Genomic DNA, 144,179 nt, shown 5'->3' with positions numbered 1-144,179 from the left:
TAGAGCTCTTATTTATCACTTTCTCTTTAATCAGCAGCAGAGGGGGAAAAAAATTGCTGTGAATGCCCGGAATCCCTGAAAGAGATCACACTTTTCCTTTGCACAAATCAAAGTTATCTGCTGCTATTATATCTGCCACCTAAAATGAATCATAAGCCTCAATCCCACTGAGCTTTCTCGTGGCCACTTGTTTAGCTCAGAGAACAGTATGCTTTTACGTCTAAAGAGCCCAGGGCTCTCCGGCTGATAGGGAGTATTGAGAAACGTCCTATCTTTAAAAAGCATTTTTGCTGCCTTTCCACCTCCCTGGTGCCTGGCAAACAGAAGTCAGAGACCAGTGAAGAGATTTATCAAAGAGAGATTTGAGTGGTGATATGTGTTCTGTCAATAATTAATTGAATTATGTCCTCAGCATAATTACATACAGTCCTCTAGCCAGGAGGCAAAAAGAAAGGAGGAAGTTGTGGTGTGGTCAGAGGGGGATCTCAGGACATGGTTCCAGGCATTAGAAATGTGATGTAACATTGCAATCTCATGTATTCTGAGGCACAAATGGGGAAATACAGACAAAATCAACTACTCAAATACTATTTGCTTTACAGCAGGGAGAAAGCAAAAGTATCTGCTCTTACTAGTTGTTTTCATTACTACTTTCTGCTGTGGATTTAAAGGTGGTTCACAATGAGCAGACAAAAGGTCTTACTCATTTGATCTGTAAGCTGTATGTTGTAGATTTTCTCTCGTTCACCACATACTGACTAAATTTGATGTTTCTCCTGTTCGAAATAAAAATTAAAATCAGTCCAGTAAAGCGTTACATACCCAATATAAATCCAGAAATGACACATCCAAAGAATCTTGCAAGCAAATTCTTACTCTGACACTAATTTTTCTGTATTTCTTCCAGTCATGAGGGAGATCATCATATCATTATTAATTTATTATTTACTAAGAGCTGTTAGAGTGCTCTTTTGGTATACAAATGCAAGAAAACAAAGGGCTTGATTCAGTTCTCACACAGGTTTTGCACTGGTGTAACTTCAATGACACGGGTGTAGTCACTTCAGAACCACCTGGGTGTAATTATGATAAAAATCTGGGCTATTGCACTTCCTTTGCTTTTCTAAGGGTTCAAAACCTCTATTTTTCTACAGCATGCTGCGGAAGACAGACAGCTGCTTGAATACAGAGCTCAAAATTATTCTCAAGTTCCTCCTCACTGACAGTGCCAGTGGCCTAAATCCTGCCAGAACTTGGTCAGCACGTTTTCTCACAATTCTGCACCTTTCCTGCAGCATGAGAGTTGTAAACCCCATCAGTAAGTGTTCCCTTCCACATGTTCAGGCACATCCTCTCGGTGTCTTGAGCTTTAGATCAGGTAGCTTTTAATTTTAAATGCTTTTAAGCATCCAGCTGCCAAAAGGAATTTGACACCTGCTTCCTTCTTTGCAAATTCCTCCTTTCAGGCAAATTCGTGATGATGCCTCTTGAAAAGGGGTTCATTTATGACCTCCGCTTAATTGACTACTCCATTTATTTCTCCTCTTCTTGGCCTTCCACCTGCTTCTTCAGAGATTCTGGAAGTGGTTTACTGTGGTAAATGCACTAGCAAACAGCCAAAACCATCTTAACTTGAACAGTAAGCAGTATTTAATACTTCCTGTGTGAAAATACATTACAGGACAAGGTTAAAATCCTTTAGTTAATTATGTTTTGTGTAAGAATTCTTCTCAGGGTATAACACTTATGCTCACAAAGGTAAGGATCCCTCAGTATGGTCCATGGAATTCCTGTGCCCATCATACTTAGAAGATCAGGCCTATCTGATGTTTCCTCTCTCTTGTCCAAGTTAATAGCTCCTTCCTGACTTTGGTCATAGAAACATTTGCTTCCATTTCCTTTCAAGTAACAAATATCCTCCCTCTTGAAAGGACCTTCAGGACATAGCCAGATGGGGTAAGGTAGTTCAGCTTCCTACACATCACCAGTGCCTAGAATTACCCTGACACACAGGCTATCCTTGAATGTCTGATAAAGTGTCCTGGGTTGAGCAGCAGCAGTCATTTTTCTCCTTCTTAGGAGCTAGTACAGTGCTGTGTTTTGATTTTTTGGCCTGGGAACAGTGCTGATAACGCCGATGTTTTCAGTTGCTGCTCAAATGTTTGGTCTGGCCAAGGACTTTGTGAGCCTCCTGCTCTGCCAGGGAGGAGGCGAAGCCGGGAGGAAGCAGAGACAGGACACCCGACCCAAACTGACCAAAGAGGTATTCCATACCACAGCACATCATGCCCAGGATGTAACAGGGAGTTACCCAGAAGGGTTAGGGGACTGCAGGGTTGGAGGAGGTATCGGTCGGTGCTCTGCTGGGGGGAGTGGGGCGAGTTATCGGTCAGCTGGTGCTGAGGTGTTGTATTCTTTCCTCTTGTTATTTCCTTTAGCACTATTATCATTGGTGGTAGCAGTAGTGATCTGTGTTATACCTTAGTTACTAAACTGTTCTTATCTCAACCCGTGGGAGTTGCATTCTTTTCGATTCTCCTCTCCGTCCCTCCAGGAGCAGGGGGAGGGCAAGAAGGGGGGGAGTGAGTGGATGGGCTGATTTTGTTTAAACCACGACATAAAGACAACATCTAAGAGCTGCAATTCTTGCTGGAGACATTCAAGGATAAATTGGCATACGGCCTCTGGCAGAAGGGGATCCCGTTATCCATTATAGAGTAATGGGCACTATAAAAAATGATAAACAGTTTAAATTTTACTGAAACCCCTAGCAATGAGGGTAAGGACCATGGCAAAGCTTTCTATCTCTTCTGTCCGTCTTATCCTTCCCTAACCTTTTTGGCTTATAAGGCAACTAGTGATTGAGCAGTCTGCGTTTAACTGAGCTTCCATATCCATTCCGAGGCACCCTGGGTGGGATTTTTAGGGTCGCATTTCTATTTCCTTGGTGGGTCTTGCTTCTCTTGCCTGAAAAGTCAGTATTTGCAGTAGCCCAAATTCAGTATAATTATTTAGACACTCCAGATTATCAGGCACAATTCCCCAAATTTTGTGCCACATTGTGGAATTTAAATGAGGAATTTAAATTTTTAATGAGGATTCACAGCACAGAATCTCACTTCAGGTATCATAAACTTGAAAAATGTTGTGCTGAAACATCTTTCTGAGCTTTCACAGAGCTCACGTAACTTCATAAGCATGCCCAGTATATAGTTAGTACCAAAGACCTGATAATTTCCAAGAATAAAAGTCATTACATAATCTAGGGATGAATTTTAAACCATGTGTTTATGAAAAAAGGTATTTTATGAAGTTGTAAATAAAATGTAAAAGTACATGTTATGACTTTAAAAAATCGTTATAAGGAAATTGACCCTTAGGAAAACCGGGGGTCTGGACTAAAGAAATTCTGAATTTCTTTAGTTGCACAATTCAAAGCAAGGGAAAAAAAAATAGTTATCTGATCACTTACCATTTGTGATGAAGGACAATCAGGAAAGAAAAGGGCGCAAGGCTGCTGTCAACCAGATTTGCAGCACAGGGACATAGAGAACATGCTGTGCTACTAACTCACAGACACATGCATACAATTGCAAACAGAGATCAAAATTAGTCTAAAGTGGTTTTGGAACATCGGAAATGGATGGAGCTGTGCATTTTATAGAATGAAATGTTTATTTCATAAAGTGATAATTATACAAAAATCTAAGCAAATTACCAAGTTCATTTCTATTTCTTTTCACTCTTAAGTGGAACACATCCATTGCACGTATGTCAGTGAATAATGAACATTTCTGGGGAAATGAAAGATGTTAGATGGAACTCAGTGTCTTGTTTCCTCTATTTCATTTTATATTTTTCTTTCCTCCTTTTAACTGTATATTGCCTTCTCTAGAATGCATACTGATGGAATTGTGCTGAGCTCTAGTTTTTTATATTCATGCAGATTGATAGTTATTGCAGTTAGTGTTTAGTTGACTGTTGTATCTGTGACACTAATAATCTACCATGACATCAAACTAAGTCAATACTTCTGTTTACCTGATTAGAGCAAAGGCGTGGCAAGCAAGAGCAAGAAAAGCATTTGCAATACATGGAACCATTCCCCAGAACTGACCTGCAAGACCTCTCCTATTCTCATGAGATGTGTACACTTGATTCACTCAGCCAAAATGGTTTCCAGAAAATATCTATTAGGAGGAGCAGAATGGAAGTAAAAAAGAGCAGATCAAGGAAGAAATGTCATTGATTTTGCTTTTATTATTTATTTTTTTTTTTACTGATTGAACTTTAAAGTCTTCAGCCACATTCTCACGAACAGAAAAAGAGGTTTGAGAAACTCAGTATTTACCAGTAGAACTGAGACATATTGGTATTATCATAGAAATACACCTGTATTTTCTAAATTTGGATAGGAAGCTATCCAGGGAGATGTGTATTAGCACTTCCTGCAGACACTGCTGGAAGCTGGAGAGATCTCCTTTCTGTGTTACTATGAACCTGCTTTGGAATCTTTTGTTAATAAATCTAATCCTTCGAAAAAGGGCTTGACAAAAAAGACTTTATTTTTCTTTGCAGTTATTGAATACGCCCACTAACTTAAAATTAATTTCCAGATCTGTCAAACTTCTCTTGCCCAATGCAGTAAGGCCCACGGTTCATGGACCTTAGGGTTCACGGTTCATAGGGAAGAAGCCATGGAGTGTCTCAGAGAGACTGCAGCAATGCATTACAAATCCATGAGGTAAAGCCCAAATTGGGGGATGATGAAAAGAGGGAGCCAGTTGTCTATTTCCCATGCCTGTGAAACCTGGTACTATTTTTAATGCCAGGTGAGCAATCAGGGCATTCGTTGTAATTCCCATGCCATTTGTTTTCAGACGATGGATGTGTCGTCATTGTAAAATGGAATTTGGTATTTTTTGGAAAAAAAAATCGACACTTAAGCCATACTTTTGAGCAAGTCAGAAGACACCCAAGGGTATGATTGGCTTGTATGCTGCTCTTTTTAATAAGGCCAAGGAAAAGCATCACTGGATGGAAAGATAATCATCTGCTGCTTTAATGCAGACAAATCAAAGAAGGCTCCTGAGTGATGGTTGTAAATTCATCATTAAGGATACCACTCAGAGTCATTTGGCATGACATTTTTTATGCACAGAACAGAAAAGTGCAGTATTAGCTCTGGAGTGATTGGATGTACATCCATTAATGGGCATATCAGAAAATGTTTCCCAACTTTGACTTGTCTCCTACACAAACTGAGAAGACACAGATTGTCTTGCTTTGTTGTTTTTGTCTTTGATTTGTCTGGTCACAGATTGTCTTAGAGTTGTTTACTCAAAGTTTTGGTGCGTTTTTTCATTCTGTCCAAGATTCTGTTTATTTGAGAACCTACTATTGTCATGCATTGTAGATGTTACTGTTGACGCTGAGGTCATAACAGTGTTATGAAATCTAGAGGATGACAGGTAATATGAGAGCAAATTAGTTGCATTAATCCTATAATGGATAAACATTTCTCAGTTCACTTCTTGGGAAATGAGGGAATTGGTAGACCATAAGCCCAGGAAAGCTGGACAAATTTTTGATCGAATGTTTTATCCACCCAAGTTGCCTATTCAACCTGGCTAAAATCCATGAGTCATCCACCTGCAAAATGCATGGTTATTCCCACAATAATTCATTAAAACATAAAAACATTGAAGGTAAAATATTTTCATAATAGACCATTTTTTTCATGTAAGAAGTTTAATTTCTTAATATAACTAGGGTTAATTTCTTAAATAAAAAAAGAAAATAAAGAACCTAAAACAAAGAATGAAAAGTTTCTTTTTTTATTTTGGCCAGCTCAAACCCCCTACATTTTCCTGTTACACAAGTGAAATAAAATATACATTATTCAAATTCCCTGCTCTGCAGTCTTTCTTCCTGTTCATGAATTGTTCATGAACTGGTTATGATCTGCTAATCTATTCTTTATCCACACACTTCATTGATCAAATTAGATGAACAAATTTCAGCCAAGAACATATCAACTAATTGTTCACTTCTGGTATTTGTTTAACTGTGATATATGACTATTGCTTATGCGAATGGTGTCATATTTTCTCTGCTGCTGGATAGATGATTCTTCTTTTTTTTCAGAGAGGAAGTACCTAGTATCAAGTCATGATGTTTCTCAGATGTGAATTTTCAGATGAATAATCATTTAATGTTTAAAAGCTATATAAGGATTCTACCCAGACAGCAGCATTATCCACCTTCAAGCAATCAACGCATTTTCAGCATTCTGAATGCATATTTAGCCATATGCACAAACTAAATATATAGCTTATAAGAGATACTAGATAATAAAAATGCTCTTAAACAAAGAAACAAAACACTCAAACAAAAAGCCTCAATTTCAGTACTTAGGCTTCCAGTATAAACAATACTTTTTCCAGAATTTTATCATACCTCCACTGCCAGACAGTTAGAACACTCACTTCAAGGAGGAGGCTCTGGTACAAGCGCCACCCATGTTCATGGATCTGAACCTGGAATTTCCATATCTCTGCTGATGTGATAGCCCATGAAATACATAAACCATTTCCTTGGAACTTTGCAGGAATAGGTACTGGTCAGTACTTGTGGGGGATGGTGGGAGAAAGACTGGTCACTTTCCCAGCAACAGTACTTACTTAAGATATAAAACAGGTATGTTACAGTATCAAGCGAAATATCAGGTGCATGCCATAACTGTGAGGCTGCTATTCAGTTCCAGATAATTGTCATTCTTCTTTATTTTATTCTGACCAGAAAGTCTATTCTGCCTCGAGAAACCTTCCCAATGAAAATCTACTTTTAGCCAATACATTCCCTCATAAAATAGCTGAATTTACCAGAAATTTAATCCTCTTACCCCCTCCAAAAAATAAAGAGTTTCATTCAAAAGTTTCAGGCCAGCTCTAGGATGGACTTTCTTAGTCGCATATAAGTGCTTTCACTGTCTGATAGGTTAACATGTTTACATATCTTCCCCTGCTGTGCATATGACCAAGCAATTTGTAGGCAGCATGCTGGCCAATAAAATCTCAAAAGGCAATCAAACATTCCCATCAGCGCAAGCAACCGCTCTCAGTAAAAATAATTGTCTTGTCATCTCTCTTTGCACTCTTTCTCTTCTTTCTCTCTTGCCTGCACTTCCTCGGAGATGTTCTTTCTCCGTCAACATAGCCTCATGTTACTTCTCTGCAGCTTTGCTGCCCTCCATTCTAAAATCTGGCATTACAGTGAAACTTCCAAGAATTCCATTCTCTGAAGCATTATGAGTCACACTGTAGTCTTCAGCAATATTTTTGAAACACCAATGTTTTTTTAATCACTCTTGAGACCCACAGAAGAAAGTAAGGATATTATCTTGCTAACTTACAGTCGTGGTTGTTTTTTCGATTGCCACCCACACTCTCTCATCTTTCTCCAGATACTCTGCTCCAGCCTCTCAATAGTGCAGGCATATGGTATTCAAGCATGCCAGAGTCTGACTTCAAGTTTTAGTCATTTTTCTTCCTGTAAAAAGGATGGAGGGACATTAAGTCTATGACCATTTGAGAGCTCTCTTTATGTGAAAGTTTTATTAGGTTTTATACTTTAATAAGCAAAGTATATGCTATACCATAAAACTAACAGAGAAACAGCCAAAATTTATCACATCTTAATACCAGCAATGCCATGCGTCTTTTATGTCAGAGGCAGCACGGAATTCACTGGTGCAACAGTGAACATAGGAAGAGGAGAATTCCTGCCTGCTTCTGGCAGTGATCTCCAAAAAAGCCTTTAGGAGTTAAGATCTCTAGGAGCTGTCATTCTAAATTCTGTCCCTGATAATAAAAATATAAATCTTTATTCTACTATTTGAAGAGCTTTTCATTTTAACAAGAGAAAAGAAAAAAAAAAAAAAAGAAACATTGCTAAGTTATGGTAAAGTTATCAGTTCATTTTCATTCTATGTTTCAATGCTTTCCCTTTGTGCATGAGGGATGAGGCAGCTTGTGTTACAAAAGAGTTATTTGCAGCTTAGGACAGAAGTTCCACAAATTGTTGTTATCTGCCCTGCAGATGCTCATGTGACACACTGAATAAATATACCCCAAGGTAAGCACATAACACTGGAGAATGGGCATGCAATAAAGAACATCCCTAAAGACAACAGTTATCTGAGATTCTGTAGAGATCAGTTTCTTGCATGAAGCGTTTGAGAAGGACTGGCCACCCCACAACAGTCTTTAGGAAGAGTTGCCAGGAAATAAGAGCATGAAGAGACCTAGATTTCAAATTACCAGCTGATCATATGAAGGAAGTACATTCTTAGGTCTCAAAAGTTACTGAAAAATGGTCAGTGAGCTTTCCTGTGCAAAAGATGGTTGAGAGAACTGTGAAAATAAAGACATCATTGAGAAATGGAGGTAGGATGAGTGAGATTTGCTTAAGAAAAGGCGAGAAGAGTGTAAGTGAAATAGAGAAGAATCCATATTAAATAGTAGCATTAATGCAGTAAGCCAGGAAGCTACGAGGGATCAAGACTCCTCAAGAATCAAAGTTAGGTGAGAGATGTTATACACACACATACGTATATTTATTTGTCTACATAAAATAAAGCACAGTCATACTGAAACTGCTCATTTTACATCTAGCTCATATAGGGCTTTTCTGTCTCACTGCCTCATACCCAGAAATTTGGAAAAGCAATAAACTTGTCTTTCATTTTAGTAGGATTTTGCTCCTACTCTATGTATCTTTAAGAAATCTTGGCCGATTTTTTTACTTGACTGTACCAACCCTAAGCTTTAGAAGGATGCGGTAACTACCAGGCCCAGAGGTTTCAAAATTGCATTACTTACTGTGCGGGGAGGTTAACATTGAAAATTAAAAAATGATCTTCTAGAAAACAGGGCCGAAATATTAGTGCAGTTGCCTAATGTTAAGTTTTTTAATCCATATTTAGTCTCCCTAGTGTCAGTAAAGTTGTTATACCTCAGTGACATATACCCACAAACCTCAGTGAATGTCTGCAAAATACAACCTGGCTAAACATCAAACTATTTATAAACTCATATTCATTATAGATTCAGAAGCCTATTTAAATACAGATATCCAGTTTTGAACATATGTCATAAAATTGTAGCAGTAATGGGCTAAGGTCTTCGGTAACTGCTGATGCCACTGATCAGCTGTAGAGGTTTCCATTTTTCACCAATGCTATTGTTACCAAAAAAGCACCTCTTTAAGCCCCTTCTGTTTCATTGTTTTGTCCTACTTTTAAGAATATTGCTGTCTTCTCTGAACCTCCATCGCTGTGATTTTGTGCCTTGGACAGAACAGGATGCAACGGACACTAGAAATGACCTCTGGTCTGGGCAGCATACGTCAGGCTTAGCAAAGAGAACGTCATCAGTCAAAGTTCAATGGCTAAAATTCCCAGGTTACTCTGAATCATTCTGAGTGGCCTTTGTACTACCTCTCACTGGCTTTTCAGGAATAATTAGAAACAGGCAGCAGTTGCACCATTTCTGTAAGTTTAGATCAAGCTGAAAATCAGAATTGAGTTGCTACATTTCCAACAGCAGAAAATGTCACCAGCATTCATCTGAATTTACACACACTTTTTTCAGTGCTTCACAGAAGGAAAAGCCAATGGACACAATAGGGAAATCTAGCACATACAAATTATGAAGCTCTGAAAATTAAGACTCTTGCAAAATCTAGAAACTTGATACTGATGTGAATGCACATGTCTCTAAAACAGACTCTTCTATTACAGATCTCAGATTTGTGTATGCCAGACATAGCTGAATCAGAGCCAAAGCCTAGATTAATCCACTTTCAATATAAGTTGCCTACATATGTATCTGAAAATCAAAGCACAGAAAACAATATCAGAAAGCTCATAAGGAAAATAGTATTTAATTAGTTACAGGATAGTAACTATTAGTACAGGTTCAGAAATTGACTCACCTTGAAGGATTTTTTGTTTTGTTTTTTTTTCTTGCACAGAACATACTTCCAGAATTCAGCTTTCTTTATAAGCGTTCTTTAATCAGCTCCCCAGTGCTAATGATTTAGTTTCAAAAATGTGTTATTTTGTTCACTCTTATCTCCTTTCTCTATAAAATATCCCTTCAATACCATTGATTAAAAAAAAAGCAAAATAATATTTGAGGTAATAAAAGGGTAAGCATCCAAATAATTCAGAAGATAAAGACTGCATATTTTAACAACCTTATCCTGGCACAGCAATATGATGGGAATTAGAGACAAAGATTTTAACTGGGGATGCAGATGGAAGTATGTCTCAAAAATGTATTATGCTTGTCTAAAGGAGCAGGTGGATAAGATGACCTGGTAACCGTGATGTTGCAATTCTACACTTTGGTGCTTGGATTTCCATAAAGCTTTGGGAAAATTCCTAGGCCTTTGAAAGAGTGAAGCTACCATGGCACAAGAGGTGCTGTCCTGTTGTGCATTATTAGCTTTTTCCAAGTTAGGAAGGAAATAAGGAACTGTCAGTTGTCAGAAGGGAGGAAGGTTGCTCAGAAGTTGCTACAAGGTCTTTGCTGGAATCTCTGCTGTAATCTCAAATACAGAGTAGATACATAGAAACTTTATACATTCTGGTGGTGATATGAAATTACTCGGGATAGTCACAACTAAAGTTGTTTGAGGCAAAGTAAAAAGCTTCTCACAGTACCAAATGACTAGCTGGTAAAGTGACAGATGAAATGAAATGCCGTTTGTAAGTTGGGAAAAAAGGTGTGTACACAGTTTTGGAAGTAATGGCTGCCTGATGTACCTCTGGGCAACAGAGTCAAAAAAAGATTTTAATGATTTAATGGAACCATTTCTTTTAATTAATTCCTATCAGTGATTCACAGTATTCCTGACAGTGCCTTTTAATTTCACTGAAAATTGGTGGCATTTAGACAACCACAGTATTTTTTTATATTGCCGTTTGGGGATTGAGCTTTTCTGTCTTTACAATGCTTAATAAATATGAATTACTTGTCCTAACACTCTATGAGGTCAAGAAACTATACAAATCTCCTCTCACATGGGAAGAAAACTGAGGTATTTCAGTTAAATGACTTGCACAAAATGCTCAAAATATGTTGAGCGACTCTCCACTAGAAAACTGTAATTTCCATTGAACTACTTCTTAAAAGAAATTAAAATTAATTTAAGCTTTTCTTGATAAAGTGGAAGACGCTTCTAAAATGTAGATATATTTCGGTCAGACATTTCTGGAGAAGAAAAGTTAAAATTTTCACATCACAATATTTTATAAATTCCAAAAGTTTAAACTGAGGTGACAACACTGCAAGAACTACCTCTGAGGAATTCTTAACCTCTTCTGTGTAGAAATAACATCTGTCTAGTAGTATCTCTTAATAGACTAAATTTTCTATGTACAGAGTAGGTCACTGTTGATTAACATTCCCTGAAGCATCCTACAAGAGGTCTGTATGTGTGTAGGAGATAACAAAGCAAAATGGAAGTGTCCTGCCCCAGATGTACCTAGGCTGAATCTAAAGGCTATATTGGAAGATGAGGAAAAACACTGCAAAAATACTCAACTGTAATAGAGGAACTACTATCAATTGTAACGTCTGTGGTAGTAACATCACTGAGTGTGCAGTTTTGGGCGCCTCAATAGAAGGATATTAGGAGTGTTGTGAGCAGGTTAAGGTATGTGATCCTACTCCGCACTGGTAAGAACACACCTAGAGCATTGTGTCCAGTTCTGGGCTCCCCAGTAGAAACAATATATAGAGGTACTGGTGAGAGTCTAGCAAAGGGCCACTAAAATGTTTACAGGACTAGAGCACCTCACATAAGGAAGGGCTGAGAGAGCTGGGACTGTATAGTCTGGAGAAGAGAAGGTTCAAGGGATCTCCTCAGTTGATATAAACTGAAAGGAAGGTGTACAGAAGATAGAGTCGGGTTCTTTTCAGTGGTGCCCATTGGCAGAGCAAGAGGCAATGAACACAAACTGAAACACAGGAGTTTCCATCAGAACATCAGGAAACACTTTTCTTTGTGAAGGTGACTGAGCACTGGCACAGGTTACCAAGGTTGGCTGTGGACCCTCCATCCATGGAGATATTCCAAAGCCTTCTGACATGGTCCTGGGCAATTGGCTCAGTCCTGTTTGAGCAGGGAAGTTAGACCAGGTAACCTCCAGAGTTCCCTTCCAACCCCGACCATCCTGTGATCCATGATTCTGATATTACTCAAATTGATAAAAGAGTAAAGATGGGAAATGAAAGAATAGAGGAATAAGATTTAAAAAAATATCAGTCTTTAAAAAGAAAAGTAAGGAAAAGATGCCTGAGCAGCTAGAGCAGCAGGATCTTTCTGGTACATTTATTTATAACAAGTACTTAATAAAACAGCTAGAAAAAAATAAACCAGAAGGAGGACATATGCATTCCCAGATCATAAAGGAATTAGCTATTAAATTTATGAACCACTGACAATTAAATTGGTATGTGAAGAGGAGCAGGTACTGAGAAACAGAAAAATTCAAAATGGAGAAACATGGATTAACACTTTTCCTATGGAAGTCCAAGGAATTCTAGCACTTACTTTCCAGTATCTCTCTCTTCTCCTTCCAGAAGAATAATTGAATAAATGCTATTTCGAAAAAAAAAATAAATAAATAAATTAAATGTATGAACCCAGAGAGACACCAAGAACAATAAGCAATAACAAATATGAACAAGACCTAAAGATCAGAGGATAGTTCATGTTGGAAGTTATCTTTGGAGTTCATCTACTCCAGCCTCTGGCTCAAAGCAGGGTCAGGTACGAGATCTGACCAACCTGCTCTTATGCCATTTGGTCTTGAAAACCTTAAAGGATTGCACAACTCTGAGCACCCTGTAAAACAATTTTTCCCTGCATCCAGTCAGAACTTGTCTTGTTCCAATTTCTGTTCATTATCTCTTGTCCTCCCTATCTCACAACACTGTGAATAGCCTGGGTCCATCCTCTAGGTGACTGTCATGGTTTAAGCTGCTACTGCTAAACCCAGGACAGTGACCTTCTACTGCAAGGTCCCCCCAGAACCTATCATCTTCTCCTGGTTGAACAAGCCTCAGCTTCTCCTCCTAAGACAAATCTTTCAAACACCCGACCATCTTGTTGGCCTTCCGCTCAGCTCACTCCAATTTTAAATTTAAATGATCATACCTGGATAAGATAGATAGCACACTCACTTCAGAGCTAGTCACACTATAGTGGCCAATAGTCTTTAAGGTATTGACTTTGTAGAACAGCTTGGAATCCTTCATCTTAGAGAACTGATATATGAAAGATGCAATTTGAAAAGAACTCCCTATGCAGGAATAAATATAAAGTTTTTCTTAACTTTCATTGAAACTAAAGTCCCACTTAGACAATTACATTTAAAAACCTACTTACATTTCTTAACAGGGATAAACTCAAGCACATGTTAGAGCACTTTCCTGAATGTGGATGAAAGTTATTATATGTAGAATATAGCCTGTAACTGGACTTCATATCTGATTACAGTGCCTTTCAAAACTTTACCCACAAATGATTCACATTTTCACAAACACTGACAAAACCCTAGGAACTGAAAAGTAATTAAAAGACTGAAACAAAAGGTTTCAGAACATATCAAGTCTGGAAAGAGGTGGTAGTGAACACAACAATGCTCATTCAGTATTAAGATTTCCATTAGCTATCCGTGGTGACAGATAAACACCACTTACACTTGTAAATCGCATTGTACCATTATGAATGCTAGTGAAAAGTGTGAAATACAGTGCAAAGGATTCCGAAAATATCAGACTATGGAAGCCAATACTGCTTGCCTTGCTTATTAAAATCCTCATTAAAACAATAAGGTGTGCAGAATTTGGCTCCTGGATATAGGAAATAAAGGAACAAATCCAAAGTCCACTGAAGTCAATAGGAGACATTCTTCTGACCTCAATGGGCTTTGGATATCACCCAAAACAAGTTTCATTCTGGAAAAATGCAAACTGAAGGAAATAATCACTCAAGAAGTATCTGGGAGAGAGACGTTTGGGAAACCTGGAAATCAAAGAATACCTAGGAGACTTTGTGCAATACGTGATAGATGACAAAAGCTTATGAGTACTGTTACAAGATTGTATCTTTTCTAAAAGATTATTAGTCTAGAAATGAAGAAGGAATATGAGAGAAGAAAACAACCCATTTCATCCAGTTAGGGAGCAGAAATCACAGGGTTATCACATCACCGTGCAGGGAGGTTGTCTTGTATGGAGTTTACATAGAATAAAAACAGGGCGTGAAAGGTTATTGTCCTGTTTGAGAAACCACCAATTTCTTAGCTCTTCTCCCAGATACAAATCTGCCAGTATCTATGAAGATGAAATACACAAATAGTTTGCATAGAGGAACCAATGGTCAGACTTCAGTGTGAGACAAATGCCATATTTGTGATTTGGTCTCCTTTTCATTTTAGTGATGAAGGTCAACAGAGCCTTTGAAATTCCATCTTTCCCACTATACACAAGTACCTTGTGCTAAACCAAGGATATCCTTCTTCCTCTTTGGTGGAAGGACACTTGCTTTCATTCTTTTATATAACTTGCTGATGCCAAATGGAGACAATTTCTTAGAACATACATACACCTCAGTAAAATTAAGGTCTGATCTTATTCTCAAGATCAAATGGACTCAGCATATGTGCTACAAATGCTCAAGCTACCTATACTCAGCAATTATTTTCCTACAATACCATTGCAGAGAACTGGGTAAGGACGTTTGTAAGCACATGCTATATAGCAGAAAAATAATCTAAAAAAATGATAAAGGTAGTTTCCACCCATCTTTTTTTCTGCCCACAGGAGCACCTATCCTGCCTCCATGTATTCAGTGAAAGAAGCTAAGAATGCTTTGCATTAAGAATAAACTGAGTGTATTGAAAAGCTATGGCAGCCTGACTAACCCATGTACTGTGGTTTGGAATGGTTTGGTGCTTCTCTGCTGTCACTAAAACACCCTCTATCCCAAAACCCCCAAAACACACAGATTCATCAGGTTTTGCAATTTGCTTCACTGGTCCTTACCATCTCTATGTATTTTTTGCTTGTAAGACATAGGTAAGAAAAAGGTGAAGACAACCAGACATCCCTGAATAAATGTATTGGAATAAATAATTATAAAATGATAATGATGGTGAAGCTCCAGCTCATTCTCGAGTGACTTTAGGTTCATACACTGTAGATTATGTGCAATTTAGAACCACCATTTCTGGTTTAAAATCTTTCTATTCTTAGATTTTAAAACAAGAATAATTATTTTTTTTGGAATTGTATGGCTGACCCTTCACAGAAAATGTTGGAAAACATTTTATTTTGAAACATTCATGCTTATGCGTCATATATTTTTTGGACCATTTCACATTTAAAGATTTTGGCTTTTACTAGAAAATCATGTTTCAACATGACTGTAATTCTTTTGGTGGTTCCAGTGGGCTCAATCCTGTGAAATCCTGAGCACTAACTTCTACTGATCCATTCTTAGTTTTTCTCTGGATCTGATCTTTTGTGATCTCATTAAAATTTCAATGGAATAAAGTCATAAATAATGGATTAATTCACATGGGTAGGAAAGAAAAGGAGCACAATGATTTTAAAATACAAAGCTTGTAAAGAAAGTTCCTCAACAATACAAATAGGAAAAGAGAAATTGTGGATAACATGATCCACAGGAGAACACTTCTGAGTAGACTGGTTTGCAAAATCTTTTATAAAGCTTCAGCAGGTTTTTTAGAAAGTAGACCCCTATGCTCTTACTCTAAATCCTTCTTGATTTTGTAACAGTGATAATCGAAAAATCAAATCTCTTATCTGAAAGCTCGTGTTTTAATTAACAAGGATGTTGAGCATTTTTTTTTTCTGATACATGGAAAGAGTGACAGGATTATAGACCACCAAATTGTTGGTATTTTAAGAATCTGACAGGCTCAGCACCATGTGCCATTCTAGCCTCTCTGTGTATCCTTTGTGGTTAAAACTCTTAAGCACTTTAAATTCTTTTGGTCAGTGTTTTTTTCCTTTTAGGGCAGACAACTAGAAGCACATTCCAAGTAACCATTTATGGTGTACAGAAAATTACAAGATACGAAAATCACCTCTTTGAAGGTGTTTCCAGGCTTTGGATAGTAAAACAAATATTTTATTTATAAAAAACCAAAGTTGTTGTTTTAAATCTAGAATATAATTAGCTATGTTCCAATTCAAATAAAAGACAATAACAGCATAAAGATACAGCAAAACAAGACATGTCAAATCCTAGAGCCTTTACTTGGACAAATCTCCCATCAAGCATTGGTGGCAGCTTTGCCTGATGAAACAGCGCTGAGCCAGATCTCAAATAAGCAAAAATTTAACAAGCCGCAGCAGTGGAATCAGTGATGAAACAAAAAATGGAATATTTCTTTTGGGGTCTGAAAAGTAATGAAAATTCTGTGAATTCTCAGTACCAAAGTAGAAGTCCAATAAAACCGGAGTCATCAGGATCATTTATCTAGGTACAATAGAGGCCCAAAAAGATGTTTGAAGAAGCATATGACTTTCCAGAATATTTGATACAGGCTGGAAGAAATATGCAAACAAATTTTTCAGATCATCAAATTTTGGCAAACAAAACTGACAAGGGCAACAAAGCTGGAGAATAAGTCTTATGAAGAACAGCTGAGGGAACTGGGGTTGTTCAGTCTGGAGAAGAGAACACTTGAGGGGACCTTATCGCTCTCTACAACTGCCAGAAAGGAGGTTGTAATGAGGTGGGGATCAGTCTCTTTTCCCAACCGACAAGAGACAGGACAAGAGGTAACAGCCTCAAGCTGAGCCAGGGGAAGTTTAGACTGGATATTAGGAAAGCTTTCTTCACAGAGCTGGTGATCGGGCACTGGAACAGGCTGCCCAGGGAAGTGGTGGAATCGCCATCCCTAGAAGTGTTCAAAAAACCACGTAGCTGAAACCCTCAGTGACATGGCCTAGTGGTGGTCTTGGCAGTCCTGCAGTAATGCTTGGACTTCATGATCTTAAAGGCCTTTTCCAAACTAGTTGACTCTATGACTCTATGACTGTAGCTTTGCATAACTACCTTTAGAAATGGCTTAGTCTTCTTATGTTTCTTCTTTTTCAATGAATAAGACAAAACTGTGGACCAGTCGTGTGCAGGAGACATATTTAGGTAGTGGGCCTTATGGTGGGGATAAGGCCAGCATTTCTGTGCTGCAGCCAGGAAACATGCCAGCAAGCAGGTTCCTTGGAGCCCAATATCTTGTTAAGAACTGATGGACATGGAGCCCAGCAGACTGTCCCAGTCAACAGACCAGTGCATAGGGAGCTGCCAACCACTTGCAGCTGGTGTATCATATCAGGTCATGGAGTAGGAGAAAGATTCTGGCACTGTTCTAGGAAAGTATGTAAAACATACCCCTATCTGTGGGGGTGCATTGATGCAGGAGCCAAATCTATGAGTCTCACACTCAGTGCACAAAAACTTAACAGCTCAGATGGATGGGTAAAATCTGTATCAGTGCAGAAACTGTATGGGATGAAAACTCTGCAGTTCTGCAGAGGAATCTGGTTCTGCTCTGTACCATCTGTGCACCAATTGTGTGGATTGTTGAGCTTTGTTTGTTTTTTTTTCATTTGGGAATGATATAAAAGTCAGTAAAAAGAATGTATTTCAGGTCAGTTTAACTCTTGAGCTATTCTTCTTTGCCCTTGCCACTGCTGATTATAGGTTCAAATTTCTTATAAGAGTTAAAAAGAAGATTCATATCCAATTAAGATTTTCTGTAATTTATTTAATTTCAAAGATAACAATTTAATTTAAAATTTGTTCAGATTACTGAGGAAAGGGGAGAAAGTCTGGAAATACAAGAAAGGTAAAATTCGAGGTCTGATTTTCAATGTTAGATCCTTGCAGCTGACAGTGTATGTGCATATACATGAGACTGCGTGAGACTGTGTCATAGTAAATACCTGGCCAATCCAGACCTTGAAGTGGATGCTCCCATTAGGTTTGTGCTGGTAGCACTAATACTGTGAGTTTATTTGCATGTATTCCTACAATATACATAATTAGACTTAACAGTTCTTAGCAACAACTAAATGCAACAAGAAAAAATATGTTTATACATACATTAAACATTTATATAAATATGCACAATCTATGTGCATCTAATAAATACATTTTAGTCTATGCACATCTAATAGATGCATTTCAGATGAAGATTTAAAATCTTGACATCCATAGGCTCTCCAAACATGCTGTGGCATTCACAGTGCCACAGAGTGAAATTTGAGAATATTAAAACCAAATGGGAGCCCCACTTAATCAGGGCTCTGCAGACTGCAGAAGCTCAGAGGGTCACCCGAAAGAAGCCTTGGTGAAAATTAAGATTATAATGACATCAAGGTGAAAAAAGGCGTTGCTCCTATCTGCTTCTCCAGAAGGTTCTCTTGACTTACAGGAAACACAGCACCTTATGCTCTCAATCAACAGAAAGCAGCAGTGGAAGAGATGGACTAAGAATTGCATAAACATTGGTAAATGTTTTACAGGCATGTTTTTTAAAATCTTCATGTTCTTTTTTGGCTTCTGGGGTTTTGGCAGGAACTCCGGTCTCTAGTCCCATTTCTGTGTACACACTTTAATGATGGGCTTGATTAAGAGACAGTAATTCCCTGGAGATTTAGCTATCTTATTTATTGACATGAACATGGGTACAACGCCAAAATCAGATGGTTATGTCCCAAACAAATGGAAAATCACAGATATGAAACCATGATGAATTCTTAATTTTTCAGGATTCATGTATTTCTACTGTTCTTCATTGTTTATAAGCTTTATAATTTAACCAACACCCAACCCGGCATTGCAAGAGATCACCTTCCACTAAACAACAAGGAATAGCAATAATGTCAGCCTACATCTGCCCATGAGGGAATTACATGAGGTCCAGTTATATTATCTGTCCCTGTAATTCTGCCTGCCAAGTGAGCCAGTTTCCCTCAAATGAGGATTTAAAGGAAGAGCACAGATGCTGGTTCTCAGATAAGCTAAGACAAGATTTCTAAGGAAGATTCTAGACAATGAACTGTGTTACAGGGTAGTTCAGGAGTCAATCTCAAAGGAAAACAAGGAAATGAGTTTATAAAAACTAACTTGCCACCCTCCAACCTTCTCTTATACAGGGTTCCAAATTTCCAGTGAGGTCTATAGGATTTGTAGGCACATCATATATCTCAGGACAGGACTTTATATTCAGAGTTCACCTTAGCTCGACAAAGTGCCACCATTTCTTGGATGACACTTGGAACTGTTTAATAGCAATAAGGCACCCAGTGAAGCTAGGCAACAAAGCAGAATGTGGGCAACACAGCATGCTTAGCACTTATGAGAAGTACTTGGGAATCATTGATCACAAATTCTGTATCTCTATAAGATTACTTAAAGAAACAAAAAATATATTCAGGAATAGAACTAAGGCTTTGCTTTTACTAACAGAAAGCCAATATGAAGAAAACATCCTTGCCATCCACTGTGCTAAACTAGTGCCTCTGAACTTCAGACTAATTGACCATTTTCTTCCCCTCCCTGGCAGGCTCAAGGAGAACCCCTTCCTATGGCTCTGCAGCCTCAAGAAAAATCCTGAAACCTTGTCTCTTGCAGGGGAGCATAGAGATGCTCCACAGCCTGCAGCTCTATCATATATTCTTCTACCGAAAAAAAGAAATGTTTCTAGATCAACAACTTAAGAAGCCAATCTGTGTGCCAACATTAAAATCTCTTTCCATGTGTGAGAATTCCATGCTTTCTAAAAGCCTTGCCTTCCCATAGGAAGATGGCCAAAATCTCACAGACAAATGAGTTTGTGGGCAGAAATCTACAAGTTCTATCACTAATTACATTATTTCTGTTTTTTAATATCTCTTGGTGTAAACACATACGTTACTTTCTGTGTTTTTATTTCTGGTTCATTATTTTCTTCATTTTAAGTTCCCTCTGATTTTCAGTTTATTATGAAATTGTGTATTATTTTTCATCCTCTTTTAATTTTGTGGCTATTCTCATTCCATTATTTAGTGACTTTCCCCTTCACTTGCTCCTTGTTCCTTTGTATTTCCTTAAGGCAACAAGCCATTCTTTTGGTGCTGGGTGGGGATAGAGGTGGAGGAAGTTGCCAAGAAAATTTTTGATGCACGTGCAATAAAAGTCCTCTTACCGCCCATTCAGGTTTGTAAAAGGTAACACTAGGTGGCATATCTACATATGGTGGTATTTTTTATTCACAGAGCTAATTGTGAAGTCTTCCTTTGTCTCAATTATATATATTATATGCATAGATAATTCTCACAGAACATGAAAATGTAACAAGTACTTGGGTATATTATACATATGAATATGAGCACATACATAACATTTTCCAGTATTCAAAATGGTGCAATGAATTCTTAAACAACCTGGTACCTGTGAACTCTATTACTGTGTGAACAGAACAAAATGTAATTGTCAACCAGGTAAAAATATTCATTTACGTGGAACTTGTTTGCGTTTTATTGGGGTAATTTTATTTAATTTAAAAAATACTTTTATACTATGATATATAATATCATGTAATAACATTTTCATCAAATCTATCCATATGAAATCTGATAATTTCTTTGCTATGCTAGAAACCCAGCAGTGTGATAATCTTAAAGAGCCAAATAGTGAAATGAACTAGATACAGAAACTCATTACAGTTCGGTTTCATTGTTATGACAAACTGCAAAACCCCGAACCCAAATATTGAATCTGAGAAATACAAATTAAGTTGTAGTCAGAGTACGTGTGATGCAAAACCCACTGATATCTTTCGGAAAACAAATGATTCTCACAACTTACACAGAAGGTCATCACACTGGGACTCTAGTGGAGCAGAGAAAAAAGCTGAAGAACAACATAAACTGTGCGAAGGTTACTGATGGTGCAATGAATCTTTGAATATTGTGTTCAACTCATCTTCAAAAGATGTCAGACAGGTAATGAAAATGTGGCTACAGGCATAATATAACCCTATTATAAGAAGAGACTGAAATGAGTAAGTGATAATATGACATAGGCATTAGATAATGAAATTATGGCAGTAAGTGCCAAGAACGGTTTATGTCCACAGTGTTGTTTGACAGGAATTCTCGGCAAAGTAACACATAAAGGAAGCCTCATGTTTCTGATCACTACTGTAAATGTAATAAAGAAAATGGAGGGGCTCAGTCATAACCTTCAACAGCCTGTCAAAGTAAACAAGAAGGCGTTTGGTGTTCAGCCAACAAAGATGAAGCAAAAAATGAAAGTGGGAAAGCTATGGGTAGAGCTTTTTTTCTGGTAGAGAATGACAGACAGATGTGCATGATACTTTATTTATTGCTTTGGAATAATACAAATGATTGGAGAAAATGTGAGGTTTGGTTTTCTGGGGTATTTTTTAATAAAAAAATAGGACATATTAGTCCTTCAGACATGTGCTGAAGATGATGAAACAAGGAACAGTGAACTTTGGAAAGAATGGAAATTCAACTGGAAAAGTCCACTTTTCACTATCAGTGCTGTTTCCTGTGGAACCTGAACTCAACTGGGGGATTAACCTTCCATATCATTACCAGACTAACTGGGATAGACTCTTTGAGAAGAAGCTGCCAGAGACCACTGATGGATGAGAAAGGGTCAGCAAGACAAAGATACTAAATATTTCTGGCATTAACTCCTTGTACCTGCTGTGCCAACAGCAGAATATAGGAGAACTAGAGTGGCACCTTCAAACAGAGCAGGTCCTTCACGACCTGGAAAAAAGTCATCAGGAAGTTTTTCAATACTAGATAAAGACTGAATAATTACAGGATCCATATATAAGAGAGAAACAGTACATATTTCAGTATCACAAAGTACAGCATAAAGCAACAGCAAATACAATCATAAATATACCTTGGTTCTGAGCTCCCATGGAGGTGCGAGTATAGCAAAATAATAACTTATTCAAAGCATCTTTTAATACATTTCATGTTCAGCTCAGGGGTCCCCAACATAAGTAGGGTCTGGATCTGTTGGAGAAGGCCAAGAGGAGGGCCACCAAGATGCTCAGAGGGCTGGAACACCTTTCCTATGAAGACAGGTGGAGTGAGTTGGGCTTGTTCAGCCTGGAGAGTAGAAGGCTCCAAGAAGACCTTCCAAAAGCCTGCAGTATCTAAAGGAGCCTAAAAGAAATCTGGAGAGGGGCTTTTTATAAAAGCAAGTAGTGATAGGACAAGGGGGTAATGGCTTTAAACTGAAAGAGGGTAGATTTATATTAGATATTAGAAAGAAATTCTTTACTGTGAAGGTGGTGAGGCACTGGAAGAGGTTGCCCAAGGAAGATGTGAATGTGTCATCCCTGAAAACGCCTGAGGCCAGGCAGCCTGGTGTAACAGAAGGTGTCCCTGCTCATGGCAGTGGGTTTGGAACTAGATCATCTTTAAGGTCCCTTTCAACTGATACCATTCCATGGTTCTATGATGATTTGCCACAGACGTTTGACACTTTTGTCAAAATTGCACTTTCCACTATGGCCACCACACAGCTTCCTCAAATGGGCTTCTGCATATGCATAAATAATCAGTGTTTCCTCCAACTCTGTAAATAGATGTGGCAGTCACGTCACTGCGTGTAAATTATACTTGTTCTGAAATAAGAAGTTAAGGCCATCAGCAGTAGTTTGATGCTGGAAAGAGAGCTTTTCCAAAATAACCCACCATTTCAGAGCCATTCAGAGACAGAAGTGAACAGTCCTTAACCCAACAAGACTGTACAGTATTGTATAACAGGAGAGACACATTAACCTTTCAGATCCAGCCTGCTGCTATCTGCCAGCTTGGCCATCTCTTTCTCTATTTCCCACCTGCTTTTTCCCCCTTAAGTATGCATTTAATGATTTCTTTGATATCGCTTACTGGCAGAAAGATGTGAAGATGAGTGATTGTTGTTAAAAGTGTTAAAGCTACTAGCAATCATTTTCCATTGTTTTAGAAAAAACACAGCCCGTAGGCAAATGTCTTGTTAAATTCTTTATACACTGTTTGACACCGTGACAGATCACTGACTGCAAATACTCCCAGACTTGTTGTCTACCAGGCAAGGATGAAACTTAACACATTACTTCATGTCAAAATTGAAAGACAGAAAACTGAAAGATGCAGAGTGAATGGAGAACCATTGCAAGACTGTCTTACATTCTCCACACTGTTTATTATCATATCAATTAAAACATCAAGACATTTTCTGTATCTTTTCACAGAGCTGATACATCCTTATGTCCTATGAGATGTGCTAAGAAAGCACAAGCCACTAAATAGTAAGGAAAGCCAAGCTGAAGGTGTTATGGAAAGCAAACACTTAAACAACATTCACCACTAGAAAATCTATAGAGAGAACCAGAAATGGTGATCCTCAGAAATCTTACAACTATTTATCAAGAAGCATTTAAAAATAATGTAAAAAATAATTTATAGTAACATGTATTTCTCTTCCACACACTTATCACAGTGACTAACAAGTGTAATACAAGAAACAAAGCCAATTTTAAGATTAAAAAAAAAAAAAATCAGTTTGCTATTCAAGCCATGGATCTTGTAGCAGATGGAAATTGAACCTCTTAGGCTGTTCGTACCGTAATGACTACTTGGAGAACTTACTAACTCCAATTATAGCCACAATTAGCACTTTTTGAGGACATACATGCATAAAGCACTGAGGACAGATCTAACACAACAGAAAAAAAAACCAAACTACCCTGTTTTCTGTTACATTGATTTATCGGACTCTGCAACTGAAGAAGGATTTATCTTTTTCACCACTTCCCCGGATTTCCCAGTGTCCTGGCTTCCAGAGAATGGATTTGTCTTTGTGATTTTTAGTGACACCTGCAGTTCTGTAGGAAAAATGCAGTGAGTTTTTTTTCCCGTGGTGCAACCCCAGCACAGTACCCTCTATCTCATTTATTCACCACTAATAAGGCACTGGGCACAACCGAAAGGCACAAAACATGACTTTCCAGTGGCTGTTGGCTCAGCCCACTAGGGCCATTATCAGTTAGCATACCTGGGACGTACACCAACTCAGAGCACTCTTACTGTCAGAGAACTTACATAGAACTTCTTCCCTTTTCCTTTGGGAACTCCATGGTATACCCTAGTTGCAGATCAAGGTTTACCTCTCCATTGACACAGCTGATGTCTCATAAGCTACAGAGTGTTTTGTTCCAGTCTGTAATACTAGAAACAGAATTGTAGCACTATTTAGCTACTCGCTTACCCACACAGCATGCAAATCCTAATGTCACTTCCTATAGCTCCTTCTCGTAGAATTTTATACTATGTCATTAATAGAAACATATTTGAGTGACTGCTAAACATTATCTGAAGAGTTATTGGCCCATGAAGTAGAGACTAAATGCCTCTTAAAAAAAAAAAAAAAGAGGGAACTTCTGACATCAACAGGTTGTAATGGTGCTGCTATCATACACAATTACTGTTTATTTAAAGAGCTTCTGAGAAACTGTGAGAAGGCTCATTGCTATTTATCCCAAAGCATGGATGTTAGCCTGCAGTTGGAATGGAAAGGGACTAACATTTCCAATGAAAAACAAAAAACTCGTAGCCAAATTTTAATTGAAGCTAGATAGCAAACAGAACTCCTCCCCACTTCCCCCCAGGAAAAGCAGGCTCTGAAAACAAAATTGAACAATGACTTTTGGATTGTTTTTATACCAAAAGTCTAAACAATAGAAATGATACATATAGAAGTATTTAGAAAGCCTTGAGTGTGCGTGAATAAAGAAAAGGCAAAACTTTTTTCCAGAAAATACTGAGGTGAATACGGATGTATTTTTCCAGTGTGAAGATATTTACCTGTCAGCAATCTGATGTTCCCAGCTCTGTAAGCTCATGATCACAGATTAATTCTAAAAATTAACCGTTATGATTTTCATTCCATGTTTTTAAACTGAGTATCAATATGTTCTGAAGACTTTATTGCCTCTTAGAATTTCACATTCCAAATTAATCATCAAACAATCGTCTTTCGTTACATACACTGTTTCCCTTTTGGAACAATGTTTATCCTTAATAGACAACGGTCCAATAAATATTCTGGAATAGCTGAATTGTTTATCACTACACCTCATAGACTTGTCTAATAATGAAGAGATACTCTATTCTGCAATTCAGTAGAAGTATAAGGCACTTAAACATTCAATTATTGTCTTTTTTGTTTACTAGACACACATACTAACATTTATTTGGCAACCAGTCTGGAATTGTTAATTCTTCTGAGGATTATACTTCTAGGAAAGCTTTGTACAGAAGCTTCTTCTGTAATTCATACTGACAACTTACTAAATCCCAGCTAAACACTCTGGATCAAGACCATAGTTGCAGCATTTCATAAACATCAATTGTCTGGGAATAATACCCTTCAATGTTTGGACATCCAGAAAATATCAAAACCAGTTACTTCAAAGTTTGCAGACCACCTAATATTAGTAATTAGTAAAACATTGTTCCTTTTGCAACAGAAGACCTCTAGTAAAGAGAAGTGGTCAAAGAATTCTTCAGACAGTGGAGTGGAGTTCAACTCTCTAAATGAAAATGAAGGAATGATTAGATAGCAAATTCGCAATGAGTATTGGATGTCCTAAAGGGGCCAGTGCTCTGCAGCTAGGAAAATCACCACTGTTGAACAGCTAATGCATTAGAACGGGAACTTACGTCTGCCACATCAAGAACAGTCTGGAGTGACATGAGATGTAAGAGACCATCTGGCCTCCATTAAAAAGGGAAAAGAAAGTATTAGGACACAAGAACACAGAAAATAAACCTGTCAAGCAGTTTTAATCTATTTCTAGGAAACAAAGCCAAATAGTTCAGCAGCCAGCACTGCAATGATGTTGAGAAAAAATCAAGCCCACTTTGATGAGAAAGGAGGTTGATCCACATAAACTGGTTCAAGAGGCAGAACACCTTGGGAGTGTACCCAGTACCACTGGGTACTAACACTGATAGCTTAGACTCCCTGGCATGAGGTATCCCTTCAATGATCAGACAAAAACATATTTTCTCACTGCTCCTTCTAGCAGAATGGCTTCGATCCCTGAGGGATCCTGCTAGGGAGTGCTGAAGAGATTTTAAGCACCAAGTAGGTGATTTCAGGAAGTAGAACCATGCAGGCAGAACAATGTGTACAGTGATTATGGTAGCCAGTGTAGCCTTAACAATCTAAAAGATGCAAAGCCACCAGGTTAGAAACGTTCAAGAAGCAATAGCAAATGAGCCAATGTGGATACAGTCCTACTATGCTCTGTGGATATTGCCAAAGCTTATACAGCTGCTTAACAGATTAATGCTGTAGGAGACAAAGCACTGTGGGAACATCCAGCATTTTCCTCATAGACTTTACCAAGTGAAACACTAGGGTGTATGACATACCTAGTACTACAAACATTTCACCCATATGACTAGCCTATGTACTTACCCAAATGGCACAAGATATTTTGGCTCTGGTGGCAAAATCAGGAGAAGATGAAAAGACAAAACATTTCTTAAATTGTTTGAGAATAAAACTTCAGAGTCCATCTGACATTTTCACAGTGTTTTCATCTTAAACAAGCAGCAAAGAGAAACCCCCTGTGAAACATAGCCCTAACTGAGTATCCCAGTATCCCAAGGTATCCCAGATGTAGGCTTGATCATGAGACATGACCTCCTTATGTTCTGCACAACTAAAATGAGGCTTTGGACAAAATCTTCAATACAGGATAAGTAAAAGGCAATATATTAATTGCAAAAGATCTGCAAAGCATTTCGTTTCAACAAGAGAAATTCCTTATGTGCCATATGCTGAGTTGCAAGGAAAGGAACAACAGCACAACTCTACTAATACTACAAAGACAAAATTTTGGATCTTGAATACCTGGGCCATAGCACACTCATAGTAATGGTTTGTAGCTAACATGGAACCATTTCAAGAATTTGGTGTTCAGGGACAGATACTGATTAAGACCAGAGGGCATATCTAGGACTTAGCTTCTTTTCCCCAGCAACAATAACCTTTGAGGTAAACAGTACAGCCTCTAAAAAGGTTGATCAGCCAGTAAATGGAAACAGCAGTGTTAAATATGAAAGGCATTTTTGGGATGCCTTTTTCTTCAAATAAATAAAGATTTAGCACAGGCGACAGACTTGGAGGGGAAAAGAGATAATTGAGGACTATTCCTCATCAAAGAGATTATTGGATAATAGGGAAATACCAGGAGAAGAGCCTAAATTACTGCAGCTGATTCCTCTTCCCACAAGGTAAACTGTACATCTGTTCTTTCTGTAAGCCACAACCAACATACCATGCCTAAAATATTAAATTGTTCAAAGGAACAACCACACACATTTATTTCTGGTTGTACATAACATTGCAATGTCAATGCACATTAGGAATTCAGCACTTAAATAGTGCTGAAAATATAAACAGTGCTAGAGTTCTTATCTCTACACTCAATCACACAAAAGCCCACCCCAAATAACTTTTTGTCTTTCAATACGTCCAGGTGCACATTGATGTCCAAGATCCTGCTCTTTATAAACAATGTCAAAGAAGAAACTCATTGACTTCAATATCGTAGGATCTACAGGTAACACTAGATAAGAGACTGTCATATTTTCAGAAAGATCTTCAGTCAAAAACCATCTGCTTAGGGACAGTTTTTAAAAAAAAAAATCCTGCATGAACACAATAAAGCATTAAGCAGAAAGATTTTAAATCAAAGCACTTACCAGTTCTTCCTGCTTTTATCCCTATTCATATCATACCTCCTCAAAAAATAGTGAATTACTTTAACAGTTGCAGCTGGTACAGTATGCATTTGGAATAACCATGAATATCTTCACCATCAGCAGCATGCTTTTTTGTCTTTAACAGTGAAAGGATGGCTCAAATTCCATTCATCTCTTCCTCAAATAAGTGCTTTCTACCTTGTGTGAAAAAAATTAGTGATGTGCCAAAGTAGGAAATAAAATTGTTTGGGATTTAACAAAGGATTGGAAAAAACATAAACTACATTTGATCTGACAGAAAAAGTAGAATGATCCTAGAAGCAGACCTGTGTGTCTACATGGACTTAAAAGTTTGATGAACATTAATTGGCTTAATTACTTCAATTAAGACAAACAGCATATGGACAGAATAGAAGGAAGTATTATTGGTGATAAAAATTATTCAGGACAGTCAAATCTAAAATTTACTGCTAGCATTTGCAGAAGAATTGTAGCGTACTGAGCAACAGGAAGCAAAATTCATTAGCTTACAAAGACAGTTTCTCTGACTCTGGAATTTCCTGAACTACAAACTGCTGGAGCTGGGGAGAATATTCTGACAAAGTAACATGATTGCTCTGTTCTAATGTTTTTTTCCCAACAGCATTGTATTTAGCCAGTGCTGGAGACAGGAAACTGGCCTAGAGTAACCTTTGGTCTAACCTAATATAATCATTCTAATGTTCTTAAAATGGATATTGGGTGCATAAAATCAGTGAGACAGCATAATACACAAGGTGAAAACTTATAAAAAGATGATCTCTTGATTATTATTATATTGAGAGCTGGTCTGGAAGTCATTATGGATGATTCTTCAAAAATAGCAGTTCAGTATGCAGCAGGATTCAAAAAGGCTAACAACATAAACTACTAGGAAAGTGACGGAAATAATTCTGAGACAATATAAAGCTACAAAGTATGCAGTTCTAACACCCCATCTCATGGGAAAAAAAAATATAAAACTATAATTTTAGTTTCTAAAAAACTATAGCTTCTATGAAAACATAGAGTATCCAAGATAACATAAGCATGTAACAGCTTTACCGAAAGGAAACAAAACACCAAGATGCTTCACTTCAAAGAAAGCCCAGAAGATTGAAAGCAAAAGTTGACTAATGCCAATATTGAGATGACTAATGTCATTAACGCAATTGAGACAGTTAACAGAGAAAAATAATCTGTTACTTGTTACTCTGCAAACAATAAGGCTCACAAAACAAAATTCTCACATTGCAGGGCAGAGGTCTCATTCCATGTGGCTGATCTTATGCACTAAATGACATGAAGTATATGAGGTCAAGAACTTATATGTAAATATTCATATGGAAATAATATAAATACAGCAAATGTTCACAATTATTATAATTATTTATGTCAGTTTTATAGAAAGAACTACTAAAAGTTAAAGCAGCTTTGCAATTAGAGTTCAGGAAAAGACCAACCACAGTAGGTTCCTGTAAAATTCTTACAGTTTCTTTTGAAAGCACAAATATATTGGCAATTTTCAGAGATGAGATACAGGACCAGATGGAATTCTCATATTCAGATGGAGATAAAGTGCAAGTCTTTGAAGTTCCAGTTTTTCACGATTTCTGAATAATTTTCATTTCACAGAGCCACATATTATTCCAGGCAATACATTTATGAGGTCTTGTTTATTGCTATGCATTGTTAATGATTTTTAAACCTATTTTCCAGGACTATTTCTTAAAAAATGTACTACTTGTCATGTCCCACTGCCCAAACATACCCATGTTTTGTTATGTTTGGGGTTTTTTTAATTCCAAAGAGACTTAGGCACACTGAGTAAACAGATTTAATAAGCTGAACTCAACCGTGACTTCTCCAGTTACATTTTTTGGCAGAAAATGCCTTTCTGAGTTTCTATTTCAGTAAGATTCACTTAATACAACCAAAGCTGAGTAGGCTTTGATCCACAATTACAAAGTTAAAATATATGGAGAAAGAATAATGCTGGGAAAATGCTCTCTTGGCAAATATAAGCAGGAGCAAATTAATCCAACCAATTTCCCACCTTTAATGAGTTCAGATCTTGCCATCATTAATAATACTGAAATAGTTATTAACATTTATATAAATATAATTAGAGAAGGTCTTTGGACCTCCTGGTAGGATCGGAAGCTATTGGAACTTTTATCACATGAGCAAGATCAAACCCAAAGCAGCTATACTCTTTTTTTTTTTTTTTCTTTCGCATTAACTTCATAGCCCAAGCATCTGACTATGGTCTTGACTTAAAGTACTTGGCTATAACCCAAAGACAGGTTCAAATAAGGTTCTTTGATTCCACACACATGCACATACACACATTCTTTCAATCCTCCCTCTTTGCATGCAGGAGTCAACAGGAGCTAAAGGCAGTCTGTGCCTAAAAATATGTTCAGCACTTTGCAGGATGAGGCCCTTTATCCTTATTTGCCCCCTTGTACTTGCTTAGTTCTGTTTTTGCCAGTTCTACTAATAATGTTTCTCTGCAACAAAAAATACTGTCAAAAGCCCACTGATGCTTACTGTCATCTTTCCTTGTAGTGTTATACAGTCTGTATCCCCAAGTTACTAAATGTAGTTTCTACATTCCATACCATCAATTTTAGACACTAAGGTAATCCTGAAAATAGGACAATAAAATTTTTATTAAGATTTGCAAGACTGGAAAATGCTTCAGTAAATAATTTTCCCTGAGATATTATTCCAGTAGTCTGTAAGGAGATCTCTATTTATTTTGAAAAGTAACAAAAGGACTGAATTCTTACAGCTAGTGATCCTAAAATATGAAGTACACTTTACCCGTGTCGTCCAGCTCCTCTGATTTTGTTCAGACAGGAAAACTGTCAAAACTGAAAGCTTTCTGGCTGTATCTTTAGGCTCCCATTCAACATAAATGAAAGCATTAGATTGATGGAGAAAAAGGACTGGTATACACCTACATTTTGTTATGAGAGTCACTTAGGATGAATGTGAATATCCAGGAGCCCACAGACACCATAGAAGACAGTAGTTTACATATAGCAGTTCTATAAATTTAATGGTGATAAGGACTTGGAAATGAATGAGTTTCTGGACTTTATTTCTAGATCACTAAATGAATTCTATAAAATTTATGGTAAATCAGCCATTAGTCCCTGAAAGCTTAATCCTAAATGCATGTTTAGATTCCAAAATAAAAATGACTTAAACTTTTTTGAAGATAGTCTGCAATTTGATTATTTGTGAGCCTATAAAGGTGCTAAGGAACCAAATCTGAGCAACTAAGCTTGAAAATATTAATTCAAATGTTTTGGACTTTATTATTAGAGATCATACTTTATTTTGTTAGCTGGGAAATGAAAAACTCATCTGCACAAAGCAGATGAGTGGGCACTCCTTTATTGCAGCATTGGGTACTAGGTGAAATTTCCATGAATCAAGCTCATCCCACACTGATTTCATTGTTACATTTATACACAAAAATTACAAGGTAGTACACCCCCAGTTACAATGATTGGTTAACGATCTGCATACAATACCTGCAGTGTCATTCTCTTCTGTTACTACGCTTGTGTGGAGGAAGGGTCTTCACCTGGGCAAGGGTCTTCTCGATCTGTGGGTGTGATTTTAGTATTATGAAGAAGGCAGTTTACTTCAGGACACCTTAAAAGTAAGTTTTGTTGCCAAGTTGGCCAGCTAGATTTCTACCTTGCCAGATTAGGCAAGATTAGGGTGTCCTTTAGATGAACTATTCTCATTATAGTCTCATTATAATACTAATTATAATACTAATACTAATTATAATTATAATACTACTACTACTTCCCCTGCGCAAGCATAGCAACAGAAGACAATAACACTGCAGATATTATAATCGTATGCAGATCGTTAACCAATCATTGTAACTGGGAGTGTACTACCTTGTAATTTTTGTGCATAAATGTAACAATGAAATTGGCATGGAGTGTGCTTGATTCTTGGAAATTCCACTTAGCATTAGTGATGCAATAAAGAAATGCCTGCTTCTTAATGCTATATTAGTATTAAGGAGTTTTATTCTCACGACTTTCTGTGACACCCAGGCCTGAATAAATACAGTATCTCTCCTGGGTGTGTGGAATTGGTTTAGGGCACGCCAGACACAAATCCACTTTTTGGACACCAGCACTATATCCTGTACCTGTCTATTATTTCATTAGTATTAATGCATTAATAAATATGGATGTATTATGTATTTTCATATTAGTAAGATATAGTAGATGACTCTTGTATTATTGTCAGAAAAAAGTTACAGTGTATGCACCAAATTACACATTACAGAAATGTGATGATATTACAGTGTTTCAGCACATTGTATTAAATACACTCTAGAATCGGAACTAAAATGAAAAGCTGCAATATCCTTTATAAACTTTACTTTCCCAAAGTCTATCTTTTACAACAACATTTTCTCTTTTTGAGTACATTTTAGGACCTAGAATTCTACAATCTCTTTTAAAAGACAGATATTAATCATGGTTATTACAGACTTGAAACAAATGTAGCCTTTGAGGAAAATAGAAAACCTGAATGGGCTAAAGGTTCTTTTTAATCAGTAAGTTAATGTCCTTATCCTATGTAGGAACTGCATTTTAACATACTTGACAGCTGATTCTTCTAATCAGTGATAGGAATCTCAAAAATGCTCAGCATTGTCTTCCCAAATTTGATATTGTTGCACTATTGCTGACCTCAAAACATGCAACTGATCAAATATTCAAAGTATTCAAATGTACTTTTTCATTTAACCATGTAAAAAAATTACTGATGAGTCACATCTGTCACTAGTCTTATAGCATTTAAGTGTAATCAGTTTCCAAACAAACAGCTATTTTCTCTCAAACATAAAAAAACTTTAGCCTAAAGCAATCGCAAGAAAACAAAAGTAAAAATACTTCAATCTTGAACAAACCATATTGTTACATAAGACATAGGCACACACATCCAGAATAAATAAGGTTATTAGGTTGTTAGATTTTAAAAGAACATATTCTTTAATCTATAGTTTCTCTTATTCTTCATACCAGTTCCCAGAATTCTTGTTGTGACATGAAATAAATTTTTGTGTTCCACTGAAATCAGTAAAGAATTCAAGCAATGAAGAGGCAACAGAGGAAAAAACTCTCAACCCTATGCATTTACATAGTCTTTGAATTATATTAAACTGATTAAAACAAACTAACAAAAATTTTAAGCAGTCAAAGAAATATTAAGGGAAGTTTAAGAGAAGATAAAATATCAACATTCACAGAAAGAAAAATGGGTATTGTAAAAGCACTGCATTCTTCATTTGCTGATTGGTTGTATGCACTCAAAATTCACAAAGATAACAAAATAAGAAATGAAAGGCCAAAGAAAGCACAATAAGGACCAGATCTTGGACTCCTTATTCAGGTGTTTTTCTTCTGCTGGTAAAACTGAATGGAACAGACATTTTATTAAATACTTTCTTTAATAATCCACCTACTCTAAGACACTTTTGGGGTCACATTTTGTGGTCCAGTCTGTTCTCACTCCATTGCTCAAACATCAAAAGAAGACTAGATACATCTCTCTAGATAGAATTCGCTGATCACAAAAATTATTCCCATCTATCTGGAATCCAGTCTAACCAATTCCTACAGTCTAAGTAACTAGATGATCGTTAAGGTCCCTTCCAACCCAAAACCTTCTGTGATTCTATAAACTGAGAAGCAAGCACTGACAATGAGCAAAATGATTCCAGCTGATGGACTGCTTCATGTGGATCATAACTAGGGTAAGGACTTTGAGTGGTCCCCTTTTGTAATGCTGCAAAGGTTGATGTGAAAGTGAATTTAGAATCTGAAAGTTTTAATCATCTACATGCTGGCCCATGAAAACTAGTCCGTTATCATTATGTGTTGTGAAACATCATTTCAATGGTTTTATCATACAATTCTTACACAGGTAGTGCTTACAAATAGATTTGTTTATTTATAGTAGAAAAAAAATGCCTAAAATTCTCCCCCTGGTCCCTACCCAGGCATTCCCTTCTATAAATGTCACTGATTCACAATTCCTTTTTTTTTTCTGTGCAACTCTTGCATGCATTGGTAAATAAAAACCAATTACACTGTTTCTGTAAGTAACATGAGTACTGTTATACAAATCTCAGTATTTGATCTAATAAATTTGTTAGTGCTAATAAGAATTCTGCTTGTGCGAGGACAGCCACATTAGGGACTAGTCAGAAATGTGGAAAAAGCAGAGTACTGTGACTAACATTGTTAATGCCTCTTTACATAAGATTAGAGAGTCACATTCTCAAATCCAAGGGGGAATTTGGCTTAGTAGTTCACTCTCTTTGATACTTTTAAAGAACAGAACGGAAGGTGCTAAAAACATTTATTTGGCAAGAAAACAGTCTGAGACACTTCTGAGGGTAAAATAATTTCACAGTAGGAGGGTCCAGGCATAAGAAACAGTTTGGAAGGTAACGAAGAAACTGAAGAGTGTTGTGATTAACAGACAGAATGATATTATGGAGTCATGCTCTTCATTCCTCAAAAGAAATGTGATCATTAACAAACTCACTGCCTGACATGTTTCTCAAAATATCTACTTATTTCTTTTGAGTAGAACAAACATTTAATGAAAGAACTGTTAGACTGTAGAACCCTGTGGGGTTTTTTTAAAATCTTCTAAAAAATATTAGTAGAAATGAGATTGTTTTAGAACCTGACAAGCAAACACACACTGAGATTATTACTTAAATATTTTTCCAAGTACATCATTTGACTAATGTTGCTAATTTCCCTTCCTGCAAGTTTGTATTCTCCAAGTGTAAAGAAGAATGTAGAATGTAATGATTGTTTTTTTAAAGCTATGTCAATGAAGAATAGGTATTCTGTCCTGAAGGGAAGAAGGACTGACACAATTACTCAGAAAATTTAAGAATTATTTTAGACTACTATATGCAGCACTGTTTAGTTTAGGCAAAATTCTTATTATTCATAAAGCACTTAATCCTATCACACGCTGTTAGCAGTAATTTTTGCAGCACTGTTTCCCAGGAGAGAGCTGCTCCAATACAGAAAAAGGCACTCCCTGGAAAAGCTATGTGGCTCCTCTGTCTCGTAGCACTTTCGTTACACAACATTTTGACCAAAACATAAAACATATTTATAACTAATTCTTAATTTAGAACTTTTTTTATGTCATGTCTGTTTGATATGTTAACTTCTTAAAATACAAAAACAGGACCCACCATCCCACACCAATCTACTGATCCCTTTAGTACCATGTCCTTCCAGCTGTGTTGGCAACTTCTATTTTGGAGAAAGCCAGTGAAGAGATATGCACCTAGAAATTGTCTCACTTAGAACTTGAAGCAACAAATCCCCCCTCGCTTCTAAAGGTACTCAGTTTAAAACATAAGGCATGAAAATTAATAGCAAATGGCTCTCAGTGCCAGATTATGAATGATTTTCCTTTTTCTTCTTCCTCTATTACGCAGTCCTTATTCAGAGAATGCAACTACTAATTATTCATTTATGTGGCCGTGTTCTGGCCTTCTCTTCTACTTGGTAACAAACCAGTAGTTTTACAGTTTCATACTACAGACAATATGTAATATTATTTTAAAAAATGAGAAATAGGAACATAGCTGATTTTTCAATATCACCAATCAACCTTTTTATTTTTTTTCCTCATAGAAGATTCGAAATCTCTTCATCAGAATATACCAGTCTGTACCCTATGGCTGCACTGAATCCAGGAAGCAGCTGCCCTTTTCACAAGCCAAATTCTGATTTATACCATATGAAGAGACATTTCTTTAAAAGATTGCAAAGTGAAAAAATTATGTGGTAATCTTTCCTCATAAATTATATGACTTACATTGAAAACAGCTTAATTTTCCAAAATAATAGCAAATTAAAAATATGAAAAATACATCATTATATAAAATACCATGCTTAGTTATAAAATTCTAGCTTTTCTTAGTAAACATACTTTTTTTTTGACTTTGTTTTATGGGAAATCATAGAATCAAAGAATAGTTAGGGTTGGAAAGGACTTTAAGATCATCTAGCTCCAACCCCCCCTGCCATGGGCAGGGACATCTCACACTAAAGCACATCACCCAAGGCTCTGTCCAACCTGGCCTTGAACACCACCAGGGATATAGCATTCACAACTTCTCTGGGCAACCCATTCCAACGGGGTTTCACAATTGTTGAGTAGAGGGGGAGAGTCACCTCCCTCAACTTGCAGGTCATGCTGCTTTTGATTCAGTCTAGGACATGATTGGCTTTCTGGGTTTCAAGCACACACTACTGGGTCATGTTTTGCTTCTTGTCAACAAACACCCTCAAGTCCTTCTCCTCAGGGTTGCTTTCAATCTGTTCTCTGCTCAGCCTGTAATTGTGCTTGAGACTGCTCCAATCCAGGTGCAGGACTTGGTCCTTGGCCTTGTTGAACTTCATAATGTTGGCACTGGAGCTCCTCTCAAGCCTGTCAAGGTTCCTCTGGATGGCATCCCATCACTCCAGCATGTCAGCCACACCACATAGCTTAGTGTCATCAGCAAACTTGCTGAGAGTGCTTTCAATCCCACTGCCCATGTCACCAACAAAGATGCTGAACAGCACTGGTCCCAATACCAACCCCTGAGGAACACTACTCATCACTGGTCTTTACTTGGACATCAAGCCATTCACTGCAACTCTTTGAGTGCAACCATCCAACTAATTCCTTATGCATCCAGTGGTCCCTCCATCAAACCCATGTCTGTCCAGTTTCAAGAAAGGATGTCACACAGGACAGTGTCAAACACTTTGTACAAGTCCAAGTAGATGTCAGTTGCTCTTCTCCTATCTACCAATTTGTCAGGCATGATTTGCCATTAGTGAAGTCAATTATGAACACATGAAACTGCAAATTATATTTGTTTCATTGTACCGTTTACTATGTAAACAATATTTTTCTTAAGAAAATTTAAAAAGGTTCACTTTTCAAGGCAAAATATGTACAAAGAAAGGAGAACATATTCTAAAGAGTCATCAAAGTATGTGCTTTCCATAAACATAATATCAAATCATTTTTTAGTAAACAGAAGCACAAAAACACATAGTAACCCATATAACAGCAAACTCCATCTTCTTATGCCCTTACGTTATTACTTTCAGATACACAGTATCTAGCAATACAGAATTCAAAAGAACCAGGCAAGTGGGAGTATAAACAGGAGACAGATTCATCTGGCGACACTGACCTATTGAAGAGAACTTGAAGCAAAAGTTTTGTTGCTCTTCTACATCACATGTTTATTTAACATAGCTTAAGAGATAAACAGTATTATTTTGATCACCTGTGATGTAGGCCTCTCTTCATGCAACCAGATTGTATCCTGTCACTAACATACAGTTCCGTTTCACAGATCCTCACTAGCATTTTCCCCAGGATATCTGGCTATTATTTTTCCTGACATTATTTTTCATTTCTTTATTTACCTGTAGAACACACATAGCAGAGGAAAGAATTTTAAGACTTCTCTCTACTTCCCATTGACAGTTCTCACCTTTCAGAGAAGAACTAGTGGAAAAAGGATAACATAATCTTGGCCATTTAAACATTGGTAACAAACTTGCCCCTCTACTCTGCTCTTGTGAGACCTCACCTGGAGTATTGTGTGCAGTTCTGGTGTCCTCAACATAAGAAGGATGTGGAACTGCTGGAACAAGTCCAGAGGAGGGCCACGAGGATGATCAGGGGAGTGGAGCACCTCCCGTATGAAGATAGGCTGAGGAAGTTGGGGCTGTTCAGCCTGGAGAAGAGAAGGCTGCGTGGAGACCTCATAGCAGCCTTCCAGTACCTGAAGGGGGCCTATAGGGATGCTGGGGAGGGTCTCTTCGTCAGGGACTGTAGTGACAGGACAAGGGGTAATGGGTTAAAACTTAAACAGGGGAAGTTTAGATTGGATATAAGGAGGATATTCTTTCCTGTTAGGGTGGTGAGGCACTGGAATAGGTTGCCCAGGGAGGTTGTGAGTGCTCCATCCCTGGCAGTGTTCAAGGCCAGGCTGGATGAAGCCTTGTGTGGGATGGTTTAGTGTGAGGTGTCCCTGCCTATGGCAGGGGGGTTGGAACTAGATGATCTTGAGGTCCTTTCCAACCCTAACTATTCTATGATTCTATGATTCTAAGAAACACTACCCACAAAATGACTGGTTGGTGTTTTCCATAGTTAGCCAATCTGCAATGTACACTTCCAGCTGTGTTTTGGGGGGACTGGACACGTTGCTAGTTCATGAAACTCAGTGCTCTGGCATATGCCACTATGTATTCTGTCACTAGCAATGTGAATTTGGGATTAAGCTCATCAATCAGCAACAAAAGACTCCAGTCCCTTGTCCCCAGACAAGTCCCTTGCAAGTGTAATAACATCTGAACTCTTCACATGATATTTTCAAAATAACTGTGTTCATTGCATAGCTACATCTGACCTTTAGTGGCACTACTTATAGTACTAACAGTTTTTATTCACACTTTAAAAATAGATGTTGTCACATTCAAGAGAATTGTTTCTTGACTAATTATTGTTCTGTGGCTACAATTATGTTGACATAAATTTTATGTTTTCACATTGGTGCTTACCACTGTAGTTTATACCACTGTAGCAAACACTGCTCGAGGGGACTGTGGAACGAAGACAAGACAATGACTTTTCTCTATGCACATGAACTGCCCAGATCAAATATCTCCTCTGGCCCAAGCACAGACCTCAGAGAAAAAAAAAAAAAAAGAAATGCTAATATTTTGCAATATAAATTGAATACTAGGAAAAGGAATACTGCATTTTTATGTTTTTATTTTTGCTTTTGGTTTTTAATTAACAATTCACATGAAATGAAGAAAACATTTACCTTGAATTCTTTGTACAGATATCAAAAAAACAACTTGGCACAATAGCAAAGCATACACTTGTGAATTAAAGTAAGTTTATAACGTGCAAGTAACTTTTATGAATTCTGTAATATGCATCAATATCAGTATAACCTCTTTAGTATCCACTGATGCATTAAGTGGTATCATTTATAAGGTACAATCCCATCTCCTAAAATATGATTAGTCTCATAGGATTTTTTACATAGATAGATGTCCAAACTTCCAAAGCAGAAACATTTTTAGGGGATGAGTGAGAAATCATGTAATTTTTTGTAACATCAATCTTCACAGTGAGCAACTACACCTTCAGTCTAGACTGATCTATTTAGTGGCTAAGTTTAGAAAAAGTGATGCATTGAAATCTCAGAGTTTGCTCTCTTCTTTTTTTGCCTTTCCTTATTTCTCCTTTAAGCTATATGCTGGATTTTTGAAACTGCAAACTGAAAAAAGAAATTAAGGATATTTCATGTGCTTGTGGATACCAGTGTCTAGAGACACTTACCAACAGAATTAGACTTTTAACGCCAGAGTTCAAGAGTAGACTAAAAACCAACTAGTGATCCTACCATGTTAAACGACATATCTATGAAAAAACTACCATAGCAGAATACAGGTACGTAAGTTTGATAGTCTGGAAAGTCACAAGTAATCGTATATATAGTCTGGTTTATAGTCACATAAAAATATATATAGTGCAGCTGATGCTGGTGTTGAAGCATGTATTATCATCACACTGTGTGCAGAATTTATTTAATTATTCCTTGTTATGTAAAACAGAACTCTGAATTTATAAATAATATTGTGGCCAACATACCATCTTTTGAACACACATAAACCAATTAACGCTGATGTAGATCGAGATTTGTGTTAACACAAAACCGCCACTAGAGGATAGTGTTGCCATATTACTATGCACCCACACTAAGTATGTTAAGCACATGAAATTACTGTAAAGTTCAAGTTGCTTATTTTCTAAAGCCGGGGGGGGGGGGAGGGGGAAGTCAATTAAGGAATATTTCGTCTGATAAACCATGAAACCTTTTTTAAAAATAAAAATTAGAGAGAAAAATCATCTATCATAATTGATAATTAGTTTGTATTTAGTAACAATATGCTACTTGTTTTCAAGTAAGTGAAATTAATTTACCTCGGACTGAGTGTGCCAACCTGGGAATCTCTTGGAAGGAGACAGCCCTTGTGCAGCCGTCTGAGATACAGCAGATAACTGAATTTTATTGTAATGGTGCTGGAAATACATGATCTGTTTCTGAGGTCTGTGAAATGTGAGGCAGGTCATGGCAACCCAAGCTGGTCTAACTACTTGCTGCCACGTCTCTACTCTCATCCTGTATTCGCCCTTGCTCTGTACTGATCCTTTCAGCACATGCTTTAGTAAGTCTTCTGCCATCTTAGCTCTCTAAGCTGACTCATTATGATCAAGCAAATAGTGCTCAGCACAAAGTGTAGGAATATACTGCCCCAGTGATGTGTGGCACCAAAGTCACTTCAAATTAAACTGCTTTGTAATCAGTCTAGAAAAAGTGTTTCTTGGTTTAAAAATCTATACATTTCTGCTGTAGATAATACCATACTCAGGTGGAAATAATTCATCTTTTATTGAGTTTAAAAACTAATTACAGAAATATTGACTCCAAAAGCAGGCATAAATCCTTTTGACAGGTGTCATATACAATAAAAAGGGCTTTTGAAGAAGCCTACTTCCCCAGAAGGTTCAAAATAATTCTGGATGAAATGCTTGTGGGATTCTGTGCTATTCAAAGTGTCTAGTTTGATTATTTTAGAATGTTCCCAATTCATTGCAGTATTAAAATAATTTCATTTGCTGATGAAAAGTGAGGCTATTGGTGAGAGTTAGTTATCAGACTTGAAAATTGACTGACAGTTTACTGAAGACTAGGAACCACCAGGTCAGGCCAAGTTTCTACTCACTCATAGCAGTAATAGGAAATAAGAAACTTACTCCTGTAATACATTGCTTACGCCTTCACTTGGACAAAACAGATAAATCAGCTGCAAACTTCAATTTAAACATGTAGACAGAACATAGGAAAAAAAAAAACGTTGTAAGCCATAGTAAATTGCTGTCACCACGAATTAAGAAAGGAAAGGAGAAGAAACTGTCCCAGTCATCCCCTGCAGCTCTACCCGATGCAGTACAGCTGTAAGTTTCTTCATGTTCAGAATAAGAATACTGGTTTCTGAAAAAAAAATCAAAATCTAAATTTAGTCTGGTGATGATGTTGACATTCTCAATAGAAGGCCAGAACATATTTTACACACCTGTTTTCAGCAACTGAAATCTACAGTGGAACACAGTCAACTCACTTAAGACCTAGTGAAGAACCTGAAAGAGTGCAGGACTTGATAAATCTCTTCATACCTGAAAGATATTTATAAAAAGATAATCATAACTACTACTCAATGTCTCCACTAGAAGGAGAACTGAAAGAAGCACAGGAAATACTAATTTAATCTTACATCAAGAAGAATTAGAACATATACCATGATAATTCTGCTGTGGATGGGAAGCTAAGCAACAGACCTGCTAAGGCGGCTGTAAAACTTTCTTAAGCTAAGTCTTTTCTGTAAATTTAAATGTGCTTATAATAGATTGCTGGCAAGACCAATAAATTATGCTGGATTATCTCTTCATGCATATTTACTCTTTCCTACGCATTTATAATTCCGTTATGATCCCAAACTGTTGTGAAAATCTCTACTTATTTGTGAAAATCTCTACTTATTTAAAACATCTCTACTCATTTACAATCTTGCTAAAATCAATACCAACTGGGTAAACAGTATTGCATCAGATTGGTCCACTTAAGTTATTAGTAATAGTAGTATGACATTTTTAGGAAAATGCATCTGAAATAGGTCTATACAAAAGCTATCAATAATTAAGGAAAAATATGTCCCTTTTAATGGATTTTTTTTTTCTTGCTATAAACAGAAGCCCTGAGCACATTTTCTCTATGCTCTTGTGAAAAATCACCATGTAAATAATTCTGTTATCTCTTCTTAGTTATCAGTCCATAGAATCATAAAATTATACAACAGTTAGGGTTGGAAAGGACCTTAAGATCATCTAGTTCCAACCCCCCTGCCATGGGCAGGGACACTTTGCACTAAACCATGTCACCTAAGGCTCTGTCTAACTTGGCCTCGAACACCGTCAGGGATGGAGCATTCACAACTTCCTTGGCCAATTCATTCCAGTACCTTCCCACCCCCACAGTAAAGAACTTCTTCCTTATATCTGACCTGAACTGCTCCTATTTAAGTTTAAACCCATCATCCCTCATCCTATAACTACAGTCCCTGATGAAGAGTCCCTCCCTAGCATCCCTATAGGCCCCCTTCAGATACTGGAAGGCTGCTATGAGGTCTCCATGCAGCCTTCTCTTCTCCAGGCTGAACAGCCCCAACTTTCTCAGCCTGTCTTCGTACAGGAGGTGCTCCAAATCCCTTATCATGCTTGTTGCCCTCCTCTAGACTTTCTCCAGCAGCTCTTATGTCCTTCATCAATAACATCAGGAAACACTCAAATCTTGGGAGCTCTCCTAACAATTTCTGAAAGTTTGTTCACACTACTGAAAGCAGTCACTAGAAAAATTAGACAAGTTACAAAAAAAACCAACAAAACCGAACAAAAAACCAAACTCTTCAGCTTTGCCACTCCCCTGTCGAAGCATTGTATGAGTCTCCCAAACAGAGTGATTTAAATTCAGTTAGGATTATAACTTTATTAAATTTCATTAGGGCACCTCAATTTAAAATTAAGTCAATCTGAGTAAGTTTGAATTCTGCAAACTCCAATAACATTTAACAGGGATTTTTTCTTGTGAAATGGTTCTTTATGCCTTACATTTGTAAAGATAAAAATCATCTTACTGTGGTTCCTTTTGTAAACTTATTTTACTGCCATTTTAGTAGATTACTGTATCAATGTGTGATATTAATCAAGCATTACAGTTCATTGTTTGCATATGATATTTAAGCAATAACATTCTATGTATGATTTCCATGCTCTAAAGAAATCAATAAAATGAGATCTTCTATACAAAGAAGTGCTTCATTCAGATAAGGGTTTTTTTTTCCTATGACTGCAGAAACTTGTTTTAAGTTGTAATTCTTATTTTCTTACAAATTAATTTCATTTTCTCCGAAACCCTTACATGCAATAAATAGGTGTTGTAGTGTCAGCACATGTGTCCTGGATTGCTCAATTAAGTCATTGTTATTATTATTACATAATATTGTTATATCTGCACTAAACTTGGCTGAAGGCATAAATGTCCAAACACATACAGTTTCCTTTTTAAATGTACATTATTAAGCAACTGTGAATAAATAACTGCTGGCAGATGATCTTTACAGAAACGGCCAAAAGCTTTCATAAAGAGTCCAAATACACTGTCAACACACACATTAAACTCTGCCCTATGAAACAGTTTTAACCAGTAAGAAGTTGGGGGGTTTGGGGCATGTTTTGGGTAAAGAGACCTGAAACTGAATTTCAGGTTCTGGAACATAGCCACTCACACATAACAAGGGGTATGAGTTGAATTTTTCATAAAACTTAAGTTGCAGAGGTATCAAGAGAAGCAAGAACCCCAAATATGTTTTCCTGTATTTCACCTTTCAACCTCTTGGCCTTTGTGACACTGATATTAAACATGTACCCGCAACTGCCAGTGACTGTGGAGGACCTGGATTTTTAATGTCAGGGCTGAAACTGGTTCTCCTAATTCAGACACTCATTGCAAAACCTAAATAAAACCAAAACCATTTAATATCCCACCTTATTTCCCACTTCATCTTTAATGCAAAGGCTGTATCTGAGGTTGAGTTTGACTTCAAGATTAACTTACACTGCTAAGTCAGTCAGGGTTATGAGACATACCCTTCTAAATGAGCTAGTTGTGTTGGCAAAAGTGATACAGGAGATATAGCAATACTGATACCAGAAAAAATGAGACATGGTTTGTCTCACTTGAAGAATTACAGTATGATTGCAAAAAAATTTCCTCCTAAACCCGTTTAAGATCCATCTGTACCGTTTACCTATACAAACTCTCTTAGTTTCTTTCAGAAGAATGAATACTAGAACAGAAAATGCCTTGATGCTGCTGATCCTGGTCCTGAAGGTCAAAAATAAATGAGCAGTCAGACCAGCAGGGAGACCAGTCTGCATGAAATCCTTAGGGATGCTGTAATTCATGCTGTCAGTTACCTACCAGGCATTGGTTGCCATAGCTATAGCTCCTCGGTCCCTGTACTGCAGTAATGTAATGTTGAAGCCACGAAGGCATGAAAACTGCAGAGATCTGTATCAAAGATAAACGGCCAGGCCTTTGGGTGCTTTGGCCAGTGATACCACCAGATATAAAAACAAATTAAAAAAAATCAAACCAAACAAACAAACAAGAAAAATAGATTAAAAACAACTTTTACTTTGCAAATGTCTTGGATATACGACTTCACCAGCAGGTCATTTTCTCCCAAGCACATACTTACATTCCCAGTGTATACAAACTGCCCATTGCAAGGAAAAACAAAAGATCAATACTTCAAAAGAGCAAAATTTTCAGAGACATTAAGAACTTAATAGCTAATACAGTCTTGGTTTGGCTCCAGGCTTTACCTCTGACAACTTTTCAGATCATATTGTCCATTAATTTAAAACCAAATCAACTCCCCCAAATGATAAAACTGTAAATTATGGGTTTGAAAGGCTTAAGTTCTAATGAAATAATTTTATTGTGCATGGTAGAACTATTAATTAAAAATGTTAAAACACTGTCCAAACCAAACAAAATTCTCTAGGTGTTTTTGGCCATTTTGCTGTCATTGACATTTCCACTGACTTCAATAGAGCTGCACCAACTTATATCAGCATTCCGCTCCCTAAGTCCAAAACATTATCCCACTCATTTCATAGCATTAAGTGATTTATATTATTAAGTACTAGACTAATTTGGCTGTGTTAGCTTTAATAAACTATAATATTTTACTCTTTTTTTCTCAGACTCCCTCTTTGCAAAAGTATTTCAAAGCAGTGCTAAACCGTATTAATGTAGTATAGATTCTCATGTAAAATCTAAGCAACCTCATACTCCTGGATCAATTTTAATGTCACATCATATGTTTTAATTCCTTTTATCCCCTAAAACAGAAAACACCAAGCAACTTGCCATGGCTACTAAGGAGACGTTAGAGCTCAGAAGCTAAATAATGCTGAGAACAGCTCACACTGGAAAAACTAATAGCAACATAAAAGCAAGAGCACAATCCATGAATACATTATTAATGATGTTTTCTTCTCAAATCAGCAGATGGACACTGAACAGCTCAAGTGACTGGTAAGGGGATACACAGCTTTTCATCTCAGGGTAACTGCTTCAGATCTGCCTCATGTTATCATAACTGAAAGTCACTATTTGACAGGTGTTCAGTAGCCAATATGTAATAACCAGTCTTAGCCTGGCTTTTCCTGTACAACCTGGTTAACAAAGCTGGCATGCTGTTTTCACACTCAGGGTTGAGTAGGCCAGAAGACTTGATGATCCTTTCATGTCTAAAGGTTCAAGCCTTCAAAACAAGTTTGAAACCCAGGTGCAAGTGGAATAATGAACTTAGCACACATTACACTTCTTCAGTGGCCAGTTTTAACTAATGTCTATCAGTTTTATTATTTTTTTTTTCAGTGACTAATTTAACTTTTAAACGAAACAAACAGAAGAAAATCAACCTGAAATGAATGGAAAAGTGGATTTTTGAGAGGTGGTAAGTTCAGTTGCTTTGTGTTTAAAAGGTCTTTTGACCATTAATTGCTACTGGCACACTGATGGCTAACAAACATGTCTTTAAAAAAGCACAGGGGTATGCTCTGAACACAAAGTGTTGTTTATATATCTTACATACCTTATCTCATTTATTTACACACTTTATTTACCTTATTACCACTACCCTTTTTACATGTATGAAAAAAAGCTTTACATTTAAAGTGCCATGGGAATTACGGACAGGCAGTTACCAAACTTAAACAGGGAAAGTTCAGGTTAGATATAAGGAAGAAATTCTTTACTGTGAGGGTGGTGAGGCACTGGAGCAGGTTGCCCAAAGAAGGGGCAAATGCTCCATCCCTGGCAGTGTTCAAGGCCAGGTTGGACAGAGCCTTGGGCAACATGGCCTAGGGTGAGGCATCCCTGAACATGACAGGGGTGCTGAAACTAGATGATCTTAAAGTCCTTTCCAACCCAAACCATTCTATGATTCTATGATTCTGTGTGCTAATAACAGGGTTTTTCCATTTCAACTTATACTGAAAAGCAGTTAACTTTCATTCAAATGCCTGCTAATTCTTTCTCTGAAACACAAATAAAGGGGTCCATGATGTAATCTGGGCATTTATTCTATAAATTAAAAAATGCAAGATAGGCAAATGACTGTGCATAAAAATATTTTGTCAGACCCTATGAAAGGAAGGGAAAAACAGCCCTCACAATTGATTCTTGAATCACTGTTACATGTATATGGAACACTTCTCCAAACAGCCAAGAAACATATGAACAGACAGTCTTCTGATAAATTTGGAAAGAAACATGTAAGATAGCAATAAAAGCAAAAGCAGAGACATACAGCATGCTGGAGACACAAGCTGTTTCGTGGAAATTAAAATCTGTAAGAACAGCTGTGATTAATCAGCTCTGCTCACATCAATAAATGACATTAATAAATCCCTGGCAGTTTTCAAGGCCAGGATGGACAGACACTTGGGCAACATGGTCTAGGTGAGGCATCCCTGCCCATGGCAGGGGAGCTGGAACTACATGACCTTAAGGCCCTTTCCAACCCTAACTATTCTATGATTCTATGATCTTTACAGACAGGAAAAAACTGTCTGTACAGTTTTTTTTCTGTACAGAACAGCAAGAAAGACCATAAAGTTAAAAACTCCCCGAATCTCTTTGCAAAGGGAACGCATCAAGTATTAAGACTATATGCCATGCTTCTGTGGAAGGCATGCAGGCACAAAAATCTGTCAAAGGCCTTGGCTTTTGACTTCATAGTAATTGCCTTCCCATCTTATTGTCTCTCAGTACTTTCATTTCACCTGCCTGGTGTTTAAAAGAAATTCCAACATGCCTAAGAAATGATACTATAAATGTAAACACAACTCATACCTATGCAGAATTTTTAAAATAAATACTGAACACAAGATGCAGACAAAGTTAACTTTGGGGCAAAGTCTACAGGCATACCAGACAGTCAGTACACAGCATGATATAAATACAGATGGAAGAGAAATCTGTAGTTAAGTTTGCTTAACACATCCTATTATAAGGTTCTAGTTTGAAATGCTTATATACTTTGCCAATGTTTAATTGCTCAGTCTAAATTCTTTCAGAGCATCTGATTTTTTTAAACCTTCAGTGAAAATGGAGCTAACACCTTTGAAAATGTGACTAAGCAGAAATACTGTGGTCTGCCAAAGCTGACAAAGTCTTATAACTCTTATGCTGAAAAGCTGCATCTAGGATAATGGACTCAGGAGTTTTGCCACGAGCAGAATCTGCAACTGAAATTACAGACCAAGGCTCCCAACATAATGCATAAGGAGATTTTGAGTGCACCTATACCACCACTCTGAATCATCACATGTTTTGCTCCAAAGTCCTCTTCATTAGATTTCACTCCGTGAGCATGTTTGATTATTCCTGGAATATCCTTTGAAGCAAGACTTCCTCTCAGACAAACCCCGGAAGCCATTCAGTAGATAGATAGCTCTAGGAAATGGTTTGAGTACGAAGTCTCACTTGGTCCAATCCTCCAACATCATCCTAGCAAGCCTTTTGCCTGGCATGTCACCATAACATGCCTCTCTCATAACATGCTATGGTAGCAGGCAAGTGGTATGCTGCAAGCATTTCTCTTTTTATCTTGGGTATTAATTATTAAAGAACTTTTCAAAATTGTTCAGTTGTCTCATACACAAAGACAGACTTCAAGGTGCAGAGAGGAAGTCAGTGCGGCAGAGGACTATCACAGCTCTTGAAGAAAGGTGAACCTTCACTGCAGGAGTCACCCTGAGCAACAAAGGAGATGTGTTAGGGCAGCTTGATGCTGAGGGATTTCAGTGTAGCCTCAGGCAACAATATTAAAAAACAAACATTATCCGTCTTAGGGTACACATTAAGAGCTTGTATGATCACAGAATGTAAGCGTAGCAAAGGAGTGATATTTGTGCTGTGTACGTAAAAAGGCTGTGGAAAGGCCTGCCAGAAGACTACAAGATCGCTTCAAACAGTGCACAGCATAGGTGCAGGCAGCCTGCCCTAGGGGGAGCAAGCTAAAAACTGAGTTGATGGTAGTTACTCATACAATCTGACCAGGAAGCACGGATTGCTCCTGAAACATCAGAAATCCAGCATATGCATCACCTGAGAATGAGGACACTTCTGAACATACTTGGAAGCAGACAAACGTATGGTACGTGCAGGGTTAAGTCCTGAGTATGCCTTCTGAGTATGTCTTTCAACTCTTCCCACACTGAGATAAAAATATGCAGCTATATTAGCTATGACAAATCCTGAAAAAAAAAAAAGAAGGCAGAAAAAAGTATGAAGTGTTGAAAGAAAAAATCTTGTATGGCATCAACAGGAGGTACAATTAATTGAATCTCTTCATTCATTCTATAAATACCAACTTAAATACGATAAAAATGAAAATGTAGGAGTATTAGCTGCAGTTACCTTTATGTTAATAGTCTCACTCTTCTGATACAAAATTAATCTTCCCTTTGGTATCATGTGGGAAGAGGGAATGGTAGCTTGTAAATAGGAACACTGCACTTAACACAGCAAAAAGCTGGAATCAACAGACTGCTATAAATTGCACCAAAACACACCATTTTTGAATCAAAAGAGATGAACAATCAAAAACTTTCTTGTCCTTTATAGCCTCTGAATGCTATGCAATTCCAATAAATTTTAACACATTATTAGATAACATTTTAAAGTATATCTCAATTCATTATAAATACAAAAAATAAAACCTAAAAGAATAGTGGAAACAAAAAGTTCATTTTCCTGGAAAGATTCAATTACATGACATCCAGTAAAATCTTAGTTTTATGATCTTTTTATTTGCTTCACTGAGGCAGAGGAACATCAAGTGATTTGTACAAAGTGTTTTAACATTACTATTTTTGTAACTCCCATCTCTATCGAATTTGAGTACCAGCACTCAAGTGCAAGCACTTTTCATAGGAATTTGCATTCTACATAAGACAAATAGTTCATCCGGCTTAATACCCTGTCATTTACTTTGACCATCATCCAAATTCCCACATGTAGGTCATTTCAGTACTTAATAACCAGTGTTCGAACTGTAGCCACAAACAGGTAAGATGTTTTAACTATCATTAAATATTATTAGATATTTTTGTACATATTCCTATTCCACACCTGGGTCAGAGCAATCCCAGGCACAGCTACAGGTTGGGCAAAGTGATTCAGAGCAGCCCTGCAGAGAAAGACTTGGTGGTCTTGATTAATGAGAAAATGAACATGAGCCAGCGTTGTGTGCACTCACAGCCTAGAAAGCCAACCATGTCCTGGGCTGCATCAAAAGGGGTGTGACCAGCAGGTCGAAGGAGGTGATCCTGCCCCTCTATTCTGCTCTTATGAGACCCCACTTGGAATACTGTGTGCAGTTCTAGTGTCCTCAACATAAGAAGGACATAGAGCTGTTGGAGTAAGTCCAGATTTGGGCCACAAGGATGATAAGGGATTTGGAGCACCTCCTGTATGAAGACAGGCTGAGAAAGTTGGGGCTGTTCAGCCTGGAGAAAAGAAGGCTGCATGGAGACCTCATAGCAGCCTTCCAGTATCTGAAGGTGGCCTACGAGGATGCTGGAGAGGGACTCTTCATCAGGGACTGTAGTGACAGAACAAGGGGCAATGGGTTTAAACTTAAATAGGGGCAGTTCAGGTTATAAAAAAGGAAGAAGCTCTTTACTGTGAGGGTGGTGAGGGACTGGAACAGGTTGCCCGAAGAAGTGGCAAGTGCTCCATTCCTGGCAAGTGTTCAAGACAGAGCCTTGTGTGACATGGTCTAGGGTGAAGCGTTCCTGCCCATGGAAGGGAGGTTGGAACTAGATGATCTTAAGGTCCTTTCCAACCCTAACCATTCCATGACTTTATGATTCTATGCCTGCTGTGGTTTAAACCCAGTAGGCAGCTAAGCACCACACAGCCACTCACAGACTTACCTGCAGTAGAACAGGGACAAAAATCTTAAGGGTAAAAGTATGAAATTTCATAGGTTGAGATAAAGACAGCTTAATTAAAAATAATAAAATTTATCATTATTATTAAATAATAATAAAAAAAACACAAAAAAACCCAAACCACACCACAATAACAAAAAAAAAAAAAAAACACATGATGTAAAAAAAACCCAAACAATTGCTCACTATTAGCTCACTATTAGCCAACTGATGCCCAGCCATTCCTCAAGCAATGGCAGCCCTGGCCAACCTCCCCATACCTCCATCCAGTTTTATTGTCAAGCACAAAGCCATGTGGTATGGAATATCCCTTTGGTCAGTTAGGGTCAGTGCTGTACCGACTGTGTCTCCTTCCAACTTCTAGTGCACTCCCAGCCTACTCGCTGGTGCGGCGGTATGAGGAGCAGAAAAAAACCTTAACTCTTTGTAAGCACTGCTCAGCAATAACGTATTATTAACACTGTTCTCATCACAAATCCAAAACACAGCTAGCCCCATATAAGCTACTACAACAAAATGCAACTGTATCACAGCCAAAACCAGTACTATGCCTCAGTAACATTCTGCATGAGTTTTCCATGTTTGCTTTTTTTCATGTTCATTTAAAATTAAGTTGACCCAAAGAGAAATCCAGAATCAATGTGTTATTGAACATCAGTAGCTATTAACAATGTCTAATACCATGCCAGTTACCAGCCATACATGACAACATTTCCAATAGGTCCAGGAGCTCCATTTAAGCTCTGGTGTTGGCACCCAAGCCTGGCCTGCTTCATCAGAGCTGTATCTGTGTCTGACTGCTTCCAGCATGACTTATTGACTGAACTTCCTAGGTGGACCTTGGGCATTCATTATAGGTAGTCTTGTTTCTGGCCCCAGTCTACTGGATGAACCTTAGACTGATAATATAAGCAGTCCTCTCTCTGGGCTTGTCTCCTGTAATTTTGGAATTGCATTATAGGTAGCCTTGCCTCCCTTCTGGTCTTTGGCCTTCTGTTGTTGCTCCTGAGTGGACTTCTTGAATGGCCCCCTGACCTGTTACCTTGCCTTGTCTCAGGCTGGTGACTATCACCACGGTGATCTCACTGGGATGATGCCCTGGTCAAAGAAGTCCTGCCTTTGCTACAGCCACACTCTGCTTCAGTCTGTAAAGAAGTGTTTTAAGAAACAGCCTGCCAATGTTTGACAATTATGTATAATGATGACAGTTAACTGGCTTCTCAAACTTTGTCCAAAAGTGCAGCTGCATAGTTTCAGTTGAGCTAAATTAACAGCTTGCTAGCAAAAGGTCTCATTGTCTCCTGTCTTCCCTTTTCAGTCAGTTTTGTGCCATTTTAGCAAGCTGAACTGGCAGATCACTCAATTGAACTAGAGAGAGAGCATGGAAAGCTGTAAAATCATACAACTGGGGATGGAAGTTATCCCTACCACAGTGACAGTGCTCTGTTCAATAAACTGAGGCCAGAGCATGACTGCTCAACTCTTGTAAAGAGACTAAAAAAAAAAAAAAAAAGGAAAAAAGAAAGTACTATCCAAGAGAGTCGGAAGGGACTGTGCAAATATTCCCCTTTCATTGGCACACTGGACATTTGGCCCTGTTTCAGACTATTAAATATTATACAGACTTGAAATTATTTGGTGATTTAACTTTTGAAAATTTAGGCAATTTAATCAATACAGTAAAAAAATGTAGCTGTGCTGCATACACAAGTTTTTGCTATTTTAACTAGAGATAGCCTAATCATTTTGAATCTATTCTGGTTTTTGAAAACATTTAGTTTGCATGAAACATGTTCACAAGTTAATGCGAATATTAATATAGTCATACTCACACTTGTATTACATCACCTTATTTACATAGTTATTTCTACTCTGTAGCAGACTAATTAGGCCCACAGTGACGTACCACTGTAGTAAAAATAAGATTTCATCTTAGCGTTGCATGAAAATGTAAGTCACTTGTCTTATTCTCATTATTTTACAAAGTCACTAGAGCATACATACAGATGGAACTGTTTTTCTTGTAAACCACCTCCACCCACTGATTATTTCATATAATACAGCAGGCCTTGAAAAACACAATTGCTTTCTGTTACTGATGAATAAAGCTCTTTCCCCAGCAAGTGAGGTGAGGGGGAGTCAAGTTTTCACAAGAGTTTCTACATCTGTGGTCACAAAGAAAACCTCCGAAATGTTAACTAAGTCTGTGCCATCTTCTGAAGCTGTATTCAGACACATTGAGTCAAGACTTCCCAACTAAAAGCAAAATAAGGACAGATACATTTTGCTGCTGCTATTCAGAAGTACTTGAGTAACAACTAAACTGACAGAGTTTTTCCATTATTTGGAAAAACTATGAGCACTAGCAAGCACAAAGGAGGCCAAGAGCCAATGAGAAACTCATTAAGCTGCTTAAACTGATCTAAATCTAGGCTGTTGAAGTCACATCCCACCCCCGCCACATATTTCCACCCCTTGTTTTGGCCAATGCTAGTGTTTACAGAAGCAGGTGATGGTGTGCCAGCTCAAGAAATTGAAAAAAACCCACATCATTTGGAGGGGAGGGGGGAGGGAAGGAAAAGAGAAGGGATGGGGGGGAACACGACACAAGGGACAGGGAGAGTTTTTAACCTGATCAATTCTATGAACTGGGTTAAGGAGCTGCACAGTACCAGCATTAGTGCAGAGGAGGGAAATAGGAACACAACTGCTGGGAATTAAGAGCAGTTTAAGGTTCCATGAAACTGAAACCTAACAAAGAACTGGAAGGTCCTGAGTTTATCCTCAGCTGTACAAACTTTTTCAAACACTGATTAAACTCCGAAATACAGATGGAGGTAGATTTCCCCCCTTTATTGTGTCTTAGTACATTCAAAATCCATGTTGTTCTGTTGTCAGAAGCCTCATTTATTAGTAGTAGCTCATTCATGACTGACTCTTAACAGAAGCACACAAGTAATAACTGCATTTTCTAGCACTGAAGAAGCAGGAAGGGGACTGAAGCAGCAGGAAAGGGACTGAAGCAGCAGGAAAGGGGCTGAAGCAAGAAGATGCAGTTCTCCATATTGAGTAGACTTCTTTGCAGGACTTGGAAATGGGAGGGTTTCTTTGTCCTTTCACCAGAGCAAAAGTGAAGCGTTCAAATAGAATGGATACAAGCTGATGTTAGGTACCATCATATCAAAACCAAGTGACTATTAGAAATCCCAGCTCCTAAAAATTAGAGCCCAGCAATTTATTTATGCTGGCTTTGATTCTCATAGGTTGAGTAAGGAAGATCAATCTCACTTTTATGCTGGTATTTATTAGGTTGTATTTTTTCCATCCTTTAGTAACACAGCACAATTAGCATTTAATAAGCACGTCCAACCTAAATTTCAAATGCTTTATATACTGACATTATTATGAGTATTAATATTCCTTGTGGTGGTTTTCTTTTTCCCCCTCAGGTAACAGTATTTTGGGGCTTAATCTGGCCACGTAAGAAACACAGTTTGCAGGATTTCCAGTCATCAGATGTGCGCTTTTCTTCTTTTGCTAAAGCAGACTGCTCTGACTTTTGCATTCTACCTTTAAGAGATTAAAGGGTGATTTGTTTGAGAAAAAGAAAAACAAATCTGGTACCGATGGGCATCCTGGAAACAACCCATCTGCACCCACGCTTTTGGAAATAAACAAGGGATCAAGATACTGTTACAAAATCAGGCTGCAACTATGCAAAGCTCACCTTTTCTTTATCCATATACTGCAAGCATATATCGAAGTCCTCAAACTGATGATGCCCACGCTGGATTTGTATGAGAGGACCAGCGTGCTTCAGGTATGCCCTGCTTATATTTTTTCTCCATTAGACCTGGGCAGCTTTCCAGGGACAGGCTCCCGGACACTGCACAGAGGGACCCACCTCTCCCTGCAGCCACAGCGGCCAAACCCGCACCCCTCAACTCAAGGGTGGGCTCCGGTTGGCACCTCGCGCCCGGGGCCTGCAGGTACCCCGCACTTCCCACGGGGTGCCATCGGCGGGGGCGGATCCGACCGAGGAGCTGGAGACCCCTCAGCGCGCCCCGCTGCTTCCCCTCAGGGATGCGGCGGGTTTGGGGCTTGGGGCGAAACAGCTGAGCCTGAGGGGCCCACCTCAAGGCGTGGCTGGAGCCTCGGGGCCGCTCCTCAGCCCGGGCGGAGAGGGGAGAGCGGGGGGCCCAGCCCGGCCACGTCCCTGTCGCCACCGCGGCCACCCGTGACCGTGACAGGAGGCAGGGTGCCGAAAGCCGTCGCAAGCCCGGCCTACGAGGTGACGTTTCGGGAGCCGCGGCTCACGTGACAAGGGCAGCCAATGGGGGGGCAACGGCCCGCTCACGGCGGGCGGGGGGCGGAGGAGGAAGGGGGTGGGGGGAGGGCCGGAGTCGAGGCCGGGGGGTGCAGTGGCGCGGGCGCAACGCGGAGCGGGGCCGCGGCGGTTGCGCCTCTCCGGCTGCGGTGCGTGGGGCGGCCATGCCGAATAAAAACAAGAAGGAAAAAGTGAGTCGCTGCGGTCGTGGCTGGGTTTGGGCCCTGCGTGGGGAAGCTGTGGGGCCCAGGCCCCGCGGGGAGGAGGGGCTGGGGCAGAGCGCCGCAGGGGGCGGCAGCGGCGAGCGTAGCCCAGCGCTGAGGGGAGCGGCGGGGTGCTCTCTGCCGCTGGAGAGAAGCGGGCGATGTGCCGCCCGGCCCCCTCACTGTTGTATGCCGGCCCCCTGACTTCCCTCGGGGGCCGGGCGCTGGGGAGGGGGTAGCTCCCGGTGAGGCCTAGTCTGGGGATGCCGTGGCCGCCGGGGAAAGGGGAATCCCGGTGTCGTCTCGCCGGGGCCCTGGGGTCTGCCCGCCAAAGTGGAGGAGCGGAGCCCGCGGAGGGCCGGCGCGGAGTTGGGGGCAGCCGGAGGGAGGGGGTCAGCGGAGAGAGGCCGTGGTTTTGGCGTGCGGGGGAGTGCTGGAGGGAGGGGAGGGAAAACGTGTGCTCCGCCGTGCCTAGCGGGAGGCTGAGCTGGTACGGGGGGTCCCCTTCCTCGGGTTGGGCAGCGTGTGTTTCGGGGTGCAGGGGCACTTTTCATGGCGGTACGGTGGGGCTGAGGGTGGGGGGTGCCCCACAGCTGCTTTCCTGGTCCACGTCCCGGGAAGTTTCACAGCTGCGTGGCTGTGGCTGCAGCTGAAGTTGTGCTTGGGGGATCACCGTTAGCACTCAAGGAGCACTAACCGCCACTCGAAATCTTTTCACCTCCTTTGCCTGACAGTGGGAGAGGATCTAGCTTTGGCCCTGCATTGCCTCCTTTTTCCCCGGTACTCCCGGGAGTGACTTTTCTGGCAGTCGCGAAAGGATCTTGCACAAGTAATGGTTGCAGAAAACTTCAAAATCCAACAGCAAGTTAACTGTACTGCACTTAATACGACAGACAATTAGCCATATGAGTGGAAGTCAGAAACAGTGAAGTATTACGTACGGTCTGCCTCATCCAGCTGATCGCCCTCTAGACCTTCTATTTTCAGTTGACTTCTGCTTGTCTTTTAGTTTTTCGACATTTTAAAATGGGATGTAGGGAGCTTGGGTGTTACAGTTTATGGGGGTTGGTTTGTTTTAATTTTTTCTCAATATTCTTGCCGCCCTTGATAGTAAAAACATTGAAACTTTACTTTCTGAGGATTACGAATCTCAAAAATATGCTTTGGGTAAAGGGTGCAAGTTAAATATAGTGCTGGGAGGGAGAAATTTGAGTTGTGGCCCTGATTCTATACTAGACTCTAGCCCCTAGAACAGACAAATAATGAAATGTAAAACTGGTGCTGATGCTAGTTTCAAAGCTAAACTAAATATAAATGTTCCTGAAGTTAAAAAGCAAAGACAGTAAGGGTAAGTTCTTAGGCATGGTTCAAATCACTTGCATTGAATTTGTCCATGCCTACTTACCTGTGTGAAAGCTTTTCTTTATGTACTTCATGGATGCATTTTGAGGCACAAATAAAATTCTAAAACCTTCCTGCAGATGAAAAATCTTTAAAGCAGCTTTGTAGAGATTGATAGTTCAGTATTTAGATCTTCCAATAAAACTGTGTAAGTTTTTCCTATCAATTTTGGTTTTTTTAGAGGGTGTCTAAAGAAAACCTGATTTCTTGGCTTGACAAATCTGTCTAGATCTCTTCTTCAAAATAACTGCAACTGAAAACTCTTTTTTTTTTTTTTTTTTTTAAGGAACCTGCAAAATCAGTCAAGAGTGGAAAAAGTGGCAAAGATGGACAAGATAACCAAGAGCATGAGGTAAGTATTACAAAAATGTGTAAGTTTTTTCCAGGTAAATTTGTCATTACCTCTGAAGAGCGTTGTGAATTTTTCTAGGTGGCTGTAATTTTGACATGACAGGTGGTTTTTAATGGAAAGTGATTGTTGGAACTGCTGCTCTAGCATTTGACAAAAATTAAGAGAATATGCTCTTGAGGAAGTTAATTTTTTTTAGAGTAAATGCTTGTTTACTGCAGCCTTAAATACTCATGTTTTCTTTTTGGTTAAGCCATATGTCCATCTTTTCTAGTCTTATTGTGAGGTTTGAGGCTTGTCTACTAGTTGCTTATTGCAGTTTTTAGCATTGTCTGTAATTCCCAGTGCTCTCTTCTCTTAAAGTGTCAATGTTGGCATTTCAGCTAAGTGTAGGTAGCCTGTCTTATTGTTAGGAGACCTTAGGCTTAATCAAAGGCTGCCAGTTGTTTTGTTGTTTGATTTGTCTTTATTAGGTATACAATGGAGTTTGTTTGGAGTTTGGTTGTTCATGCTGATTTTTTTTTTTTTTTTTCCCCTCTTCCTTCTGCATTGCTCTCTTTTTTGCTCACCAGCAAGGTGCGGTGACTTGAAAGAGGTCTATTAAATCATTATTCACTCCTTTTCCCACATTAGTCCAGAAACTTGGAATTGATAGATTTGCTTAATTTGGAAATCCACTGTTCAGAGGGATTCTGAAATTTCATTTAAAATGTTCACACCAGACCAAATGCAAAATGGTAAACTTAAAAGCTTATGTATTTCAGCCTCTAAACTACATGTCTTGATACTAAAAAACAGTGTTTGAGAACAAAAATACATGTTCAGCTTTACCATTTTCTCCATCCTGAAATGAGTGTTGGGGGTAGGTGGGTGGGAATATTTAGTATGATCTTTCTGATGCACTTCAATAAGTTCTCTGTTTGCTTTGCAGAAAGATGCATGGTAGCATCTTAAAGTAAGATCATTAAAACTTGTAAACTCCTTGTAAAAGTATTTCAGCAAATTCAGGTAAGAGTTGATTGAGTTTTGGTGGAGGAATCTTTGCTACTAGGAAGGCTCATAGCATAAAATAAGAAATCTGTTGGTGTAGATGTTTATAGAGGTGTAAATAGATGTACTTTATTGTGATACATTCTGTCTTTACAGTATATTGCTGTGATGTTAAAGTATTGGTTCTCGGCTAGAAGTTTAGTTCCTGTGCAACTGTAAGACTTGTCATTTTCAGCATGTTTGCTGTAAGTTTGTTGACTGCTTATTTTCTCAAGTTTCTGAATGACAGGCTGCTGAGACCAAAATTTATTTTCTTACTCCTTGTTGGTACTTCAGGCTAGATTGTAAAGCTCCCATGGTTGATTAGTGGAGAGCTTTAAATGTTAACTAAAACATATATGCAGTTTTGTTTGTAATTTCTGTGCTTGCAGATTTGGTGCCTTCTTATTTTCTTTCTTTTTTTTTTTTTAATATAAGAGACTTGAATTTCTGTAGGAGACCCTGTTTGAACACGGGTTCAAACTTAAACAGAGGAAGTTTAGGTTAGATATAAGGAAGAAGTTCTTTACCGTGCGGGTGGTGAGGCACTGGAATGGGAAACCGTATCCTGGGCCGCATCAAAAGGAGCGTGACCAGCAGGTCGAAGGAGGTGATCCTGCCCCTCTACTCTGCTCTCATGAGACCCCACTTGAAGTACTGTGTGCAGTTCTAGTGTTCTCAGCATAAGAAGGACATAGAGCTGTCGGAGCAAGTCTGGATTTGGGCCATGAGGATAAGGGGACTGGAGCGCCTCCCATACGAAGACAGGCTGAGAAAGTTGAGGCTGTTCAGCCTGGAGAAGGCTGCTTGGAGACCTCATAGCAGCTTTCCAGTAGCTGAAGAGGGCCTACAGGGATGCTGGAGAAGGGACTCTTCATCAGGGACTGTAGCATCAGAACAAGGGATGATGGGTTTAAACAGGGGAAGTTTAGATTAGATATAAGAAGTTCTCTACTGTGAGGGTGGTGAGGCACTGGAACAGGTTGCCCAAACAAGTGAAAATGCTCCATCCCTGGCGAGTGTTCAAGGCCAGGTTGGACAGAGCCTTGGGTGACATGGTCTAGGGTGAAATGTTCCTGCCCATGGAAAGGGGGTTGGAACTAGATGGTCTTAAGGTCCCTTCTAACCCTAACCATTCTATGAATATGACTGGCACATATAGTATGATTGCCATTCCCAGTGGGCATTATTTAGTCTCCATACAATTTGGAACACCTCAGTGCTTGACTCATTAACTTAATTAATAGAGTAATTACACACAAATAGTAATGTAGACTTTACATTATAATGTGGCTGGCTGTAATTGTGACGTATGCTAGCTGATGCTTATATGAGCAGAAGGGAGGCTATTTTTTAACATAGTGAAGACTAGTAAATATGGAAATATGCTGGAACACGTTATTAATGTTTTTAGGTCTTTTTCTTTGAAGAAGATTGTCTTAGTGTTTCCTTGTACATGTGTTTTAACATGGCTTTTTAAAAATCCTTCTAGACTATGAATTGATTTGGAAATATGCTGGTTCACTTTTTCTTTCTTTCTTTCTTTCTTTTTTTTTTTTTTAAGTGTGTTTAATGCATATGCATTTAATGTAATTGGAAGATTGTAAAGACTGGAAACTGTCTGCTGTTCAGAGAACAGGGACAACATAAGCAGCAGCAGCCCACAAATAATTTATTTATAGACACTTCTGTAGCACTTAACTGAATTAATGATGCTAGAATGACTTCTATGGATAAAAAAGTAATATTTACAAAAATAAACAAGTGTGTGTTTCTGTCTTGCAGTCAGGGAAAAAAGATGTTAGTTGACTGAAGCTGTACAACAGGTTTGGAAAGGGATTGAAATGATTCCCAGTATGCTAGGTCATGGATACCCATGCTGGAAGTTGGTGAAAATGACTTGTAGTTTGAAAACTACAATAGAAGCCCATAAGCATGTACAGAGGTACTAAACTGTAGCTGAAGCATGCACCTACTGAAGTAAATGCCCCTTCATTTAAATCTCAAGGAATGCTATTGTAATTGTGTTTGAAAGCAAGGTCTGTCTTGCCTATTTTCCTGTCTCTAGTATTCCCACCAAGCAGATGTTTACAGGAAAGAATGCACATGTTTCTTCTTGCATTACCCATGCCTTGGTTACTTGTTGTAATACCAAAAGAGCCATGCTACATATGAAGCAACGTGGACCTCTCATATTTGCTGTGTGGTCAATAGCTGATACTTGAGAGATTCAGAAACACAGTAGATATAAGGTCTTCTATCCTGGTATGTTTTTCTCCAAGCCAGTGTATGGCTTAGAAGGTTGCTTAGCTGAGGTGTTGGGTAAAATTTCTTTCCTGTTGTTAATGATTTAATTGAAGATTTTTATAGTGGCATCTTTAGATGCTGGTTCTTATTTTATTTTTTTTTTTTCCCAAGCCCTGCTTAATCTCCCGTAGGTGGAAGGAATTCCATTACTTTGTCTGTTTCCTTCTCTGTTTCCATGTTCTAGTCTCTTTTTTGATAGAGGTACCAGAAATGCACAGTATATATGAAGTGAGAACACCTTGTCATTCTGTACCCTAATGCTGTTATTCCAGTTTCCAGTTGCACATACTGTTCACTTTTATAACACTTAAATGGAAGCTTCAGCATATTTGCTCTTTTTAACTTCAGTTGTAACTTGTTAGTAAATATAAATCAGATTATATAGTTGCCAGAGCAGTTGAATCTCTCTAATATCTTACTTCAGTAGTTAGTCCAGGATATTAGTGTCTTCAGGTTGTGAACAAAGAGTTATTCTGTTGTATATTGGTGTGTTGGTTTTGTTGGTTTTTTTTTCCTGTGGGGGCGTAGTGTCTCTATTCTGGTAAAATACTTGGGGGGGGGGGGAAGGGTGTTTATCAGTGCCTCAAACCTATACTCAATTGAAAAAAAAAAAAACAAACAACAAAACAACACTAAAAAATGCCTGGGTGTGGGGATTGGCTATGCCAGCACTTAGTATCTTGTGGACATACATGTTCCCTGTGACCTAACCAGCCTTTGAAGTTACTTGGCTCAGGAATAAGCATCATTGTAGGATTTTGTTTTGTCATAGGGGTGTGGGGGTCTCCTTTTGAATTAAGGGAATAATGACTTCTAGTCAGTCTTCTTTAAGAGGAGGTGGCTTGGTAATAGCTAATGATTGTTGCAAATCATTACCTTGTTCTCTCTCTAGAAAAAACTAACACTTCTAAAAATTCAAATGCTGTATTTTAACAGTAGAATACAACCACAGGGGAAGGAAGCTAAAACTCTAACCCTGTATACTCTTACTCCTGTCTGTTTTACCTGTGGGAAGGTATGTGCTAAAACTTGTGCTTTTTGCCAGTTGCTGAAATAGTCTAGAAGCATTTGTACATTTCACTGTTGAGGTTGACCTGGGGAGTGAAAAGGTCAGAAGTAACTGGTAACCTTTCATGCAAGGCACTAGTAGGTGACTTGGAGTGATAGCATCTTTTAGGTCAAGCTGGACTGGCTTAAGAAGGCATGAAACTGAAAATTTTACTCATCTTCATTCTGGGTACTGAGTATTCTGTAGAATGGAAAGACAACTTTTGATTTTTAAGAAAGCATTAGCTTGGTGACTTCTGACAAACAAGAACAGACTTCATAACTCCTCAAGTTTTTCTGCTATGCAGAAGAACAAATAGAAGACTAATGTGGTTTGAGGAGCATGTGCATGTTTGTGTGTGCTGTCACGTTGTGTCCATGTGCTGCCCAGGTTGGTTCTTCCTACTTCAAAGGTGTTTGTTTTAATACAGAGAAATCAAAATATATTAAAATACAAACTGCAAACTGCATTGGCCAGTTTTCATGCTGTGCAAGAAATGGCTTGATTTATTGGCAGCAAGTGTGGCTAATGTTGGACTATAATCACTGTTGAAACCAATTTAAAAAAAAGAAATTGAAAAAAGCTTTGTAAGTACTCATCCATGCTCAGTCCTACCACTGTGTTGCAGCCATCACTTTTCAGTAGGCTTATTAAACACTGGTTATAGCTTCCAGTGCAGCAGTTTCATTAGGCATTGTTTTTGGAGGTTTTTCTTCCCTGCTTTGTAAAGTTTTTTTTTTATTTAAAAGTTGATTTGTTAAGCTGTTTAACCTTGTGGTAATACATTTTCAGCAATAATAAAATTATAGAAATATTTCTTTAATGGGCCAACAGGAAAAGTAAAGATTTTCTGGAAGAACTTTGAGAGTTCTGAAAGAACTTTGAGAGGTGGCTGCCTGGTTTTTTTTGATCACCTTTCCTGTGTTAGCCAGCACACACATGGGGGGAGGACCATGAGTATTCTCATTACTTTTGTTATTGATTCCTAACTACATGCACAAATGTAATTGCCACTTTCCTTAAAAATGATGAATATAAAAGGATGGGGACTAGAAGTGGTATTGATGGGTTTGTGTGGGTTTCTTAGCAGAGATCGTATATAGAAGTGTCCTTACGTTTTTCTACTTCAGAATTTTTAAAGTTATACGTGAAAGTCTTAGCACAACTGAGTACTTATTAGGCAACTCATTAGAGACAACAGCAGAGGAGCTTGAAGTTTGGGAGTCAGGGAGGGAGAACACTTTTCCAAAAGTTCTGGCATTGCTTTTCCCCTTTCCTGTTCAAATGTGCTGGGACTGGGACTGCTCCTAAATAATTTCTAGAAAAACCTTCTTGCTACAGAACATTCTTTCAATCAGCTGCGATAATCCTGTTTTAATTGTTTAGTATGCTAATTTGTACCTGCATGTGGTTCAGTGTATAATATTTATTGTCACTTGTAAAAAGCAGCTGTTATGTAAGCTCTTTTCAACTTCTGTTGGATGGGCAATCTCTGTCACTCAGTGGCACAGTATTTGTGGATAAACTAAGTTCAGTGTCTTTGAGGTATAAAATTCTTCTGTATTTGTTCTTCATAGAAGCAGATGTCTTTTTACAAGGATATATTTAGCATAGATGGGATTTATCTCTCTTAATGCCTGACACTAAGAAGTTATTTATAATATAACATAAAGCAGTGCTTTAAGGGGGTTGGTAGTACTCCCTACCATACTGTAAGTTTGATGTCATTTATATAGTCTTCGTGATCAGGAATGGCTGATAGCCTGTAATAAAGCATCCCCAAATCCCCAAGTTTTCAGTGGACCGAATCAATAAGCTGTGTTTGCAGTGCCTAACAAACCTACCTGTATCCTAGTTGTTTCTTCAGTATGTATTCAGTAATGTGTTATTAGGTGGCCCTGCCTTAGCAGATGATTTCCAGAGGTCCCTTCCAACCCTAATAATTGTGATATATCCCAGCTGGACTGGCAGACAGTACAGCTAGTGTCTTCTTGAGACTGTCCCATGCAGTAGATAAAATTGATTTGAAAGTCACTGTTCTTTCATTTGGAAGAAGAGAGATACTCATAATGAAATAAATTTGAAACTTGAGCATCTAGTTCTCTCAAGTTTGAATCACAGAAAGGGCTATAAATGGGCAGTGCTAGACCTTCTGTTTTATGAAGCTTTCTAGTGCTATTGCCTTGGGGGTTTACCCCTAACATTAGCAAAACAGGACTTTAAACCAAAACTGCACAGAAAATCAGGATGGATTTTCTCTTCTATTGGCCCTGCAAATAAAGTCTGTGAGCCCTCAGGATGGTGGTTTTTTTTGTGTGTGTGTGTGTTTGTTTGTTTTTTATTTTTTTGTTTTTCTCTAAATTGGTGTGCCAGCTTCTTTAAAAGAATAGTTTGAAAGCTAATTTTTGTTCATGGCTTGCATTTCTGTTTTTCTTTCCTGGAGATATTTTTGAATGGGCTGATAAAACCATTAAAAAATACTTCAGTGTAGCAAGTGAATACACTCTTAATACTAAATGAGGTGCTCTTTGCTGACTAGGAAGATGTAATTTGTGTTATGCTTAAAGCAGCTGTGCAATTTGTTTGTTTTTAACTTTTGTAATTTTCTATTTTTAATGACATCTTGCCGTTTTATTTTGGTGATTGGAATTTCCTTCTGCATCCAAAGCAAATACCCATTAATACTGAATAGTGAAAGACGTTAGCTTAACAATGCCTGTTATGTAACTTTAATATTATGCTTTTAAAACTAATGCATTTGATAAAGTGTACCAAACAGTGCTGTAAACAAGTATTTCTTTACCTAAAAGGAGATGCTTCTGAAAACGGGATCCTATGCCCTTCTAGCTATTACAGAAGGCTGACAACTATTTCTGTAATACGATGTGTGAGGACTTCATTTGTGGTTTGTTTCAGTACTTGCTATCCTCTACTTGCTAATCATGCTTTTAAACTCGCTGAATCCTTCCTGAATAGAAACACAGCAGTGAAGGCAAAGGCCTTCATTGGGTGAAGTGGCCTTCAAAAATGGATATTGGTGTCTTGTAAACTGAAAACATAATTTTCATCTTTTGTTTCAAATTGTTTATCTTCAGCTTTTTCATAAGAGCTAGCACCTACTACTCAAACTCTGAGAGGGAAGAAGTATTAAGTCTGTATTTGCATATGCATTAATGATTAATATAGTTATCCCATAGAAAATATAAATAGTAAGAAAATGAGGTAGCCATTGAATGCTACCCATATGTTCACAGGCTTCACAAATATTAAATCTTGTGAATTTTTTTTTCCTCTCCATTTCATTTGAAGTCAGAATAAGTCTGTAATTCTACATGTGGGAAGGTAGGCTTTGGCTTTTTGGTTTGTATCCTGGTTTCAGCTGTATCAGTTAATTTTCTTCCTGGTACAGTGCTGTGTTTTGGCTTCAGTCTGAGAACAGTGCTGATAACACACTGATGTTTTAGTTGTTGCTAAGTAATTCTTACCCTGATCAAGGACTTTTCAGTCTCTTGTGCTCTGCCAGTGAGAAGGGCCACAGCCAGGAGGAAGCAGTGACAGGACACCTGACCCAAACTAGCCAAAGGGGTATTCCATACCACAGCATGTCATGCCCAGTGTATGAACTGGGGGAAGTTACCCTGAAGGGACCAATTGCTGCTCAGATTGGGCTGAGTATTGGTTGGCAGGTGGTGAGCAATTGTCTTGTGCATCACTTGTGTTTTCTGAGCTTTCATTTCTTCTTTTGTTGTTTTGTATTATCATTATTGGTATTCTTTCTGCTATCACTATATTTTACTTTATTTTAGTTATTAGCAGGGGGGTTGGAACTAGATGATATTAAGGTCCTTTCCAACCCTAACTATTCTATGATTAAACTGTTCTTACCTCAACCTGTGGGGTTTACATTCTTCCAGTTCTCTTCCCCATCCTGCCCCGGAGAGAAGGGGTAGAGGGGTGAGCGAATGGCTGCATGGTGCTGAGTTACCAGCTGGGTCTAAAGCATGACAGTTCCCCTCACGCTCCAGCCCCCAGGTGCTGAGGGCCAATAAAAAATAAAATTGGGAAAAAAAATAGTGCCCCATCCCTGAATATCCTTCTTAAAAGACAACTGCCAAAGGCTATAATTTGCTACATCTTTATAGTGACTATATTTTAATACTCTTCTTTGTCATTGCTCAGTTTAGCAGTCTGAAGTCCTGAAAAGTAAACTTTTCTAGTGACATTTAAAATAAAAGCACAATGAGAGCCGGAGATGAAATGATTTAGTGTAACAGTTCTTTCGAAGTGGCCAAGGTTGTGACTATTATGCTAAACTGGCCAAGAACTTGTCAGGGTCTGTAACTCTCTTACATAACATCTAATAGAAATACCAAATTGGTGAGCAGGGGGCAAAGCAAAAAGTATTTCAGTATGAGTATGTGAGGTGAGAAACTACTATGAATGGTTCAGGGAGCACATGAATACAGACATCAGTGATAAAACCACATATGTAGTAGCCTTAGCTCATCAGCAGCTTTATACAATTAAAATTTACAGTAGAGTATAGGAATTGGGGCTTAAAGTAGATGAGTTTGTGTGTGATTTCCTTCAAGTGGGAACCTTACATACATATATGTTGTGTGTGTGTGTGTATGTACACACCAAGAAGCACAAAGTTTTTGTTGATTTAGAGGGTTGGGATTTTTGGGGGGGGGGTTTTGGTGTGGGGTTTTTTGAGTGTGTGGGTTTTGTTTGTTTTTTGTTTCTTTTTTTTTTTTTTAAGTAAAAGGGTGGTTTAGGCTGATCAGAGAATTTAAAAATGAAAGTCAAAAGCAAAAGTAATTTAAGCCAGGTTATCATTTATTCAGACTCTTCATCCTGGTATTTATATAAAAGTTTTGAAACAATACTTAGGTCATTATCTGGTTTAATCATATTTAATTAGCTAACTGATGGTTGCAGGTGACAAATTTTACTTTTCGGGAGGCATTTGTTTTTTTAAAGCCTCAAAACTTTAAGGTGCAGCTCTTGCTATCTTACCAAGTAAAAAGTTGTGCTGAGGCTATCACTGAACTCTCCAGTGTATCTCAACCAAGACAATCTTTAGTGATAATAAACAGACTTGCTAGAAAGTCAGCTGCAAAGATCCTTCTAGCAGACCAGTCCAGGTATCATCCTAACAAATGATTTTGTTGAGGAAAACCAATAGAAATCTAAATTATGGTCTGTCTGAAACCAGCCAAAGCCTTAGCACCATAAACTGCATCTCCAGAGGCTCTTCCCTAGGCTGCCTGCTCAATCAATCTAGTGAAACTAGTGAATAATAATGGCATAGTAGCAAGAATCTTCATCAAATTGAGAACCTCGGAACCATTTGCCATCCAGATTGGTGCCCAGCAAGCATACTGTTTGCCTGTTGGTTTTCACTGGGTTGTTTATGGATTAATGCCCCTTTTTATGTGTCCAGATGATTTGGAATCCACATCAAGCTTTGTATGGCTTGTTCTGAGTCTCTGTAGATAGAAAATACTTATGTTAAAGATTTCTTCTAATTGCTAGTTTGCTCCATAGCAAACACCTTACCAGTGACTGGGCATTACTTGCACGAACTACAGTTACTGCAGGCTGTCCGGATAGCTCTGACAATCAATATCTTTAATACCAAAATAACGAGTTTAATCTGATGTCCTATTGGAAGGCATGTTGAACTGGTGGTGTTAACAACACAGCATTGAAATCAGCTGACAAATGTTGCTCTCCTGGTAGTGTGCTGTCTTGAACAACTTGCCTTGGTCCCAGCTGCTTATCTAGCACCACCAGCTACCTCCTGAAAGTATGCTGTGGATATATTTACCAGGTTGATGGCTATTGGGCCATATGCCACATACAACCTGTTCCTGTTCCAACTCCCAAAACAGTAAATGAAGATGTGCAAAGAAGAGCACTTTGTGGCCGAGTTCAAGGTTCCCGGAGTGTTCAGAGATTTTTCACACTACTTCGAAGTGGCTGCATAGAGGAGAAAACTTCATGGAAGGCTCTTGACTGCTCTCCACCCGTTTTGACTCCTTGATTTTTGATTTCAGTTCTCAAGAGATTAAATTAAGTTCAACTTTCATCTTAATTATGTATTAGGCCTCAACCTCTTAGTGAAATTATTTTGGTTTCATGCTGGGCCTTCACACAGTTTTGAAAATTAAGTTGTAAATGCCCCTTTCATGTTTTTCATGTTGTTTGTTTAGTTTCAGTAACTTATTTTTCAGTTTCATTTTAAGTATATTTTATATATAATCCAGAATGGTTTCATAGCCCCTTCTGAGGCTGCATTGGCAAGAAATGAGCTCTTTTGGGTGCTATAGATCAGACCTCTGTTTAGCTTAATGAAAAAATAAGTAAGTCCCTGGTGGCTACTTACTATAGCAAAAGGAAAAGAAGAAAGGGATTGGTTCTGCATTTGTATAAGCAGATTTAGACTAATGATTCTCATAAAAAAATATTCTGTGCTTTTTTCTCTGTGGACGTGCATTTCACAGGGAGTCTTGTTCATGTGTTAATTGGTACAAGGTTCATCTATCCAGATTTTGTAGTCCAGAGTTTTTATCAAGGTTCTTGCTGGTATGCGCATTGCTGCTGCCATCCTAGGATGGTGTACCCACTGATACCAACTTGAATTCAGTGGTAATACTCGTTAGAGGGAAGAAATCTGCAGATTAGTGTTAGACTAATCTCTGTCAAGAAATACCATATGAGGTACTGCCTAGCAGCATGTTTTCTTCAGGCAAAGAGAGAATCTCTCTTGCCCTGTGCTTAGGAGATCTGTTTTTGGTCACTAGTAAGCCTCCAGTTTTTAAAATCTTGAGTAACAGATGCATCCAGGTGATTTTTTGTCATCTTCAAATCCTCACCTGCTCTGACCAGTTTATCTTAGAAAGCAGGATGAAAGCTGACTGCATAGTTACAGAGTTGACCCCACTCTAGGCTTGGCTAGACTTGATTTCTTGGAGCAGAAGGCTTTGTGTGCTTTGGTCTAATTCAGTTATTAGTGAGTGACTTTGAAACATAAGGTCAGGCAGAGATATTCTGGTTGCTTGTATTGGTCAAGGTTGCTTAAATACCTGTTTTTGGAGGACTCTCAGAAACAGAAGAATGGGGTTTTCTGAAAGACTTGTTGACGTATGTGGGAGGCAGGGTGGACCCTTCTTCCAGATCCTAGTATTCTCTCTTGTCCCTTAGATTTCTGGCTAACAGTAAAAATTGTCATGTGGGCTGTTTTGTCAGTTTAATTCATAAAGAAAACTTGGCTGTAACTGTAGATATGCTTGGTCTACTCATATCTTTCTTTCCCTAGTCATAAATCTAGTGTTGTGCTCTGATTTCTATGTGCCCTCTTATGAGTCAGGGGTTCAAGGATCTGACTTTGCTCAAAACAGTGAGGGTAAGACAAGGAATGTACTGCATCCTACTTAATGGAGGAAGACTATAGGGAAGAAGGGGTGCAGGGACTATCTATCTTGAACTGTTGTGACTGGCAAGAAACCTCCTTCTCTCCTCCGTGCTTTTCACACTCTTTAATTAATTTTAAGCTTATTCAAGGGCACTGAGGAGCATCAACTCTATTTTTTTCAATTGTTACAAGCAGAACTTCAGTTAGAATCACACTGTCCTTTATTGTCTTAATGTTCATAAAACTATGTAAAACTCTAGCTTTTAAAACCTAAATTGATCAGGAAACCAGAGAGTTATGTCTTAATTATGATCTGAAGAAACATGTTCTCAATCTGACAATTTTCAGATTAATATGTACACATATTTGTACACATGAAATCCATCCGCGGGTCCTGAAGGAGCTGGCAGATGAAGTTGCTAAGCCACTGGCCATCATATTTGAAAAATCATGGCAGTCAGGTGAAGTTCCCGACGACTGGAAAAAGGGAAATATAACCCCCGTTTTCAAGAAGGGGAAAATGGAAGACCCAGGGAATTACAGAGCAGTCAGTCTCACCTCTGTGCCTGGCAAAATCTTGGAGCACATTCTCCTGGAAGGCATGCTAAGGCACATGAAAAACAACAAGGTGCTTGGTGACAGCCAGCATGGCTTCACTAAGGGGAAATCCTGCCTGACCAATTTGGTGGCCTTCTATGATGGGGCTACAGAATTGATGGATAAGGGTAAAGCAGTTGATGTCATCTACCTGGACTTGTGCAAAGTGTTTGACACTGTCCCACACGACATCCTTCTCTCTAAACTGGAGAGATATCAATTTTATGGATGAACCACTCGGTGGATAAAGAACTGGCTGGATGGCCGCACACAAAGAGTTGTGGTCAATGGCTCCATGTCCGGTAGGAGACCAGTAACGAGTGGTGTCCCTCAGGGATCGGTGTTGGGACCGGTCTTGTTTAACATCTTTGTCAGTGACATGGACAGTGGGATTGAGTGTGCTCTCAGCAAGTTTGCCAATGACATCAAGCTGTGTGATTCAGCTGATATGCTGGAGGGAAGGGATGCCATCCAGAGGGACCTTGACATGCTTGTAAGGTGGGCTGATGCCAACGTTATGAAGTTCAACCATGACAAGTGCAAGGTCCTACACCTGGGTCGGAGCAATCCCAGGCACAGCTACAAACTGGGCAAAGAAGAGATTCAGAGCAGCCCTGCGGAGAAGGACTTGGGGGTGTTGGTCGATGAGAAAATGAACATGAGCCAGCTGCAGTGTGTTCTCGCAGCCCAGAAAGCCAACCGTATCCTGGGCTGCATCAAAAGGAGCGTGACCAGCAGGTCGAAAGAGGTGATCCTGCCCCTCTACTCTGCTCTTGTGAGACCTCACCTGGAGTATTGTGTGCAGTTCTGGTGTCCTCAACATAAGAAGGATGTGGAACTGCTGGAACAAGTCCAGAGGAGGGCCACAAGGATGATCAGGGGACTGGAGCACCTCCCATATGAAGACAGGCTGAGGAAGTTGGGGCTGTTCAGCCTGGAGAAGAGAAGGCTGCGTGGAGACCTCATAGCAGCCTTCCAGTACCTGAAGGGGGCCTATGGGGATGCTGGGGTGGGACTCTTCGTCAGGGACTGTAGTGACAGGACAAGGGGTAACGGGTTAAAACTTAAACAGGGGAAGTTTAGATTGGATATAAGGAGGATATTCTTTCCTGTTAGGGTGGTGAGGCACTGGAATAGGTTGCCCAGGGAGGTTGTGAGTGCTCCATCCCTGGCAGTGTTCAAGGCCAGGTTGGATGAAGCCTTGTGTTGGATGGTTTAGTGTGAGGTGTCCCTGCCTATGGCAGGGGGGTTGGAACTAGATTATCTTGAGGTCCTTTCCAACCCTAACTATTCTATGATTCTATGATTTTATATTTGGGGTTTATCAGCATTTTTAGAATTCTGACTATCAGTGTATAAACATTTGGGTATGAGGGAGCTGTTTGACAGAACAAGGGTAAGAATAGGTTTTTCCCATTCTAGTAACAAGAAGAGAACTGATTAAAATTTATCTGTAGTTTGACTGTTCTGGTGTCAAATCAGTTCAATTGCTCATTGAAGAGGAAGTCTGTTGGATAAATTGGCCACCAGTTCAAGTCTGAATTACTCTGGAGTCATCACTGCTAGATGGGAAGTTTCCATAGCAACAAAAAATGCTTTCTTTGCCATTTTAATTAGAAATGTTACCCATCCTCTTAAATAATCGATTTTGGCTATTTTTAGAATTTATCTGCAATTTAGAATAGTTGGTTCCCTGATATGTGTGTTACCTGAGGATACTGTACTGTGCGCATGTGTGCAAGCACATGTGAGCACTTGTTAATTCAAAATTGAGAATTTGCTTGGGAATAGAGGAAACAGGAAAGCAGCTTTTCCTGTTCCAAGTAATGAACAAAAAACAGGTGGCAGTGGAAGATAGCCAGTACAGAAAAATGTCCTTAGGCTCAAAGCGTAACACTGAAAGTACAGAATCCTGTGCATGAATAGTGTTTATGTTGCATCTTAATTAGTTTAATGCATGGTAAGTTTTGCCTCCTAATTTTTAGTGTTGTTTTTCTTTCTGCTTAGTCTATTCGTATTTTCATTTGGAATGTCAGGTTATGTTGGTTTTTTTTTTTTTTTGCTTTTGTGGGTTGGTTTGTTTGTTTGTTTGGGGTGTGTTTAACTTGAATTAATGGAAAGAATTTAGCTTGTAGGCCACTTGTATTTCAGCAAAAAGATTTTAAAGCATTTAGTGTTTGTGATTGAAATGCGAAATAGTATGAAAAATGCAACATAATGGGTATTACTTGTACACAAATGCTTTTATCTGCCAGTGTATGCAATTTTTACTGAAACAACTACAGGCTATTTTTGGTAACTTAAGGCTTCTAGCATTCAGTGTGTTGTCTTGCCTTACTTGTACTTTAAGGCTGTAAGGGGTTTTGTTATTACAATTTTAAATTCACAAAATGGTCATCTTAAATGTGTTTAATGAAAACTAAATGTTGCTTTTGTATCTTTGATACATTAAGTACTGCATGTATAATATACAGTTGTTAATCTATACTTGAAGCATATGCATTTCTTTCCTAGTTATGCTACTAGAACATAATTTGAATAAAATTACTGTCTTGGAGACTCTGAATGTAGATAAATTTTTGTGGTAACAGTTTCCATGTGCACTGGATGTGTACACTCCGAGACCATATGGAAATTGTTGATGAATAAGCTATTCTGGAAATCCTTTCTAGAACATGAAGAAGAGTGGTTTTTGTTGCTTTAGCCATATCCTTATGAAATGCCACTGATGTTATCTCATGCAGGAATGAAACACTGCTTTGATATCTACTGTACTTAACAAAATTCTAGTTGAATCAATCGAAACTGCCAAAGCAGCAGCATTACAACTTGATTTCCATCCTGAATCCCATTCCCATATGTTTTATTTTTCTGTTATCGCATGGCACTCTCTGAAAAGGAGAACATGGTCTTTCCTGTAAGATTAAAGTGCCAAGGTATATTTTCAGATGTTTGTGCTTCAGTGTAATTTTCAAATTTTAAGGAAATTATGGTCCTGTAAAGTTAGAGTATTTGGAGTAAGATTTCCTGCTCAGCTGTTTCTATATTTTTAGTGTAAGGTACTCCTAAATGTTTTTATCATTCTTGTAAAGAACACTAAGAAATTATGGAACTATATGATCTTGAGGTCCTTTCCAACCCTAACTATTCTATGATTCTATTAATATTTAAAAAGTTAACTATTGCCTACTTTAAACCTGCTTTTCCTATTTCAGAAAAGGAATGAGAAAGGTAGCATTACAAGTTCTGACATGCTTTTGCTAATGATGCATTTTATTCAGCTTGAGAGCACTGTCAAGTATAGTCTGGGAAATAACAGCAAATTGGAAACGTATAGGTGGGAACCATTTTTCTAGTTTTAAGTTATAAACTTCATACAGAGGTACAATGGCAGTCTGCTTAGGATTATTACAGTAAAAGCAACTTGCTCTAAGTAGGCAGTAAACTGCTACAAATCTTCATGTATGTTTCAGAAGCTGCTGAAGCCACTACAATAGTAGGACCTGATTCTTTCAACTTTATATCAGAGCCTGAATGGCCTAGCTAAGTTTAGGACTAGCAGCAAGGCACAGTACAAACAGGCAGTGGGAGGTTCCCCTGCTGTAAATAGACAAGATCTTGTGATCCATTTAAAGCTGAAGTTAGACAGCTAGATACCTTGGAGACCTGGACTTCTCAAGGAGAAGGTGAGAGTAGCTTTTCAGTCAGCTGTTAACTTCAAATAAATGGGTTAGTGCATATAACAAGATGATCTATTCCATCTCTGTAAGGGCTGTGGTACAGAAATTAACGCTGAAAAGGTGGAACAGAATAGATAGCTATATGTTCAGAAGATAAATAGAGCAATTTGATTAAAAGCTTATTTTGCCTCATTTATTACTGTAACAGTCGTTTTTAGAAGATTTTTCTCTCTAAGTTCAGCTGCAATTAACTGCTTTCATTTCTTTTTTTTTTTTAACAGGTGTCAAACAAAAAATCAAACAGCACTCCTCCCCCAGCACAGCTATCTAAAATCAAAGTACCAGCACCACAGACAGTACTGAAGAAAGAAAAGCGGCAGAGTTCTTCAAGGTTTAATGTTAGCAATAACAGGGAACTTCAGAAACTGCCAGCTTTAAAAGGTATGTCTTTTTAAATCAGAATGACTCTTGGGGGGATCTTGGGTATAAGACAGAAAAGCATCTCAACTATCACACTTGTATCTGGACAGCATACATAATATTATCAAGTATGCACATGCAAACTTGAATGTACTTGCATGCTCAAACACACTTTTGGTTTGTTTTTTCTTTTCTGTCAATCCTTACAGAAGGACTTACAATGTGTTGCCCTCTTGGTGATCAGTATATGAAATATTTTTGTTTCTTCAACCCAGAAATGTCTCTGTGAAAGTATGTTCGCTCGTCTTGCATAAAAGCAGAGTATTTGGGCTCTCTGTGCAAAATATTAGTCATCTGTCCTCAGTGCAGCATGCTGAAACACTACTTTGTACTAAAATATCTCTTGGCATTGTGAGAAGACCTGGATATCGGTATTTATTGGTCTTGTTTTTGTGATCATGGTTCAAGCAGAGTGGCATCTTTTTAGTGAATGTGATTTTTCTTTTGTCAGTTTTAAGGCTTTGTGATCTTTTATATTTACTGCCATCTGTAATGAAAAGATGGTGATAGTTGATGTCTTAATAACACACCTTTTATCTTTATTTTAGCTACTGTCTGTTACATAGATACATGTTTCCATAGTGTGCTTGTTGTAGTGCTAGGGTAGAATTTTCCAGATGTGGTCCGATGTACTGATCTACTGCTCTACTGCTTATGAGCAGCCGATTCGTTCTGAAGGCTTATTTAAACGAAAAAAAAAATAGCTGTTTTGAAGTGTGATGCATATTGCTTTCCAGTGTTTAAACTTGGCAGTGAAAGCGTGATAGATTCCTGAAGTGTTGATTAGTACTGATGTAGGCAATGTGAAAATGTCCAGGGATAAGACATTTCCTTCAGTCACTGTTTTCTTGATACAATGCATTAGTATTTCTTGAATATAAGAAACTTAGATTGTCAACCCATCTGAATTATACTGTTTTTATACAGTTTATACAGATCAAATTAGACTGCAACATTCATCTCTTCACACAGATACTGTTTTTACAAAATATATGAAATATTGTCCGTTGTGTTAGTGTAGCAGTCTATATACAAGATGCTGCTTAATTTTAAGATTTATCTGCTGTTTAATTAGTGAATTTTACTCTGTTAGATTTGTAAATGAGAATATTTAGCACCACAGATTATCAATAATATGGCCTATGCTTTAAACTGACATAGTAGGTTCATGCACAAGCTGTCACATCCAGGGTGTGACATAAGCAAATGACACTGAATAAAAGTAGTGATTTTTGTAAAAAGTTATGCATACAGCCTTATTGACTGGCATGACCTTTTGTTCAAAGGCTCAGCTGCAAAGAAAAATATTTGATACATGACCTAGAACCTCTATTTTTTCCTACTTTAAATAGTATGTTTCTGGTTGTGCCTGGGATTGTCAGCTCAGGGTGGCTAGAACTGAGCATGCTATGAAAAGCAGAGTGGACAGTGAGCTGGAAATGAGAAAAATGAATCCAGGTGGGAGTGGGGGAAAGTAATTCATTTTACAGTGGGTGAGGTAAAGTTTTGGATCTGTTGCTGTCTAAACTGGTACCCTATGAAGAATGCCTGCTTGGACATGGTAGGGGGGGAAAAAGTGGAAAAAAAAAATAGTAAAAAGGTAAGTCTTAAGATCTGTTTCAAGAAGATTCCAGTGCATTTGACATAACATACCTGGATGTGCAGAAATGGTAGGAGTATTGTGCGTATGCATTATATTTGCTTTTCAGTCAGCAGTCACTCCCCCTACTCTCAAGTGAAATGAAAGATCTTGAGCTCATCTGTGGTGGGTGTCTGATGCTCTGTGTATGTCTCCAGGCTCTTGAGGGTCAGACTTTGTTGTGAAATGCTGGTGCAATGGCTGATCTGGATAGATAATAGTTACTACATTTACTAATAAAGCTATGTCCAGTCTCATGGATCGTAGCAAGTGTCTGGATAGTTGCTCACTGCATGTGTTCACTTACACCCACCTAGTATGGTTGCTGAGAATGCTGTAGGCCAGTCACCCTGTTCTAATATGCAGAGATACATGACTTGGTGCGCGTTCAGTGGGTCAAGCAAAGCTGAGAAACTTTCTTTTTGGACAGCTTTAAGTGTGATGTTTAATGTCTGTGTCTGGGCAGGAGTTAAGAGTGGACTGACAGACTGTAATTTAAAGGACTGAGATGATTAAGCAAGGTTCGACTTTAATGAAGCGCTGGGAAGAACATACTGTTCCTTCAGCATAGCTGTGTTTAAACCAGCTTTAAAATGCCAGTTACTTATGTCAACTGGCTGTATTTCTGTAGCTACAGTGCCTGGGGAATGTTTCTTCTGTCTGTAGTAGACAGAGATGTGTATTTTCTTCATGTATGTTGGGTTGACTACTGTGTAGGCTGATGCACATTACATGAGGTTGTGTTTTAATCAGAGCATATAGAATGGGTCTGTCTTTGCATGCTTTAGGGTCTGTATTAGATCTGTGAAAGCTTGTAACTGGTAAGCTCTAAATGCCCTGTGGTATTAGAATCATAGAACAGAATCATAAAATAGTTAGGGTTGGAAAAGACCCTAAGATCATCTGGCTCCAACCCACCTGCTATGGCCAGGGACATCTCCTACTAAACCATGTCACCCAAGGCTCTGTCCAACGTGGCCTTGAACACTGCCAGGGATGGAGCTTTCACAACTTCCCTGGGCAACCCATTCCAGTGCATCACCACCCTAACAGTAAAGAATTTAATCCTTATATCCAATCTAAACTTCCCCCATTTAAGTTTTAACCCATTACTCCTTGTCCTGTCATTACAGTCCCTAATGAAGAGTCCATCCCCAGCATCCCTATAAGGCCCCCTTTAGATTCTGGAAGGATGCCATGAGGTCTCCACGCAGCCTGCTCTTCTCCAGGCTGAACAGCCCCAACTTTCTCAGCCTGTCTTCATACAGGAGGTGCTCCAGTCCCCTGATCATCCTTGTAGCCAACCTCTGGACTTGTTCCAACAGTTCCATGTCCTTTTTATGTTGAGGACACCAGAACTGTACAGAGTACTCCAAGTGAGGTCTCACGAGAGCAGAGTGGAGGGGCAGGATCATCTCCTTTGACCTGCTGGTCACGCTCCTTTTGATGCTGTCCAGGATATGGTTGGCTTTCTGGGCTGCAAGCACACAATGCTAGCTCATGTTAATTTTCTTATCCACCAACACCCCGAAGTCGTTCTCCGCAGGGCTGCTCTGAATCTCTTCTCTGCCCAATCTGTAGCTGTGCCTGGGATTGCTCCAACCCAGGTGTAGGAACTTGCGCTTGCCATGGTTGGCGTCAGCTCACCTCGTAAGTGTGTCAAGGTCCCTCTGGATGGCATTCCTTCCCTCCAGCGTATCAGCTGAACCATGCAGCTTGATGTCATTGGCAAACTTGCTGAGAGCACACTCAATCCCACTGTCCATGTTACTGACAAAGATGTTAAACAAGACCAGTCCCAACACCGATCCCTGAGGGACACCACTCGTTACCGGTCTCCAGCCGGACATGGAGCCATTGACCACAACTCTTTGTGTGCGGCCATCCAGCCAGTTCTTTATCCACCAGGTGGTCCACCTGTCAAATTGATGTCTCTCCAATTTAGAGACAAGGATGTTGTGTGGGACAGTGTCAGACGCTTTGCACAAGTCCAGGTAGGTGACATCAACTGCTCTACCGCTGGCCATCACTTCCGTAGCCCCATCATAGAAGGCCACCAAATTGATCAGGCAGGATTTCACTGTACTGAAGCCATGCTGGCTGTCACCAAGCACCTTGTTGTTTTTCATGTGCCTTAGCATGCCTTCCAGGAGAATGTGCTCCAAGATTTTACCAGGCACAGAGGTGAGACTGACTGCTCTGTAATTCCGTGGGTGATCCAATTTCCCCTTCTTGAAAATGGGGGTTATATTTCCCTTTTTCCAGTTGTCAGGAACTTCACCTGACTGCCATGATTTTTCAAATATGATGACTAGTGGCTTAGCAACTTTATCTGCCAGCCCCTTCAGGACCCACAGATAGATTTCATCAGGTCCCATGGACTTGCTTATGTTCAGGTTCTTAAGATGGTCTTGAACCAGATCCACTCCTACAGTGGGCCCAAGGTCTTCATTCTCACAGTCTCTGCGTCTGCCTTCCAAGACTTGGGTGGTGCGGTCAGAGCCTTTGGCAGTGAAGACTGATGCAAAAAAGTCATTAAGAACCTTGGCCTTTTCCAAACGCAGGGTAGCCAGTTCTCCTGAAAGCTTCTGGAGGAGACCTACATTGTCCCTAGTCTGTCTCTTCTCTGCATATCTATAGAATCCCTTCCTGTTATCTTTCACATCCCTAGCCAAGTTTAATTCTAGCTGGGCCATAGCTTTCCTAACCTTGTCCCTAGTTTCCTGGACAACATCCCTGTACTCATCCCAGGCCGTCTGTCCTTGCTTCCACCTTTTATAAGCCTCTTTTTTCCTTTGAATTTTCCTCAGCAGCTCCTTATCCATCCAAGGAGGTCTCCTGGCCCTCCTGCTGCACTTCCTTCTAGTTGGGATGCAGCACTCCTGAGCTTGTAGCAGCTGATCCTTGAATATCAACCAACAGTCTTGGGTCCCCCTGCCCTCTAGGTCTATATCCCATGGAACCGTACTAAGCAGGCTCCCGAAGAGGCCAGAATTTGCTCTTGTAAAGTCCAGGGCAGTGAGCTTGCTACACGCTCTTCTTACTGTCCTGAGGGTCTCAAATTTGGCCATCTCATGATCGCTGCAACCAAGGCTGCCCTGGAGCATCACATTTCCAACCAGCCCTTCCCTGTTGGTGAGCACGAGGTCAAGCATGGCACCTCTCCTTGTCAGCTCCTCTGTTACTTGCAGAAGGAAGTTGTCTTCCACACAATCGAGGAACCTCCTGGATTGTTTGTGCCGGGCCGTACTGTCGCTCCAACAGGTATCATGGTGGTTGAAGTCCCCCCTGAGAACAAGGGCCTGTGAGCGTGAGGCTGTTCCTGTCTGTCTGTAGAGTGCTTCAACCACAGATTCCTCTTGATCAGGCGGTCTGTAACAGATCCCCCCAATAATGTCTCCCATCACTGTTTTCCCTTTAACCCTGACCCGCAAACTCTCTGTTAACTGCTTGCTCACCTGTCCCCAGAGTTCCATACTCTCCAGCCTACCCCTAACAGAAAAGCAACTCCCCCTCCCTGCCTGCCTGGCTTGTCTTTTCTGAAGAGCCTGTAAACTTCCATTCCAGCACTCCAGTCATAGGAGCCGTCCCACCATGTTTCTATGATGCCTATTATATCATACTCCTATAGGTGTGCACACAGCTGTTAATTCCTTGTTTGTTTCCTATGCTATGGGCATTTGTATGGAGGCACCTGAGCCAAGCTCCAAATGAAACCGGCTCATTGGCTGGAGCGGCTGGAATATCTACATTGCTCCAGGCATTTATTGCTGAGATAACCGCTGTTTTTCTGTGCCATAGGGCTGGAGTTTAGGTCTGTGGGTCACTTTAAATAGTGGGAAGGGAAAGGAGGAGATGCCAAAGTGGGTTTTCATCAAGGTTTCTTATTTAGGAAATCCTTTTTGGTCTTTAGGGACATTGTGAACTTTCTCTTAAGCATTGCATAGAAGCGCTTATGATAGGGTTCCAGAAATACCAGCCTATATGTCCTGGTGATGGGTATTAGTGTGGTATGATTTATATTCATTGGCACGGCTTACGATTAACATTGTACACCCTCAGTTTATTCAGGAAATGGAGGAGTGGAATAGTTCAGATAATGCAAAAAGGAAGTAAATTATGAGTAAAGAGGCTCCAAGAATAGAGATTTATGTGGAAAAAAAAGTCTCTGGTGCAAGGGGTTTGCAGAGCCTTGAGATTCATATATTATCTAAGCTGCAAGCTGCGAAGCTCCCTGCAGCACAGTGCGATGAAACCTGATTTAGTTCATTTGGAATAGGTAGCTTGTCTGCCCACAGATAACCCAGAAGCTTCTCTGGAGAAGCACCCTCAGAAATGTCTCAAACATCTTTTCAAGATCTTTCCTTTTTTCCTAATAAAAAGAAAAATTCAGTGCCAACAAACTTGTGTTAATTTCTGCTTATCTGGTTCTGCTTGTTAGCTAACATTTATAGTGCAGGTACTTCTGTTACAGAAAGTTGTTTTTTGTTTTCAGTTTTTTCTTATTTGGGGAAAAAAATTGGCCTAAAGTTGTGTTTTGTCATGATTTGAGAAGCTGCAGGTTAATGTTTTGGCCATTTCAGTTATAAATGGCAAAGGGGTGTTTCAGCCTTCAGAAACTTAGGTTTCTTCACTCTTGCTTTCTTAAGAAAACAGTTTGTAATTTGGGATATACTGAAATTGTTTACAGATTTAAGAATGTGTTCTGTATGAGATAAACAGCAAAGTGTTCATTATGAATATTTTAAGAAATATACTTCTAAAGTACCAGATTTGAGCTTGCATGTACCTGACCACCGACACACTCAAGTGTTCTTTGCAACTGCCCACTTCAACTTTATGCAAGAAGCTTTAATTCATTGTGTTGTTATGGATAACTTTTTCATCATTAATTAGCAAATATCTATGTTAGTATTTCTGATTTAGTTTGTGCGCTGGCATTCATTTCTGGTGATGATTCTGCGTCATATTCATTTTATTTCTTGACTTTTACGTTACCTCTATGAACTTCTGACACCCATATACATTATATACTGGAAAAAGCTCTAGAGCTTGAATATGTGATGCATATGTGCTACTCCTCTACCTGTGTCCTTTGATTTTGAGAGGAAACTTTTGAGAGTGTCATGGTATGTTACGAATTGCATGCTTGTTGCTTGTGCTCTTGACAGCTGCAATAATACTTCAGCTCCTTTCATGGAGTTAGTATCCAAACACCATCATACAGATCAAGTCTCTCAAATTCTTAAAAAAACCCCACAAACACCCCAAACAAAAAAAAACAAAAAAAGACCTGGGTTTAACGCTGATTTTACTGAGTATGCAGTTGTCCCTTATCACATGAGAGTGGCTGGCAGCATCTGCAGGGCTGAGGTTGCTGCTGTGATGGACTCACTGAGTAACTGACCAAGATCAAAAAGGAACAAAAAAAAAAAAGCAGCCAGCAGTCTGGTATTTCATAACTGGTTAACTAGCAATCTAAATGTTAATGTATTTCATTTCTATTGAAGACTATTAATACAGAAAAGTAAAATTTAAGTTTAATGATTCAAAAATGTACGTTACTGAAAATGGGAATTTATATTCATGAGAACTTATAGTTTTAGTAATACTTCCATTGACAGGTTTTTCCCCCTGTGGTACAGTCTTGCAAATCAAGGATTTCTAAAATGCTCCCTTGCCCATTATGTATACTTAGTTTATATGCTACAATAGGTTTTTAACAGTACAGACACATGAGCGTACTTGTATTTGTGTAAGTACGTTATTTTGCAAGGACATGCCGATTTTAGTAAACTGTATATGTGCAGCATTTAGAGATAACTGCTGGGCAAAGTGGTGAGATTAAGAATCTCAATCTCTACGATACATAAGAGAATGTCGCAATGAGAACTTTTAAATACATTAAGATGCAGTGAGTGGAATAAAGGTTTTATACACTGTCAAATAAATTGTGTCACAAATCTAACTTTAACCTGCAAGGAATATTTATTAAAAGATAATGTTCTCTGTCAGTCCTAGAATAAGAAATTTGAAAAGATAAAGTGACTTCAGTGCTCCATATTATTCTGAAGTGTTGCAAAATTTCCCAATGAACATGTGTTAGTCATGCATATGTAAATTTTAGCATGATGTAAAAATGTGCTTTTTTTGGTAGCATTTCTGTATGTAGTTTTCAAAGCTGGATAGAATGATTTTATATCCTTATAGAGTACTTCTGTGATGCCAGTGTCGTGATTTTGTTCATGGGTTTGGGTTTTGGCTGGGGTTTGGTTTTGTTTGGCTTTTTTTTTTTTTTGGATCAGAATGTTGTTTTATGTAGTCTTCAAAATGACTATCGCAGTTCAGCTTTTATTCTCAAATACAGTTCCTAAGTTATTCAGAGTTACTGTTTACCTCCTGGAATTGGATTTATGATCTTGCAAACATGGATAAAATATTTTTGCCAAGGCATATATCAAGATAGGAGGAAATGAGCTATTGACAGATGTGGACATACATACTAACTTTTCGTGCTGATAATTGTAGAAGATGGAATACTGTGCTGGTTCCTTAATGTAGAATAATTGTATGTGACAGGATTGTAGTGTTTTGTTGTTGAAGATCTTGCTGTGCGTGTTGATCTGTCAAATTTTGGCCTTCTGGTGGAGATGTCTGTTCCTGTCGTAGCATGATTTCAATACTAAAAGTACTACCAGTCATATCTATTCTTTCTTCCCCCCCTTTTTTTTTCCTTAGTAAAGTAATGAACATGGCACGTCATAAGGGTGCCATTTGTCTGAGCACATTTCATGCTGAGTGCATGGTTTCCTTTTTTATTCAAGCAGAGACTGTAGAGCTATGCCAACTTCTGAGTCTTCTGTGCGAGAGAACATAGAGAACATCAGGGTGGTGTCTCAACTTGTCTGTTTGTGATACAGGACTCTGATAGGGAGGCAAGCCTTCTTAAAGCTTTCCTAATGTTTTTAAGACACAAATGGCTGTCTAGGAGATTGTTCTGTTTTCTGCACAGTATTGAAGTCTGATGAATCAAGATTGCAGATGAAGTGATTCCAGTTTATTATTTTTTTTTTAATCAAAATCTTAAAAAAATAGTTGAATTAAATTTTCGTTGATAAAACTGTTGTAACTATGAGGAAGGGGGAGAAAGTGAGAATTTCTCCAAAGGCCAGAAATATAAGGTGGTTGTGTGTTTGTCTCAACTGTAGAGTACAGATAAGTAAGCAAAACCAATACCAAGATCAAATTAAAAGCAAATCAAGAATTGATCTCTGTGCTGCAGAGAAATTCAACTATATATGTTGGCAATTTCCACACATTCATATCAGGATAATTTTAAGCTTAAGCAGAATGTATTACCTGCTCATTTAAAATTAGCATCTGTTTTTGTGATACAAAAGAGACTGACTGGATATATGTAATATAATTGAATTTATGGGAATCATAGCAGTAATGGAGAACTGTGAGTTTTTTTAGGAGCACTTTTCTTACAAGCTGTTGAGACTGGAGATCTCAATGCACTTTCATTGCAGAAACCTACTCCTGCCAGTTGTAAATTAGGTAGAGAAGAAAGGTGCAGTATTTCTGCCACTCCAGTTTGTGCATGGCAATGAATACATTTTGTCCCTCTACAAGGTGGTATCGTCACTGTTTATTATCTAAAAGTATTTTATGCAAAGTAAGATGGTAGATTAAACAAGATAATGCTACTATAAAAGATAATTTGCCCTAATAAATAATGTATTTAAAAGGCAAAACACAGAGGAAAAAAATCTCATGTCAAACATTGAATACAGTTTTGTGATTCCTTTCCCCCTTGGACATGAACTATACGGGACTAACTCCACATGCGCAGTGCTGTCCTTCTGATCCTGGCTACATTCATGCTTTTATAGTATTTTTGGCAGCCCAATATTATATTGAATTTATCAAAACAAAAAATCCATAAGGAAAAATACTGCAGAAGTTCACTCTTCTCTACATCAGTATGGTTAGGTGTCAGTGAATGTATGAATTGTATCATGTGAAAGAACTGTGGAGGTGCTTTGTCATGTTAATTTAGTAATTTTGTCTTTGATCTTAAAAACATTATCATAGTGTTGCATAAACAGACTTTCCTGTATGTATTTTTCTTCTAAATGTTCAGAAGAATTATGAAAGTGTGTGTGGTAAGCATATACATTTCTTAAAGCAAAACCTGGCAATTGCTTGATGTTCATACAGGAAAATATGATCTATCAAATGAGTAAATACTATTTAATTATTGCCATAGTATTAAAATACTTAGGAATTATACAGTCTGAATTACTGCGTAACATTTTAAAGATTAAGAAACATGATAGTGAGTAACTACTAAAAAGGTTATAGGAAAAAAAACCAACAACTTTGCTTCAGTGTGAGACTTCTTATTTTTTTTGTCTTTATCTAGCTGTAAGTGAAATCATAGGCTTGGATTAATGAGCTGTTTTTCATTTCAACTGCCCTATCAAACACCTACTCGTTAGTCAGCAGCTGAAACTGTTAGAAGAATGCTTTACATCTGTCCCTGGCAGCATTTCCTACCAAACTTGTTTCCACTGAAGCTTGGCTAGATTCCATAAAAATGGGATTTAAAATGTGGCCTTGTCTTATTTTCTAGATCCTAACTTGTCTCTGAATTAAGATTCAGATCTCTCTTAAAATGTCTTTTATTATGCTCTTATTTACAAAAAGAACATTTTGTTCCACTGCACAGGTCTTCATTATGATCAAACCTAAACAATGAACTTCTCCATAAAAGCTCTACTGATCAAATAATGAATGCGATATTTAGACATGTAAATATAAGTCAGTGCTTGCTGGATAATTGGCATGTTCTCAAGTTTTTGCTTTTAAATTTCTGTGCTTCAGTTCTTGAAAATTACATGTGTGACCTATGTAACGAGGCCGCAGATGGAAATTTGGTGGTATACGTGTTAGCTTTTATACTGGGCTTGATAAAAATTATTGTGTCAGTATTTGAAACAAGCTTATGCAATCTGCTGTGGGAAATGTTTTGCACCAGACGCTACTCTTAAAATACCTTTTTTTTTAGGTAACTAATGATATTTTTTGTGTTGTACAGGTTTCTGAACTCAACAGATATCTATTGATTCCTCTCATCACACACACACACACACACACACACACACACACACACACACACACACACACACACCCCATGAAACCTTTTGAGTATTGACTGAAGGAAAACTTGGCACTATTATAGTCTATGTGCTACAGTGACCTTGCAAATAGCAGGAAATCAAGATAGAGAAAAATCCAATTGCTGGCAGATGTTTGTCAATTCCTATTTTAATCAGTTTTTGCTATATTACAAAGGAATTTTGGTTTTGTTTTTAAATGTGGAATGTAGAAGCTTATCTTTTGCCATACTTCAATCTTGGAAATTCTTTAAGGAAGCCAAGTGATAGTCAATACCCGTTTCATTTATGCAGGTAAAGATTTTTTTCTTATCTGTGTATTTCTTTTGATAGCCAAGTATTAACATGGTGTTTACCACCTCTGTTTCCTTGAAGAATTTCCTCTTGGCTGTCCTTTGGAACTGAGTCAGAACTGTGTAGGAGAAGCCTGGTATCTTTCCTTTTGCTGTGATTTCTTCTCCAAAATGTGTAGCATCCAATGCTTCCCCCTGCCCCCCCACCGCTAAGCTAGGACAAAGTTACTGTCTTCAGGTAATTCATAGTTCAGGGTTGTCAAGAGACCCTTGTTTTGTATAGCCTGACATGATTTGTGAGAATGGCAAGTTTTGGTTAGGCTATAATTGGAGGGCAAAAAAGTAAATTGCATTGGTCTTACTAGTAAAAGCAAGTCATGTTTATTCCCACCCCTTCTTTGGGTGGCTGTGTGGTGAACCAGATAATGGAATCAATGTGACTCAAACCCCTCCCCCCTTTTCCTTCTCACTTGAACTCTGCTCAGTCGTCTCCTAATCTGGTTCAACCATGCAGCTTGTACAGCAATTTCAGATGGTTGTGCACGTGCACCTCAGAAGAGGTGGGGTGGCAGCAGTAGCTCATCTAGACTTCGCTCAGTTTAGGCTGCCATGGAACACTGTTTTAAGTTAACAGAAAACCAACCTGACAGTAAAGTGGCTTTATGCTGGATTAGTGGACTAAACCAATTCAGCTGTGGGTCTGGTGACCACTGAAGCAGATGAGAGGAAAATAAAGCAGAGGGTAATGCTGGAATGAGGCTGAATTAGGCTACGTTAGGTTGCTGAGGCATAGCAACTTCAGCAATTGTGGAATTGTGCCTTTAGTTACCTTAGAGTTCAGCCTAAATAGTCCTCTTGCAATTAGAAAAGGAAAACTCCCCATATAATCTTCTAGGTAATCAATTTTGTCCAAGGTGTTTCATGTAAATAGAAATTAATCCAGTTTTACTTAACTTGTATGTTGTTGATTCTGTCACTATCAGCTAAAATAGTAGCTAGTTCAGAACGAAAATAAATGCAGTCTTTGGGCAGGTGAATTGGGGGGGGGGGGTGTTGGGGTTTTTTTAAATCACAACCCAAGTAGAATGTGTGTGTTTTGAAAGCAATACTACATAGTCTTCCAGGGTAAAGAGAATTCACCAGCTATAGTGATGGATCCTAAATGCTAACACATTTATATCCTGAGAACTTTATTATGGAGTTTTCCTTCATTCCCATCATCAGGAAGTTAGAATTGATGAGCAAGGTTCGCTGAAAACCTGGAACTGCTACAGTTTTGCTGTGCTATCAATCTAGTTTTTCATTCATTAAATTCTAAATATGGGTAGCCAAAGTTAACACAGTTTTTGATTGTGTTGCAAAGGAAGTGTATTCATAAATTAGTTCAAGTAAGCTCTTCCTCCTCCCACTGATATTCATTAGCTCCATTCCACTTGTACTAATATTCTTTCCCTTCGCATTAGTAAGTCAGTTCCTAATTCAATTTTATTTGCAATTTTTTTCCCCAAATGAGGTTACTCAAAGTAATTGAACTCAAGTAAATATTTTCCTTTGGTGGCAAATCAAATATTTTAATGCTGAAACAAAGGGAGGTCATACAAACCTCCTAAGTAGAATGTAGTTCCAAATGTGTACAACTGGTGAAGGTACCAGATTCTGTTAATGAGCAAAAGGTCTTACAAAGTTTTATGTTCTTCAGCTCCACTAGTGTCCTGTCAGAAGCATACCAGGAATATACTGAATTATGCATTATGGCTGTTTTAACCAGCTTCATACTAAGTACTGACCTCAGATGCAACACAGTCCTGCAGAGAAGAAGAAATGTGAACATGGTATGCAAATCTTTCAAAGAAAACTTACCTGAATGTGACTTAGTGTTCTACTGATGCTACTGTTAGTAGTAGTTACTGTAAACATCACATTTGCTCCCTTCAGTGAAGCAGAAAATGTCTAGATGAGGCCATCAGTGACATGGTTTAGTGGTGGACTTGGCAGTCCTGGGGTAAAGGTTGGACTTTATAGTATAGTTAGTTGATTCTAAGAACAATGTAGGGAGGTTGATTCTGAAACCATTACCTAAAATTTGAACCTCCAGCTAAGAAAGAAATGCTTGTGTATAAAGTAAGTGGAACTGTAACAAAAGTAGCATTCCCTTTCTGGCGTGTGTTCCACTACTGTACTTCAGTTGTGTGCCATTGGACCTGCAGTCTTCATAGCCATTTAATCTTTGCAGGGAGTTTCAAAGGAACAGAAACAGCAGTTGACCATTGAAGCAAAGAGAAGAGAGAGAGAGAGCAGCTGCCTCTTAAAGATGTGGTTACCAGATAAACTAGAATTTTAAGCTTAATTTTTGCTGCTTCATAGTATGTCTTATCAGTATAGAACAGCCTAATTGCACTTTAGATAGGGAAAAGAAACAGAATTTTCTTAAGAAATTCTGCATATGAAAATAGAGTGAAAATTATCTCAGTTATTCTTCAATGTTCTTTTTATCTTGATCCATCAAGAAAACTTTGGAGGTAGAGGTAGAAAACTTTGTCTGAGGTCAGTCTTGGTTTTGTTTTTAAATCGCGTTTTATTAAAGGCTCATCTCTATGGTAGCTTTTTCTTTTATAAGACTAAAACGTCACATCTAAGGTATACCCATTTTGAGAACGTACTTCCCTTGGTTTTGTCTAGACTGGAAGGACAAATAATTTGGATCTCTGTAGTCTTAGGAAAAAGGTTTTAAAAGGCATCAATTTTGTGTAGTCCATTTTCATGTTCTCTAAAGCAGGATCAGCTACATTTGTATCACTCATTATGTTTGGTCACTTTTTAAATTACTGAAGTTTGCACTCTCTTAGTTTGTTTCACTGTACTTATTGCAAGAGGATTTCATTTATTATCTAACCTAATCTTCCTTGATGTAGGAGAAATTTACTGTCTGTAGTGAGCGTAGGAAAAACTTAATTCCCTTCGTCTCCATAATTACTCTTTCAAATACTTGGATATTCTCAGTCTAGTCTTTCCTATTAAAAAAAAACAACAAAACCCAAAACAAACCAGCCCTCCCCAGACAAATAAAAAACCCAACAACCTACATCACAGGAGCTTTATTTTTTTAACTAAGTAATATTTTCTAGGTTGGTCCTCTTTGGGCTTTCTCGTCAGGTTTATATCCTCCTTCAACTGTGCCATCTAGGAGGTACTACTTCAAAGTGGATCTTCTCAGCAATCAGTAAATCCAATTGATTTCTTCATGTCTTATAGGTAATATTGCTCTTCTTTTTTATATATATATATCCCAGTTATTCTTTTCCTTGCATCCAATTCTATAATATTCAGTACAGCTCTAAGTCGCCTTTGAAGAGTGTATTGTTGTAGTAAGATAAAATTTTCTAACCAAGTATGCATACGCCCAATAATTTTTGTTCCAAATTTTCATCAGCAAATTACCTAATTGAATTTTTTTTTTTTAATGTACTCCCTTTTTTTAGCAGGTGGAAGTTAGGTCAGTGCCATAGATCAAGTAATTAAATATTTAAAGGTGGTATACTGGTGCAAGCAGGATTTGGAGAGAAGCAGTACACTGACACTTAAGGTCACTCCCAGAGGTGCAGTACCTAGTGGGCAAAGTGGTTCTTCAGATAGCTCATTATAAAAATAAACGTGCAAGTCTCGTATGATGAAGAAAAGGTTGTTCCAAATAACTTAAGTAATTTAACTAAAGTTTAGGAGTTGTCATGCTGTACTTTTTTATATTTCTGGGATTATACAGCAAAACTGTTTCCATATGCCTCTATACTGGTTCTTAGTGCTGCAATACCTTAATTTTTGATAATAGTAAAAAAGTTGTTTATGATTACTGAACTTTCATGGAACAGAAAACAAAGTTTGCATTATGCAAGCTTAACAACATTAACTTCAATTTAAGATGGATCCATTTCTAGAATGAAACAAATACTAAGATGACCATGAAACACGAGGCTGTCATTCCCTGCATGTCACGTGTGTAGATTGTTTTTATTCTTAATATACATAATAGAAACCAATCTAAAACACCTCCTGGGAATGCTCATGAGGTTGGTTGTTGTTTTTTTGTTGGGTTTTTTTTTTATTACTATACCTGTATCTTGCCGTGAACTACCTTTTAATAAGGCTCTTGTAAGCTCAAGTTATAGATGTTGCCCTTAATGCTGTGGTTTTCCACGTTTATGTTGAACTCCTGATTGGTAATTCTTGGCGGCCTTGCTGAAGGAAAGATTAAAGCTATTGTCTCTTTCAGGAAAGAAAGATACAGTTGTTGCGCTCTTTCTAGCAGGTGCGCACAGAGTATTATCTGTGGGGGGATAACAGAGCAGCAACAGCATCATCCTGGTTTACAATAAGCGAACGCGGAGACTCGTCACCTCCTTTGGCCGCCGTTTGCCAGGCGCCGCTGCCGCGGGAGGCGCGGAGCCGGCGGCGGGGCGCGCAGGGCGCAGTGCCAATCCCGCGCCAGGCTCCGCTCATTTGCGGCCTCCTCGGTGTCATTTGAAGTTGCTGCCGTTGGCCAATGGGGCTCCTCCCGCCCGCTGACATCACTCACTAGCCAGTTCCCTCCAGCTGCAGAGCGCTTCGGTTTCTGTCTTTTTTTTTTAACTAAAATGGAGGCTGGTTTCTTGCCTTAAGGAGTACACCGCCTTGCCTGCTGGAGCCTAGATGTTGACATGTAACAGAGCTAGCAGCAGGATGGTGGTTGACGCAGCCAATTCCAATGGGCCGTTCCAGCCCGTGGCTCTTTTGCATATTAGAGGTGAGTTATTGTGCGTGCGAGAGGGAATCGCGACCCTCCGACGGGCTAATAAATGGCTATTGTGATGCTCGGCTAAAGGGGAGCAGGAGGCCTCTAGCCCCGACACTTTCTGTTTGGCGATAAAACCGGCGCAGACCAAAACCCGTCCTCTGCTCGATGTGTTTAGGGAATATTTAGGAATTCGCAGAGGCATTGCATGCATAGCTAAAAGCAGGTTTTACTGCTTTCTGCCGTAACTCTCCCATCCCCCTTTCAAGCTGTGCTGATGTCAAAGGATGTGAAGTCATTACCCCAGAAAGGTACTGAGTGGGGGAGGGAAGAGCCGAGTTACCGCTTTACCGTTTCTATAGAATAAGGGCAGACGGTTGATGTGTTTCAAACCCTTTTTTGTGGAAATCCTTCCGCTAGGGCTCCTTTAAAACCCATTGCAGCTCGTAAAAGAATTGAAAGTGTTGTTGGGAAGGAGTGGGGGTGCGTGACATTTGTTCTGAAAATATCCTTTATGTATTCAGAAAGCATTTCATAGAAGAGATGCAGTTCAGCTTTAACAAGCAAGCTCTTATGTGCCTGTTGCTGTGTGCAGTTCTAAATGTGAAATTTCTGCACAGAATACGTTCTTTTGGATATATAGAATTAGTGCATTGCAGATCTACATTTAATATAATTCATTGGGAAAATACATGTTGGTATGACATTTCTGCGTAATACTGCGTGTGCATCTCTTGATCTGTATTTTTGCAGTTAGTAAAATTTTGCATTGCTGTGTTGGGTTTTTTTTTATTATTTCTTCAGCTGTCTGTTAACCGATCAAAGCTTTTTTTTTGGGGGGGGGGGTCTTAAGGTTGTTTTGGTTTAGAACTTTTTGTGAAAGCTGAACATGTATTAGCTGGGATCACCATACCTTGAACAATGGCATTTATATGCAAGAAACACAGCTAATACAATTCTTAGTTACCTTTGCTCCTCAGCTTTCACTGACGTTGGCTTAATGTTGGTACTGAAAAGTGTATTTTTTCATTAATATTTCATACACTGAAACAATTTTTGCTTTGAAAGTTGAAAAAAAACCAAACCAAGGAAAACACCAAACAACCCAACAGATGCAACTGTTCAGAAGTCTGCCCCTTTAAGCAGTAGCACTGATCTTCATGTATTAAGAAATCACAATTTCTCTTTACCCTTTAAAAGAGGAGCCACCTCTTTCTCTGTCTGAAGTGGGACTGGATGTATTTGAGAAGAGACTCATTTTGGTCTGGGGGGTGGGGCATGCGATAAAATTCCCTTGAGTTAGAATAGGGACTGTGCTTTGTTGTCAGGGGAATAGAAATGCAACTGCCTGACCTGTAGGCAGGCCTTTGCTTTTCACTGCAAAGATCACCTTAATTTTCTGATAGATGTTGCCTTTTGGAAGGGGAGAAGCACCATCTTTTAGAGGTGTAAGTTAGGAGAGCAAAACAACATTGGAATCATAATGTTGAAATGTTATAATGAAGAACTTTAGTAATCCTTTGTCTCAATATGATACTAAGATTGTCAGTGAATTTGTCATCCCTGTTTTTGCACCAATCAGACATGTAATTGTGGAAACAATGGATTTTTTTTTTTTTTTTTTTTTTTTTTTTAAGAAAATGTTCTGAAATTTATTTTCTGAAGACCTAAATTCTTGGTGCAGTGTATCTAAAATTTTGGTACACAGCAGTAAAGGTTAAGGGGTTTTGTGGTTTGATTTGTTGCTACATTTTTCTTAATTTTGTTGGGTTTTGTTTGGCGTTTTTGTTTTTTTTAATGGCTGATGAGAGTGGACTTTCTTGTAAACAATCAGGGAATAACTGGGAGATTCTCTTACATTTTTCAGGTCCTAGGGAGTAAGATGTGGCTCTGGTATTACGGAGCTTCTTGACACTGGGATAGGAAAAGCATCCCTTACGTACATGTGTATGTGTATCCAGAAGCTGTGCTGGTTTTTTGTGTGCCTCATCTCACTAGCTGCTCTGATGCTACCAGTACTGATCTGCCTCCAAGATGAAGCCTGGCAGAACAATACATACAAAATTAATGGCAGTAAAAATTAGCTGGTAACTGAAGCCTAATGACACATTTACTGTTTGTCCCAATCTGTGCTGCTTTTGCAGTTGTCCTTTTACATCATCTGTTGCTGTATGGGATTAAATTTCTACTAGAGTTTCTTTTTGCAGCTATAAGAGCTGAAACTTAAATGTCAAAAGTGTGGGGGCACAAGCCTGTCAGTTGGCACTAGTTGATCTGGTTTGTTGTAATGGAAGAGATACTGCTTTATCACCAAATTCATATAATGGTTAAGCTAAATTTTGAGCTGGTATACTGTGTTTCACTTTACCCTTATATTTTAGCTACCATATATGGTCTTAGTCTTATTTTTTAAAAACGCTGTGAGGCCTTGTGGACTACACTATCAGAAATTCTTTAAAAATTGCAGTCATGCTTTTAAAGTTAATTCTGAAGCCCTTTCTGTACCTGGATCACATGGAACAAGGTGCTTGGTGACAGCCAGCATGGCTTCACTAAGGGGAAATCCTGCCTGACCAATTTGGTGGCCTTCTACGATGGGGCTACAGAATTGATGGATAAGGGTAAAGCAGGTGATGTCATCTACCTGGACTTGTGCAAAGCGTTTGACACTGTCCCACACGACATCCTTCTCTCTAAACTGGAGAGATATCAATTTTATGGATGGACCACTCGGTGGATAAAGAACTGGCTGGATGGCCGCACACAAAGAGTTGTGGTCAATGGCTCCATGTCCAGCAGGAGACCGGTAACGAGTGGTGTCCGTCAGGGATCGGTGTTGGAACCGGTCTTGTTAAACATCTTCATTGCTGACATGGACAGTGGGATTGAGTGCTCCCTCAGCAAGTTTGCCGATGACACTAAGCTGTGTGGTCCGGTTGATATGCTGGAGGGAAGGGATGCCATCCAGAGGGACCTTGACATGCTTGTAAGGTGGGCTGATGCCAACCTTACGAAGTTCAACCACAACAAGTGCAAGGTCCTACACCTGGGTCGGAGCAATCCCAGGCACAGCTACAGGTTGGGCAAAGAAGAGATTCAGAGCGGCCCTGCAGAGAAGGACTTGGGGGTACTGGTCGATGAGAAAATGAACATGGGCTGGCAGTGTGTGCTCGCAGCCCAGAAAGCCAACCGTATCCTGGGCTGCATCAAAAGGAGCGTGACCAGCAGGTCGAAGGAGGTGATCCTGCCCCTCTACTCTGCTCTTGTAAGACCTCACCTGGAGTATTGTGTGCAGTTCTGGTGTCCTCAACATATGAAGGATGTGGAACTGCTGGAACAAGTCCAGAGGAGGGCCACGAGGATGATCAGGGGACTGGAGCACCTCCCATATGAAGACAGGCTGAGGAAGTTGGGGCTGTTCAGCCTGGAGAAGAGAAGGCTGCGTGGAGACCTCATAGCAGCCTTCCAGTACCTGAAGGGGGCCTATGGGGATGCTGGGGTGGGACTCTTCGTCAGGGACTGTAGTGACAGGACAAGGGGTAATGGGTTAAAACTTAAACAGGGGAAGTTTAAATTGGATATCAGGAGGAAATTCTTTCCTGTTAGGGTGGTGAGACACTGGAATCAGTTGCCCAGGGGGGTTGTGAGTGCTCCATCCCTGGCAGTGTTCAAGGCCAGGTTGGATGAAGCCTTGTGTGGGATGGTTTAGTGTGAGATGTCCCTGCCCATGGCAGGGGGGTTGGAACTAGATGATCTTGAGGTCCTTTCCAACCCTAGCTATTCTATGATTCTGTGATTGTATGAATATGTAGTGTTTGCAGAATAAAAAGGAAATTGATCCGGCATGGGATGGGAGCTTGCTCCGTTTCCTCTTGTTCCTCCTGAACTGCAGACAGCTTTATTGTCTGGGCTACTTATAGCTTTGCTGAAATAACACAGTTGGAAAAATAGACACAGGTGTGGGTTTTTAAAATTATGTTACAAGTCTTGTAATTAAGAAATAAAGGTTCTGCTGCCACTGGTGTCTGCACCATCACTGATAAGGAGGAGAAATAGGTATTTGCAGGATAGGAGGGATCCCCAGATACCCCATCCTCCAGCAGTTCATTTGGCTGCCACTGCTCAAGGTCATCTTGGTTGTGGTGCAGCCATGTAATTCTGAGTCAGAGTGCTGTGGAAAGACCTGGGAGAAGTCTTGTCGAGGTTCTGCTTTCTGTCAGGAGGTGTCTTTTAAGGTCAGAACCTTGGCCTTAGTCATTGCAGCTATGTGGTTGTCCAGCCATGTACCTCACTGATCTGGATCCTAATGTGTAGACTACCTAGTTTGGTGTTTCTATTCACTATAGACTTGTTCAGCAACCACAGGACTCTTGGCTGACCCTGGTCACTGTCAGTATACTTGCTCTCCTTTCTTCAGTCAGGTACTATGCCCTTTGTCACAACCATAGACTGTTGGCAGTTGTTCAAGACCAATCTGTAGAAATCCAGTCTGCAAAAGATGACTTTGGACTTGTTGTTGGAAAATACCAAGTACCAAAAGAGCCTAATCCGTGCTGACCACAAGTGGCATGGAGCCATTACTGTATGTTGTTTGCTTGTGCTGAAAGCACTGGTTCAGTGAGAGTGTTTGGTCTGGTGGGGTAATGAGTCCTTGGTCATTCAGCCACAACAGGCTTTCCAGGAGATCCAAGTTACGCTACTGCTGCATTGATCTTTTTTAGAGTACAAAGATAATGTATAATGGGCAGCTGAGCTGCTCGGCACTGGTTATCATGGTTAACTGAAAGCTTACCTAGTATTGAAATGGTCCAAAGCTTCCAAGAATATTGCAATTCAGTTTGAGCAGCCGTTACGGCCATGGAATAACTACTGTGGTTTGTAATCCTGGGTAGAGACTAGAGCTTGTATCTGGCTGTGAAACAAATGGTGTAGCCAAAGCAACTGGTCATGGGGTATCTGCAGAGAGATCTCCTTTAGGATCTTTGTGCATCAACAGGTGAGTAGCTATGAAGATGATACTAGGACAACAAAGGGAAGGTGTTTATTAAGTAGCACAAATTTAATATTTTTACAAGGAGGAAAGTAGAGCTGGATGGTGTTTTCAAGATGTGTCTTCTTCTCATGGAGCCCTTCTGGCAGCTAAACCCCCAGGGTGATGGAAGTGCACTCAGATCCCTGACAGGAGGATCCACATAAATAAAATGAGGCCTGGGGGGAGGAATTGGAACCTTTTGATTTCCATCTCAGCACTTCAAGCAAAGAAAATGGCTGTAAAAGCAGCATGGATTAGGAAAAACAGTAAATATTTATCACTAGGCTTGAGAGTTACCAGTTCATATTTACTGTTGTGAGTTTTGCTGAAACATGTAGCTGTAGTACAGAGTGCAGTTACAGGTAGAAAATAATTGTAATTCATTCTGTAGGCAGATAGTAAATGTTTGTTCATAGGAGGGATGGGGCAAACATTTTCATTGGGAATACAGTTCAGTGCTGTTAGAAAATCTTAGTGCCGTTTTATCAGTATGTAGAGGTAGTTCAAATGCCAGTGTTCTTATGAAATCAAGACACAGGTATTTGAACAAAATACAGATAAAATTCTGCTCTGATCTACAATGACAGTTACCAGAACATAGAAGTTACCTTAGTGGCTTAGTTGCTGACTGGTGGGGACTGGTAATGTCTGTTCATACTCTTCAAAACTTATTTTCAAGATGTTTTGCAAGACATACTGAAAGTTGTGTGGGAAGGAGAATAACACCCTGATACTGTGCTAACTCAAAGTGATGTTTTCTGTAGGCCGTAACCTGTTTCAAATATCTTATTGTCCATCCTTCTCTACCTTCCAGATCAGCAACTGACAGACTCAACTTTGTCATTATCTAAGTTACTTCAGACTTCGTGAAGATTAATATTCTGTCTGCACGTAGGGCTTTTCTACAGGGCTAAAAATGTCAGTAGCAATGTTTTTGTGCAGGAAAGTTCAGAGTGTTTAGATCAACATTTCATGCTTGCCAAAGCCTAATGAAAGATCTTTGTTCTCTTGGGGTAGGTACTAACAGAGCACCAGGTACCTCTCTGAGGTTTTTTACCCTGAGATTGGGCCACCTTTGATCTGGAGCTGAAAGGCTACCAAATCACCATGAACTGCTGTTAGGTTCTTAAAGCAGCCAACTGCTATCTAGCTATTGCAAGGTGCATTTCCACTTACTTTAGATTTTCATAGGTGGCTATGAAAGGTCAAGTCCCTTTTGACAATGTGTAAATGTAGGAAATGACTGTTAAGTGAGCTGCATATTGCATTTAACCCTGAAGTATGCAATTTATTTCTTAAAGGAGAAAAGATGGCACTTTTATTTTTAGAAAGAAACTGGCATGTGTTTCTTCTTGGAAAATAATTCATCTGAAGATACTTTTGCCTAACTGTGCTTGCAAAAAATCATGAAGGTTCTTCCTTCGCAGGAATAGTTTCTGAGCTAAAAACTAAAACCATAAAAAAAGCTATTTTGTAATTAAGTGGGAAGCAGAGGACAAAGCTTACACTTGAGAAGTAGTACAGACCAAATTCAGCATGGAGAACACTAGCCTTTAATCTCATGATGTACAAAATGAGGCTGAAAGAACTGGTCCAGGGAGGGGAAGGCTAAGGGGAGATACCATCTCCAACTGGTGGGAGGGTATAGAGGACAGAGCCAGGCTCTCCTCAGAGGTCTACAGTGACTGAGTGAGAAGTAACCGATAGAAGTTGTAGCACAAGAAATTGCCATTGAATACAAGGCAAAAAAAAAAAAAAAAAAAAATCACCATAGAAGTGGTTAAATACTGGATTCCAAAGGGGCTGTGCTTGGAGATACTTAAGTCATTGACTGGACAATGCCATGAGCAGCTGGGTTTAACTAGCTCACCCTGCTTTGAGTGAGGGATTAGGCTAGCAGAAATGAGGTAGTTCCTTCTGGTGAAAATTACTCTGTCATTCTGTCATTCCTTGCTGCATGTTGGCCAAAAAAAAAATGACTGGCCTTACTGTCACTTAAAAATACCACAGTATGAATTTTGATGTACAAAGAGCAATATTGTTACTGTAAACTGTCTTTTTTCTTTTCAATTACTAAGGCAGACTTTTTAGTGTGTTTAGTGCCAGCATGCTTATTAGTAGCACTTTTACCTCAGTGTTACCTCTCTATTTTTGGTGTTACGGTGTTTTAAATTATTCTTATCAAGTCTTTGCAAACTGTTAAAGTTGCGTGTTGGGAACCACATGCAGCTTTAAAAATACTGGCATCCTAAAAGGGTGTTTTGTTAATTTCTTAATATTCTGTTAGGAACACACAGTAGTAAAAAACCATGGCAGGTGTGTGTTTTTTTACAGAACACCCATAACTAAAAGTATCTTCTGAATAGGCTAGAACTCATAAATGGTCACAGTCAGCTGTTACACCCCCAATTCTTTACATTTATTGGCTTTTGGAAAGATCTAATAGGCTGAATTCATTTGCTCAGTATCGTGAAGTTTTTCTGTAGTTCTTTTTAAAAAGCTTTACACTGACAATGAATGCAGCATTAACTAACTGTGTGACCTCGCTGTTTGTCTTCTGTGGTGTTTATGAAAATGTTGAGCGGTATAATTTCTAACACAGATCCCTACAACATGTTTCTGGTAATCTTCCTGCATTATAAAAACATTATGTTAAAGGTCTAAAAATCCAAAGATAATTGTCATTACCGACTTTCTAATACTTTCCAAGAACTTGATAAATTTCAAGCATGATTTCCTTTGCATGTACTCAGTTTGCCTTTCTTGGGGCATTAATATTTTATTATAGGTTGAAACTGGTTTGCACAGATTATGAAAGCATACTGAAAGACATTTCAAAGTCGCCTTTCATGCTGGGTTTTCTTTTGTAGGTGTATACTGCAGTGGAAAATTGATCTGGTTGACTCCTTCAGTGTTTTCTGTGTAATGATAATATCCCCCTTCATATGCATCTTGCATTTTATGCATAAATAGATCTTTTTAAGGATTATGAACTTAACTGGTCTGAGCATATTTCTTTAAATACAATACTTTAATACATTTAAACTTAGTAACTCTCTGTTGTGAAAAGTGAGTAAAATCTGCCTGGGAAGAAAGGTACATTACAGCTGTACAGTGGTGTTGAGTTGGACATCCTAATAGTTTTCTTCAGAGATGCTTCCATCACAGTGATAAATTGTGCTAATTCTTTCAGTAAATTTCATTTTAAAATTACAGCTACTTGTAGAATCGGAGGCTTGTTTTGTGGAAATACTCGTGTGCAAAAAACCTTCAAAACTTTTTTTCACCCCTGCTAATCCAATAAATGGGATTTCCTAGGGCCAGCACTCATCTTCTGTTCTGCTTGTGGGCCATAATTGTTGAGATTGGATTAAATGGTTAAACCTCAGCTAAGATTTAAAAGAGTTAAAAATGCTTGTTCTTACCTTTCCTCCAATACAAGCCAATTATAAATTGATAATCCAAAGGGGTGAGAACCAGCTGCATATTTGGGTTGTTACCTGTGCCTTCCTTCCAAGCCATTCTGACTCCATCGGTATTCAGCCTGACTCCTGGAGCTCAGAGTTGTCCGTCTTGCCAGAGTTTCGTATATTCTTACAGAAAGTTCTCAGCCTCTGCTGTTCTTTTACATTGGTTTACCAGTTACACACTAAATCATTAGCTTTGAAACCCATCCACTGTTCCTTTCTAAAAGTGTTGCCTCCAAAAAGACAAACAAGGCCATCTTCATGAAGAAGCAGTAGTTCTGTTCGTAGTAAACCTAGGCATCTTGTGTCTTATAGGAATGTAAAATGTTTACTGAAGGGTTTCATCTGTTATTATTAGATAATTGTCTGAATTGTCGAAGGATTTGTACTAATACAAATGACTATTATTATATTCTGTCTTGTATGGTTTTGCTAGATTTTTTTTCAAAGGACATCCAAACATAGCCACAGTACATAGCCAGACTTAGACTCACTTTTTTTACTGGTATATCCTGAAGCAACTTATGGGGAGTGCTTTTGTAAGAGTGCACCTGAAGGAGGTTGCTTAGTTATTGCTCCCGTTGCATTCAACATGGTGACATGCTTATTAACTCATCACTTACTGTGAATCATTTTGTATCAGAGGATATATTTTACCTTGCTACTGCTTTTACTCTGTGCTCTGTCGTTCCTCTTGCTTCATTTTGTTGGGTTGTTTCTACATTTGTATGGATCATTTGCCCATATAAAGAGTGTGTAAGTTCTGCTGCTGGAAACAGTGCTAAGTGTTCATACTGTACTTAAAATCTCTGAGGGTGTGGCTGGAAAACATCTCTAGACGGGACTTTCTGTTGAGCTGAAAATTCTGTGAAATTATAGGAAAGTAGTCAGCTGGAATTTTAAGCTACATTTACTGGCTCGTGGTTAAATTTGCACGCCCTTTCAAGGAAGTGATATTATATATTAGCATAAATGCATATTTTCCCAAATTTTTATTCCTGCATCAAAATTTTCTGGTTTGGTGCTATGAAATAGCTTTTAAGATTGAAATTCAGTGCCATGTATTTCTGTGGAAAGTATTATTTCTGTTCAAAGCAAAATTAATAATTGATTCTGTAGTCAGCTAATTCTCTCCATGTGCTGCCAAATACTGTTGGCTACTGAAACCGCATTGTAAATCACACAGATTAAGTGAGCACCAGCAGTATTTAACAGCTGCAGGAATATTTACTTCATACATAAACAAGATGCCCCTCTGGTGGAGGTGGCTTTTATAAAGGTGCTAACCTTTATGCTGGAGGTGAACACCTTATATGAGTGAAAGTACGGTCTTGCCAGCCTGACAGAGCTGGTGCTTGGCTTCTGAGACAAAACAGAGTTATGTGGTGCTCTGAGTGTGTGGTATTTTAAAGCCACATCTGCAACTCTTATAATCAATTCTGCTTAATGCGCATGCAAATCATGCAGTACCATTTCTGCTGTAACTTGCTGGTTAGGTTTTCTTTTTCAAAAGCAGTTAAAATTAAGGGTGGGGTCTGACTCTGGGTTGTTATAAGTGTTGGAAGTGGCAGTTTTCTGTCAGTTTTCATAATTGCTCATTACTGATAACAGTCTTAATTTTATTAAGTAAATATTTCTTTATAAGTTATGAAAGTAAAAGTAATACATGAAATGGAAAAGATGTAAAAATAAAGCATGTGGGATTTTCTAGTTGTTTGTTGCAGTCTACTAATATGAAACACTTTCATTTTGAGGACTTTTATGGAAGGCTCTTAATTTGTATTTTTGGATTAAAGCTACTAGCTGTGTGGCTTCACACAGCCTCTAAAACTGAATGCTTGTGTTGCTTTTGTATTTAAAGTGAAAGCATAACAATGTCTGGTATTTCAAAGGTGTTCTGTGTTCATTTAAGCCACGTTGGAAAGAAAACTGGAACAAAATTGATCAGAGCCTGAAATCCTTTAAATAGTTTAAGTAAAAAGTGTGTAGTCTGTTCTTTGGGTGTAATAAGTTTTCTTCAAAAATATTTTCCGAACAAATGTAACTGGTCTTAACACTAGAATCTTTCTTCTAACCTAGTATATTTATATCTTTTGTTGCTCCTGGTGTGTTTAAACTTCTATATAAAGTATCTTAAAATCCAAAAATTGATGCACGGGGTTTTTTGAAGACTGCTAAAAGTTATTTGAATGCCACAAAAAAAAACTTGTGTGGTGCTTGTCCTAGTAGGAAATTAAGATCTTACTGACCTTTGAATTAGAATAAACACATCCTCTTTAAAGCAAAATTTTGAGCATATATGCTTTGCTGCATAACTTTCTCACTCCCTCTTTTTGGAAGCTTGGTATTCATTAATGTAGCTTAAGGGATAAAGAATACTAAAGCTTATTTTTAAGTGGAAGAAATTAAAATAAATTGCTTTCATTGCACATCTGAATCTTCTGTTTAAAAAGAAAATTGTAAATAAAATAATACTTCGGGAAATCTGCTTGGAGTGAGATGTCTAAATATGTCCAGAGCTTCTTGGCCATAGTGGCATCTTGGCAGTAGTGGATCACTTTTGGATTCATAACTAATGAAAGCAGCAACTTGTTTTTGCCCACTGTATTTACAGATGTGTTGGAGGCCTCAGTTTAAATTTAAAACCCACACACAGGGGATGTGACTTCCTGTCTATTGAGGAGAATTTATTAAGACATTTCTCTCAGCAAAAACACAAAAGTCCTGGTGGTATTGGTGATATTTCCTGTGTATCTTGTAATGACTGTTGGAAGTTCTAATGCTGTATGGTGACTTGGAATTATTTTAATTGTTAATCACCTCTTGGGGCCTTAGTTTGCATCTCATCTCGGAGTTACCTGCACTATTAAAGCTTTTCCTCTGAATAGACTTTTCAAAAGACTTATCCTGTTGCTCATCCTGTTTCTCTTTTGAAAAGAGTGGAAAATTGTCCTGGTATTGGTTGGGATAGATTTAATTTTCTACCAACTAGCTGGTGCAGTACTGTGTTTTGGATTTAGGATGAGAACAATGCTGATAACACACCGATGTTTTAGTTGTTGCTCAGTAGCACTTACCCTGGTGAAGGACTTTTCAGTCTCTCACACTTTGCCGATGAGGAGGGGCACAGGAAGCTGAGAGGGAGCAGAGACAGGACACTTGACCTAAACTAGCTAAAGGAGTATTCCATACCATAGAACATCATGGTCAGTATATAAAATGAGGGAGTTGGCCAGGAGCCACCAATCAGTACTCGGGGACAGTCTGGGCATTTGTCAGTGGGTGGTGCTGAGCAGTTGTATCATGCATCACTTTTCTTTCTTGGGTTTTATTTCTCTCTATTTTTATTATTATTGTTATGTTTTTCTTTATTTCAGTTACTGAACTGTCACTAACTTGTGTTTCCTATTTTTTTCTGATTGTCCTCCACATCCGTTTGTGGGGTTGGGAGAGAGTGAGCAGCTGTGTGGTACTTAGTGGCTGGCCAGAATTAAACCATGACAAGAGTTTAGAAAGCTAATTCAGTGTTGTTATCGAGGAATGATTATGGAAGATTTTGTTAAGATAAAGACATGTTAGCTTTAGACAAGCTGGAAAGCACATGCAGTTGTGCTTTCCAGCACAACTGTTTATAAACTGTTAGCTGTTTAAAACCGTAGTTCTTGTGTGAGAGGCTGGGTATTTGGTTTAGGTTGCATTAGGGTGTGAAACATGTTTGACCATAGAAAACCATAGGGGTGCTTTTCTCCCTGGTTTCTAATCTGTGTGTCATCTCTTTCCAAGCCACGCATGACCCAGTATTCTTCAATGAATTCTAGTGATACCTGTAATTAATCATTCTATAAGTCCTCATTAAATTAATCTATTTTGTCATTAAGAAGCATCCAATAGAAACCAGGGAGTAACCACTAGGATTTAGAGTATGTAGGCAGAGTGAGGAGAGGAAGAAGCAGACTGATACGCTCTGGGGAAGCATACAAGTTATTTTACATTTTGGCAGTTGATTGTTCCTTGAATTGTATTTATCGTAGATGTGTGACAGATAACATTGATTGGCAAGTTACTCAGGCTTATCAGCAGTAGCTGACTAGAGTTAGGGGTTGCTGTGTGGAGTTTAGATGTGTTTTGAGAAACAGCCCTTCTGCTTACAGCGGGTAGTTAAGCTTGATTAGCGGATACTTCAGCCAAGTGTCCAAAGCAGCAGAGTTTATCCAGTGGTTCATGGGTTACTTCAATTTACTTAATGTAAATGTTCTGAATTCCACCGTGCACTTAAATCATGTTCTGTAGTGTAACCAGGGTCTGGTCTCACCACAGTCGTGCTTCATCTTTTCAGAGAAACTGTTAAAAACAACTTTAGTTTTCAAATAGGGTAGAAGGTGTTGCATAGTAAGTTAATTTTTACGCTATGAGAATGGATTCAGGTACAATGTAACAGGTAGGAAATAGAGGATTTTTCTTTTAGGTTTCTAATAAATGCTTCGTGTCATATTAACAGTATGTTAACAGCATATGTATGCCAGAAAGCTCTACGGAGAGTTCTTTATCTGTTTGATTTCTCTCTTTCCTTGTTAAGACAGGTTTTTCTTCCATTGTCTATTTGATTATCCTCCCTGTCATTTTTCTCCCTAATTTTCAGGTGGAATTTTTATTTCATTAGCTATAGCCCATTTCGGTTTATTTCACTTGCCATTTCCTCTGTAAGTGTTCCTGTTTTTCTCTTTATGGTACATTGTCTTTAAAGTATTTATTCAGTTACCACTTTAACTCTTCACTTGCTAATTTTAAACATTTAAATATAGTCTAAAAAAAAAGTCTTACTTCTCTGAAATAGTACTACAAATAAGGTAGGTTTTTTAACATTTTATATGGCTTCTAAGAAAAGAGTTTTCTTCTGATGAAAATCTTTGTAAAGCAGGAGCTTAGATGCAGGGTGATGTTGGTCCTCTTCTGAAAAAGTTAGACAATTAGGAGCAGGGATTATTCACTGATCTACTGTTACCATCATTAGGCTTATGATGTATACCTGGAAAAGATGTTACTGGAAGTAATTCCAGTGCCTCGGGTTGTTTAGTTTGTAAAAAAAATTATGCCAAATAGTATGAAATGACAGCAGGCTTTTTTTTTTTTCCTATTCATTACTAGTCAGTCCTTAAAACCTCCCATCTTACAGGTTTGACAGTTAAATGTTATTACTTAGTTTCTCCATCATCAAAACCACAATGTAATCTTGTAGTTAGGAGATAGCTGCCACTAGCAATAGCCCTCGACACTGCGTTCCCCAGCAACTGCAGCTTTCCGAGGGGATTAGTGCTGTGAAGCACCTGTTTTGAGCTTCACTCCAGCACTGACAAAACATGTACTTCACATTGCTTTCAGGCTCTCTTAACTGTGGTCTTTTTTGGGTGGTGGCTTTTTAATTCTCTGTTGCTGTTTAATTAGTCTGATAATGGCTCACTTGATTCTGACAGCCTTCTTTTCCCCTGTTGACTGGAAGAATGTATTGCTCTAGAAGTCTCATAATCCAATGAAAAGCTGCTCATTTGGATTAAAATTTAGACAGGAGATTTTGGTCTCATAGAAACTAAAAATTTGAAATGTTATGTACCTTCATACTTAATGAATTCCAATGTCCTGCTCTTGCCTCTCTCCTCCCCATTTCTGTATCAGGGTTTATATTGGTTTAATACACATGCTGTCGCAGGTGAAATAAGTTTTTATCTTGAGTGGAGTTACAACTTCATCCAGAGTGCACATCAGCATAGGAGCAACGTCAGTACTGCTGCTTTGCTGAAAAAGAAATTTACTAACCAGGACTTGTTTGCTTGGGAGGGGGAAGGGGGGAAAGATTTCTTTAAATAAAATGTCTGCATTATTTAAAATAAAATGAAGAAAAAAAAACCAAACAACTAAAACCAAGAAAAAAAACCCACTATTTGGAAATAAAGTAAAATGCAGCTTGCTTTTGAATTTCATCTAGAAAACTGGCCACATATGTATGGATTTAAGCATTGTTTTTAAACCTTATTTTCTATCAATACATAGAAGAGTAATTCTCGTATTTTGGATGCCAGTCTTTCAGGTGCATTACCCTATGTGAAACAGCAGCAGTTAAAAACGGTGCAGTTCCTCCAAATGCAGGGAAATGCAGAGCAGCTTTCTTTTCCAGTTACAAATTTCTGTTACCAGAAGAACAGTCAAAAAGTATTTCTGGCAGCAGCTCAGTTCCTTGAAAGTTGGAGTGGACATAGCCTGTAATTACAGCTGGTTCTCATTTCCCCCCTCCTCCTGGATGCCTGGACTGGTACTGAGCATGATGGTGTTGCATAAAGGCAGCTGATGCAGATGAGGGTCATGCTTTAGAAATATGTGGACCGTACAAATACTTTTGTGATTGGGAACTTCCCTTGTGTTGATCTACCATTTTCAGCTCATCTTGTAATTGTGCTTGAACAAAACAACTTTGCTATGATGATAGCTGGTTGGAATAAGTATTTTCTTGTTATCTTTGGGGAAGCTCTGAGTACCTGCAAAATATTTTTAATTATTGATCAAGAGTTGTTTGGGAGTCGTGAGCTTTGTGGTTGTAGACCTGACTGAAAGTCCATCTCATCTTCACTGTCCTGTTTCTGACAGGAAATATGTTAAGTGTGTATATGTGTGTGTGTATATATATATAAAACTCTTTCATGGACACCCCCTGGTTGTGGGGAAAGAGCTTGCATGCCCTTGTGAGGTTGGGAGCTATGCTGGTGGTGGCATATGCCTCCTTTAGGGTCTCCCATGCCAGCCAGGTTTCTGCTGAAGGGTCAAAGTGTGTCCATGGGCAGGATGGGCTCACTAGCCTTTGAGCAACCACCCTAGGAGGAGAACAACTCTAACTTCAAACCTGGGCAGATGGAGCTCGTCTAGCCTTGTAAGGCTGTCCATCTAAGAGAAGGACACTCTAACCAAACCTACGACCTGAGGACTTAGCTGTCACTGTCCAAGTTTGCTAGGCCCTGGCAGATAAACCTCAGGTGTTAAAGGGTGGGGCCAGTTCCATGCCCACTGTGCCTCACCTGAAAAATCCACTGCGCAGGCTGGAAGGGTTTGCTCACACTTGCAAAACCCTGTAGCAACAGGCGAGGGCCGAAACGGCAGGTGATCATACATGTAAAAGCATTTGAGAACTACTCTGTATGAATGTTTAGAGGTATAATGCATCATAATTAGAGAATGACTTTAAACTTACAGCTCAGTTCTTCTGCACTAAGCCTGCATTCTTTTATGACACTTTACACAGCTTACCTGTGCATCTCTTTATCTTCAATATTGACATAAAGAGTGGAAGTTTGTTCCTCTTCTGTGTTACTTAAAATATTTGTATATTGTGCTCTCTTGAGTCTAATACAAGCACTCCTGTTTTTACTGACCACAAACTGTGTTTTGTGGTAGAAGTTGTATGAGCTGTTCTTCCTGTCAGGACATGATCTAAAACCTTTTAACTTCTAGCTTTATTTCAGTTCCAATCTGTACTAGAAAACAGCTGTTTAATGTGACATCTCTGGATTACCTGCTTACCCTGCCTTGCCTTTCCTCCTTTAATCAGCAACTATTGAATTACATTGTTGCCATAGAAGAAAGGGCTGCTGCAAAGATAGGGGATGGATCAATCATCAATGCCCAGTGTTGACACAATTACAATATGAAACTAGAAAAATAATTTTTAGATTTGAAGGAACATAAAAAAATCTTATCCAGAGAACAGTAAGTTCTCTGCACTCCTACAATTTGAAAATTATTCATGTACCATGCACTATTGAACATATGTTCAGGCACTTAAAAACTAAAGTTCAGTGTTTTATGGTTTATTTTTACTTGTCTGCTTTTAGAAAATTAGAAATCAAAATTTTAATATGAAGACAGGAAAAAAGTTGGTTTGTTAGAATATAACTGGTTTGGTTCCTTAGCTATGCTGTACCTTAAAAAATAATTTCTCAAGGTGCTGTACTCTGTTGGTAGCTCCTGGGTAGAAAATGATTACTATGTCCTGCTGAGAAGCAGGGGCAGAGGGAGGACAGTTACCAGTGTGGACAGTTACCAGTGTGAACAGTTACAGAATAGCTACTTCTGTACTGATACAGTTAAAATAGAAGGGGCAGAGCTTCCACCTCTGTAGGCTGGTTGTGTAAACTAGTCTAATGTCCTGGGATTGGAAGGAAAGAAACTGAAAAATCTGAGTAAAACAAGTAGCTGATTGCTCAGGCCCAGAAGCCTACTTTGCCATCAGAGTACCTGCATTCTTTTAGTACTTTTTCTAGTGTATCTATCTTGCAAAAAGGATAGCAAGTAAATTATGTGGATTTAGGCATAAAATATGCTATTACAATATTTGTGTCAGGAATTGCTGGGAAACCAATCCATATGAAGGCCTGAAATTCTTTGAGATTCTGAAAACCTATGCTACTAATCCAGCAGAAGACCAGAAATAGTACTCATTTAAAGTATTATTACTGATAGGGGTAAGTGTTGAATACAGAGCCTTAGGATTATACTTAAGCTACTGTTTAGAAACATTCTGTGAAAATAATGTAAGTAGTGGCTAGCAAATGGACATGGTGAAGGTGTGTGGGGTTTTTTGTTTTGATTTTGTTTTTATTTTTCTTAGGGTTTTGTTTTGATTTTTTTTTCATTTGTGCAAAACCCACTACTTAGTGAACAGCTCCAAATAATTCAAAATGGAATTATTGTAAGGAGTAGATTCTGAATAACCATAGCCTTCTCATGGCTATTCAGGAATGGAGCACCTAATGGCAGTCTCTTCAAGTCAGTCTGTTAACTTCAGTAATTGGGAGTCGTGGGTTATCCCTTAGTTGAAGTGGAAGGTGATGTAGAAATTGCCATGCAGTTTACTGAAAGACTGTAACCAGTCACTGTCGTGTGGCTGAGGATAAACAACTTCTTGGGGCATCTGGAGTTCCTCTGCAGGTGTGCATACATTTTCTGGACAAAAATTACTATCTACTCAAGTCAGCTTCTTGGCCACCTTCTGTTTTTCTGTCATACTGAAATCATCCTTTCAAACCTTAAAAGTAGGGGTGATGTTTATTTGATGGCAAGTAGTCCAGACAAGTACCACAGGAGATTTGAGATCCAGACACCTTAAGGCTGTGGATTAAGACCCCGGGGGTGGGGGGGGTGGGGGTAGGACAAACTACAAACAAACAAAACACGGTTCCTTAGAAATATGTGAGGCTCTCAGTCTGCATAAAGAACATCTCTCTCAGCTAGAATATGGGTGACTGAGGTACTTAAAATAGTTAAGCCACTTCAGAGTTAAGTGGTGAGGGAGGTGGCTTGCCTGGTTAAGGGTGTTTCTTGACCCTCTTAGTTCTCAGTCTTTAACTTCTGAGATTAGTAGTAATTATAGCTTTAATGCTTCCTCTCCTTTCAGGTCAGTGTACTGTAAATCACTGTAATTTTATGCCCATTACTTATATGATTATAGTCTCTATTTGGGCTTTGGATCTTGTGGAGCATACATTCATAGCACAGTATCCTGAAGTGAAATTGTGTTGTTTACCCTTCAGGTTGAACCACTTTCCATCTTACAGTTAATTGAGAAAAGGTAACCACTTTGTACATCTGAGACTTTGTACGTTTAGGTCATAAATGTGGCTGACTTTCAGTATGCAAATTACTTGATTAAGTGGTCTTTTTTTCCAGAAAAAATCACTCATTGCTATAGTTTTCAATCCAAATAGACAAAAGTGTGTTGAGATACAAAATTTGTGTGTCTTAAAGTACCTTCAGTTTGTTCCTGACACTGGACAGGAATTTTGGGTTATTTGCCAGAAAGCTGTTGCTGTGTTTAGGGACACCCATCATTTACCACCTTCTTCCTGGTTCTTGAAGCCTTCACTGGCCCAGGTGGCTTGGTGACACTGAGTTCTGTAGCTGGTTATGGTTTCTTTCATGTGCTACGTTTTCATTCTGCATGGTCTCCAGGGCTATTACTTCAAAAGCTTTTATTCTGGAATTAATCTTCAGAACAATTCTGTGTACATAACTAAAAAAAAAAAAAAAAAAGGCCAGCCATTTTAAACCAAGTATGTCCTTCAGGTTTATTATAACAAAAGTACTTTTGAAAGCAACTTCTTGAGAGCTACTCCAGTTTTTGTTATCTTAAGAAGTTTGTCAGGCACTTAAAGGAGAGCAACTCATTGCATGTAACTAATCAACTGGACTGTAGATAGGTCAGGCATTCAGTTTATGAGATTGTACCTGCATGTGTTAGGTTGTGTGTGTTCATATTCGGTAGTACTGCTTGAAATACTTCTGTGGTAGCTCTTGCTGCTTGTGTTGAAGAAGATTATAGCATTTTATAATACTCTAAGGAAAAAGAAAAGTCATCAACTAGAAGAAGTGGGTGTAAACTGCAGAACTATTTACAAAGGCAATCTAGTTTTACTTTGTTTTTTAACATGCTATTAATGTCTTAGCAGTTCATATCTAACAATAAAATAGTCATGCAAAAACATAAAATATGCTAATTTGCACAGCCTTTCTGTGGTGTGTTCACGTTTCTGGTCTTTACCTTGGTGCTGTAGTCATGTAACAATTTTAATTGGACATGAATTTTGCTGCTGTCAAACAAGGTTACAGCTTTCTTTACCTCTAGCCAGTTAATTGTGTATTTCCCAAGTACTGAAAGTTATGGCTCTGATCGTGAAAGGTTTTGCTGTGTATAATGATCTGTAATTTCACATGCGCTAGTCATTGTCACTGCTCCTGGGATTACTTAAGAGAAAAATAAAGCACATACAGATTTTTGTGGCAATGAGCCTTAAAGCTCTATAGAGTTTGAAAGGCATAACTTCTGTAACTTGAAATGTAAGCTATAGGTGGTATGTCAGTTGTCAACACATGAATGTTTATAAATGGCAGTCTAGTGTCAGTTCTTTCGTAACAGTAACCTAAACTTCTACATCTATACTTGGAGATTTAGGCTTACTTTAGTTTCAAAATATAATTGGTGGGTTTATGTCATTGTGAGTATACTGAATTCTTTTGAAGCTTCATTATTTTGGAAAATACTGTTGTTAAAAGTAGTGCTGGCTTACTTGCTTGTCAATTGTGCATGAAGTTTGAAATGTGCAGTCTAATTTCACTTTACCTCAAAGTGCTACATAATTAATTACAAAGGATCAGCAGGGAGGATTAAGGCGTAGAGTGTGAAGTGAAAATTGAAAGGTATTATTTTTTTATAACCCAGGTATCCTTTTCAAACAGTAAAAAGTAGCACTGCAGAGAGACTCTGTAAGGCAAGGCAACCTTTGTCTCAAAGTTAGGTGTTTGTATAACAATGATTCAGGCAATGAATTACAGTGTTACCAAGAGTACAATTATTAATTTTTTTTTTTCTTCTATCTGTTATAGAAGATGAGGGAGTCTGGTCTCAGGGTACCTGAAGCCTGTGAAATGTTTTTGATAGGTATTACAGAAGAAGTCAATATAGTTTCTTACCAGCTGCATCTGAGTGATGATTAAGCAACAAGTAAATATCAAATGAGATATTTACTTACTTTGTTTTAAAATTTACTGATATTTTTTTCTTATTAATCTTGGTTATTAAGTATGGTCTTTTCTAGAAGGCTAGTGTTGTTTAACTTTGCAGTGCTGGCCACAGTTAATCAGACTCCTGCAAGTGCTTAAATAGATTGATAATTAATGCAAGCCTAACTCTTGTATGTGTGAAACATTCAAAATAGTGTTATAAATTGGCCAAGTAGTTGAAGATCCTAAGTGTGTTGCTTCAGATTCTCTAAATATTTGTGTTAGTGAAGTTTTAGAAAGAATCTTCAATAGTTGTTCTGTGCCTGGATGTGGTTCCTGCGGCCTGTTGTGTTATAGGAGGCACTTGATATAAAAACGGACTTTGCAAGGTGGCAGTTGCCAGGTTTAAAAAATGGCTCTGGCTTAAATGCTGTTTTTAATACTAGAGATTTATGCAAATGTGACATAATATTCTTCCACAAACTGAGCTGTTTGGGGAATTCTGTGAGGTGTTTTGTTTTGTTGATCTGTTGTTTTTGTTGGTTTGGGTTTTTTGTTTTTTTTTGTTGGGTTGTGTTGTTTTGTTTTTTTTGTTTGTTTGTTTGTTTGTTTTTAAGTAATGTTTTTTCTATGCAGTATCAATTCCTGGCAAAGGCAAGTATGCATGACTGTCATGCACAGCATATTTTACTGTGGCTCATAACTCTGGACTACTATACTCCTGAAAAACATTTGAAGATTCAGAAAGTTTGCCTTTTAGTCTTAAACACTGCTATGCCTGTGTCTTGGGCAGAGGGGATGAGTGAAGTCTACTGCAGTATAACTTACAACCAATTATTTTCACTTTTCAGATGTTCCTCCTGCTGATCAAGAAAAGCTTTTTATCCAGAAGTTACGACAATGTTGTGTACTTTTTGACTTTGTTTCTGATCCACTAAGTGACCTAAAGTGGAAGGAAGTAAAACGAGCAGCTTTAAGTGAAATGGTAGAATATATCACACACAATCGCAATGTGATTACAGAACCTATTTACCCTGAAGTAGTACATATGGTAAGTCACTTAACAATGAGAACTATGTTGAATTTTTTTAATTCATGGTTGGTTTTTTATCTGTATCAATTTTAATAGCTGTTTATGAAAATAGGGAGGAAAGTTAAATACATCTAGCTCTTCAAAAAGCATGTAGACTGCAGAATCCAAAACCTGAAAAAAAAATAGATTGTAATTAAGATCACCTTTGCAAGTTTGACAGTCTTATATAATCTCATTTAGTACCAGCAATTGAGTTTCTCCTGTGTTTAAAGGTGAGAAGAGTCAGACTTTATTTAGTCCACAGGATGGCAGATGAGGGTTCTGCTGGAACAGGCTATGTGAACAGTCCAGGCCTGTGCTGTTTCTCTCTTTTCACTATCCAAATCCTAGCCAGCTAGGCCTAGGGTTTTTTCTTCCTGTTGGGCTTATGGCCAGCTCCTTCTCTGCAGTGGACTTGAAACTACAGGAGAGTCTTTAAGCTCTCATTGTGCTGACTTGACACCAGTTCCGTGGAGTAGCAGTTGAGTTGAGGTCTGTAGCTGTTGTCTGCAATACACTGAGAACAGAAAGCATCTTTTGAAAATCCTGACTACTGAGCCCACAAGAAACTCTTGACCATGTGTGATGTGATATTTTTCCGAAGTCCTTATAGCTTGAGGTGATTTTTCAGGGGACTGGGAGAACAGTGCATCTTTGACATGAATACAAACTTAATAAAATTTTGAGGCCATCATTACAATTATAGAATCATAGAATAGTTAGGGTTGGAAAGGACCTCAAGATCATCTAGTTCCAACCCCCCTGCCATGGGCAGGGACACCTCACACTAAACCATCCCACACAAGGCTTCATCCAACCTGGCCTTGAACACTACCAGGGATGGAGCACTCACAACCCCCCTGGGCAACTGATTCCAATGCCTCACCACCTAACAGGAAAGAATTTCCTCCTTATATCCAATCTAAACTTCCCCTGTTTAAGTTTTAACCCGTTACCCTTGTCCTGTCACTACAGTCCCCAGTGAAGAGTCCCTCCCCAGCATCCCTATAGGCCCCCTTCAGGTACTGGAAGGCTGCTATGAGGTCTCCACGCAGCCTTCTCTTCTCCAGGCTGAACAGCCCCAACTTCCTCAACCTATCTTCATACAGGAGGTGCTCCAGTCCCCTGATTATCCTCGTGGCCCTCCTCTGGACTTGTTCCAGCAGTTCCACGTCCTTCTTATGTTGAGGACACCAGAACTTGCACACAGTACTCCAGGTTGGGTACTTTGAAGCTTATTCAAAGACTCTAAGGATTTGTAGTATGAAAGACATGGCTTATTCTGAAGACTGCTTATTCTTGAAGTTATCCATAAATGTTCACTGAAACACAGGTTATTTTCATGAGAACTTCTGTGTATAGTAGGACTGTGTAACTGTAGATGTCAAACATGTACACAAAGCATTGAGGATGATTAATGAGGAGATGTAGGATCATGGCTTTTTCCATGTCTTGATAGCTTGTTTGTATCTGTTTTTTGGTAATTGATTGCTTGTTTTGGAATAATTGACACTGGTGAAAGGGGAGTTATGGAAGAGAATAAGCTTGCTGAGACTTCATTTAGGTAAAATGGAGCTCGAGTTCTTGAATATCTAAGTCAGACATGAGCATTTGCTCTGTGTAAGAAGTCTTAACTGCCCATAATTCCATAACTTTTGCCTTACGTGCCTGCATTATCGTATTTCATCAAACGGTTATGGCCAGAATATATTTGGCTGAGGAGAATATAAACTTTCTTTGCTTTCAGGCACAACTAATGGTAATGAAGTCTGCACTTCGGTCAGTTTACTAAATCTTGGTGCAGAATTTGGCTGCTATTTTAATTGGTGGTGTTTTGCTGGGAGCATGCACCACCTGTTTGACAACACTTTTGGTGAATTTAAGATGTTTATTATGTGCAAGGTTCTGAAGGGTGTTGGGTTCCCTTGTGTGGGACTTACACAGCACTGCAGTAGGCTATGTAAGTCCCTGGACTAGTATTTTGAGCTTAAATTCAGATAGGAGGTTTTCTTAAGCTTCTTTTATAGAACAGGTTTGGGGTTTTTTTGCCTTCTGTTCTGAAACAGCTATGTTCCTCCTGTAGTTACATTTTTGTTTTGGGTGTTTTGCAGATGTGAGGTTTTGTTTGGTTTCTTTTATCTTTGGTCTAGAGTAGGAAATGCTACTGTGAATAGAAGCATACTACTTGTGACTCAATTTAGATATTAGGGTGGCTTTATTCACACAGACATAGAAGACTTTCAGATTATGTACCTTGTCACTTAAAGCTGTTCATGTCAGGCTTCAGTCAGGCTGCTCAGGAGAAGAGAGGAGAAAATGTGTAGCACTATCTCTTATGCTAGTTGTTTGAAAATACTCTCCAGCACTACACAAAATAGGCTACCAGAAAAACAGGGTACATAACTACCATTACAACAGACATGTCTGTAAAGCAGTAAAATGCAGGTTGTTTGCTTTTCCTTTTTTGTTTTCCCATTCTCTTTAGTTATGTCCTTTGGAGTCAAGCATTGTCTTGTGCTAACAGCACAGAGGGAATTTTGGCATGCTAGCCAAGCTTTCATAAAGACTAAAACTTCATAAATTTGATAAGATGTTGTGTTGTTTGAGGGGGGAGGAGCTGGGGAGCTGTTGTGTTTAAGCTATGTTTACTTAGTACTTCTGAGGGAAATTTGCCTTAGAGGAAATGAGACTGCAGCTTGTGTCTTGTCTGTTTGGTCAGAAGGCTGAGAAGTTATGAAAAATATCAGGCATTTGACAGAAGGGTAAAGGGCTCACTGATACTAATTCACGGTAATCTTTCTAAATTTCAGTGGCTTAATAGACAAGAGTTTCAGGTTTGTGTTGTGCCTTCACTGAGAGATGATGCACCTTGATTTGAGCAGTTTGTTCTGTTGTTGAAGGATATAAAACACAAGCCAAATCAAATTCAGGCTTCATTGGTTCTATTGCTCGTGGAACAACTTACTGTAGGGTTTTTTCCATTTAACATCCTTAGAAATAAAAAATATAAAACATTGTATCTAGCTCCCTATATAACCTATTTTTAATTCTTTATAGCGAGAACCTCAGACTTGCTCGTGTAGAGAAGGCCGTGATTATTCTTCCATTTGCTTAAAATCCTTAGCGAGTTTTAAATTTCAAGTATAATCTCCCTGGTTTGTTTTGTTGGAAGACTATTGATTATTGTAAATTTTTTGTTTTTAAATCGAGGTTGGAACTTGTTAGTTGCGTGATGGAGTATGCTTTTCAAAAGGGGAACATAAAGATATTTCAGCTTTGCTTCTAATTCTCTGAAATAGTAATTACTCTGGTACACCAGTCTTTATCTGTATCAGGCCTACATCTAAGCTGCAGAAATGAAGGAATATTCTGAAGCATGAGGATGACTTTTCCTTTATGGGAATATGATGTAAGCCTTGCAGATTTAGCCAATGCAGTTTCATACTGCCTCCCACTGTCTGCTCTGCCATCTGTCAGAAGCGAGATGGCAGGGCAGCACGTACATATGCTCCTTAGCCCTGCCAGTTAATAGGTAATTCACAGCATTATTTTAAACTGTGAATGGAGGTGTTAATGAGAATAAGTCAGAATGTGAAGAGGGAAGGAAATATGGCACTGATGCTTTTCCCAGAATCCTACCAAAGATGGGTAGAATGCATTCCTCTGCAAAGTAGCATCTTTAAACTGAGACAGCTTAATCTTTGAGAGCTTTTGAGTAATCTTCAAATGATCAGCAAGAAAGCTTTGCTTCTATATTAAGAAAAAAAAGTGTGTATGGCACAGGTGAGTATTAGCTGCAGTGGAATTTGAGCATAATAGCATAACAAAGACTGAAATCGAGGCATAAAGAATAGATTTTAAATTTTGTATTGGAGTAGACCTTGCATTCTGAATAGCTACATTCTAAGTAAACTCAAACTTGTAGGGTTTAGGGGTTGGGTGTTTTTTTTTCTTTTAACTGTGTTGACAGCATAGGAACCTTTCAGTTGATGAAATAAGGGAAATGTTCCTTTGCATCCTCAAATGAGGCATTCAGTTCAGTGCAGGTTCCAATGGTCCAATGGGGTGATCTTTTTTTTTTTTTTTTAATACTAGTTGTTCCTGGAGATGTTCTTTACTGGCATGTTTACTGAGCCAAGTATTGGCTTTCTTGAAAAGGCTCTGTAAATGTTTCTGCTGCTCCTGGTGATGTAGCCTTTTATGAAGAGTTTTCTTTTTCCTGACAAATCAGCTTCTCTGCCCTGTTGCCTCTTGCTTTGCCACACTTAGGAAATGTATTCTCCAGTTTTCTCCTAAATACTTGTAAAAAGGCACCTCCAATCTCTTACAGCACTAGAATATTTATAGCAGTGTGTGTGTTAACTCTTACCAGTACTTGTGGTACCTATGGAGGATGGAGTAAATGTATGCCTTATGCTGAAGCTCCATGCCGCCAACTGCAGCTGACTTGATAAAATACATGTGCAGGATGTGCTCTCCATTCAGCATACCCACCATTCTCATTGTGAGCAAATGTTTACCAAAATTTACTTTTAAATACCTTGATGTTTTTATGAAGCATAAAATGAGCAATGGTTTTGAAAGCAAAATTTACTTTAGCGTTGTAAGAAGGAACAGATTTGAAGAGAATTTCTTTATGGAGCCCAGTACACTCAATGGCTATGGAGGGTAAGGACAGGATGCCACTGTTTCTATTTCAAGCTGCTGTGAGACTGAGGCATTCATCTCAAAGGATCATTTTGAAGTCATGGAGGTGGTTTGGGACCATATGCTAATTTGAATTTATTTTATATATTTGGTTTTTAATTCTATACAAAAATCAGTTTAGACTGCTTGGTACTGGTTTGATAACAAGTATGCAACAAAATAGAGCAAAGTTTCTATTTGGTGCGCTTACATGGCTAAAGAGAGAACACTTTTTTACTTGCTCAGCAGTTTGGTTGTCTCCTATCAATGTCTGCCTTACCTAATACTCTGGATTACAAGTGGAGTTGAGGAATTAGTCTCTTTTTTCAGTACTGACAGCTACAGCTGTCTTGCATATACAGATAAAGGTTTTGTTGGGTTTTCCTACTGGCACACTCAGAAACCTGTCCCCCCCCAGCTTGTTCAATAAAGTTTTAATCAGTAATGCCTCACAGTGTGAGAATGACCATTTGAATCACTAGTTAGATATTCCTTTCTTACCCACAAAGCAGCCAGCTGGTTTTGCTAGCTGTCTTCACAGGTGGAGAATTTAAGGTACTGCAGACCTTTTAAATCCTTGTACCATTCTAGGTAAGGTTACTCTTGAGAATGTGTGCTGAATTTATCACAAAAGATCACGTATTTCTTTTTTTCAGCCAACAAATGTGGTTTACTTTGCATTTGTGATTATATGCGTTATATACACAGATATAAACTTGATTAGTTCTGATTATTTTTTAAATAAAAAAAGTTACATGAATTTAGTGATGAGGTTGTTTTGCCTAAAACAGGATCTCAGAGAGGTTTCTGTCCATACGACAGGGAATGTGTGTTTTGTCTTTGTTAGGGACTTAGAAACTCTTCATGTTAAAGGGGTTTGTGAAGAGTACTACTTCAGTTCATATATAGTTGACTATGAGTCTAGACAAGTACTTAAAACCACAAAAATAATGTATCTCTGTGTGTGTGTGTGTATATATATATCAACAGTTTGAAAATCAGTTCATCTTTGTAGTCTGCTCCACTTCCACAAGAATGATGAATGATTTTCAGGGGTTTGGGAATTCAGACAAGTGAAAGGATTGGGATATGCATTTCTACCACTTCAGTGTTTGCATGGTGTCAAGTAGATAGACAGGGTTTAGCAGAAAGACCACTGGGGGGAAGAGCTGATATTGAAGTGTTTCCCCATGTGTATACTTATGGTGTGAAATGAAACTGATGTTTTACAGAGAACAGGTGTTAGTAATCTTTGTTTTGTATTTCTGCTTCTGCTTTCCACTTTTGCAGGTTGTTGCAAAGCCTTGTAAAGTGTGTGTGTATTTATATGTATTATATATATATATATATAACATGTTTGTGTAAACATTTTGTATACACTTGCTTTGGCTTTTAAAATTTTGTGTGTAAAGGGATCAGAGTGATACCATCATAAAATGACAGGTTTGTGCTTGGGAAAATGTTCTCCAAGTTAGAAATCTTTAACTAAGAAAGAATGTAGTTCGTATTTAAACAACTGGATTACATAGCTTGTATTTTTCAGATATTAATTAAAACAGTTCAAAAGAATTTTCAGTCAAAACCATCAGTGAAGTCTTTTTCTTAATAATCCACTTGTTTCAGAGTTCTTAAAGGCACATATATTTCAGTTTGCAGTTAATATGTTTCGAACATTACCACCATCTTCCAATCCAACGGGAGCAGAATTTGATCCAGAGGAAGATGAACCAACCTTAGAAGCTGCATGGCCTCATCTACAGGTATTTAATGTAGATTAGGACATCATAATTTTAACGAAATTCTTACATTAAAATTATTGACTCAGAATTGTTTATGTGTTTGTCTCAGGTCAGTTACATTTCTCTGCAATATTTAAAATACTTTTTTGGAATTTAAACTGTGATAATATTAAAAATCAGTATATTATAGGTTAAACGTTTGTTGTGTCTTGTGGTGCAGATGTAACTGCTATGATTTTAAATGAGCTTCTGCTTGACACTAGGAACATATGCTTTGATCTGACTCTGGCACAACTCTAGCTTTCAGAGGTACTGTGACAGAGGAGAGCAGAGAATATTCAAAACACATACTTTTGGGAAAGATGAATATTAGATTGCTGTATGTCATTTGAGTAGAATCTTGTGATGGAGCTCAGCAGAATTTCAATGTACTTTAAAGAAACTTAAGTTCTTGTACTTTGTCAGGAGAGGAAGAGCAAAGTTTTTACTGTGTGGTACATAAAACCAGTGCAGTTCTCAGCAACTAATTAGTAATTTTGGTAATTTACTACTTATAAAATGATTCCTTGTTTAAAAGACTAATACTATTTTTTGGTTTTGTTTTTTTTTTTCAGCTCGTTTATGAGTTTTTCTTAAGGTTTTTAGAATCTCCAGATTTTCAACCCAATATAGCTAAGAAATACATTGATCAGAAGTTTGTATTACAGGTGAGGTAAAAAAAGACTTTTTAACTTCAAGCTCTAAATTATTTTTACAATGCGTTAGATTCAGGTAAAGCGCATCTCTTCTTTTCCCTTTTTGCAGCTTTTAGAGCTTTTTGACAGTGAAGATCCTCGTGAAAGAGATTTTCTTAAAACAACTCTTCACAGAATATATGGGAAATTCTTAGGCCTAAGAGCTTACATCCGGAAACAAATTAATAATATATTTTATAGGTATGTCAATATCTTTGTATTATGGTGCATGTGGTCACATATACAACTAGAAGTACTCCCAGACATTGCTAGCAATTGTGTTTATTTCTTAGTAAGTTTATACCAAATACTGCTGCATTTGACAATAATTAATACTGGTCTGGGAGATACAAATTAGGGTAGTCTTGCACACAGCATAAATTTTGCAGCTGAAATTTGAGCTAGTGTGTGATTCAGTGAGTGGTTGGGTTATCTTTATCTGTAAGGCTTTTTTTTCTTTTTGCGTAGTGGTGTTTGTGTTGTAGTAGAGCTTTGATAAAATGTAGTTCTTAATAGTGCAAAAGTTGGGCTCAAGTTGAATGAATGAGAGATCTGGAATTTGCTTGAAGGAACATATTTACTGCCTTTTCTCTGCTCAGAACAGAGATGAACAATTTAGGGCTTGTGAAATATTTTTTTAATTGCCATAGAATGAATGTGTGTATTACCCCCAAAGGGGAAAAAAAATAAAGATTAAAAACTAATCCACTGTATTACCAAAGCTCTTTAGAAGTGTGTGTTTTATTGGCATTATGTCAAGCATGAATGCAAAATTATGGTGCCTTAAATTTAGTGGTTTAGGTTTTGTATTCTTGTCTACAAATAATGATATCATGTATCAGTTTTGCACTCCTTCCGTCATTTTTCCCTTTTTCTCTAGCACTGCTGTTTTCATCCCCAAATTAATGTTTTGTGCTGTCCCTTTAAGAAAATAGCAAAAAGCTGCCACACTCAGTGCCCTCTCATGAATGGCACCCAGCAGTACCAGCTGTAGAGGGAGCTTATCTTCCCTGCCCATGGTAACAAGTAAGCCTTTGGAAGTGATACAGAGGGGCTACTTTAACATAATTAGTAAGCCTGCACTGTTGTCTAGTCAAGAGCCAGCATGTGCAAAGGGTAAAGTACAGGTGTATCTTTCAAACAAAGATGTAAATTTTTCCCCCAGATACAGACTTTATGAAATTAATTCCAAAATGCATAATTTTGTAAAATATCTGAACCAGATAACGCAGCATATTTAAAAATACACAGCTTATTTAAAATTCACTTCTGAAAAGTGTTTTTACTTGCCACTTCTTGCACTTTATTTTCAGGGACAATGGAAGCAAAGTATTCAAACACAGATAATTCTGGCACAGGGCTTTTGAAAGACCTAGAAATGTTCTGGTCATTAGATCAAATCTGTAATAGTTTGTATAAAAAATGTTTTCTATCTGAAATGTATATTGGAGATTATATGATTTGCACTGTAGAGACTACTTTTCTCTACCAAGTTGTAATGGAGGAAAAATTAAAAGGAAAACCTCACTTAATCATATAATATTTAGAAGTCAGAAGTCTAAAAATTCCGTATCTCCAAATGTAAGCTAATGTTCCTAGACATGAGCACGAGGGAGGGAAGTTGTTTCAAATTCTTCTTGAGTTAGTGGATTGTGCTCTTTAAGAGCTCTTAAAGAGTATGTGTAGAATTTTTCAAAGCATTTCCTTTTCTTATACTTTCACCTACAAGTTGTCAGTTTATTGTGCTCTACCTAAGAAATGTGTGCTCTTTGTCTTTTAGTCACTGACCACAATTGCCAGAATTCTGTCCTGATAGTGCATTACTCTTTTTTTACTATTGCAAAATATTTTAATTATTAAACCTTTATGCTCCTGTTAATTCAGTCCAAAGCTTTTTGTATCATTGTCTCTAGTTTTGCTTGCAATTGTTGTTGTACTGGGTTATATGAAAATGGTCTTTAAGGGGAAAAAGTAGTTGTATCAAATATTCAAGCTTAAAAGTAGCTGTTAATATGTCTACCTATGACAAATTTTCAAATTAAAAATGTTTTCTGACTAGAAGAACTATTTTTTCAAGCATAAATTTTTGTAACCTTTTGCATAAAAGGTTGTTTATATATCTTTCTCAATAAGTTTATACTCAGGCAATTTGGAGAAAGGATGGCAGGGTGACTGCCTAGGGAATTACAGTGCTCTGTCAACAGAAAACGTGGAAAAATTTTACTTCCTCTGTTTTTTACAGAGCCTTTTGTTCGCACAGAAGTCTGTAATGGCAAAGAGCTTTTTAGATCCATAAGTAGCAACTGTTTGAACACCTTGTGCTTGCATGTGCTATAGAAGGTTGAGTTATGGCATTTAATTATGCCAGATGCTCTTGTGTTATTTTAACATTTAAAGCATTGTTTGCTGTGTTCAGTTTTGCATTATTAAAATGGCATAGAATATGAGTATTGGAAAAAGCTCAAGTGCATGCTGCTTTGTTAAATGTGGGGAAAAAAAGAGCAGGCATGTAGGAAGATTGAAAGCAGCTTGATGTGTTATTGATTTATCTTTCCACAAAGTTTCTTTTCCTCTGTGTTTTCCTGTTCTCTTTTTACTGAGTGACTAAAACCTGGGAGGTCAAGCCTACCTGTAATGTGAGATGGGGATCTTGGTGTTAGATTTATGTCTCTCTTCAGCAGTAACTGAATAAAGCTTTTTTTTTAGGTTTATTTATGAAACAGAACATCACAATGGCATAGCAGAATTACTGGAAATACTGGGAAGGTAAGTTGTAGGTTTCATTTAATTAATTAAACTTGCTTGGTCTTTAGGGTAGGCTTTAAAAATCAAATTGGGAATTGCAGATTGCTTTGAGACAAGATTAAAATAGTTTCATATCACGTCAGAGCTGTAAAGAGTATAAGGTTTGTGTAGGATTGCAGAAACACAGTAAAAATCTTGTGGCAACATTTTGGAATGTGGCAATTTTTTCAGTCATATTTTTTAAGTCTTATGTTCTAGCTTAGGACCCCTGTAATTAATATTAGTGGTAAAGCAAATACAAATAATGCAGTGAGTTGGAATTAAAAAGTTCTTCCAACATCACTAAATGCATAGCGGGTACACCAAGGAAGCACAGGTTATGAAACTTCAGTAACCTTCTTTTGTGAATCCCATTATTTTGCAAATTGCAGTGATGTATCTGAAAGTCTTTGAAAATTTTACAACTTAAAGCTGATAGCTTCATCAAAACTAGAGTGGTTTTTATCAACTGATTTATGTAATTCATGTGCAAGTGTTTGGGGTGGGGTTTTGTGGGGTTTTTTTCCTTTGCTTTTGGTCTTTTTTATATTGTTGTTTGCGGGGGGGGGGGGGGGGGGGCTGTTTTGGTTTAGTTAGGGTTTTTTTACTGTACATTAATACACTTTAAAAGCTTGGTTAGATTTACTTTATGGTGTTTCCATATCTTTGCACATAACAGTAGCATGTCAAGGAGAACAGGTTGCTCAGCGTTGTGTCTGGTTGGGCTTTGGGTATCTCCAGGGATGGAGACCTATGCCCCCCAGCTCCTCTAGGCAGCAGATTCCCATGTTTGACCATGCTCACAATAAAAAGCTTTTCTTCTTACATTTGAATGAAATTTCCTGCACCAGTTGACTCCTGCCCCTTCACAGGGCACCACTGAAGAGTCTGACTCTTCCACACACCACCATTCCTTCAGGTATTTGTACACATGAATAAGATACCCCTAAGCCTTCTCTAGGCTAAAGCGATTTGTCAGCTTTCCTTTGTATGTCAGATGCTCCAGTCCTTTTATTACCTTTGTGGCACTTTACTGGACTTTCTCCAGTATGTCTACATCCTTCTTGTCCTAGGGAGCCCATAACTGTGTCCAGCACTCTAGATGTGTCTCAACACGGCTGAGCAGAGTTGAAGGATCACCTCCCTCAACCTACTGGCAATGCTGTTCTGAATGCAGCTCAGAATGCTGTTGAAATTGGGAGGATGCTTTAAAATTTTTGAAGCCTACATGTCTCCCCAGAATAGTTATTTAATTTTCATTGAAATGTTCAACATCCTATAATCGAGTAATACTCATCAAGATATACTGAAGACTACATAAATAGTAGAATATGGAGCTAAATCTTCACAATTGTTACTAAAGTCACCAGTGTTTTTATTCTTGGTTTTGTTAGGTTATCTTTTAAGTGTTACAAATGTAAAAGTTAAGGTTGTTCATTCTGTTTGGTTTGGGGTTTTTTTGGGGGGAGGGAGGGGGATATTGTTTGGTTTTGTTCTGTTTTCATTCAGACTTCCAAATCAAAACTTTTAATAGTTAAATGAGGTTTCTGAGCTGTAACTGTTCTGTATTGGTTATTCTTCCAGTCCAATAAGGAGTAACTAAGTTTTTAGTTGGGTTCTTGAGTTTTGACTTGTGAGAAATAGAGGAATTGAGTTTCATGCTGAAGTACTCCGTTTCATGTCTTCTCCTTTGCTAAGTACTATATAATACTGGACAAACAAACAATTCATGTAGGAACTACTAGTGCGGTTATGGTGTTTCTTGCAATCATCTTTTGACTGGATTGCAGAATTTCTTCATGCTTGATCAAGGCTGAACTCACCCCACATTTTTGCTCCTTTCGGTATAACAAACCTTAAAACATCTTGGAGACGCTTTTTTTTTTTTATATATAAATTAAGTTAATCTATATTTTTTAAGGAAGTTGTGGCAAGAAACCATAGAAATGTTATGTAGTAATGGGGGTTTGAGATTATGCATTGAGAGACTTCAGGAGGAAAAATACATATCCTCAAAAATAGTTGTGAAGTCATTACTAATGAAAATTACTTTTAGCATGTGCAACAAGGATACACAAGTGCTTATTAAGCTTTAATTTTTGGACATCATCTGATTTCCAAGATGTGAAATAAATGTAACTTTGCACCTTTTAATGGTTTTGTGATGTTCTGTTTTTGGCTTGTTCGGTTTTGTTTCTTTTTTCAAGAGGAATATAGTAGGTTCCTTTTGTCTGAGTGCCTTCTGTCCTTGTTATTGAAAAGCATTAGAGTAATAAAATAGAATTTAAAATACTAAATGGGCAATAGGATTCTCGATATTTTAACTGATGTTAATGCTGTACAGCAGTGCAGATCTTGTATAATTACTGACTTCTATTTTAAAATTTCTTTCCCCGGCAGCATAATTAATGGATTTGCCTTACCATTAAAAGAAGAGCACAAAATATTCTTATTGAAGGTTTTGTTACCATTGCACAAAGTGAAATCACTCAGTGTCTACCATCCACAGGTAAATTTTGTTCAGCATTTTTCATACTAGCGTTAAAATATGCTTGCCTAGAGAGGACAGGGGGACTCTCATCATACTGATAGAAATTCTGTTTGAACGCTCCCAACACTTGCCTAATAACTGGCCTTAGGGAAATTACTTAATATATGTACCTATAATGCCTCACTTGTTGAGGGAGGAGGGAAGGGAAATTACTTCAAAATATGTGTTTTGTGTATAAATAAATACCTTTTTAAAAATAGCACTGTAATGTTTACAGATGAAACACGTGAAGTAGTTCCTTAATGTGAAAGTTCTTGATATGTATCCACACACAAAATTTTTTATTTATTTTATTCTCGTTTGTAATATTTAGACACACAAAAATTGCAGAAAAGTATGGTTTTAATGCTTGTCATCTATAAACAGATTTTTTCTAAACTACATGGAGAATTTCAGCTGAATTCAGTGTCTTACAACTGTTAAAGAATTGAGCATTTAGTGGGACATCATTATTTATAAGATCTTTTTAGAATTAAAATCAAAAAAGGGTGCATCTGAGTTGTAGCATGCTTATAAACCAGCTGTGTGTTTTCTGTGCTGAGTTTAGTTCCATTCAGAATTTCTAGAGAAGTGGGAAATCATACAGTATTAGAGAAAATACAGTATCATGATATACTGAAATTTTCTCAGTGAGAGGCTGTTACACAGCTTTGGTTTTGTTAGTTTGGGGTTTTTGGTTTGTTGTTTTTTTTTTTTTTTTATTTGAAATTTGAACATGTCTGTGTAGATTCAAGTACTCCAAGTTTTAAGTACCATTTCTTCAAATAAAACACTAACAACTTGTATTTTTAAGAACACCATTTCTGTAATTACAGTTCTTTAGCAATTAGAGATGCTTATAAGCATTTACTTTAGATCTTGCCTACTGGGGCTCAAATCGGTTCCTGTTGAAGTAGTAGGCTAGAGTTGCTCCCATTTAAAAATATTTTTTCCCATTTTTTTAAATGCTATGAACACAACCTGTTGGGATGTGACGAATTAGACCTTTCTTATAATTTCAACTAGTGCAGGCAGCTGTGATAGCCACCTTTTCTTCTACCTACCTGAGATGGCTTGGTCTTTATATCTTCCCCTTAATTCACAAACTAACTCTCCAAAGCCTTCAGGAGATAAGGATTTCTCATTACCATTAGTAAAAAGAAGACATAGGGAAATGCCTTTTTTACGTGTTCTATTGCATGAGATAGGAAAGCTTTTTGAGTGAGTTTAGTGTGTGAAACACGAGAGTAAAACCACAAAAATTCACATTGAAACAGTGGCAGATATTCAAAAGGATTTGCTGCCAAATCCAGATATACATGCAGAAAGATAATTTCTACATCCAATTCAAAATTACTGTAAAATAATGGAGAACACTGTGTGTAACCTTTGTACTTTCCTCGAATTACTTAGGGACATTCTTGGCAGCACTCATCAGAAAGGAACTGGGTTCATCAGGTGAACTTTCGTAAGTCAGGAGACATTAGAAAAAGTGGTTAAGGAGTGACCCTCCCATTTACTTTAGGACTGTTGGCCTACTAATTGAAACGGGTGTATGTAATAGTTCACCGTTCAGGCACGGATAGACAGTCTGATTCTCGAAGTTGGTAAATACTGTAATTCAGCCTCAGCTTGTATCAGCTTTATATTGACATGCACAGTTAGCATTAGTTCTCATGTCTAGAAAATTCTAAGACTTATGACTGTTCAATGCATTTCTAATTAAGGTTATGAAATATAAAATACTTACTAAATCAGTATGGGACACCAAAATGTTGGCAAGTGGAGAGCACTTTAAAGGACAAGATAGTGATTTTTAAATCCCGTGTTTGAAAAGATGAAGTGTACTGAAATGCGAAGTACTAGATCTAAAAAGAAAACATCGAATTATGTGTTTGCCCAGCAAAAGGTGAGGACAGACTTGGGAAGGTTGGGAAAAATTGGTAAAATGTATTTGCCCTTTTGTTGTTTAAATTGTGTGCAAAATAATTTCTGGAAAATTACAGAAAACCTGTTGTTTTTATTTGAATTAGGAGTGTTCTCCACTTACACTAGTGGTTTCGAAGTGCCTTCAAAGAGCATTAATAAGTATCTCTCTCTCTCTCTTTCTGTAGCTGGCATACTGTGTAGTTCAATTTTTAGAAAAGGACAGCACACTTACAGAACCAGTAAGTTTATCTTCCATTATTATATGCTTTGGAATATTAATATTCCTTTAATCTGTAGACTGTTTAAGGGGGTTTGAGGATCAAAGTATTGATATGTAATTGGTTTTATTAGGAAGAGTCACATTTAATTTTGATCTGTCAAATTCAGTTTTTCCAACACTTGGTTGAATGTCCAAAATGAATTAAAAGAAACTTTAAGAGCATACCTTTTACTAACAGTAGAGTTCATTCTGCTTATTTTTTCTTCTGGCTGTCTGGATATGAGATGTTTGATGCCGAAGTGGTTTAGTCAGAAATCAGCTTGCCTGAACTGTGCTCTATCGAGAGACTGATGATGATTGAGCACAGATTTCTGGCACATGGAACTACCTACTAATGCAAGGCTTTTGAGTTAGATCCTGTTCATGTCTATGAAGTTTGGACCATAGACAGAAGCAGATGTTGGTCTGGCTGCACCTAATTGTGTAGATGAATACTTTTAATTATCCTTCATAGCATATAGTGCTTTGCCTCATTAAACCCAATATGAAGTAGGTAAGAACTAATGTGTTTAATCACTAAGTAGCAATCAGTAAAATGATTGTTATTAACAAAAGTGCACATTATTAGATTGTTACCATTTTTGTTGTAAAATGGGAACTGGGTTTCTTTAAACAAATGGAGTATGCAGCTGAGCATGAGCTCTCTTTGAATTAGAGTTTTAAATATTTGTTAACTTATCAAATGTCAGACATTCTGTCACTTGTGCTGTATGAGACCTTGAAAACTTAGCTTGCTTCCAGAAATCAGCTAGGATGTTGCCTATTTCCTAGTACAGATCTGAACTGACATATATGCAAGTCTCTTCTCTTTTTTTGATCCCAAAGTAGTACATGATTACAACATTATTTAAAAATGTAGCACACGCATCACTGAAGTACTAAGGTGTCCTTCAAAAATTGTGGTTATTACAAAAAACTGTTTTCCCTTCCTGTTGTTATATGAGACTTTCTGGCATCTTCTTGAAAAAAGCTGCATAAATTTCCCCAGGACATAGTATCTGCTTTCATACAAAAAGCTGGGCTTCTGTAAAAATTTCAGAAAACAAAAATAGAAACTGCTTTGGTTTTTTTGGGGGTTTTTTCTAAATGAGAGCAAAAATCGTTTGAGAGAGGCTAATGAGCCATTGAAGCTTTTAAACTATATAAAAAGACAAAACATAAATTTTATTTTTAAAGAATTTTTCCAGAAGTCTGTACTGTTCTGGATTTTTTTTTGTCCACTGCTACATAGCTTAAATATCCTTTGAGGGAAATTGTCTTCCTATTTAAATATTCTTTGGCACCAAATTGCCACAGATAGAAAACAGGTATTATGGTTAAAAAAAAAAAATCTAAAATTTTACCTTTTGAAAACTAACATTTTTCGGGGAAAAATCATTGTCCTTTCATAACAAACACATTTGTGTTTACTCTTATTTTTCTTAAGTCAGAAATTGCTAACAACACGAGTTGTTATTCCTTCATTTGTATATTTCCAAAGATTCTTGAATAAATTATGATGAAATCAGTAACTACACTAATAAATATGGTGTCTAAATATATTTTAACTGCTAAGTTAGTACCACTTTTCAGACAAATTCTTTGACTTACATGTTCAGTAGTTGAAATAGTTCTGGTTTTCAATTAGATTTGAGAAACATTTCCCACAGATGTATAGACTCTTTTTGAAGAGCTGCGAGCTAACTGGCAGACAACTTCCTTTAGATCACATTTTTATGGATCCCACCCACCTGTCTTTTGAGTATTCATGGTTTGCCAGGCAAAAACTGCTTCAGCAAGCTGGGTAAATAAGAGTCATGAGGAAAGTCTCTAATTATAGTAAATTTAGTCAGTTAAATAAAACTTAATGCTTTAAGAGCAACATGCCTAGAGTTGTTGGTCATCTGTCAGTTTGGGTATTTATAGTAAATACTTTCTTAAAATCATAAAACTTAATTTCTTGAGCTTTGGAGTACAGCTCCAAGAAATAAGAGATTGAAAGCTCCTTTCACTTAAATGGCAGATCATTTTCCCCATAGTGTAATAACAGATTTGAACTTTGATCCTGCGAAGTTAGGGGTCAGGTCATCCTCTAGTCTTATTATTTATAAACATGTCTTTTATGTGCATAACTTTGTTTTCCAAAGGAGCGTTTTTAGATCTATTAACAGTTACTTCTGTGACACTGCACCATGTTTAATTACTGCTGTCACATGGGACAAAATATCTGAGTTGTGTTGTGTTTAAAGTACCGGACTTCTTGATGAGATATAATTTAGTGCGATAAAGTCGAATTACTGTGAGTATGTTCACTTTGTCTCTACAGGTTGTAATGGCGCTGCTGAAATATTGGCCAAAGACTCACAGTCCAAAAGAAGTCATGTTTCTAAATGAACTAGAAGAAATTTTAGATGTTATTGAACCATCTGAATTTGTCAAAGTTATGGAGCCTCTTTTCAGACAGCTAGCCAAATGTGTGTCCAGTCCACACTTCCAGGTCTGTACCTAGTGAATGTACTGTAATGAGAGAATTTTCATAAAGCATGTTTGTTAATGGTATTACCTGTTATTATTCAGTGGGTTTTATTTGTTGCTAAAAAAAGGCATTCGATTCTGTGTTAAATTTTAGGGATCCAGATGTTAGCTTTATTGGTTTTTTTTTCAAGAGTGTGCTATGCGCATTCGTATTGGGTGATTCACTTCAGTGTTATGCTTAGCATAAAAGCTTAATAGCTCACTGTTTTCAGAATTACGTGAACCCTTCAAGTACACAGTGTTTGCATTTCATTGCTTGTAATGGAATTCTACAGATACTCTTTTCTTTGGGAAAACATTTCCTTGCTTGCACTTCAGAGTTCATAGGTTATAGTTTGAACCGTGTTCCTATCAAGGAAAAAGCAATTTTTACATAGCATTTTCCATAAGCTCCATGGCTCCATTTGCACTAGAAAAAATTAAATCCAGTCTGACCTTTCCCTTATTTCTGTCAAATGTTTCAATTATTTGCTGTTAATAAGAGGTTGTCTGAAATTTTCCTTTTTTCATGTCGTCTTAGGTTGCAGAGCGAGCATTATACTACTGGAATAATGAATATATTATGAGTCTAATTAGTGATAATGCAGCAAAAATTTTACCCATCATGTTTCCATCCTTGTACCGGAATTCAAAGACACATTGGAACAAGTAAGAAACACTTGTACAAATAAGATTCTGCTAGTTCACTTATGTTTAGTTTTAGGCTTAAAAGTGGTTCAGTTATTTGAGTTGCTAGTATGTTGAGCTGTTTATGACATTCAAGTTGCTGAATGAGGAGGAGACTACTGTTGGCAAAATTTTTAGGAAGTATAAAGAACTGAGGAAGAAAAGTTTTCATTAAACAAGAAACAATATTTTTAGTGCATCTCGTCCATGATGTATTTTTATTAATATGAACCAGATTTGGCTGAATCTGTAGTTCAGATACTTCTAAAGACTAACCTTGATTTCTGATCTTTAACATCTTTGCTGTTTTGCATTTCTTCTGCATTCTAATGGAAATATATTGTAGACCAAGTTAGTATTTCCTTCCCTCCTCCTCCTCCCCCCATTGTTTATTGCTTTCTTTTCTTTCTCCATTGACTATTTTAACTTTATTCCCCCCACAATAACGTAGCACTGATGTATGAAAACAGTCCTGGTCAGCTCCTTTCTGCAGGTGTTCCATTGTAAAGTGCCTCTTTGAGCTATTGTGCAACTGCTGGGATAGTGAAAGTATCACAGGCTAGTGCTGAGGACTGCTGGTGGGTTGGCCAAGAATGAGAAATCAGTCTGCCACTAAACACAGGAAAAGAAATGGAAAATAAAGTGATGTTAAAGTAATTGGTTACTGTCACTGGATGTAAGCAGTAACAAATAATGTACTCATTAATAAAACTGAGATTCAGTGATGCAATTGTACACAGTAAATGTGGATTGCTGTTGACTGTTTTTTCCGGCTTTCAAGGCCTTGCATTCATTTTACTCTGAGCAGAAGTCGTGCTACCCAGTACAGCTGCACTCTTACTTGTAGCTCACATGTATGGTACAAAATAATCATTGAATGGATTGCTTTTTGGATTTAATTATCAGTAGTACATTACAGATTGGAAATGTAAATTACTTTGTAAAAGTGCTTCATAAAGCAGATTATTTTATTTTCTGATTTTTTCCACTTTTCTAACACTTTTTCTAGAGTATGTGGCATAATTGTGTTAAAGGGAGTGCTTGCTGCTGTGTGACAGTTCTTTAAATGAATGGTGTCTTTTCCATGCTCCTTTTAATCGTTAATGTTGGATTTTTTTCCTTGAATTTGTCAGCTGCCAGTAAGTTACTTATATCAAGATCAATGTCATCTTGCATTTTCTCTAATAACCCTAGTTTGATTAGCATCAGTTACTAAATTTCAAAACTAATCCTGTATTAACATATCCACTGTTAAAAATGAAGTTTAGACATCAAAAGTGGTAAGTAGTGCTGTAGAGAATGAAAGCTGCATTCGAGTTGGTAATTTTAGTACTTGCATTAGCCCTTTTGAGGGTAAACTGAAATTTCCACTAACTAGCTTTGTTTCCACTTATTCTGAAATGTTGTAGTTTTCCAGTTATGTAGGCTATTGGCTACTGTTGACCAGAAAAAAATAGATTTCAAAGTTTAAAGTACTCTGAATTTCAACCAGAAGTTTTGCTTGTAGGACAATACATGGCTTGATATACAATGCTCTGAAACTCTTCATGGAGATGAACCAAAAACTGTTCGATGACTGCACACAGCAATTTAAAGCAGAAAAACTGAAGTAAGTTTTCATGTCAGTGTGTCTGTCTGTTCTGGAATAATTTGTTCAGAGTGCTTTAGCTCTGAAAAACTACTGTCTTTAGCGGGGAAGTTGCCCATTCATTTACAGTGCAACAGTCTCTGAATTGACTTGGTGAAACTTATTATAGGTGAACTGTAAATCTCCTTAGCAGTAGGATGCCTCATGTGGTCTTATACCTAATACTGCTGGGGGTCACAATCTTCCTAAAAATAAACTTGAGAGGGGTACTCGTGGAGCCCAGTGTAAAAGATCTGTTAAACAGTTTAGTTTACATCCTGTATTTATTTTAGCATGCTTTATTTACCCAGTGTTATTTCCTTCCACGTTGTTACTCAGTTCTTCCCAAAGCACTTTTCCAATATTTTAAAGCATTGCATTATGTCTCAGCATATGTGAATGTTTTCTAAAAACTACCCAAAATAAAGTTATCAGTCTATTGAAATAGAGGGCATTTGTACATTACCTGCCAGAAGACTCCTGCTGAATTTAGTATATTCTTGCATAGGCCAGTGAACAGAGCAGGGATTTAGAAGCTAGAATTTTTCTGGTTTATGCCCCAAAATGCAGATTTTATGATCATAAAGTCACTTATCTTCTGCTCCTCCATGTCTAATTTTGTTAGACATAGTGTTTTGAATATTTGGGATATTATAAAGCCTACTAAAGTGAGATTGAGAAGTCAAAAGTATTAATGTTTTCACTCTCACCTTAGGTGCTGGGGAGTATAGTTAGAAAGTGCATACTGGATTTGAATTCTGGTTTTAATTTCAAAGTGAATAGGGATTGCTTCAAGTGGTGGCTCAAATGATACACCCATTTTAAACCAATATACTGAAAGTAGTACAAATTCTCAATGGGGATTGATTTGTCCAAGTTTTGAAGTTCCTTTCTACAATTTAAGTAGAAATGAGCTTGTATCTAAGTTGTGTGTGTGTTTATAGGTAATGAAATTTGAACATTTGCTTTTTAAAAAAAGTTCATGTAAGTCTCTCTTCCCTCATAGCAAATAAGTAGAATCCTTTTTAAATGTCAAAGCAAACTTTCCTTCTCTGTTTTTTGGATCTTTTGTGGGTGGCATTTTGAGTGTGAACTAAGGCAGCCAAGATGCTGAGTGATGTAGTAACAAAACCCCAAAAAATCCCCTATCAGACAAGAACTTAATAAGTGGGGGGAGGGAGGCTAAAGAGTTCTACTTAGCTGAACTTAATTGAGAGTTGGGGGCAAATTTTGTATGTGCTTGAATATAACTTTTTTGTCTCATTGGGTTTTTTGGTTTTTGGTGTGGTTTTTTTTGGGGGGGGAGGGGGGTGGGGTTTTTTTTACATTTGGATTATCTGCTCTATGCATTCAAGCCTGAGAGCATTTTCAGCACTCTTAAGCTCAAAGCCCTTTTAAAACTCTATCAGGTTTCAAAGACAGGTGTTGATTCTAGTCTCTGCAGTAAATTATTTATCTGTAAGAAAGAAAGAGTTAAAAACAAGCCCCTACATTTTACAATTTTAAACTATGTTAGGCAGAAGGAAACAAACCTTTCCTGCTTTAATACGGAGAAAGAAAAAAGGCATCCGGTGTCATCCTTCTTAGCTTGGGACTCCCTTGAATGGGTGTGTTTGTTGTGTACTTCTATGTTAAGTCTGTTGGGTATGTCTATGTTAAGTTCAAGATGTCTCTGGACCTTTTCTTTTAAACTATTACCTTAAGCCATTGGGCTGACAATAAGAATTTCTGCCAATTTTTATGGCAAGATACTAGTTTCTTACGTTTCAATGTAAAATTGAAATATTACAAAGTTGAAACACAAATACTTTCAAAATAGATCAAGAATTCTGTTTTCATTTTAAGTCTTTTAATGTAGTTATTAAGCAACAAACTGGCTCATATCAGCTTATTTTTCTAAGAGAATTTTCTTTTTCCTTTGCGGTCATGGGGTATTGAAATGATGCCAGTTATCTTGTCAACAGGAAGTGGTATTTTGGGCAGTAAGTTACAACAGGCGTAGCTTAATAATTTATACTCTTGACTTCTAGTTAATTTCTTAGTGCTTAAGAAAGTATCCAAGCTGTGATACAAAATTCACCGAGCTCCTTTTGCTATTTTTGCTTCTAATTTTTTTTTTTTTTTCCAGAGAGAAGCTAAAATTGAAGGAACGGGAAGAAGCATGGGTTAAAATAGAAAATCTAGCCAAATCAAATCCCCAGGTATTTAGAAAAGATTAACATGTTCATGTTCAAATACCTTAGTTTTGTTAAATATCAGAGGGGGAAACAGATCTGACTGATCATGAAATAAAGCAATTTCACTAATTGTATTATGAAAATATATACAATAAAAATACTTTAAAAATTTGTAACTTTCACTTGTGCAAGTAATTGTTTTTTAAAAAAGGTTTCTGAAAAGTATGGTATGAAGTACTTTTTCCTTTTCTTAGGAGAATATTGTATGCAGGAGTATAGAGGAGATACTGTATTGTGGTTTGAAGTTATTGTACAAAATCATGGAAAACAGAGAGAGATGCCATAATTGGTTTCTCTTGAAAAGCTGTTTTGCAAACTATATTACAAAAGAGATCTTTCTGCAAACTGTGAGTTATGACTGGTCAGTTTCGCTCTGTGTCTAATGGATTAAAGTAATACTATTCATTCTAGTCTGCTGCATTTGTTCTCCTACTTGGATTGGGCCGGTCTTCTGGTGAACCTGCACCTCAGGTTCTTACTAAAAGGGAAATTGACTTTTCCTTTTAGTAAGTAACCTACATTACTTGATGTAACTGAAATTTTGAACAGTCAATTATTTTTGTTTCTGTATTATATTTTGAGATTATGGGAGAGGGGGATGGTTTGACTTGGGTGGTTTTGGTTTTATTTTTGTTTGGGGATTTTCCCCCTGATCTGCTTGGAGGGTGCTGCCAGTTTTCCTTTGTCATACTGATTACTGCTATAGGCAAAAAGACCCCAAGCATTTCAGTTACTTTGCAGCCAGAATTCTACTTTGCTGCAGCGAGAAACTTACTGTATTGTATCTTTTTATCATCTAGCTGAGTTTCAAAAGGTGGAAGAGGGAATAGTAGTACTCTGTATACAGAAGTGGGACACTTTATGATCTCAATGCTATTTTAAAACAGACTATAGTGTCATCTTTTTTCTAAGAAGGTGGAATTTCATAAATATTTTTGTTCTTGTGGTGTTTCTCAGGGGACAGTTCCTAAACTGCTGAAATAAAATTTGTTACAATGTCAGCTGACAGCAGATAAGCAAAGTTAACCAAAAAAGAGTCATAGGAAAGTAGCACTTGACTTTCAGTGATAAAACATTCTGCTAATCAGATAAGCCATATGAAAGCCTTGCTTGAACACTACTTGATATTTGGAATTGCATGTCTGGCTAAATAATGGCATTGACTTGCAATCGAAAATTTGTTTCTTCACAAGTAATTTTTTGTAACCATATTTTCTAAAACTCATTGACACAACCTGCATACAAGCATGTTCTGCATAGTGTGTTTGAGGAGCATTTAAAGCTTAAAAAAATTTAAATACATACATTTTAAAAATATTAATTTGAACATGAAGTACTCCAGTGAATTGGCATAAGGTTATAAATGCTTTTAGCGCTCTATATAATGGCTTTTTAAGGGGTTTTTGATTTTTTTTTTCCTGGAATTTGTTAAATTTGTAATTTGTGTAATTACTGACAGTTGCTGCTCAGACCTGTTCCTGACTGTGTGACACAGGGAATACATTTTAAGATTTGAGATCATTGTAATTGGATTCATTAAATCCTTGCTATAGTTTTTTTTTTCTATTTTCTCATCTGCACTGTTACTGCTACACTCAGATACTAGCATATTATGAGGAAAAAACAGATGAAATCAAAACTAATTCAGAAACACACACAATTTTTCAAGATCACATACTCATCATCTGAGTTAAACTAGCATTTAAATTACTGAATTTGATGTACAGTAAGCTTACATGCTATACAAGAGGCTGTTTCTCAAGACAGAGAAGTTTAATACTCTGTTTTGAAATTACTATAAACTTATGTTAACCATATTTGGTGTTTTAAGTGTATTTTCTCTTCCAATGTGGAACTGCACCAGAAACTAAAATCATTGTGTTTGGGTTGCTACACTGTTCACAAGCAACTAGACAATGTATTAATAAGGTTTCAGATAAATGTTTGCATTCAGTTCAGTACTGGCAAAATCTGAATATTTTAAAATTCAACCTCAGATAATGAAAGCATAGTTCTTGTGTGTGTGTGTGTGTTCTGACTGTATTCTTCAACAGGATATTTCTGCCAAGTAGAAGTATTGGAGTTCCATTTTAGAATTTATTACTTGGTGCCTGGAAGCATAAGATACTGAAGCTTAACTCAAATAGCTGATCTTATTGTTCAAATACTGAAATACACTCTTACTATTTAGGTGTTACTACTAAGAATGATTATTTTAACACTTTGCATTTTATTAGTACCCAACATATAGTGACACAAGTTTGCTGAACAGTCCCGTTGCAATGGAAACAGATGGGCCTTTAATTGAAGATTTGCAGATGCTGAAAAAGACGGTGAAAGAAGAGGCTTGTCAGGTAAAGCCATGTGAAGATAAAGTACTCTAAATCATGAATTACTTTTCCTTTTTTTTTTTTTTTTCCCCTTAGTGACTGCTAATCATAGCCATAAATCTAGGTTCTATTTTCAGCCCCATAACCATTTATCCTAGAGTAATAATCTTCCTTAGAGCTGCTACTCTTAAGTGGTACTATAGCAGCCAGGAATACAGTGGTTTATTTCTAATGCCTGTGAATCTCCTGTATGGTCTCTTTCGATGTTTCTTCTATAGGAATTTTCATTTTCTTTTCACTTAGAAATAACTTTTTATTTCATGATGGGAACAATGATTTTGCTTTTAGGATAGTTAAAAATAAAACTGAACTCTGCCACATCGTAGTCTGTTCTCTTACCTATGTAAGGTTGGGGCTTTTTACAGGAAAATGCATAAAGTATGTACGAATGTATAAAGTTGGATTCCAGTGTTGACATTTTTGCTCAGAGCCTTCTGAGAGGCTAAAGCTACTACATTTTGAAAAATACGTAAAGCATGCCTTTGTCTTGTTCACTTAATGGGTCATCTTCCTCAGTCTACCATTTGGCATATTCCATTACCTACTACACTGTCCTTGGACTCTGAAGGTCATTCCAGTCTTCTCATCCTTAGCTAATGCTTAGTAATCTTCAGGTATTTTTAATTTAACTTCAGTTAAACAGAACTATAATCCTGACATTCAAATGAGAGATTTAAACTTGGAGCTAATGGAAAATGGAGAGGTGCCAGGGAGCATTGCAGTATCACCAAGATGTCTGGTAGCAGTATCAGTAATATGAGTATCTCTAAATCCAGCGAAGTTGTAAGACCAGAGAAATGAGCTGGAGGTGGAAAAACTGGTTGAGATCGAAGATCAAGTGTGTTAATTTGAACCAATGTTTCAAACAAATTTAATAAAAATAAGCATATGGTCAACCTAATCTCCTAGGTTACTTTCTTAAAACTCCAGTGTCATTGTCCTTCAAGATTATTTATTACTTGTACTGTGGGATTTTGAATGAAGATTTACATCAAAAGAAATACGGGAATGCATGAAAGGCATGTTCAGTGATTGCTGGTTTTTAAACACTTGTCTCTGGAGTGGAACCCTATGCATTACATGTAATTCAGCCACCAAGAATTACATGCCGGTTGAGAGCAGTGAATGAGGGTAGCATTGCCCTTAATGGGAGTGCTGGTTAGAGGTAGTCAGTGAGGAGTACTGGGCTTAATAAATTTCTAAACCTCTGCCTTTTTTTCAGACCATGGATAGCTTAGGTAGGCCCCACTCGATGGGGAGAGGGTCCTGCTTTCACAACTTCAGAGCTTAGAACCACTTCTAGTGGAGGAAAGTGTGTACGAGATCATTGAAAAAAAACAAGTACTTCTTAATCTTAGTGTTGTGTTGATGGTAGTGTCCATCTTTTACTATGCTATTTCTTAGGTCATAACGATTTTCTCCAGAAGTAGGAGACCTTGGTTCACTTTCTGTCCTGGCCAGAGGGAATGAAAGCTTGTACCTGCTAAGTCTGAGAGCTCTAACATTAGCTCCAGAAGAAAATCGGCCAAAGTGTGACATATACTAGTAGTTGGGACAAACAGTTAAGAACAAAGTTCCCAATCCCAGCTGCTGATGTAATTGCGAATTTCAGTCAGTGTTACACAATACAAATATACAACGAGTAATGGCAGCCCAGACTAAAACCAAGGACCCTACCTAGGTCTTGACTACTTTTCCACAAAGCACTCAGCATAGCAGAACTATGATGTTGGAACTATATACAGCTTCATTTATAGTGTTTCAGCTGGAAAATGCATGTATTGCATTCCTATTTGATGAGCTCGATTGATAAGTCTGGGTAACAAGGAAAGCAAAGAACTGATTAAGGATTAGGGTATTGCAGAAAGCAAGCAAAGTAGCATTCTTGCATAATTCTTCGAGAGGGCACTGGAAAGACAGTTGTGTATTGCTGTCTAAGTACCATTAGAAATTGATGCTAAACCAAGCAGTACTGCAGTTATTGGGGTGGGGGGAGCAGGGGCAAGTCAAAATAACAATTTATTTTTTTAAGTGAAACTTCAGAAGTGAGGAGCTGTGTAAAGATACATACAGTTTCAGTGAAAGTAAGGTTTGTGCCAGAGGTTAGCAATGTAACAGGGTGTCCGTACTGAAGAGGTGATGGAATGACAGAAAAACTCAATTTTTTTCTGTATCTGACTCTGTGAGGGTTTGTAGGGTATACTCTGCTACTATAAAATTTGACTGGCATGGCTTACTAACTTTTTGAACAGGCTAGTAAATCAGTGGCTAAGTAAAAGCCAATCAGTTTTCATAAGGATTCTTTTCATAGACCAATGATGTTTATTCATCTTCTAGTGGAAGGTATCCCTGCCCATGGCAGCAGGGGTGGAACTAGATGAACTTAAGGTCCTTTCCAATCCTAACCACTGATCCTATGATCTAACAGGCACATAAGGGTGAGACAGACGCAGGAACTCTATAAAGACACCATTATATAGTTTAAAGATACTTCGACAGCAATACTGTTTGGCTTTGAGACAGCATCAGTAAAATAATAGAGCGGAAGCTTAAATTTTCAGATATGTGAATAGTGCAAGTAATTAGAAGCATGGAAAAAAACCAAAATCATTTATCTTAAATGTAGAGACAAAATGAAAAATAAGTGAGAAGATAACGTTTTAAAAAATTAAATTATCAAGTGATAATCATGATAGTAATGCCATGATTGCTAACAGCTTAGAATTTCTGCCTGTTTCTAATATTGCCCCTCAGCAAAAAAAGAGGGGCAGGACTTGAAACTGGGTAACTGGTGGGGTAAAGAGGAGAAGGTATAAATATTTTCCCCATATGTTTTTGTTTGTTTGTTTGCGGGGTTTTTTTTGGGGGGGGGGGGGGGAGGGTTGTTGGGTTTTTTGGTTTGGGTTTTCTTTTCTATAAATGAGCTTACTGATGGCCAAGAAATACTTTAACTGTTTATTAATTATTTTGGCCAACTTTTATTCTATTTTTATTTCAGGCACAGAAAGATCAGAAAAAAGATCGTCCTCTTGTGCGACGCAAGTCAGAACTGCCTCAGGATATCTATACCATGAAAGCCTTGGAATCACATTGCAGAGCTGATGAATTAATATCACATGATGGGCATTAAACTATTACAGTGAAATACTATTTTGGAGGAAAAGTTGGTTTTTTTCTGGACTCAGTTCTACAGTAGAACTTACTTTTTGTGCCATACCAATCAGTTACACACAAAGTCAAAGCTTTCTTCAACCCAGTTCTGTAGGCAATAATAGAGTATGCAGCTCAAGATTAGTAGTTCAAACAATGGTAAATTACCCAATTCCACATGCAGAATATTGGGTTGACTATAATCAAGTGGACGCAATTTCCTGGAGGTGGTGTTACAGCACCAGCTAGCTGATATCATGCAGTTTTTATAGTCATATTTGAAAAAAGCATTCTATCAACTCTTTCCATGTAAGTGAATGACCAACAGTTGGTACTGATGATAAATGTGTGTTTTCAAAAAAAGAAAAATTATTTCAAATATAAGTATTAAACTTTTTCTAGGATTTCTCAACTTTACAGTTGTTTCCACATGGTTGCTGTCTTGCAATATACCAGCAGTTTTGAAAATACACAGTTATTCTTTCGTACTATAAAACATGGCTTACAAACTGGTAACTTTCATGACAATCTTCAATCATCATTCCTTTCGAAGAGTTCTGTAAATTTATTTCTCATTTACTTAGGATAAAGATATATATATATATATATATACCATGTCCTAATACTTTATGTATATTTAAAGCCATATTTTCCAGTCTTTAGTGTATAATATGGCACCAGTATTCAAGATATGAACTGGTAGAAGAATTTTTCCTAAAATTAAAATTTGTTTACTGACTGGAAAAGGACTGAATATAACATTTAAGTTTTTTCAAGTCAATAAAATACTCTTTCATTGTTTCCTCCCTTATCTGAGCTTTTTAATACTCAGCATTTTTCTTGGGCTCTAGGAGTTCAATATTCTGTGGCAGATACTATGCGTGATTTTAGTTGGATCAGTTTTCATCTGAAAGATGAACATAACCTTTCAGGAAACACAACATCACAAGCTTATTAAATAAGAAAAAGAACAGACCCTTGAATTCCATTCTGCTTCTTTTCAAATGAGTCTAAGAGCTGAGGAGATAGTGACCATAATTTTACAGTGAAAATTTTTTTGTTGTTGTTGTAAAGAGCACATGTGCTGCAAATAAACCTCACAAGTGAACTGAAAATGCATCTGAGTTGCTGATGATCTTCAAATGCTGCTATATATTCCACAAGATTACTTGCATGTAATGAGCTTTTTGTTGTAGATGGGAAAGCACGGGAGGAAAATCTCTAAAACTATAGTGCTTTGTCTTCAATATTTGATTTCTCTCAGGGTGGCCAGTATTTTGACTTACTTATCCTGCTTACAAGCTGTTTGAAATGTGTTCTGCTATTCTAAATGGGTGATTAGTTTCTTTTGTCTCTGGCAGTAACATGATATAACTTAATGTTTAATGTCTTAATGCATAAAGAGATAAAAACGCAGCTTCTTTAAAAATAGTTTTGGTTTACTTTTTAAGGAAGTATAATGTCTCCTGCATCCATTTAAAAAAAAAATAAATGCGCAAAGCAGACATTCGTAGTAACCTTGTGCATATGTAGTGCCTGCTGTTTGTTGGTTGCATTTAACATTCAAATTCCAGTATTTGTCATGTTGTCTATTGGAAGACAGTTGAGGGTGGTAAATATTGGCTTACAACAACTAAATTTAAAGACCAGCCCAACCTTTAAGTGGAACGTCCACTGTGTCTGAAAACATTTCCTGTAAAACTTGAAAAAGAATATGCTTTACCATTAGGATAAACTATATTAAAACAGTTTAAAGATGCCTTCTCCTTTTGAGGGAAAAAGGGTGCTTTTTTAATTGTGTAAAGCAATGTCAGTGTATTTTGATATACCATTGTTTGAACTTCCATCTTTAGCTGGTAGATCATCAGTTACCTTTGATTTTGGGTGTTCAGTATGTTTGTGCAAGAGGTTGCTGAAAGGAATTATATTACCCAAAGGGGTAAAAAAAGAAAAAAAGTATATCAATGTTTGATTGTGTGATGCTCAACATATAAGAACATCTTTCACTGTCTAGATTTTATTTTTATTCTTTATTGAAGATAAACACTCACCAAAAAGGGAAAAACTGTGGTATTTTTGACGTTCATCATGAAGTCATATTTGAAGTTTTGGGCTACTGAAATTTGTTTAGGCAATATTCCAGAATCCATCACCACTAGCGGGTTAGCATGGTTATTTTCAATATTTATAAAGTTCTAAGAATGCTGTACAAAACCATTCTAAAACTAAAACATCCAAAAGAAAAAGAATTAAAGTAGAATTTTGGTGATTGTTATTCTTCATAAAGTTCTGTCTGACACCTTCCCCAGTTTTCAAAAATTACACCTGTACATCAGGAATGTCAAAAAGTAATATTACAAGTGTCTTTTTAGTGTGGCTTTAGTATGGCTTCATTTTAATATTGTACATACATTGTACCTTGTTTTATGGTAATAAGTAATAAAAATGTAGACTTCATATTTTGTACAGATTCGTCTTATGTACAGAATAAAAAGTTCCTAGAAACAGCAAAAATAGGTAAGTGGCACAATTATTTTTCATTAGACAGTATCTGTAACATTATGCATTAGTGGAATGTTAAGTTCAAATGTACCTACATTTTTTAACATTTTGTAATTCAATTTTTTGTTCTGGCATTGTTTCTGAAGAACTTCATACACCTGCCATTTAATATGCTTTTATCTAATTTTAGAACTTATAAAAAATGGTGTATTATATGGACAAATAAAGAACATGTGAATTTTACTTGTTCATCATGAAACTAAATTTAGCACAGGGTGCTTGGGGATGTGTAGATTGTAATTGTTTGCAGAATCAGCTGTACAAATTAAGATAATACCATACATTTCACCCCCCCAAAAAAAGGTTTATTGTAAGGCAATTAGTAAAAAAAAGGGAATAATGGCTGTTAGGTAGAAAAAGCAGATACATCTTCTGGAACAACTGTCAGGACTGAAAGAAATTTTCTGAATCTCCAGTCTACAAATATGAAAGATGCACCTTTCATACCACAATGGGTTTCCCTGTAACTTCTGTCTTGACAGGCTTCAAGCAAAATAAGCATAAATTCAGGTGTGGTAGGTGGTATGTGGTCAAGGTAGCAAAAAGGAGAAAAGGTAGGAAAAAACATTCAGTCTGCAGTAGGAATTGTTTTCCCTCTGGAATCCATAAAAGTCTCCAAAAGAGCTAAGGCAATTACATAAAGCTGACTTCCAATAAGTAGGTGGGGTTGGGGGAGGGTTCTAAGTGTGGTGGGACCTTAATTTTATAAACTGAATGACTGAACCCTCAGTTGCTTCAGAATCTAGTTCTTGATTCATGATTAAGCTTGGGAATACATGCAATGAGTTTACTTCTGAGCTCATGCAAAAACCTGTTTTTCAGTATGCAATAGCTTAACTCAAATCTTAACATTTGTAGCAAGGCAGTAGTCAGTTTATAAAATTAAGGTCAAATGCCTCATAATGTTTCAAAATACTGACAGCAGTGACTCTTTTTTTCCCCTATATAAGTAGGTTACTGAGTTGCAAGTATGTTCAGGAATTGAACTTTAATCTTTTCTCCCCAAGAGAATTAAGCTCAGGGGCTTTGACCAGCAACCTTTTTAGGTATTCCTTGCTTTGGCTTTTTAGCCATGGAAGGGAAGGTGCTAGTGTAGCACAGGTACACTTGTGTGTGGAGGTTTCTGGCTTCCTTATGGAAACTGTTTCAGTACCTTACAAGTGTACTTACAGGAGGATAGCTATGATGCCAGGTTATCCTGAGTATTGTTCTAGATCACATTAGGGACTATACCCCTGAAAGTGGAGCATTTCTACACCTTGGATCTTGTCCTTACTGTGTAAGATGATGGTGGAGACTGACTGCATATAGTTAATTAAGAAATGCCATTCTAATTACCATATCACTGTCTCCCTGTGTTACAGTTTATATGATGAGACTTGGCTTGAGCTGTCTCTACCTTATGAAATAAAACTTTGATGTAGTTAAAATGTTTTTGTATGAGACATTTCCCAGTGGAAAATTTACTGTGGAGCTACAGAAGATAATACATTATTCCTTCCTCATGTAACTGAAGAGCAGCATGACTCCAGCTGTCTTTCTCTGAACCCAGTCATATCAGGACTGCATTCACTCCTGCACAAGTGGAGGACTGCACACATAACACATGAAGTCTCATATGCATCAGTCCTATGGTGTTGAAGGGAGAGGGCTTCTACTGTTTCACTTCAAGGGGGGGAGAAAAGTATTCACATAATTGCCTCAAGCTATTTTATGTACTTCTGTGATCAAGAAGACCACACTAAAGGTTCATGCTGCATGAAGGGCTTGCCGTTGTGATTTTTCTAGTATTCTGCTGAGATCCAAGAGGATTAGAGAGGAGAAAGCAAGTGATTTTCTCTGATTGTTACTTATTCAGGGATTTTGCTTTGGTTTTTGGTCTCTAATACTACCAAATCATTATTAAATATAGGGGAAATAAGATTTTCTTTTTTTCTGAAGTTTCTTTTCTGACTTACACAAAATACTTTCTTTCTACATATTTCATATGGCATTTGCCAGGAGCAAACCTTCTCTGTCTTTACAAGTCCTAGTACTTACTGTGATTCTCTGAAATACTTAGTTAAACTAGAGGTGAAATGTGTCATATTGGCAGTTTTGCCTTTTGAATGGCTGACTGAAATAGCTTCTCACATACCTGTGGAAGGGCCAGGTCCTTTGTGTATCCAAGAAAAGGCCATTCATGATTAACTAGGGGTAGATAAAGGCAAATGATTTTTCACCCATGTTGAGAAAGCTAAAGCCTTTTCTCTATAGAGAGAACATATGTTCTTTAGCTGAACATAAGAACTTGTGCAAAAAGCTAGTTTATTTTGTCTTTGCTTTGATTAACTTAATTTACAAGATCTTCATGTTACCTTTGGCACAGCAGACAAGGCTGGAGAAGGAATACCAAGCGTCTTACCTACGCTGGCTTATAGTTGCAAGTAGTCCAGCGCTTAAATATCAGAATCCTTGAATCATTGACTTGTTCTTTATACAATAAAGTGTTGTCACACATGGAGTGTTTTTAGAACTGACAGTAATGGGACGTGTTGGGATTTTTTTTACCCTACTTTCTCTGCAGATTGGCAGCAATGCATATATATAATTACTTGAATTCCTGTTTCCTGTCTCTGTCATGCTTTCTTGTCCTTAATTCCTTACGTTACTTTCCTTATTCATATTTTTTCCTGTAAGCTGCAAAAATTTTATGTTTTGGTGCGGCAAATGACAGCTGGTTTAGAAGAATGAGCATGCCAGCACTTGGAACCATAGCTTGAACTAACCTCCAAAGAGATGTTTTTACACTTAGATCTACCTACGGTGCAGAAGAGAATTATCAGCACCCTTTTATTGAACATCCTGGAGGCCAGCATGTTAATTTAACCTGTGGGGTTTGGATGTTTAGTCTGTACTGACAGTTACTACACAGATGTAAGAAGAAGGTAATCCTCACCCCACTGGAAGGCAGTCAGCAGTAGGAGATACTGGGTAGCCTTTCTGGAATTCAGACAGCCTGGCAAAGTTAACTCTTTCTCATATGAAACTTAATCCTAAAACGTTATCTGCATGTAGGAAACTGATAGGATGTGAGCAAACTAGACTCTGGAAAATTGAAGTAGATGAGTGTTACTTTAAACACTGTCTCAATAACCATGGTCTGTAAACAGAATAGTTAGATTAATATTTTTATATTATCTTACACTATTTTTGTCCAAAAATTACCATTCTAATAAGAGGGTTTTAGAAGGAGAGGAAATGAAATGGTTTTGGTAAGTTCTCAGTGAATAACCTCCCTCAGTTCTGTTGCTGAACAGATCATTTTCCTTCCAGCCAAGAAGGCTTGAAATTTCTATTACTGAAGAAATCAGTGGGGTTTTTTAATGTCACTCTGGACTCCTGAACCCCTTAGGAGCCTATGTGAGTGTAGGCATGCTTTTTCCTGGTAGAAGTAGGAGCCAGGGCATGTAGCTGTGCTTTCTGTATTCCTTGTAAAATAGCTGGGCCCACACACTTCTGACGCCGATTTAACAGGCCTACATACATTTGCTTAGTCAGGCAGGATATCCCATCCCAACTTCCTTATTTGTTATGCAGTACATCTGAACAGACTCTGCACCTAAGGGTCTCTACATTTGCCTGTGTATCCACCCGAGGAAATGGAGGGGGGTGCTCAGAGACAGTTTTGTATGGTTAGCTTGCTTGGTTTTCTCTTCTAGGTGCCATCCCCTTCTCTGCTTGTGTATAAACAAAAGTGGGGGTTTTCAGTCTGTGGAGCACCAGTAGTGATTTTTGGGAGGCAATGGAATTGTTTGGGAACTGCTGTCACCTTCCCTCTCCCAGGCACATTCAAATACCACCCAGGACCAGGGGAGGGATGGGACTAGTTTAGACAAGGAGGAGCAGGATTGTCGATCCTGGTGGCAGTGAGCTTAACTGATCTATTTCTTTAGATCAAACACGTACAGTGGGAGGTGGCTGCTGTAAAACAGCTTTAACAATTTTTTTAAATTAAATTATGTTGAGGGAGAAGTCCCCTTCTCACTGGGGTGCTTTCAGTTCCCCACTCTGTTCTCTATGGGATATGGAAGTATGGGATTCATGATGTAAGTGCTGCATTCATTAAACTGTAACTAGCATGCCTATTGTACGAGCTGGGTAGGGGGTTGCTCTTTAGGCTAGAGAAGCCGGTCTGCTTCTTCCCTTGTTACGGCTTCTGGGTTTATTTTTCACGTAAACTAACCATTTTGAACACATGAGCCCAGGGGCTGCTTTATCTTCCCGGTAACGGGCCAGCAGCACACATCACATCTCTCGGGCCGGTGGTGCAAGTGAGCTG

General features: G+C 38.1%; 1 protein-coding gene and 1 long non-coding RNA gene across 5 annotated transcripts; one reads left to right on the top strand and one right to left on the bottom strand.

Annotated features, from left to right (window-relative positions):
• Positions 1–38,790: 38,790 nt before the first annotated feature.
• On the bottom strand, positions 38,791–54,484 carry LOC136017185 (uncharacterized). 2 transcript variants are annotated; one of them, XR_010613856.1, is made up of 4 exons: positions 53,929–54,484; positions 48,352–48,500; positions 41,186–41,285; positions 38,791–41,103 (listed from the first exon to the last, which is right to left on the bottom strand). It is a non-coding gene; the product is annotated as an uncharacterized LOC136017185 (long non-coding RNA). The 2 variants fall into 2 exon arrangements; XR_010613855.1 differs by lacking the exon at positions 48,352–48,500.
• Positions 54,485–54,604: 120 nt separating this feature from the next.
• Positions 54,605–140,041, top strand: PPP2R5C (protein phosphatase 2 regulatory subunit B'gamma). 3 transcript variants are annotated; one of them, XM_065685260.1, is made up of 16 exons: positions 54,605–54,719; positions 56,419–56,484; positions 72,844–73,003; positions 109,810–110,009; positions 116,366–116,476; positions 117,070–117,162; positions 117,260–117,390; positions 119,896–119,955; positions 122,374–122,482; positions 124,618–124,671; positions 127,018–127,188; positions 127,747–127,874; positions 129,400–129,501; positions 131,648–131,720; positions 133,994–134,110; positions 137,145–140,041. In XM_065685260.1, the coding sequence occupies exons 1-16, from the start codon at positions 54,693–54,695 to the stop codon at positions 137,274–137,276; spliced, it is 1,734 nt and encodes a 577-aa protein (XP_065541332.1). In that variant the 5' UTR covers positions 54,605–54,692; the 3' UTR covers positions 137,277–140,041. The 3 variants fall into 3 exon arrangements, with proteins under 3 accessions (XP_065541332.1, XP_065541333.1, XP_065541334.1); XM_065685261.1 differs by lacking the exons at positions 54,605–54,719; positions 56,419–56,484; positions 72,844–73,003 and adding an exon at positions 88,770–88,933; XM_065685262.1 differs by lacking the exons at positions 54,605–54,719; positions 56,419–56,484; positions 72,844–73,003; positions 133,994–134,110; positions 137,145–140,041 and adding an exon at positions 88,770–88,933 and having other exon boundaries at positions 131,648–131,872.
• The last annotated feature ends 4,138 nt before the right edge of the window (positions 140,042–144,179 follow it).

Source organism: Lathamus discolor, chromosome 6 (assembly GCF_037157495.1).
Source record: "Lathamus discolor isolate bLatDis1 chromosome 6, bLatDis1.hap1, whole genome shotgun sequence".
NCBI classification, from domain to species: domain Eukaryota; kingdom Metazoa; phylum Chordata; class Aves; order Psittaciformes; family Psittacidae; genus Lathamus; species Lathamus discolor.
Note: the sequence above shows the minus strand (reverse complement) of the source record. Positions and strands in the feature narration are given on the sequence as shown.

Coding starts and splice junctions, on each gene's coding strand:
- PPP2R5C (XM_065685260.1), top strand. CDS start 54,693: ATGCCGAATAAAAACAAGAAGGAAAAA. Junction 127,189..127,746: donor TGTCCAGTCCACACTTCCAG/GTCTGTACCTAG, acceptor ATGTCGTCTTAG/GTTGCAGAGCGAGCATTATA. Junction 134,111..137,144: donor TGAAAGAAGAGGCTTGTCAG/GTAAAGCCATGT, acceptor TTTTTATTTCAG/GCACAGAAAGATCAGAAAAA.